At 43.3% G+C, this 144,179-nt stretch overlaps 4 protein-coding genes across 4 annotated transcripts; 2 read left to right on the top strand and 2 right to left on the bottom strand.

Moving 5' to 3' along the window:
* Positions 1 to 28,683: 28,683 nt before the first annotated feature.
* On the bottom strand, positions 28,684 to 63,530 carry LOC310772957 (NLR family CARD domain-containing protein 3-like; the record flags this gene model as incomplete). Its single annotated transcript, XM_083632912.1, has 9 exons — positions 28,684 to 29,228; positions 29,867 to 29,913; positions 30,087 to 30,260; positions 31,473 to 31,646; positions 31,759 to 33,529; positions 34,168 to 34,396; positions 35,742 to 35,820; positions 42,838 to 42,957; positions 63,469 to 63,530. 9 exons carry the CDS (start codon positions 63,528 to 63,530, stop codon positions 28,684 to 28,686), a joined length of 3,201 nt encoding a protein of 1,066 aa, XP_083489038.1.
* kpnb3 (karyopherin (importin) beta 3) lies at positions 63,486 to 114,855 on the top strand. Its single transcript, XM_083633432.1, has 26 exons — positions 63,486 to 63,606; positions 66,692 to 66,772; positions 69,443 to 69,635; positions 70,423 to 70,525; positions 71,158 to 71,254; positions 71,684 to 71,788; positions 71,992 to 72,114; positions 72,983 to 73,103; positions 73,535 to 73,622; positions 77,123 to 77,229; positions 77,401 to 77,525; positions 78,256 to 78,345; positions 80,298 to 80,471; positions 81,710 to 81,928; positions 85,652 to 85,735; positions 87,359 to 87,491; positions 89,381 to 89,502; positions 91,880 to 91,976; positions 92,956 to 93,128; positions 93,916 to 94,027; positions 94,457 to 94,512; positions 95,384 to 95,506; positions 102,952 to 103,171; positions 104,633 to 104,861; positions 110,160 to 110,301; positions 113,151 to 114,855. Exons 1-26 carry the CDS (start codon positions 63,529 to 63,531, stop codon positions 113,235 to 113,237), a joined length of 3,282 nt encoding a protein of 1,093 aa, XP_083489558.1. The 5' UTR covers positions 63,486 to 63,528; the 3' UTR covers positions 113,238 to 114,855.
* A 3,084-nt stretch (positions 114,856 to 117,939) lies between these two features.
* Positions 117,940 to 133,557, bottom strand: atg13 (ATG13 autophagy related 13 homolog). The gene is made up of 17 exons (XM_083633437.1): positions 133,415 to 133,557; positions 132,709 to 132,789; positions 132,408 to 132,488; positions 130,790 to 130,909; positions 129,091 to 129,137; positions 128,772 to 128,912; positions 128,363 to 128,403; positions 127,469 to 127,565; positions 126,609 to 126,716; positions 125,457 to 125,547; positions 122,095 to 122,178; positions 121,498 to 121,607; positions 121,231 to 121,375; positions 120,358 to 120,435; positions 120,108 to 120,215; positions 119,511 to 119,639; positions 117,940 to 118,409 (listed from the first exon to the last, which is right to left on the bottom strand). Exons 2-17 carry the CDS (start codon positions 132,775 to 132,777, stop codon positions 118,332 to 118,334), a joined length of 1,527 nt encoding a protein of 508 aa, XP_083489563.1. The 5' UTR covers positions 132,778 to 132,789; positions 133,415 to 133,557; the 3' UTR covers positions 117,940 to 118,331.
* Positions 133,558 to 133,803: 246 nt separating this feature from the next.
* On the top strand, positions 133,804 to 143,481 carry harbi1 (harbinger transposase derived 1). The gene is made up of 7 exons (XM_083633438.1): positions 133,804 to 133,855; positions 134,765 to 134,930; positions 136,163 to 136,365; positions 138,982 to 139,069; positions 139,765 to 139,972; positions 140,780 to 140,955; positions 142,927 to 143,481. Exons 2-7 carry the CDS (start codon positions 134,766 to 134,768, stop codon positions 143,125 to 143,127), a joined length of 1,041 nt encoding a protein of 346 aa, XP_083489564.1. The 5' UTR covers positions 133,804 to 133,855; position 134,765; the 3' UTR covers positions 143,128 to 143,481.
* Positions 143,482 to 144,179: the final 698 nt, after the last annotated feature.

Below are 144,179 nucleotides of genomic sequence, written 5' to 3'. Positions count from 1 at the left end.
TTTTGACCAGAATCCTTCACATACCACACCAAAAGCCATATTGGTTAAAAGCGGGGAAAAAGCGTTTTGGGGGGTTAGTCCTGCTTTAAATACAATTGAACTGAAAAACAAATAAATAAATAATAATAAAAGTTGGAAAAATAATAATAAAGTAAACATAAAAAAATTAACAAAATGTTATTTTCATAATTGTTGGGAGCCGAAATTGTAATTGACGTTAAGATTTGACTAATTGTACAGCCCTAGATGAATACATGGTCCACAGCAGCAAGTTCTTTCCTCTCTTCTCTGTTCTTGTAGGGACCTGATAACAGTGGAAACACAAATGAGATAAACGCCATAAATTGTGTTCTCATTCCAGTTTATAGCCATCGTAATTTAATCACAATTATGAGAGCATGATGGATGTGGATAATACTTGGGTAACATCATTGCCTCTGATATTAGACCCAGCGGTCTAGTGCTAGTCAAACCTACCTCAGTTTACCCACTTTATTTGCGGAGTAGTGATATACCCAATTTGCTACGCCTGGCATGAACTTTATGATGCAAAATCTATAGTATAAATCACGGTAACTGTCATGAGACTGGTATAAGACCTGTATAAGGACTAGGGGTTTCACAGACTAGTCGACTATCAAAACCACTAGTCGACACCGATGCTCGACTACAGTCAACAGTGTGGAAAGACTTTACAGAGATAGAATCATCAGCTGCAATATAGGCTACCCTAAAGTACTGTACCACAACATATAGGCTACCCTAAGTACTTGTACCACAACATATAGGCTAACCTAAAGTACTGTACCACAACATATAGGCTACCCTAAAGTACTGTACCACAACATATAGGCTACCCTAAAGTACTGTACCACAACATATAGGCTACCCTAAAGTACTGTACCACAACATATAGGCTACCCTAAAGTACTGTACCACAACATATAGGCTACCCTAAAGTACTGTACCACAACATATAGGCTACCCTAAAGTACTGTACCACAACATATAGGCTACCCTAAAGTACTGTACCACAACATATAGGCTACCCTAAAGTACTGTACCACAACATATAGGCTACCCTAAAGTACTGTACCACAACATATAGGCTACCCTAAAGTACTGTACCACAACATATAGGCTACCATAAAGTACTGTACCACAACATATAGGCTACCCTAAAGTACTGTACCACAACATATAGGCTACCCTAAAGTACTGTACCACAACATATATGCTACCCTAAAGTACTGTACCACAACATATAGGCTAACCTAAAGTACTGTACCACAACATATAGGCTACCCTAAAGTACTGTACCACAACATATAGGCTACCCTAAAGTACTGTACCACAACATATAGGCTACCATAAAGTACTGTACCACAACATATAGGCTACCCTAAAGTACTGTACCACAACATATAGGCTACCCTAAAGTACTGTACCACAACATATAGGCTACCATAAAGTACTGTACCACAACATATAGGCTACCCTAAAGTACTGTACCACAACATATAGGCTACCCTAAAGTACTGTACCACAACATATAGGCTACCATAAAGTACTTGTACCACAACATATAGGCTACCCTAAAGTACTGTACCACGACATATAGGCTACCCTAAAGTACTGTACCACAACATATAGGCTACCCTAAAGTACTGTACCACAACATATAGGCTACCATAAAGTACTGTACCACAACATATAGGCTACCCTAAAGTACTGTACCACAACATATAGGCTACCATAAAGTACTGTACCACAACACATAGGCTACCCTAAAGTACTGTACCACAACATATAGGCTAACCTAAAGTACTGTACCACAACATATAGGCTACCCTAAAGTACTGTACCACAACATATAGGCTACCCTAAAGTACTGTACCACAATATATAGGCTACCCTAAAGTACTGTACCACAACATATAGGCTACCCTAAAGTACTGTACCACAACATATAGGTTACCCTAAAGTACTGTACCACAACATATAGGCTACCCTAAAGTACTGTACCACAACATATAGGCTACCCTAAAGTACTGTACCACAACATATAGGCTACCCTAAAGTACTGTACCACAACATATAGGCTACCATAAAGTACTGTACCACAACATATAGGCTACCCTAAAGTACTTATACCACTACATATAGGCTACCCTAAAGTATTGTACCACAATATATAGGCTACCCTAAAGTACTGTACCACAATATATAGGCTACCATAAAGTACTTGTACCACAACATATAGGCTACCCTAAAGTACTGTACCACAATATATAGGCTACCCTAAAGTACTGTACCACAATATATAGGCTACCCTAAAGTACTGTACCACAACATATAGGCTACCCTAAAGTACTTGTACCACAACATATATGCTACCCTAAAGTACTGTACCACAACATATAGGCTACCCTAAAGTACTGTACCACAATATATATGCTAACCTAAAGTACTGTACCACAACATATATGCTACCCTAAAGTACTGTACCACAACATATAGGCTACCCTAAAGTACTTGCACCACAACATATATGCTACCCTAAAGTACTGTACCACAACATATAGGCTAACCTAAAGTACTGTACCACAACATATATGCTACCCTAAAGTACTGTACCACAACATATAGGCTACCCTAAAGTACTGTACCACAATGTATAGGCTAACCTAAAGTACTGTACCACAACATATAGGCTAACCTAAAGTACTGTACCACAATGTATAGGCTACCCTAAAGTACTGTACCACAACACATAGGCTACCCTAAAGTACTGTACCACAACATATAGGCTACCCTAAAGTACTGTACCACAACATATAGGCTACCCTAAAGTACTGTACCACAACATATAGGCTACCCTAAAGTACTGTACCACAACATATAGGCTACCCTAAAGTATTGTACCACAACATATAGGCTACCCTAAAGTACTGTACCACAATATGAAGGTTACCCTAAAGTACTGTACCACAACATATAGGCTACCCTAAAGTACTGTACCACAATATGAAGGTTACCCTAAAGTACTGTACCACAACATATAGGCTACCCTAAAGTACTGTACCACAACATATAGGCTACCCTAAAGTACTGTACCACAATATAAAGGTTACCCTAAAGTACTGTACCACAACATATAGGCTACCCTAAAGTACTGTACCACAAATATAGGCTACCCTAAAGTACTGTACCACAACATATAGGCTACCCTAAAGTACTGTACCACAAATATAGGCTACCCTAAAGTACTGTACCACAATATATATATTTTGCAGCCATTTTGAGATATTGGCATTGGCCGATGCCTGGCCGATTAAAAGCATATCTGCATGTCTGCTCTTAACTGGGACTGGGACTGGGACTAAGACAAAGAGATGCTGCTACTGTGTCACTATAATAATATGTATTTATTGTTTGTTTGTTTGTTTGTGCAAGTATTTACAAATGTTCATTCTCTCAGAAACAAGGAGATGCTTTTCTGATTTTTACACCATTTCCTCCTCAATTGTACTTTGGCCAATTTACCCCTGCTGCCCCAGTCGCTGCACCCCCCTCTGCCGATCTGGGGAGAGCCGTAGACTAGCACCATGCTTCCTCCGACACATGTGCAGTTGCCAGCCACTTCTTTTCGCCTGACAGCGGGGAGCTTCACCGGGAGGACGTAGCACGTGGGAGGATCACGCTATTCCCACCAGTTCCCTTCCGCCCCGAACAGGTGCCCCGACCGACCAGAGGAGGCGCTAGTGCAGCGACCAGGACACATACCCTTAATCCGGGCTCCCACCCGCAGACACAGCCAATCGTGCCTCTATGGATGCCCGACCAAGCCCGGGAGGGAACACGGGGCGCGCACCTGCAACCCTCATGTTGGTAGACAGGGAATCTACCGCCACACTACACGGACGCCCTTCCATGTGGACATTGTTGATAAAAAAACAAAAAACAAGTGCACTGCAGAAAGAGTGAAGATTTATACTCAGGCAAACAGAGATAATACAGACAATTAGTGTTAAATAAATAATTTGATATTATGAAATTGATGTAATTTATTGCTCTCGTTCCAGCTTCTGTTGGACTGTTGGTCAGGACAAAAGAAGACATTTGAGGATGTCATCTTGGGCTTTGGGGAAAAGGTGTAGAGCCCGACCGATATTATCGGCCCGCCGATATTATCGGCCGATATTGGCGATTATCGATATATCGGTATCGGCCGATATTTATTTTTTTTATCGGCCGATTTTTTTTTTTTTTTTTTTTTTTTTTTTTTAATATATATATATATATATAAGTTATAGACAGCATGGACAGCATGTTGTGTATATTTGATATTTTTTCTTAACTATTGTGTTTTTGTATTTCTAGTTATTTATAATTATTAAATTCCCAGTTAAGTTTACTGTTTCATTGCATTGAGTTTATTAATAAGCTGTAAAATATCCTGCCTACATCACATATTTCAATTCATGTCAACTCAATCATATCTTTGTCAAGTGTTTGATATTTGAGGGTTGCTGATGTGGTGCCTCCTCTGGTCGTTAAGGGCGCCTGTTCGGAGGGAGGGGAACTCGTTGGAATATCGTGATCCTCCCACGTGCTATGTCCTACCGGTGAAGCTTCCCCTGTCAGGTGAAAAGAAGCGGCTGGCTAACTGCCCATGTGGAAGCATGGAGCCAGTTTTCGGCTCTCCCCAGATCGGCAGAGGGTGGAGCAGCAACCAGGATAAATAAATAAAAGATTAGCACTAATGGGGGATTAGCACTAATGGGGGATAAACATTTGATGATAAAAAAATAAATAAAAATAAAATATATATCGGCCGATATTATCGGTATCGGTAATTTTTTATTCCCTAAAATCGGTATCGTATCGGTTTCAAAAATCCCATATCGGTCGGGCTCTAAAAATGTGATCAACATTTTTCACCATTTTGTGACATTTTATAGACGGACCAAACGACTAATCTATCATTAGACGGAATAATCGATAATGAAAACAATCGTTAGTTAGTTGCAGCAGCCCTAATATTTGAGCAGTAAGCCATGACTCCGGTGTCATGACAACCCCCCTCCTATTGTCAGTCAGTAAACCAATCTTCTATTGACTCTGTGCGCTCCTCTCCTCTCCACTGTGTCCTGTGACTATAGACACTTTTAACTTCATCATCATTCATGGTCAGCCGCTCATCCGGGATGGGGTTGTGGTTGTGGAGGCAGCAGTTCCAGCAGGGGACACACTCGGCCACATTAGCCGGCTCTGACTGGGTTTTAATTTGACAACATAAACATGCTAAATTGCCCCCAGCGTACTTCCAGTAAGCAGCAGTGTTTGCTAATACAACAGCTGACAGGAAATAAGATAGGTTTCAAATTGTTCCCTAGCAACACAATTCCGTGAAGACCGTCTCTGCTGGATGAGTCACAGTGCAGGAGATCTGTACCATCCTGCTGCTGTCTCTATCTCAGCTCCATCTGTGGAAGGTCTGGTGGACCCACGTCACTGCTGCCAACTACGTCCCTGAATGTGTTCCAATGTGGCTGTCAACCAAATGCTATGTTTTTCTGGATGAAATGATCAGTTAGTATTCGAATATAAAGCTAACAATGAGCCAGCCAGAGGAAGGACTCCACTGGTATAATCAATTCTGCAAAATAGTCACCATACTGTCTGGAACATCACTGTTTGGTAATGCTTTTATTATCAGGTTACAACCAAGGTTATTGTTGTTCATGAAAAATAAGGGAAAGACGAATGCTAGTTGTGAAAAAAATATTTTTGTTAACTGAAATAAAAACTCAAAACGAGGCTTTACAAAAAAAAACGAACTGAAGCTGTATTGTGTGTTTACAAAACAAACTAAAATTATAGAGAAAATGTCTTTCGTTTTTTGTCTTTGTCAGTTTATTTCATACATAAGCTTACAGTAGTATTTTGGGTGGGTTAATGATACAAACACACTGACGGACACACATCTTTTATAGTTGTTTGGTTGTTCATCTGTCCTGAAGACTGTTTTTAAATGGTCTGATGAGGTTTTGTTTTACCACACAACACTTGTTCTGGCCTTTTTGAATCTCGCCCCTGACAAATACACATTTTACAAAAAAGACAAAAGCTAATACTGAAACTAATAAAAACGCATTTAAAACTAAACTAAACTAAACTAAACTAACCCCCTTTAAAAACAAATTAAAATGAAACTGAATTGAAAACAAAACTCAAAAGGAAATTAATAATAAAATTATTAATAATGAAAAATTAAAAACTATAATGTTGATTAATTACATCCATTTTCGCGGCAACATTGAGTCACTGATACATTTATTTTATTGTGAATATAAAGGCAAAACGTGGTTTAGTTCAGCTATATAAGCATGGGCACAAGGCCACACTGCCCACTGGCTGGGGAAGGTCACAGTGAGTAGTGGCATTGATTAACCTACTTATCTGCAGACTGACAGCTAGCCATGCTAACATTTACTGCTGGATGGTCATGCTGTTTTAGGTACTGTAGCTCCTAGCTGGAGCACCATACTGCCTTTGAATTACATTGTCTTGTGAACTCAGTATTGTGATCGTATCGACATGAGTATCATATCGAGTTGAGTGTATCGTTACATCCCTAGATATTTTTCTAACTGTTGCTGATACACAGTATGTGTGCATTTTCTCCCCACCTAATTTCAGAGTCTCTCCTGTAGTGGAATTAACACATTAGTATGTCTACTCTTATCATGATCCCCCACTGGCAGATGCAGACATAACTGTAAATACAATGCTTTTCAAAATGTACACGTTCACTGGGCAAAATAAGAAAAGTATTTCAACTTAGGCTACGTAAAACATGCCATATTTTTTATTTGTGTAACATTTTCTTTCAAACAAAACTGAAAGATTCATCTTACTTAGACAGTCAAGCATCGAGCATTTCCTCATAATTAAAGCATCCTTTTATCAGCCGGTCATATCGGCATATCGGTCATATCATATTTTTTTTGTTTCAGGCCGATGATGCCGATATTTCATTTTAAAGCCTTTGATCGGCCGTTAATGTGCCGATATTGTGCACTCCTTGTTGCCTGGCATATTGAAATGATATGGTCCTCATGGTAATACCTGGAAAGGTTATGCCTACCATCTTGGAGCCCTGCTTGATGAGCTAGTGTGTATGCCAGTTCCACTGTTAACCTGGCAGAATGTGAGTTAGCACAGGTGTGGTGGGCCAGGGTGAGGTCTGCACAAGACCACCAAACTTCAAGTACCCAACTCAAATGACTGCACTATATATCGGCAATCATATCGGTATCTGCCGATGTCAGTCGTTTTTTTATATATCGTATCAGTCCGATGAGCAAAATAACCACAATGTTTTTGTTATATGTTATATTGATTATGGTATTGATAGTATTCTGTTACATCACCACATGGCCATTTTGGTAGGAAAACAACAGGGGATTGTGATCAATTAACAGATGATTACAATCAAGTGACACTTACAGCCAATGGGCTGTGTGTATTGTAGCGCCATATTGGTAGGAAAAAGGCTTGTGACATCATCAGAATACTATGAATTGGACAGAAATGCCATACTGAGAGGAAATAATGAGGTAAATCTATGATTTATGTGCTTTTCCAAAAGTTTGGAAATAAAAAATTACTACTTTTTCAAACTCACAGTGTTTACATGTGTTTTTAAGTATGTACAAAATTAGATTATTATGTACGTTTTTTATACAGATCATATCGACATCAGTAAATATCGGTTATCGGCCATAACAGCAATGTTAATATCGGTTATCATAATTTTTTTCATATTGGTGCATCTCTACTAATAACTAAAAAGGGGTTGATGCAGTTTTTGGGTTGGTGGGTGATGCCTATGGAGTGTGTCTCTCCCCTTGTTTGCCTGTCTGCCATCTGTGTTTGCTTCTCTCTGCCCCTGTAATAAAGCTACATTACTGCATGAGGAAGGATGTGTATGGTTAGTCCTACTCTCCCAACTCAGTTGGTCAAGTTCCTCACCCAACTCTTGTCACTCATTTTGACGAGCGTTTTACCTAAACATGGATGGCACCTAGCCTGAGGCTCAGGTAACTGACATGCTTAAAGCCTTCACAGACGTTGAATTTTTTTATTTTTTTATTTGACCTTTATTTAACCAGGTTAGTCTCATTGAGATTGAAAATCTCTTTTTCAAGAGAGACCTGGCCAAGAAAGCAGCATAAAGTTACAGACACATTTTAACATAAACAATACAAACAAAACATCTAAAACGTAAGAAAATACACATCCATTTACTCAGCAACAGGGTTCATTATGGATCAAAACATTTGCAGACCTGGATTTCAGCTTCCTCCATATGTTTTACCCTGGTTTTAAAAAGACTCATAGGGACTAGCACCTGGAGGTTTAGTGAGCGTTGGAGTTCATTTGACAACTGACATGTCAACTGACATGCTTAAAGCCTGCACAGGCGTTGATGAAGCAGGTGGCACCTAGCCTGAGGCTCAGGTAACTGGCATGCTTAAAGCCTGCAGACGTTGAAGAAGCAGGTGGCACCTAGCCTGAGGCTCAGGTAACTGACATGCTTAAAGCTTTCACAGACGTTGAAGAAGCAGGTGGCACCTAGCCTGAGGCTCAGGTAACTGACATGCTTAAAGCCTTCACAGACATTGAAGAAGCAGGTGGCACCTAGCCTGAGGCTCAGGTAACTGACATGCTTAAAGCCTTCACAGACATTGAAGAAGCAGGTGGCACCTAGCCTGAGGCTCAGGTAACTGGCATGCTTAAAGCCTTCACAGACGTTGATGAAGCAGGTGGCACCTAGCCTGAGGCTCAGGTAACTGACATGCTTAAAGCCTGCACAGGCGTTGATGAAGCAGGTGGCACCTAGCCTGAGGCTCAGGTAACTGACATGCTTAAAGCCTGCAGACGTTGAAGAAGCAGGTGGCACCTCGGCTGAGGCTCAGGTAACTGACATGCTTAAAGCTTTCACAGACGTTGAAGAAGCAGGTGGCACCTAGCCTGAGGCTGAGGTAACTGACAAGCTTAAAGCCTTCACAGACGTTGAAGAAGCAGGTGGCACCTAGCCTGAGGCTCAGGTAACTGACATGCTTAAAGCCTTCACAGACGTTGAAGAAGCAGGTGGCACCTAGCCTGAGGCTGAGGTAACTGACAAGCTTAAAGCCTTCACAGACGTTGATGAAGCAGGTGGCACCTAGCCTGAGGCTCAGGTAACTGACATGCTTTAAGCCTTCACAGACATTGAAGAAGCAGGTGGCACCTAGCCTGAGGCTCAGGTAACTGACATGCTTAAAGCCTTCACAGACATTGAAGAAGCAGGTGGCACCTAGCCTGAGGCTCAGGTAACTGACATGCTTAAAGCCTGCACAGATGTTGGAGAAGCAGGTGGCACCTAGCCTGAGGCTGAGGTAACTGACAAGCTTAAAGCCTTCACAGACGTTGATGAAGCAGGTGGCACCTAGCCTGAGGCTCAGGTAACTGACATGCTTAAAGCCTTCACAGACATTGAAGAAGCAGGTGGCACCTAGCCTGAGGCTCAGGTAACTGACATGCTTAAAGCCTTCACAGACATTGAAGAAGCAGGTGGCACCTAGCCTGTGGCTCAGGTAACTGACATGCTTAAAGCCTTCACAGACATTGAAGAAGCAGGTGGCACCTAGCCTGAGGCTCAGGTAACTGACATGCTTAAAGCCTTCACAGATGTTGAAGAAGCAGGTGGCACCTAGCCTGAGGCTCAGGTAACTGACATGCTTAAAGCCTTCACAGACATTGAAGAAGCAGGTGGCACCTAGCCTGAGGCTCAGGTAACTGACATGCTTAAAGCCTTCACAGACGTTGATGAAGCAGGTGGCACCTAGCCTGAGGCTCAGGTAACTGACATGCTTAAAGCCTGCACAGACGTTGATGAAGCAGGTGGCACCTAGCCTGAGGCTCAGGTAACTGACATGCTTAAAGCCTGCAGAGGTTGAAGAAGCAGGTGGCACCTAGCCTGAGGCTCAGGTAACTGACATGCTTAAAGGTCCCATTCCGTGCAAAAGCTGTTTTTACTTGTAAATGCATATATACTGCTGTCAGCCCTCCCTGTAATGAGTGGTCACACGCTCAGAACTGCCACAGTTGGATTTGTCCCTATCCAGCGTCCCTCTGCAGTCTCCTCCAAGCCACACCCCCAAACGCTTCGTTTGCCCAGAGGGGAATCTGGGGGAATCGGGACGTCACTAGCTTCCTCCTGCATACTGCGCGGGTCTCTCTCACACAAGCTACCTGCACCATTTAGTCTATAGCCACAAAATTAACACTTCTAGCTGGAGCGACGCCAACTGTACGTGATCCAGCAACTGCAGAGGTGCATTCGGTAAGTCTAGGCATTTTGAGATGTCCTCTTTAGCGTAGTACCGTTTAGTTAACGATAACTCGCAACCTAGCGTGCTGGTCCACAGACGCTAATCTGATTGGCCGCTGGGAGCCTGGGGCGGGCTCTCCCTCAGCGGCCAATGGGAACTGTTAGTTCTGAATATATTATAGAAACAGGCCGTTCTTGGGAAGCGACCAGATGAGGAAGTGAGAACTCCGTCACAACAAACGGGTTTGCTATATTTTCGACAGATTAATCCAGAATCATGTTTTATGGACCAGAGACACACGTTTTTAAAAGGTTACAGCTGCACGAATTGGGACCTTTAAAGCCTGCACAGATGTTGGAGAAGCAGGTGGCACCTAGCCTGAGGCTCAGGTAACTGACATGCTTAAAGCCTTCACAGACATTGAAGAAGCAGGTGGCACCTAGCCTGAGGCTGAGGTAACTGACAAGCTTAAAGCCTTCACAGACGTTGAAGAAGCAGGTGGCACCTAGCCTGAGGCTCAGGTAACTGACATGCTTAAAGCCTTCACAGACGTTGAAGAAGCAGGTGGCACCTAGCCTGAGGCTCAGGTAACTGACATGCTTAAAGCCTTCACAGACGTTGATGAAGCAGGTGGCACCTAGACTGAGGCTCAGGTAACTGACATGCTTAAAGCCTTCACAGACATTGATGAAGCAGGTGGCAAACGCAGCCAATCTGCAATCTGTTTATCTTTGTTTTCTGTTTAGTGACTGCTTTCCTTCCTTAGTTCTGTTGCTACGACTTCCCTGCTCTGTGCTACAAACCACAAGACGGAGGTTCATGTAACTGCCATACCCACATGACACGGCCACGACAAACGGTATGTACCCCAAAATGCCGCAACATCATCGAAACGTCTACTTCCAGCAAGTAATGAGATGTAGGCACTAGAGGTGTAAAAAATAATCCATAATAAGATGCATCGCGATGCGAACGTGCACGATTCTGCATCGATTCACAAATGTCAAAAATCGATTATTAAAAAAAAAAAAAATAATAATAATAATAATAATCGAATAAAATATAATGGAAGTACATGCAATTGTTTATTTTAATTATGGATCATAATACAATGCAATTCCAAATGCACTTTTATTTTAAAAGTAACCACACAGTGAGAAAAAAAAGTGAGAAAAAAAATCGAGATGCATCGATAATCGTAATTGTAATCGAATCGAATCGTAGCCCTCTGAATCGTAGTCGAATCGAATCGTGAGGCCAGTGAAGATTCACAGACCTAGTAGGCACAAGCTCACAGCCTGGATCACTAACTGATATCCTCTTTATTTATTGTTATTCTAATGTGAAACTAATTGCAACAAATATGTAGTTTTAAGACAGACATACCTGCCATGTTTGGAGTTTAATTCAAACTCTGGGAAGCAACCGTTCCCTGGGCTAGGAGCTGGTCTTGTCTTGGAGTGCTTTCAAGTGAACCCTGGAGCATTTTAAGAGAGAAAACCATTCCTACTAAACACTATAGTCTGGATTTACTGTTCTGTATAGTGACTAGGGATGGGCATTTCTAGCAAAAACACTATTCGAAATTCGCTGGCCAAATTCGAATTTAATTCGAAATTCGAAAAAAAAAAAAAAAATGTAAAAAAAAAAAAAAATGTTTTTTTTTTTTTTTTTTTTTGTGAGTGAAATGTTGCATTGTCTCCCCTGATTCTAAGTCTACGGCTTTATTAATTAATATAAAAAGCTTCTGCTGTGGATTTTTAGCTCAAACAAGCATTGCACCACTGAAGTAAAGAACATGTTACATGACATTGACATTTTCGAAAATAAAAAACAGTTTTGACAATCATGAGTGGTTCATTAAATATTTAGTAGGCTCAGGTCTGAGTGCCAAAGGGGTGCCAAAGTCACCCCCTCTCCCTCTTCATGGGATTTCATCCGCCATTCATTTTTCCATAAACCTTGCTTAAAATGCTTATAAAAATTGTTTTACTTGCTCAAACCAAGCGATTTGACTATACTTAGAATCAGGGGAGACAATGCAACATTTCACTCAAAAATTTTTTTTTTTTTTTTTTTTTCGAATTTCGAATTTCAATAATAAAAGTCGACCTTGATAATAACAACGATTATTCGAAAATTCGAAATTCGATGCCCATCCCTAATAGTGACTGGTTGTTTTAAGGAACAATGTACAAAGACATTTTCATATGTTCAGTTGTCAAACAGCATAAAAGCTGTAGCCTACCTCACGCATCTTCCTTGTAAAGTCAGGGGCGGACTGGCCATCTGGAGTACCGGGAGTCTCCCCGGTGGGGACAATTGGGCCGGCCACCACAGCTTTTTTTCTTTCTTTTTTTTTTACAGTGTAGCCTATGTGTTCACCAGCAGTACTCCCAATATAGAGAAAGACTTCCATGACAACAAAATGCAAACAGAGAGAGAGAGAGAGAGAGAGAGAATGTCTAGACACCTCACAATTCGATTCGATTCTGATTCTCATACTTGAGACCAAAATCCATCTTTCTTACACATCAGCCTGTCCTGATAGAAGCAGCTCCTACAAGCTGAGGTGGACACACACACACACACATGCAGGGCCCGAAATTAGAGCCCGCCACCCGCCAATGGCGGGCATATTTTAGCTTTGGCGAGTGACATAAATGGGCTGTCCGCCACGTGGCGGGTAACAAAATAGTCATGTAAAATAATTCAAACTGTGGTGTGTTTTGGTCTTACGACAGTCACCTTTATTGCAGCCCGCAATCTCTCCTTGCGCGTCATCTCCGGCCTCATTTTTGGCTCGTTTACGAACGTCACATCCGCTACTCTTCTGTGCTGACTGGCCGTGGCCATCTGCATTCTGCAGCGCCTGCTTGCACTGCAGGGAGCTAACGTTACGCCGGTCCGCCTGCTATAGCTAAGCTAACGTTAGCTTAATATAACGTTAAATGAGTTACAATGTGGAACCATATCGAGGGAGTAAGCCGGCCGCTAAAAAGAAAACCCACCGCGGCTTTCTCCGACGAAAAGGATGAAGCGGCAGCGAGAGCGGGACCACCTAACAAAAGAAAGTTTCGAGAGGAGTGGAAGTTTGGCGATAGCGGTGTTTCAAGAGACTGGCTACAGTATGATGCTGGGGCTGTAGTGATGAGCTGTTCCGTGTGCCGCAAGTATGCCAAAAAGAAAAATAGAAACAACACGTTTGTCATCGGTAGTAAATCAATGAAGCTGGAAGCCGTCCGTGACCATGAACAGAGCCAGTGTCACATTGGCTGCAAAGAGGAGAAGTAGAGAGAGGGTGATGAGTCTGAGGAGTTATGTTTACACAACCTTCAAATTTACTTCTGTTCTGTTCAATCCTGCAAAGAGGGTAGAGAGTGAGGAGTCTGATGTTTAACATTAGGTTACAATTTAAGCTCAAGATTGACTTGACATGTATTGATAAGATTGACTTGACATGTATTGATTAATCAATCATCAATCAATATATTAAAATAATTTGCTTCAAATTTTATTCTGGCCTCTTATTTAAATGTGTATTCTTCAACGTAATACTGTACCTTATCTACTTGAAATGTACTGAAATTTTTTTATATATATGGATATATGTGACACAAAAATGCGTTTTTTTTTGGCCGGTAAGAAATATGCTTGGCGGGTAGATTTTTTCCATCTACCCACCACTGGCCGGTGGGTCAAAAAGTTAATTTCGAGCCCTGCACACATGCACACACACACACACACACACACACACACACAAACACACACACGCACACACACACACAGTGTTGCAGTGCCACAGATATAGCGGATCCTTACATAACTCATCTGGTGAGTCAGGAGAAACAGCTCTGCCAAGCTGCCCCCCACACAACACACACATACATGCATGCACACGCACACACACACACACAAACATGCACAATCCAATCTGGATTATCAGTGAAGCTGCGTTACGCTGAGATTATACACCATGCAGCTTTCTGTCTGTCTTTCTATGCTGGGTTGCAGGGCAGGATTTCTACCAAGCCCAGTGTCATGGATGACCAGTAGAGTGACGACTGCAAGTAACTGTTCTGAACTGGCCATTACACCTTTAAAAGGACCCCTGCAGTCAGATTTCCTACCTGTATAAACGTTGGTGTTCTATGAAAACTTTCTAATACAGTATCTATAATACGCCCTTTTGGCCCTCGTGACTTTCTTCCAAATAAACAAATAAATAAAAATATCAAAAAACGCGTTTATGAATGTCAAAATATTGTTCTTTAAGTATTTTGTTACACACATGTTTATGACATTTTCATATTAAAGATTGACTTTAATAAACAAGGATAGATTATGGTCATTTCTTTGTAAAGTTGGTCAAATGTCACTTCTGGTGCCCCTCTGGTTGTCACCCCTTGATACGAGGTTTGACCACAGCAGCTTGGCTGTTGACTAAAGGAGAAGACTGTTTGTGGAGGGGGAGGGAATACAATCAGATTAGGAAGTATTCCGCCTTGCAGGGCTATCATATGCCCGACAGTCTCTACGGCAACAGACATGGACCAAATTTCCTTCAGTGGGACTGGTGACTGGGATGAGATGAATGTAGACTTGATAGTGGGCTGTAAAGCACGAGTGTAATGAAAAAAAAACACTGTTAGGATAGCTGATCAAATCATCTGTCTTCATTAGGCCACATTACTAGCCTCCTCACATCAGTTGGTGCTGCATCAATTCATAAGGTTGGCAGACATGAACATACTTAGCTGTTAGGTCAATTACTGTACTGAACCAGTTTGGGATTCCAAAATCAATTGGATATGCATTTCCTGGGTGATACTGTAAGGTAAGTTCAACAATAATATCATGGATGGAAAAAAGTATTGCAAAAAGGTCACCCAGAGTAGTGTAGGAATTTAGCCAGGGGCAAGGGCAAAAATGCCCCAAGAAACCTCAGAATGCCCCTAAAAACCACGATCATGGGGCACAAACTGCCCCCAGGATTTTGATCATTTTCTTTTTTCATTCAATTCATTGAATCTCAATTTCCATCTCTAATACACTCAGCACCTGCAAGCTGGTTGCCAGAAGAAGACGACGAAGAACACACTCACACATACAGCGTTGTTGTTCACACTACGTTTGAGCAACTTTAGACCGTAATTACTATTTTTTTAAGTGCCCCCAAAAGTTTGTAAATGCTCCCATTTTTTTAGACAGTGGGGGCAGATTTGGCCACACACAAAAATATATATATATATATATATATTTTTTTTTTTTTTTACAAAAACAATATATATATATATATATATATATATATTTTTTCCTACACTGACCCAGAGAGGCTTTGGCCACCAAATGAAAGGAGAGATACACTGATTACTGTTTTTCACTGCTGATTCAAATGAATTGGCTTTAAAGAGACAGTCCACCCCCCAAAAAAAGTCCTCTTACCTTTTGGTGTGAGTTGCCGAGTTTTGGAGACGTGAACTAAAGATGTCTGCCTTCTCTCTAATACAATGGAACTGGATGGCACTCGGCTTGTGGTGCTCAAAGCGCCAAAAATATATTTGAAAAACTCAAGAGCGATGTCTCTTTCCAGAAATCATGACCCGGTTACTCAAGATAATGCACGGCCGATATCTCCAGAAATCGGCAACTGCCACCAAAACGATCTAAATTAGATGAATAAATAGCACTACAGGTTAGGGTTGTGCGATGTCAACCAAATAGGCATCCGAATGGTTCCACAGTGAAACATCGCGATGGACGATGGCATCGTCGTTGATGGGGTGTGTGTGTGTGTGTGTGGGGGGGATGGGTTACGTAGTGATTTATGAAGTCGCTGCGGTGCCGTAACGCCGCTGCACCACTGCAATGCACGTTCACGTTTACAACAGGACAGCTGAGCTCGTCATGTCATGACTCATGAGAGACCAGCGGGCTTGGATAGGCTACTACTACAGCACACAGCCAGGCGACTGAAACAGTAGGCTATCACTAGCAGCAATATTGAAAGGCGTGTAAAACAAATTACGTTAACGTTACAGATCCTGACCAACAACGTGTGTGTGTTGAATTTAACTAGCTGGCAGAAAATGGACAGAATTACTGCCAGATAACGTTAGTATTCGTGTGGGCTCAGTTTTGAACCTAACATTACGTTAAGGAGAGATAGGAACACAGCAGCAGCAGCCTACAGTACAGTATGTAATGGAGCGACTTCATGGAAACAGGCGAATTGAATTGACAGTTGAAGACTTGCATTACTCACATTGGGTTGAAAAGAAGAAAGAACGTGAAGTTTCTTCTTCGTCTTAACATTTTCACAACAACACAACCGACTTCTGCTTATCCTCCCCTCCACCTCCTCTCTGCTCTACCTCTTCTCTGAACTGTGGGCACACAGGGTGCGCTTGTTTAATGCCGCCCGCGCGTCGCGGCTGAGTGGAGTCACTGGAGTGGGCATTTTTTATTATTAAATCTGCAAATTTTTTATTAAAACAGATAATTAATCACGATGGTCCGATATAGAAGAAGGCTCAGAGGTCGATGGGGGTTGGCCCATCGACGATGGTCGATGCCATCGTCCATCGTGTCAACCCTACTACAGGTGAGAGGAAAAAAATATGTCTTCGATTGTGGCCCTGGCTCTCAGTCGGTTTAGTCGTGGCTGGTGCGATCGCATCACAAGATAGTCTCTAGTTTTTGAAATGGTATTTTGTGCTTTTGGGTGAATCTTTTTTTGTATGTGGATTATATCAGTGTTCTATGAGGAAGGCCTCGTGCCAGAATTGGATTTTGGACCATCTTGAGTCTGTGGCGCTATTCAAGTCTGACTTAATCACAGATACCTCCAGCCTCAGCGAGCTAAAATAGGAGCCACCCACGCGACCACCTTTACAGCACAACTGTGACGCTGCACAGTCAGGAATGCCATGCAGCATTCAGCTATGTAGGCCTAAAGCAGCATTCAGGTGTGACTGGTTAGGAAGTGGGGACATGTCCCACATTCCACATGTGCTTTGTTACCTGTAGGAGACCTGCTTTCTGATGGTCAGGTGCACAAACTCTGATTCCATCTGGGACAACAGCTTCCCCTCCTCCTCCTTATCGTGTGGTATCTGCAACACATCATAAGAAATCATTTGATTTCCATTTCTGTATTTACGCAAAGCAGGTTGACTGAGCGCATTTACTACTTTACTTCTTATAACACACAGATGACATACAAACTTCAAACCAGATGGGGCGAGTGGATGTAATGTTGCCCTGGGCGCCGTGAATCGCGCGAGTGACGCGAATTTCATTCGCTCGAGTTGAAAAAGTTCAACTTCGGCGAGTGAATAATTCACTCGAGCAAATAAACCGACGCGAGTGAAGCTCTTTTTTTCCCCGCATTGAGTGAACACACAGTTAGGCTAACACAGTGTCCAGCGCCACCTACTGGTGGTCATAATGGTATACTTGGGGTTAATTCTTTACCAATGTCCTACGAGATGAAATATCATTCATGTCAGATTTCCCAGAGATGTGCCTTATATACAGTATCAAGCAGGAACCCATTATGCATGCATTTGCTATAACCCATAGGATAACAAACGGCAATATCTTTTATTGCCGCTAGGCTAAATGTCACATTTTCTGAGCATTGTGGGGATCGTTTGCTAGGCAAAGAATTTCAGGTGCAGGTGCACACAGACAGACTGACAGGTATGTGCAGTACGGAGGTCTGACAGGCAGCCTGGCTCTTACTGATGTAGCCTTCAGACACTGCCTGGGAGAGAGAAAGACAAAACAGGTGAACTGTGTGACCACAATGCTTCTTATGGGGAAGTTAGGTTATTTCGCCATTTCTGACAGCAGCCGTCAGGATATTTGGTAAGAATATCAGGGCAGGTCACAGAATGTGATGGGTCCTAGCCAGCAACAAGCCCTCTCTGCACTCACACTTCGGTGGCCACACGTTCCTCTTACACTGTATTCGGTGACCCATCCCATTCTGTGATTTGCCCTGATATTCTCAGTTCACTCTAGCAGGCTAAAGAAACTCACTCTTCAAACCTAACCAAGCAAAAAAAAACACTGCAGGTCACACAATCTGATGGGTCACCACCACCAAACACCCCGATAGGAAGTGTATCCCCTGCATAACAGACATTGTTGGGCGGTAACTTAGTTACAGTGACTTAGTGACATTAACTTAGTGCTAAAAGGAGCTGGTACAAACAGGTTGCTTGTATGTCACTTTTACAGAAGGCGGTAACGAAAGTAATATTAGTAAAGTAACTAGTAACGTAACACAAGTAAAGTAATGGTAGCACTTTTTAAAGGAGTAATCCGTAATAAGTAACTCATTACACTTCCTGAGTAACTTGCCCAACACTGATTATGGGCGGGAGGGGGGGGGGGGGGGGTCATTGTGGGGCTTCATATGTGCATTATATTATGTTTTTATTGACTGCATGTCTAGTCTGGACAAGTAGGCTACCTGAAAGGCTTTGTGTTGTGAAAAGTGCAATATAAATGCAATACCTTGCTAACTGCATTATAATATCAAGGTAAATAGTAATAATAATAACAATAATAATTATTATTATTATTATTATTTACCTTTTGAGGGGGGTTCTTCTGAACAATTTACAATACCCAAAGGTAGGCTGTCATCTACAGACTGTGGAGACAGCAACACTTAATAGGCACTAGGCAGCCAGGGGGTTCCCTCCCTTCCTATCGGGGGCACGACGACACGGTGTGTAAACACCTGTGAACCGCTCACCTGACAGCTCTCCAGCGGGCTGTGGCAGCTCTTCTCGCCGAAGAAGACGTCCTCCTCCTCGGCCACATCCTCCAGCCCGGGCCGCTCCGAGTCTCTCATCATCCCTGCTGTGGTCTGTCTCCTTTTTACTCTCCCCGGTTCATGAACACTTCCTGCTTGTATTAATACGCGGGCAATAACGCTATCAGCAGCTCTCTATGCGCTCACTCGCTTCCCACCACGAGCAAACTCAGTGGTTTTCAGAAGTGTTTCTAGGTTGTTGTGTGCGCTAACGTGGCTGCTTTCCGTCCCCATACACTACCTGCTCTGTCCAACGCAACGCGGTCTGTAAACACACAGAGCTCTGCTGCTGAAGGGAGTTGTTTCTTCTATATCTCCATGGGTGTAACAGAGAGAGAGAGAGACAGCACAGGACACAACTCACACTAGTATGGAAAATGGCGAAGTGGCGAGTGAATTGTTCCGCTGAGCTCCAGTACAATCCAATAAAAATGTCCGCTGTGGAAAGTGGGTCTACATGTATATGGGTCTGCAGACGAAGTGAGTGGTGTCTCTCTTTCTGTCATCAGCTCGCGCGCTCTCTCTCTCTCTCTCTCTCTCTCGCTCTATCTCTCTCTCTCTGTCTCGCTCTATCTTTCTCTCTCTGTCTCGCTCTATCTCTCTCTCTCTCTCTCTCTCTCTCTCTCTCTCTGTCTCGCTCTATCTCTCTCTCTCTCTCTCTCTCTCTCTCGCTCTCTCTATCTCTCTCTCGCTCTCTCTCTCTCTCTCTCTCTCTCTCTCGACGTAGCTATCAATTGCCTACACACGCCCCATGTTCTTTCTAATGCAAATAAGATAATTTCAGAGAATTAGCTGCTTATTCATTTCTATAGAAACGCGTTGACGTGTGCATCATGTGTGTCACATCACTGAATAATACAAAAACTTATAGGCTACCTACAATAGCTGACAGTTACAAAAGTATAAATTATAAAACATTTATTTTATATGTCAAATAAATACATTATTTAACCCTAACCCCACCACCACCACCACCACTACTACTACTACTACTACTACTACTACTACTACTACTACTACTACTACTAATAATAATAATATTAATAATAATAATAATAATAATAATAATAATAATAATAATAATAATAATAATAATAATAGATAAATAAATAAATAAACAATTAAACCTAGACCTAGACGAACATTTCTGGAGATACGCAAAAACCGTGCTCTGATTGGTCGACGAATGGCATGAAATCCGAGTATCCGACACTGCACTTTTTTGGGTCCCCAGCAAGCCCCTCGGACTATACGCGTGTCCAAATTGTACAAAATTCGGCACTGCCCTCCATCAGGGTGCCAGCAGCGCAACCCCCAAATTTGAAGTCGATCGGAAGAACGGTTCACGAGAACTTGCTCACTCGACTCAAGCTCATTCTCTCACTCTAGGGCCGTCTAACCTTGGTTATGTTTTGTAACCCTAATCATATGACCACTGGTGGAGCAGGGGGGTTGAGCGATGTATCATCCACTCCCCTCCCCGCTAGGTCGGGCAGGGGAAACTGGCTTCACTCCATACCAACTGACGGTTGGTTTCGGGTCATCCTCTGGTTCATGGCCGAAGAGGTGTCTATCACGCTTGTGCTTTCCCTAGAGAAATTCCAGACCACTGTCAGCATCTCTGTGATGCTGGAGTGGCGAGCTCTCCTCCACCCCTGGCGAGAACAGAGACCTGTGCTTCTCTACAGACGGTTGGGACAGTCTCGGCTCACCGGCCGCGTCTCAGCAGTGACAGTTTGTGAGTCACTCACTATTGGCAGCATCGCCACTAGGCTGCCAGCCATCAATATAGCCATGAGCTTTGTGTCCTCCACTCAGATCTGCTGTTCTCTGCTCGCCCTTAGGAGCATGACGGAGTCTGACCACTGTTCTTTTTCTTACCACAGCTACATAGTGACCGCTGTGCTCTGACAGATCATTTGAAAATATGTGTGAGTTCACAGTTCATTAACATGAAAACTCTGTGAGACCCGTGTGTTCTGCTGGTCTGCATGCCGGATCGCAGAGGTGGGGGACAATACAAGTCCAAGTTCAAGTCTGAAGTCTTTGAGCTAGAGTCCAAGTCAAGTCTAAAGTCTTTGAGTTAGCAAGTCCAAGTCAAGTCTCAAGTGTTTGAGCTAGAGTCCAAGTCAAGTGTCAAGTCTTATTTATTTATTGGTTTATTTGACAGGGAGAGTGCATAATATAAACATTGCCGTAAATATGCCAGAATTAGCCAGAAGGTTAGTTTACATCTGTGGTCCTTGGCCAGGTGTTACAATAGACTCCCTAAAGGCATTTGACATTTTATAGGCGTCCGGGTAGTGTAGCGTAGATTCCCTGCCTACCAACACAAGGGTCGCAGGTTCATGTCTTCGTGTTACCTCCGGGATGGTCGGGCGTCCATACAGGCACGATTGGCTAGTGACTGCGGGTGGGAAGCCGGATTGAGAGTATTTGTCCTGGTCGCTGCACTAGTGCCTCCTCTGGTTCGTCGGGGCGCCTGTTCGGGGGGGGAGGAAACTGGTGGGAATAGTGTGATCCTCCCACGTGCTACGTCCTGCTGGTGAAACACCCACTGAACTGCATGTCTTGGAGAAAGCATGGTGCTAGTCTACAGCTCTCCGCAGATCGGCAGAGGGTGGAGCAGCGGCCGGGCCAGCAGGGGGGCAATTGGCCAAGTACAATTGGGGAGAAAATGGGGGAAAATCTGAAAATAATAATAATAATAAAAATATACATTTTATAGAAAGAAATGTTTGTTAATGATAATAATAATATAGCTAAAAATGACATGACAACATTGTAGCAGTACGCACTAACAAAAGCAACATACAAGATACAAATACAAATACAAGAGGCAAGCAACAGAACAAATGGCATGACAACATTAGGTGAGCAGTAGCAGAAAAAGCATCTGAAGCAAGCAACAGGCCAACATCACTAAGCACATATTAGTAAAAGCATGCAGGCATTAGCATACAGAAGCATAGCATGCAACAGCACAACATTAAAGGCACTAAATGTGATATTCTGCCATAATAATTAGACAAAGTAGGCATATTAGTTGCATCAAGCAGGCAGCACATACTGTAGGCACAGCAATCATGAGAAACAAAAAACATGACACATTCACAGACAGACACAAGGTGGCAGCAACAGAAAGGAAGCGGTTTTAGTGCTGACAGATTTGACTATCAATGAGGCCATTTACACCTAGCACTAACATGCATTTTCTGTGATCAGATTGCAATCGGATAGTGCTTGACCACATTAGCCTGATTTCATTTACACCTGACGTTAGCATGCATTTTGGGTGATCAGATTGCAATCTGATCACACCAGACAGATTTGACTATCCATGAGCCACTGTTTTAGATTATAACTAAATGAGCAGTACAGTATGAGTTCTCTTTGAGGCCATTTACACCTGGCATTAACATGCATTTTCTGTCATCGGATTGCAATCAGATATTGACCACATTAGTCTGATTTCGTTTACATCTGGGGTTAGCATGCGTTCTGGGTGATCAGATTGTAATCTGATTGCCCAAAATGGGTGTCCTCTCAATCCGCATACAGTTGCTGTATGCAGATTGGGAGGACACACTGCATTTACACTTGTGTTCAATGTGTACACAATGCGTCCCTGACCACCTCCGGAGGTGGTTTGGCCGATTGGGACAAAAAACTACACTTCACAAAAATGAGAAAAGGAAACTATTTCCACACACTTGTATGCATTTGAATATGTAACGTGGTCTCATGAAGCCAAACATACATGAACACTATTTTGATGGTTTAATTGATCACACCAGTTTGTAATTGATGCTGTGTAAATTAGACATAAACATATCATAGCTGTGTGTTTTGTTTTGGTGAGACTCCGTTTTGAGAAGAGAGAACATGGTTTTGAGTGTTGTCATTTTGCAAGAGATTTGACAAACTCTTTTCAGTTTAGAGTTTTGAGAAACTGAGCCACAGTTATTAGAAATGTGTTTTTAAACGTTTGGGGAAGAACTGCAAAGACACAACACATGTAGACATTTTCAACATTTTAATTCCTACTGCAGTCAAATAAACTGAAACTGAGAGAAAAAGTAATTTTAATGTAAAAATATATACATTGATTGATTGATTGATCTTATTTCTGTGTCACACACCAAATGGTGCCCGTATGATGAGATGATGAGATGAGATAAACTTTATTGTCCCAGAAGGGAAATTTGTCTTGGGCAAAAAGTGTGCATAGCCACATCCTGTGTTACAAAAACACAAGAACACACAAACAGGACAGACACTAGCCTAGGTAAACCCAGCCCCCACGTGACCTGCTCTCTCAGTTCCCAGTCACTAGCGAACGGGCCATTCAAATCGATTTCTGGGGCGATTGAAAGACCCACGCAGACCCGCAGCCAATGAGTGACGGCGTGACTGCCAACATCAGTCCTGCCGTGATCGGCCAATCAGAGAGTGCGTCTTTGTCAATGACGTGTAACAGCTGCTGCGGCTTAAGCACTGGTAGCCGTTAGCATTTGGCCTCTCTAAAGCATAGCTCCCGAGCTAGCTACTAGCTATATGGCTAGCTATATGGCTATGCAACTACGTTGAGGAAATTAGACAGTAGACCATTTGGGCATGGTCTCATGTGTATGGTTTATTTAGCCTACTCAATCTCTCCTGAGATTATAACGTTAACCTGTTAGGACGCTGTGAGCTTATGTATATAAGTCCAGAGAACTTGATGAAAACAAAGTGACAAAATATCCTGGCATCGGGTACACGAAAATTAACGTTATTAAATGCTGTAACGTTAACTGTAATTCTCATGTGTATTGTTTATTTAGCCTACTCAATCTCTCAGCCCATTTTGATGCTGAACCAAATGACCAGTCCGGCTGCAATGATTGATTTGTGAGGTAGCATATGCCAATGGAAGGCTGGATAGCATTAGCTAACGTCATCCAGGCTACAGTAACATTTGGCTATTATAGTTATGAAACGCTGATTCAAACGTTACAATAATAAGACACAATAGGAGCCAGTTACCCTACTGTAGCTAGAGAGAGTAATTTCAGACCACCAGATATCACCATATTTATGTTATTAAATGCTGTAACGTTAACGGTAATTCTCATGTGTATGGTTTATTTATAAGCATTCATTGATTGAAGCAGAGTGCTGGTCGGTTAAGTTTCTCTGTAGTCATGTCCTCTGCTCCAATCTTCGGTTCGTAGTTTCTTCTGTCTCTCGTCCAGCAGCTGCAGATGTCATCATTATCCACGTTATTGATGATTATTTATAAAAGAAATCTCATTGTGTAAATATTTTGTGAACGCACCAATAGTTAGAGAAGGAAACCTCTCTTTGCATTTTATTTTGTTTTTTAATAAAAGTAGGCTACTTGTGATATCTCACGTGGCTTTGATTCATCATTGCAAATTTAGCCCAATTTGTAGAAAATGCAGATGTGAACAGCTAGGTTTAATGACAAATATGGAATATCACCCAAGGAAATACCACGGTTTAATGCCAACAGATAAACCATACAGATTTGTTGTAATTGTGAACACAGTGACTGAGAACAGGTCTGAGAGCAGGTCACGTGGGGGATGGGTTTACCCAGGCTAGACAGACACAGCATTGCACTAAGACACAGTGGAGAGATGCCAACTGAGACATAAAATTGCACAAGCCCTATTGCACAATTTGTTTAAATCATACAAACCCGTAGGTAAAAGAATATAAAATCAACAATAAAACCAGCAGCGAGATATTGGATAAAAGAATAAAAGAGTAAAAGAATAAAACATTAAAATAAGATTAAATGAAAAGTAAAAGAAATAAAATAAGAAGGTAAAACATGGGGCTGAGATTACCGTTCCTACTTAAAGTGCCTCCACCTACATACTATGGGTTACTACAGCCTGGGGGGAAGAGCAGGCTGTTTGTTAAGAAGTGCAATCGAGGTAGGGAGGAAGGAGAGCTTATAGCGGTTGCTCCTGTATCTGCTGGCTCTGAATCTTCTGCCAGAAGGTAACAACTCATTATTCAGAAAATAAAATGTGAGAAGGGTCGGTCAGAGCTCTATGAGCCAGGCTGATGACCTTTTTCTCAAAGATGGACTGGCGCGTCAGTGATTCTTTGTATGGGTTTATGAGACACGACAAAACATCGTGTACATCGGTAGAGTTCAAACACATAAACAGATTCCAAGTTTCATGTTTTCAAACGGAAGAAATGGCAACAAAAGGTGCCAAAACCTGAGGTGCAACATCAATACATACATTACAAACAAATAACATACATACAAATAACATATTCTTTCTTCTCTGCCAGGCTTTACCAATAAACTGGGCGATATCAAAAGCTCCCTTGTTAAAGAATAATTCAAGTCTGGCCTCATCCTGAAACCAGAAGGCCTCAGGGTGTGCACCAACATTTTTTTCTCAAAAGGAGTTAGTCTTAAATGGTCATACAGGGGGCAGTAAAACACAAAATGGATTTCATTTTCTATTTCCCCTAGGTCACAAACTAAACACAGCCTGTCCTCTTCTGGGACTGCGTTGAATATACAATTGATAAAGAACATAGAATACAGTAAAAATAATGTCCGTGTATTTACAAATCATTTATGAAGCAATGAAGAAAACAACAGTTTAAATAAATGACTTTACTGTGCCTCAGCATCCTGTCTGTGGTCTGGCTCAGGCCAGAGATTCTCCTCAACATCACATCAGCAGCAACAAGCCACACAACTCTCCTCCATGGCCCTTCTCTCTCTCTCTCTTTCTCTCTGTCTGTCTGTATGTCTCTCTCACTCTCTCTCTCTCTCTCTCTTTCTCTCTCTCTCTCTCTCTCTCTCTCTCTCTATATATATATATATATATATATCCTATATCTCTGTGTGTGTCTCTATCTATATATCTCTCTGTCTCTCTCTATCTATATATCCCTCTCTCTCTCTCACTCTATCTGTCTACCTACCTAGGCCTTTAACAACTCTCTGTACTATTTTGTCAGCCACAGAACAGCTTGAGAACCACAGCAGGATGTCATGAGAGAGAATGCTTTCCACAGAGCACCTGTAGAGGGACAGCAGCAGCTGCTGGGACAGCTTTGCTCTCCTCAGTGTCCTTAGAAATTAGAGCTGCTGCTGTGCCTTTTTCACAAGAGTGGTGGTGTTTACAGTCCATGTGAGGTCCTGTGAGATGTATGTGCCCAAGAATTTGAAGTTGCAGACTCTCTCCACCATGCCTCCTTTGATGTATAGAGGAGCTGGTTCCTCTCTCTTCCTCCTAAAGTCAATTATCAGTTATTTTGTTTTGGAGGGGTTGAGTGTCAAGTTGTTGTCAGAGCACCATGCAATGAGTCTTTGGACTTCATCCCTACAGGCAGACTCGTCATTGTTATGTATCAGCCCCACCACAGTTGTGTCGTCCGCAAACTTAATGATTGGTGTGGGTTGGTGTGCAGTCGTGAGTGTACAGGGTGTAGAAAAGAGGACTCAACACCCTGTGGTGCTCCAGTGCTGAGCGTCAGGGTCGGGGAGTGGTGGGACCCCATCCTCACTAACTGTGGACGCTCTGTTAGAGAGTCCTTAATCCATCTGCATGTGGACTGACTGATACCCAGGTCGAGAAGTTTGAAGATTCATTATAAAGTGCATTCTGCTACAGCAAACATTAAGCTGCGTGTCGGTTTGTGCAGCTGCTGTCTGCATTCAAAGTGCCGTGTCGGAGTTCAGGAAGCGGACAGCCTCAGGATATGTGCTGTTCCTGAAGTGAGATGTCCTAAACACATGAGTCTCCTACCGGAGGGCAGGGGTTTAAAGAAAGAGCTAGCAGGGTGAGAGGGGTCGGTGATCACCCTCTGCATCTCGCGTTTGATACGTGTGGTACTGTGGAGGACACAGTGGGAAGGTCGCCGCAGCCAGTGATTTTTTACGCCTTGCGGACCACTCTTTCCCACTGTCTCCTCTCAAGGGCGGTTGTGTTGCCGTACCACACTGTGACTGAAAAGACAAGGACACTCTCCACAGTGGCTCTGTAGAAGTGGACCATCGCCTCGCCAGTCACACCAAACTTCTTGAGTTGACGCAAAAACTGGAGCCTCTGGTGGGCTTTGCTTATTATATGGCTGGTGTTAACTTGCCACTTCAGAGTACGGCATATATGGTGGTACCAATGAATTTAAAATTATCGACCCTGTCCACCATCTGGTCGTTGATGACCAATGGAGAAAAGACCTCACCTTTACGGAAGTTTGTGTTTTGGTAGATGTGTTATGGTTTGGGATGGTTAGTTAACACATTGAATGCCAGCCATGTTTTCATTCCTGTAGGTAAGTTGTGCCAGGGGTGTTTTTGACGATTCTGGCTCATTTTAGAGACAGCCGAGGATTCTTTTCTGTTAAGAATTCATGAACACCAATCATCTAAAAATAACTAATAGAATGTGTGCTTTCTCTGTCTAAAAGAGTTAGTTTGCAGAGTTAGTAGTTATGTAGATATTAGCCGTTGAGTACAGCATGGTTTCAGCGTCTGGAAATTTATTCAGAGATAAATGGCTTTTTGTGAAACAGTCACTTTAACCATTCATTTTTGGCATCAGTAAGACCGTCAGACATTCTAAACAATAGTTTTGAACAGTAATTTCCTCCATAACAACAGGAAACACCCCTCTCATTCACCCCTCTCATTTAAACTCCTCCCTCCGTGTGTCTTCTCCTCCTTCCTCCTGGCTGTACAGCGGGCGTGTCAGAAGCGCTTTTGCTGCTGCCTGCCTGTGTGCCTGCCTGCCTGCTTGCCTGCGTGCAGACGCTCCTTGTGCGAGTCAAGATGGGCCGGGGAATGCGTGGGCGATGGGCAGATGTTGATTCTGGCCTTTCTGAGGTGTTTCAAAGTGTGTTTCACCTATGATCTATTTTGCAAATCGCTCTCCGCTCTCTGTGTGCTGCTGCCGGTGCGCGGCCGCTCTCAGGCAAGACAAGTCTGTTACTGTAAAATCGCCACGGCATTTCCTTGAACGGCTTGGTCCCGCGGCAGTTTTTTCTTTGATTTCGGTCGTCTGGGGGAGCACTGTCAACACTTAGTGGGTCGGTAAAATAGATTATACACATTATCTTGCTCCAATAGTGATCTCGAAGATGTAAAAGTTGTTGATTGATGTACCACCGTCAAAAAAAAAAAAATGTTTATGTAAGACGAGTAAACTCGGCTCTGGCACTTAAGCGTTGGATTATGTAAGACGAATTATTTCGGCTATGGCACTTAAGGTGTTAACAGGCCCAGTTATAGTTATAGTTTATGCTATAGTTATGTTAAGACTTGTAGTGTGTAAGTGATGGAGACAAACTGTAACTGGGAGCCAATGCAGGGAGCTGACGATTTAGGCTTTGTGTTCAGATGAGTTTATGTCAGAATTGTAGGCAGCATTAAGTTCTAGCTGCTTACTGTCATATGATTTGCACAGTGTGAGTGTTTCTCTCTCAATCCTCTATCTGACACAGAGACACTGAGGAATCATACCGAACTTCAAGCCAAAACCCAGGGTAGAGTGGTTCAGTGAATGTGGAGTGGAAGGTGTGGATGTGGATCAATGTGTCAGAGGAAACTGTGTAGAAGGACAGAGAGCCAGCAGGCAAGTCTAGATACACTGCTACTCTGTTAGAGCCAGAGGAGGAGGGGAGAGGTATGTCTGTTTCTCTGTTATTGTGCCAGGCAGAGTAATGACCATCATAGCAGCACAGACTCCAGGACTTTTCATTCCTTCCAAGCACACAGTCATCACCTAATCCTCTCCTGCTGATTCCTCTGTAAGTCACTCCTATATCAACCTTTCCTTTCCTCTCGACCTCCCAGTAACAGCGACCAGTCAGACCATCTCTACACAGCAGCTGAGCCCTGAGGTCAAATCTCTCTGGGTGATCAGGATATGGCTGCCTCTCTTCCACTCTCGTCACCTTTCTGTTGTCTTCAGACAGGAGGAGGTGTCCGTTTGCTGTGTTTGGGTCGAGTGTGAGTCCACAGGCATCTGATGGAGAGAACAAGACTCGTTACAGCTGCAGCTTCTCATCTAATAAACCTGGGCTGCATTTCCCAATAAAAAAAAATCTTAGTGGTTATGGAGATTTCCTACAAGCGATTTTAAGAAATGGTTGATTGTAGGCTCACCACATTTATTTTCACATAGATAGGCCTTTTGCCAAAACCTTGAAAATAGACAAAATAAAATATTGTGCTGCATAGGAAACTAAGACAGGTTACATTTAAAAACTAAAGGCAATGAGACACAGAAACAGAAGAGATTATGAGACAACAACATTGTCTGATGTAAAACACAATATAGAGCCAGGCTGGGACACAAGTGTTCTCACTATATTGTTATTAAGCATGTTGCCATGTTATTAAAACTTTTAGAACAGGCAGCAAACAGAAGTGCTCAGGTGGATATCAGGAGTGTGGAGTAGACCTTGAAGGTGTTCTTTAGTTGGAGGGACATCAAAATTGAAAAAAGAAGGGAGACTAAGGCAGTTCTTCAGGTACAAAAGTAAAAAACCTTTAATAAATGGCTAGTTCATTATAGAACAATTAAAAACAAGTACACGCCAACATGTTTCGGCCAACAAACATTGGCTTTGTTTTCATGAATCAAACTAAATACACACTTACATTTCCTCACACCTGGTTTCAGCCACTGCACTTCATCATGGTCCACACTGGAGGAATAAACAAAGTCAGATCAGCAGATTATCTTTGATGATAGAAACATGGACATTTAATAACCTTCAACTCATATCCTCCATTAAACAGGATTCCTGCATGAGCTTGCAGTGTAACAGAGAAAATGTGTGTGACTCTCAGCCTTCTAGCAGATGTTGCTTCTCCATACCTGAGAGAGTCCAGGCTCCAGTGTGGATCCTCCAGTCCAGCAGAGAGCAGCTTCACTCCTGAGGCTCCTGGATGGTTGTAGCTCAGGTCCAGCTCTCTCAGATGGGAGGGGTTGGAGCTCAGAGCTGAGGCCAGAGAAGCACAGCCTTCCTCTGTGAGAAGACAGCCTGACAGCCTGCACACACGCACGCACACACACGCACGCACACGCACGCACACGCACACACACACACACGCACAGTTGCATTTTCTTCCAGTGATGTATAGTTTGTACTTTTTTCCTCATCATGCTGTCATGATGATTGAATTCACCATTTCATCACTTCCTCCACTGGAGTTTTACTTGAGTCAGTTACTGAAAACAGGAACGCTTTCCAAACACACACACACACACACACACACACACACATACACAACACACACACACACACACACACACACACACACAGTCCAACAAATAGTTGTGACACACACACACAAACACACACTCCAACAGATAGTTGTGACTGAACACTTCATCTTGAACACTGTGTGAACAATGTGTGTGTGCACACACATTCCCACCGGTAAGCTGACCAGTACAACCTCAAAATGTACTTTTGATAAAGATCTGACATCTGAATATACTGACAGCTGCAGAATGTTGGAGGGATTCTGAGCTCTACTGAGGAACATCTAGTGTTTTTACTTTTGTTCTAGCAATAAATACGTGTTTTAAATAAAAGTTGACTGATACATTTAAACTTATATTCAGGATAAACATTAACCCTTTAGTGATTTTACATACAGTAGGCTATATTGTGATAAAACTATATCAGCTCATATGAAAAGTTTATAACATTTTCAGCATCATCAAGCAATAATCATTTATTGATTATTTATTCTTGAGTGTTGCGAGCTTTTGCACAGGTTTTGTGAAAGAGAGATCCCAACTCTCAGTGAAAACTCATTACAGTGGTATCCGCTTATAGTGATCACGGTTATAGTGATCAACCACTTATATTGATCCAAACGCTTCATTCCGAATCACACACACACATGCTGTTTGAATAATTTGCTTATAGTGATCAATACTCTGCTTACAGTGATCATTTTGGGCCTTGTCACACCTGAGAACAATGGATTTCTTTAAGTACAGTCATTTTATATGTATTTTCTGCTTACAAACTGCCAAAAATGAGCCGGCGAGATACAGCAGTGATACTTGGTGCATGTCTGCATGTTAACAAATGGCACAGAGAGTTTGTGTTTCGTATTTTTGCTTTCAGCAACAGAGGAAGTAAGAATAGGAAAGTCCTATAGAGTTCAGGTATTTTCACTGACATTAATGTGCATATACTATAGGCCAATGTAGAATTTAATTTGTCTGTTGAACAGTTATCCTGACCTGAGAGCTTCCAGTCTGCAGTGTGGACTCTCCAGTCCAGTAGAGAGCAGCTTCACTCCTGAATCATGCAAGTCGTTGTTACTCAGGTCCAGCTCTTTCAGACTAGAGGACTGGGAGCTGAGAACTGAGGCCAGTGCTTCACAGCTTCTCTCTGACAGCTGACAGCCACTCAGCCTGAAGAAGAATTAGTGGTGAAGACAAACAAGAACATTAAAATATGAATTTGTCTATCCTGTTGTAAAGATCACATCATAATTTGAATCTATCCAGTTTGCTATGCACTTACACAGATTTATTTGAGACTTTGACCACTGGCAGCAGCCTCAGAAGAGCCTCCTCTGAAGCAGAGTATTTCCTCAGGTCAAACATGTCCAGCTCTTCTTCTGATGACAGCAAGACGAAGACCAGAGCCGACCACTGAGCAGGGGAGAGTTTCTCTGCAGAGAGACTTCCCCAACGCAGGTGTTGTTGGATCTCTTCCACTAGAGAATGGTCATTCAGCTCATTCAGACATTGGAACAGATTGATGCTTCTCTCTGCAGAGGAATTGTCCCTGATCTTCTCCTTGATATACTGGACTGTTTCCTGATTGGTCTGTAAGCTACTTGTTGTCTGTGTCAGCAGGCCTTGCAGGAGTATCTGATTGGTCTGCAGTGAAAGACCCAGGAGAAAGCGAAGGAACAAGTCCAGGTGTCCATTTGGGCTCCGTAAAGCCTTGTCCACAGCACTCTGGCAGAGGTGAATTACCTGAGATTTGGTTGATTCTGGTTCTGACAGCAGATTGACACCAGAGCCGATGAATGAGACGATGACATAAACTGCAGCCAGAAACTCCTGAATGCTCAGATGGACAAAACAGAAGACCTGGTCCTGGTACAGTCCACACTCCTCTTTAAAGATCTGTGTGAACACTCCTGAGTAAACTGAGGCTGCTGTGATATCAATGCCACACTCTATCAGGTCGGCTTCATAGAAGATCAGGTTGCCTTTCTCCAGCTGATCAAAAGCCAGTTTTCCCAGAGAGAGAATCATCTTCTTGGTCTCTGGAGTCCAGTGTGAATCTGTCTCAATTCTCCCATGATACTTTACGTTCTGTAGTTTGGACTGAACAACCAGGAAGTGGATGTACATCTCAGTCAAGGTCTTGGGCAGGTCTTCTCTCTTACAGGTTTTCAATAAAGTCTCCAGAACATTAGCAGTGATCCAACAGAAGACTGGGATGTGGCACATGATGTGGAGGCTTCGTGAAGTCTTGATGTGGGAGATGATACTGTTGGCCTCCTCCTCATCTCTGAATCTTTTCTTGAAGTAGTCTTGCTTTTGTGGGTCAGTGAAGCCTCTCAACTCTGTCACCATGTCAAAACACTCAGGAGGGATCTGATTGGCTGCTGCACGCCGTGTTGTCATCCATAGGCGAGCTTTGGGAAGCAGTTTCCCCCTGATGAGGTTTGTCAGCAGCACATCCACTGAGGTCGACTCTGTAACATCAGTCAGGATCTCGCTGTTCTTGAAGTCTAGAGGAAGTCGACACTCATCCAGACCGTCAAAGATGAACACAACCTGGAACTGGTCAAACCTGCAAATTCCTGCTTCTTTGGTCTCAGGAAAGAAGTGGTGAATAAGTTCCACCAAGCTGTACTTTTTCCCTTTCAGCAGATTCAGCTCTCGGAAAGTGAATGGAAATAGGAACTGTATATCCTGGTTGGCTTTGTCTTCAGCCCAGTCCAGAGTGAACTTTTGTGTTAAGACTGTTTTCCCAATGCCAGCCACTCCCTTTGTCATCAATGTTCTGGTTGGTTTGTCTCTTCCAGGGAAGGGTTTAAAGATGTCTTCACATTTGATTGGTGTTTCTGGTCTCGCTGGTTTCCTGGATGCTGCTTCAATCTGTCTGACCTCATGTTCATTATTGACCTCTCCACTCCCTCCCTCTGTGAGGTAATGCTCTGTGTACATCTGATTCAGAGGAGTTGGGTTTCCTGCTTTAGCAATGCCTTCAAACACACGCTGAAACCTCTCCTTCAGATTACTTTTGAGATGGCAGATGTCAGGAAGAGTTTCTGAAAGAACAAATAACATCAATGAGTGGATGTTTCGCTAAACATGAGATGTGAACATTTCCTGGTAAATGTACTGTATATCTTCAAAAATGAATAAGTGAAATGACGTTTCAAGCATCAAGGTCTTCATCAGTCTGATGAAGAGCGAATCCAGACCTTAACCATAACCCCAACCAAGTTGCTTTTGTTGCCTAAACCTAAGGTTGTTTTACTTGCCTAAACCCAACTAAAAGTTGTTGTGCTTGCCTAAATTTACCCTGGATATGAGCCGTGGCTCCTGTGAAATGTTGCCGGGCCACCGGTAGCCACAGTAGCCGGTAGCCGTGCCCAGTTGCAGCCTATCGCGGCCGACCTCCTCAACCAAATAACCAGGAAGAGAGTCAGGGCTCGGCTCTCTTCCTGGTTATTTTGCTGAGCAGGGCGATAAAGAAACAAGGAGAGCCGGTGTCTGTGCTGGAGGAACATACGCACCCAAATATGACGTGAAAGGTAGCCTTTCACCTCGGCAATAATGACGCTGAGTGGGTGTGACCGGTGTATTTTGACGCACTGGTAATGAGAACCTGTTGTTTAAATCCACCTCTCATTTTACACCATGTCTCATGTTCATCATGTTAAAGCTGTTGAAAGCCTCTTACTGCTCTGCAGCGAGTCAGCCAGCTCCTCCTGCTTCATGCTCCTCAGGAAGAGCAGTGTGATGTTTAGAAGACCCTTAATGCTCCTGCTCCTCTGCTCTTCCTCCTCACCATCCACCACCTCCTCATCCTCCCTCTGACTCTCTGAGCATCCTGGCTCATCTGGCCTCAGAACCGTCTGGAACTTTCTCAGCTCCTTCTTCACAAAGGTGATGATGTTCTCCTCAAGCAGCTGGAACAGAATCATATGAATGAAACTTTCTTACTAAAACCATGGAACACAACCTCATATCCATCATAGACTGAAAGCCCGCTGGGCTAAAGAGTGCAGCATGGAGATGGAGGGCTCTATTCTCCCACAGGCCATCGGCGCTATTACGGGCCTTAACCGCAAAAAAACGTGCCTTGCGCCTGTTTCGGCAAGATAGCAATAGGCTTTAGGCTGCCAAATGCGCTTTAGGCCGAATGGGCGTGGCGCAGTCCCAAAGTGGGCGTGTCGGCGCTAAATACCAGCCTAGTCATATCTTGGGAGCTGGCCTACATTTAGCGCTTTGCGCTTTTCAAAAGCAGGCCTATTCTTTGCCTTCACTGCTTCTTCTCTGTCACCCTTCTCTCTCTCTCTCTCTGAGTTCCCAGCATGCATTGTGTTTCTTCATTTCGCTACTAAATAGCCACCAAATGAGCCAAAATAGATATAAAAGGTAGTTCTAAATTAATGTGTAATGGTAACACAGCCTGCCATTGTCAACATTTCAATATTGGACCAAATAAAACCTCGAAATGAAAACACCACCCTATGTGAAACATATATGTCCTCCTGGGCATATATATACCCCTTGTCGAGTTAACGTGATTTAGAGAAGTAACAGCGGAACGCGCTTCGGAACGCGCTTCTAATGGCATCTGCTATACTGTGATGTCGTCCAATAACTTGGCCCTATTTCACATTTAGTTTTACAATAAAAACACATTTATGCAATGACTTGACATAATGTAGGGTATATTTATGTGCATCATCCTTCCTGCAGCAGGCGAGAGAAAATGATATCTTTCTGGACAAACTTTCACCAATCTAATAGGCTATATTTTTCTAGCTGATGCATAGAACATTATTTTCACTTTGATCTTGCTATAGTGTAGCGTATTTACATGCTTGCAGTATTGAAACTGCAGTTAGATTGGTTTGAGAAGCATAATAATATGGAATAATAGCCTATAATGCAGACAGACAGGCTGGATGAAGGGAGGGGGGGGGGGGGGCAGAGCGTTTGGCTTTCGTCTGGTTTTGCGGGATCACTGGAATTGGAGCTAAAAAGGCAAGCGTGCGATTCGTTTATTGCACTTATCCAATGAGCATGACGGTGCATAATTTTACGCCTAAAAGGCGTGGTTGTAATGCTTTGGGCTGCATCTAGCGCCAGCACGACGATATCAAGTGCGCCTTTCCACGCCCACTGCTTTGATCTGCGCCTGCCGCTCGGCCTAGAAACTGCGCCGATGCAACGATAGGGGCCGGAATCTTTGTTTTGTATTCGACTCGTTGGTGAAGTCAAACATGTTTTTGTTCATTTCCACACCATAAATATGGAGTCCAGGTCTGGGTGAGGCTCCTGGTTAGACTGACGCCTGGGAACCTTCGACCTCTCCTGGTAAACACTGGGGGGGAAGGGGACAAAAGATCAGATAGTAGGTCATACCATCATATTATATCACACACACAAAAATACTTTTTTACAAACAAACACAGGATGGACCAACCCGTCAATATTAATCACAGGCGCCCACCACAACGCATGCAGGCACTGACACGCACGCACGCACGGACGCACGCACGCACGCACGCACGCACTCACGCACACACACACACACACACACACACACACCACACATGCACCCAGGGGTTCTGAAGGTCGGCCGGGAAGGAAGGCAGGCGGCTTCTGCTCCGAGGAGGAATCTACGATCCTCTGCTGGGCACTGCACCCCTATCCCCACTAGATGGCAGATTGATTCCACCTGAATCTGTGCCTTTCTTCCACTCTGCAACAAACTTGGATCAGCTCAGTCTACCTGCTCTACTTCATTAGGCCGCCCGTCTCCTAACCTGCAACAAGAAGCGAGATCACATCACGCCAATCCTGGCCTCACTCCACTGGCTCCCCGTCCGCTTCCGCATCGATTTTAAATTATTGTTGAATGTTTTTAAAGCACTAAAGCAGGTTGGCACCACCATACCTCACTGAGCTCCTGCACCACCATACCCCATCTAGAACCCTAAGGTCAGCCGACCAGCTGCTCCTGGTGGTGCCTAGGACCAGGCTCAAGACCCGAGGGGATAGAGCCTTCGCCACAGCAGCCCCCAGGCTCTGGAACAACCTCCCCCTCCGTATTCGATCTGCTCAGAGCCTTGAGGCGTTTAAATCCCTGCTCAAAACGCACCTTTTCTCCCAGGCCTTCGACCTGAGTTGAGCCTTGCCCCTTGGCAACCTACCTCGTTATTTGTTTTTATTACTTGTATCTGCTACATTGCACTGCACTTTGTCCTGTAGCAGTGTATTCTGTACTTGTCATTTTCTTCCATATTTATTGTTTTATCTGTGAAGCACTTTGGTCGGCTTTGTCGTTGTAAACGTGCTCTATAAATAAAGTTGACTTGACTTGACTTGATTAACAAGTCAAGAACAACAACAAAAAGAAAAATGTCCTATATAGAAGATTCTTAAAATTAAGAACCAAGGAAGCTGAAAATAAATATAAGATATATAAAAATAAATTAACAAGTATTATGAGATCAAACAAAAAAGACTACTATCATAAATTATTGGAGCAAAATAAGAGTAACACCCAGGGTATGTGGAAAGTGTTAAATAACATAATAAAAAATGGTGCTGGAAAAGTAGAGATACCAAACTATTTTGTTAAAGATAATAATAAAATTATAAATAAAACTATAGATATAGCAAATGAATTCAATAACTTTTTTGTCAATGTTGGTAACAACCTAGCAAATGAAATTGTGGAGCAGAGTGATGGAGCTGGAATGTGGAAAATTGGAGACACCATGCAAAACAATCTACACTCCATTTTTATTAGTAGGGTTGAGGAACAGGAAATTATTGATATCGTGAAAAAATGCAAAAACAAAAAGTCCACTGACTGGATGGGTTTTGACATGAAATTAGTAAAAGATATTATACAATATATTGTAAAACCACTGACTTATGTATGCAATCAATCCTTCCAAACAGGTATATTCCCAAACAGCATGAAAACAGCAAAAGTACGGTAATTCCAATTTATAAAAATGGAGATCGACACCTATTCACAAATTACAGACCCATTTCCCTGCTTCCACAGTTCTCAAAAATTCTAGAGAAATTATTTGTCCACCGACTGGACGATTTCATTGGAAAAAACAATCTATTGTGTAACCAACAGTATGGCTTCAGAGCAAATCGGTCCACCTCCATGGCAGTGATGAAACTGACAGAACAGATTTCCACTGCCATTGATAATAAGGAATACAGCTGGTGTGTTCATAGACCTTAAAAAGGCTTTCGACACGATTCATCATGAAACATTACTGACAAAACTGGAATATTATGGTATTAGAGGGGTAGCACATTCCTGGTTAAAAAGTTATCTTGAAGATAGATATCAACATGTACAAATTAACAATGATAAATCGGATATGCAGAAAGTAAAATGTGGAGTTCCTCAAGGCTCAGTTTTGGGTCCCAAACTTTTTATTTTATACATCAATGACATCTGTAATGTGTCAAACCTTTTGAATTATGTTTTGTTCGCGGATGACACAAACTTATTCTGCCATGGGGAAAATCTGGAAGAGCTTCTGAAGACAATGGAAAGAGAATTGAACAAACTTAAGACTTGGTTTGATGTAAACAAATTATCTTTGAATATAAGTAAAACAAAACTCATGATATTTGGAAACAAAAAAATAGAGAATGAAGTCACACTGAGGATAAACAACATCAAAATTGAAAGAGTATATGAATATAAATTTCTGGGAGTGCTAATTGACCATAAATTAAGTTGGAAATCTCACATCAATCTTGTCAAAAGAAAAATGTCTAAAACCATTGCTATACTTTACAGATCAAAAGATATCTTGAACCAAAACTCATTATACCTACTATATTGTTCCCTTATAGTGCCATATATGGCATACTGTGTGGAGATATGGGGAAACACTTACAAAACCAACATTGAGCCAATTTTTATCTTACAAAAAAGAGTTATACGAATAATCAAAAGAGCAGAGTACCGTGAGCCTACCAATGCCTTATTTATAAACTTAAACACACTAAAATTCTGGGATATAGTTAAGCTTCAAACCTTGTTAATAATGTTCAAGGCCAAACACAATCTACTTCCAGAATGTCTTCAGACGCTGTTTGAGATTAAAATGATCTTAGAAGCACAGGCAATTTTGAAACAACACGGGCAAGATTAAACACTAAACAACATTGTGTGTCTGTGAAAGGGGTAGGCTTGTGGAATTCCTGTGAGGGGGACTTGACGATGTGTGGTTCGATTAGTGCATTCAAAAGATTGTTTAAAAACAAGACGATAAGTAGGTATAGAGAGCTAGACTAATCATGTATTATTGTCATTATTTGTGGATCATGAAGCAGACTAATCATGTATTATTGTCATTATTATGGATCATGAAGCAGATTAATCATGTATTATTGTTATTATTTATGGAACATGAAGCAGACTAATCATGTATTATTGTCATTATTGATGGATCATGAAGCAGACTAATTATGTATTACTGTCATTATGGATCAAGAAGCAGACTAATCATGTATTGTCATTATTTATGGATCATGAGGCAAGAAAAAAAGATAGAAAAAAAATAAAAAAAATAAAAAAATAAAAATAAAAAGACAATTAACACCTTGATTGCCAGCGACGAGTGTACTCGTCAAACACAATCCAGCTGTTAACTGCCAGCGACGAGTGTACTCGTCAAAAAAATCGATTTTTTTTTTTTGACGGTAGGTTGTGCATCTAAGCCTTTTACATCTCTTATATAGGTATTGGACGTGTACAACGTGTACAACCCATTCCACCGACCCACTAAGTGGCGACAAGGAAGGAGGAAGGCAAGCAAAAAGCAGTGTGACTGAAGCCATTCTCATGAAGGTGGATTGGCGAAGGCGCTTTTATTTTCGCGCTGATTGCTGGCGATACGGGATTGCAAATTTACATAATACATTACAGGTGGAACACACTTTGAAACACGCAGCATAAATATGACCAGAATCGCAAAAGCTTCTCTCAACCAAAACTCCAAGAAGCAAGCGAGTCCATGCCGACTTCCTCAAACAGCAGCCGTGCAGATCGACAGGCACAGGACAGCAGCAAAAGCACTGAGACTGTGACGGCCGCTGCAGGCAAGAAGAGGGAGGAGTTGAAGCAACTCTGCCTCTCGCTCTCTCCTCTCTCTCTCTCTCTCTCTCTCTCTCTCTCTCTCTCTCTCTCTCTCCCTCCCTCCCTCTCTCTCTCTCTCTCTCTCTCTCCCTCTCCCCCTCTCACTAGGATTAAACCTAGTGCGTCTCCCTCCCGAGAGGGAGGGAGAGAGAGAGAGAGGGAGGGAGAGCGAGAGGGAGGGAGAGAGAGAGAGAGAGAGAGAGAGAGGGAGGGAGAGCGAGGGGGAGAGAGAGAGAGAGAGAGAGAGCGAGAGGGGGAGGGAGAGAGAGAGAGAGAGAGAGCCAAAAATGAATGGTTAAAGTGACAGTTCTATCGAATTTCACAAAAAGCTGTTTATCTCTGAATATTCTTTCTGACGCTAAAACCATGCTGTATTCAACTGCTAATGCTTACATAACTACTAACTCTACAAACTAACTCTTTTAGACAGAGAAAGTACACATTCTATTAGTACTTTTGAGATATTGTATGTTCACAAACTCCAAGCAGAAAATAATTCTCGGCTCCTGTAAAATGAGCCACAATCCTCAAAAAACGGCTTGGCAGAAGCTACCTACAGCAAGAAAAAAACGGCTGGCAGTCAATGTGTTAAAAAAATAAACAAAAATAAAATAAAATAAATCATGTACAACTATTAAATATGCATTATAAAGTATGAGCAGGAAGCATGTTCTTCTTTGTTTTTCTCCTTTTTTGTTTTCTTTTCTTATAAAGATTCACACTTGTTTTTCTTTCTTTGTCATGTGCTGTATTTGAATAGGGTGGGCAAAATAAGCTTTTAGCTTCAGCCCATACCTTTTTTTGGTCAAGATCTATGTAAAATGTGTTATGTCTATTGTTTTTGATTATATGAAATAGAGGGTATTGTACATAGTGTTTGGATGACCAAAAATAAAAATCTGCAAAATCAATCAAATCAAAATCAAGTGCAAACCTGCACGAGCACCACCCACATCCCCTATATACTAGCTTGGCCACTCCCCCTCCCCCCTCTCGAATCCCAACTGTCTACCACCTTCCTATCCCTAACTACCCCCCCCCCCCCAGCTGCACATCCTAAAAGATATCGAGATGGGAAGTTACTTTGAGTAATTGTTTTACTTTTACTTGAGTAGGTTTCTCAAATGGTAATTTTGACTCATTTGAGTCATTTTTATGGGAGTAATTGTAGTTGAATATACATTTTCAATTCTCTACAAGTATAGTTTGTTTCTAAGATAATGTAGACAAGTTATTTTTCTCTTGCCAGTGCAGTTCCTTGAAATCCTGACTACGAGCTTTGGTTCATTAACACATTTAATTATACAAACATTTAATGATAATCCACCAGGAAGGCTTACAGTCTAAACCACACATGGGCAAAATACGGCCCGGCACCACAGTGCAGTGCACCTGAACGCAACATGCAAGATACCCGCTGAATAAGTGTCCAAATGTTCATGTCATTCTGGCCAATACTCCACTTCTGTTATAACATTTCAGTCTGGAATATGGAATATCTTTCAATAATCTGTATGATTAAAGGCTAAAAGTAATCTCACTTAAATTGCGGCCCTGGGGCCTGGGGCCTGGGGCCTGGGGCCTGGGGCAAAATGCAGCCCCAAGGCCGGACTCAAAGAAAACCAAAATGACCCCCAAAGGCAGAATTATGTTAATACATCTCATCTGCTACAGCCATTGGATTTGTATCACTATTACATCAGGAGATTAACAAGAAATTGCCAATCACAATGAGAGAGAGGGTTACAAAAATCAGGAGTGTTGGCAGGTATAATCTCCAATGTGTGGCCCTTCGCTTACTTGATGTAAGTCAGTATGGCCCTCAGGAAAAATAATTTGCCCACCCCTAACCCCCTAACCAATCCTCCTACCTTGTGTCTGAAAGTCCAGGTTCATTACTGAAGTTTGGACCATCACCCATTGACCAGTCAGTCTTCATAGACAGACAGCTGGGTACTGGAGACTCTGCTATCTGCCTGTGCTGCTGACCTCTGCAAACACAAATGGTTGATACATACAGTATCATCATTAGTTCTAGTAAATTCACAGTTCCTTCATCAATAATAATCAAGTTGTATCAGGCAATACATGTGAGTAAATGTTCCCAACCTTTTTTTTGCTTACTTTGACATAAAACTCTAATGATCCCAGACACTCAAAACACAGAGCTTTTTTTCTAAATTTAATTTGTTTTTGATCATGTTATAGTTTGCAATACTATGTTGCACATAACTGTTCAATTTAGACACATTTAGGCTATTTCATGTAGATCATTGTGGACATTACATTTACATTCTGTCATTTAGCTGATGCTTTTGTGAAAACGTAGGTTAGGTTCAGTTGTTTTGATTGTGTGTTTTTATTATTATAATCATTATTATTTGTATTGATCAATTACTAGAAATTTCAGGGGACCCCATTTTAATTCCATGCGCCCCCACTTGGGGTCGCATGGAAACCCGGGAAACCCGGTGTAGCCCCTCCCACTTCACCACCCATGCAAACCACATATTCAGATTGCCACTTGCTGATCAGGAAATCACAGAGAGTGTGGACCAGAGCAGCTCAAAAGGCAAAAGTATTCAAAGTGAAAACCTGAGGAAGACCTGCGTGGTTGAAACGCGTTGCGTTTTGTTTGCCCGTAGTACCTTTGAAGATATATTCTGATTTGTAACTGCTTGTACACAGATATATTACTTCACATTAAATATTGCTTTATATATAAAAATACTCCTAGTAGCTCCACCGTTTTTTCACTTTGAATACACTTGCTGATCAGTAAATCTTTAGTGAATTAAACTTCCGGACACAGATGTGTGAATAGGAATATAAATTCTGACATGCAAGTTCATTTTGCTGCAAAAATGCCTCCATAGTTTCTGTCTAAAATAATCCAGATGAAGATCCATGTTGGCTGAACATACAGTTGTATTGTAAAGCAGTGTCAGTGAGTGTCCTTCCTGGATATCTTCACAACTAGTTTTACTTCAAGAATCCAATCCTCTCATAGTGTGTAGTAATGTAACGGTAAAGAAGCTAATCTAACTGACAGATCAGCATTTTGTCTTCATAATCTGTTTATTATATTCCGTCAGGTAGGTGTGTCTGGGGGTGGGAGGGATGCTGTTGAAAATTGTAAATGTAGATTTGAAATGTAAAAACATTAGGCACCAATTATATTGATCCTTGCAGTCCATTAAACAGTCATCTTACCTTGTGTCTGAAGGTCCAGGTTCATTACTGAAGTCTGGAGGTTTCTTTTTAGACCAATCAGTCTTCACAGACAAACAGCTGGGTACTGGAGAATCTGCTCTCTGCCTGTGGTGCTGATCTCTGGAAAAACAAATGGTTGATAGGCTACATATCATCATTAGCTCTCGTAAAGACAGACAACTTCTTGCAACGTTGCACATTGTCAGTTTTTCTGACATCATAACATGGTCTATTGATAAGTGTCCACGACGCTAGGTTTTGCGTCAGTGGTATCCATGGCAACAGGAAAGAAGGCCCCTCCCATTCAGCTTGTTGACACAGTCCTGCGCACTCAGTCAACGTTGGGGCTAGGTATACGGCTTTAGGTCAAGTCTTCACTAGGCCGTTAATGGGCTACATGCACAACTCCACTACTTCCTGAAATTAGTACAGCATCTTTATTTCCTGTCATCACCTATTGGATGAACTGATTAATGTCAGGTGTGCTGCAGTCACAACAATGATCAGGCACACCTGATTAATCAGTTCATCCAATAGTGTAGGACAGGAAATAAAGAAGCTGTACTAATTTCAGGAAGTAAAAAAGCTGTGCATGTAGCCTATTGAAGCGTTCTATCTGCACAAATTCATCTCTTTGTCCACACAGCTTCCCGGAAAACGGCTATAGCCTATAGGCGAATTAACATAAGGCATAAGGCTATTTTTTTTTAATTGAAAAGTAAAGTATACTAGTTATAGCCTACATTATATTAACTCTATAATAAATTAGACTCGTGTGCATATAAGTGCGTGCGGCAACACCTATAAACACAATGAATTTCCTACAGTTTTAGGGCTATACATATTATCAGATGAAATAAATTAGAATAAACACTCGGAAAATAAACCAAAAAATAACCATATTTATTGCTGACTGGCGCATGGCATAGGCATGTGACCTTGGATTCCAGGAAATGAGGCGTTGAATTCGGAGAAGTGGGGCGTGAAAAGGAGGCTTTCCTGCTCTCTCCTCTCACATTCCGCCTGCTCTCCCTCCCCTGCCCACCTCCTCCCTCTCCTGATCTCTCCTCCCCCACTATTCTAAAGCATGGCACCCATTTTATTCTAAAGCATGGCACCCATTCTCTTTCTCTTTCCCCCTTCCCCTGCTCCTTCCCCACTTCGCCTTGCCTGCTCTCTCCTCCCCCACATTTCCCATTCCCTCCCCACCTTCTCCCTTTCCCTGCTCTCTCCTCCCCCACATCCCCCTGCTCTCCCCCCTCCTCCCTTCTCCTGCTCTCTCCTCTTTCCCCCTTCCCCTGCTCCTTCCCCACCTCCTCCCCTTCCCTGCTCTCTCCTCCCCCACATTTCCCATTCCCTCCCCACCTCATCACTTTCCTGCTCTCTCCTCTCACATTCCCCCTGCTCTCCCTCCCCTGCACCCTCCCCACCTCATCCCTCTCCTCCCCCACTATTCTAAAGCACGGATTGCAACTTGGCACAGTGGTGCATTGTTGTTTTGCGTCCGCAACGCGTTCTTCTCCATGATCAATTACACCATTTGACATTTCGTTTTCCACAAGTGGCGGCAGTGCTGCATACACACTGCATACACACTGCATACACACTAACAGCAATTAAGTAGCGAGTAGAGGCAGGATAATGGTGAATTACAATGCATGATGAAGCTCTCACCACAGATATACGTCAAGTCTAACAAACTTTACTCTAACGTTCTCATTTGGTTAGTGTTCATGAAATATTAATGCACTAATTTGCGGTGGGCAACATGTCCCAGATTATCAGCTCGACTGTAATTAATTATTATTTGGGTAGTGTTGTTGATGCAGTATGCAATCAAGTCAGCGAGTTTTCATACCGCTTAATTTGGCAACGGTATTAAATATCGATTTCAGCGTGCTTTTCACTGATTGGTCACAGATAGTGTAAACGTCATTTTCTGCGACACTATTTTGGCTAGTGTGGGGTTTAAGGACTCTTGTACCTTACGTCTCCGTGGTGCAACTAAACAAAGACGCAACTTTAGTGTCAAACTAACTAGTTTGAACGTAGCAGTTAGTGTGGACCTTACACCCTAACTTAAGAGAGAACTTAAGTCCAGCTGGCGCAACAGGCTGCGGCAGCCTGCTTCGTGGGCCACGCGGGGCCCGGCATTGGAAAGGCCCAGGGGTTCTGAAGGCTGGTGGTTTCTGCCTCGAGGAGGAATCTGCCGCCCTCTGCTGGACTGCTGGATGTGGGGCTCATGGAGCTTCCATACCTATAACCTTGACTCATATCCCAACCCGGTCTCACTGCGAGGGCATCATATACCATCACTGTGTCACGCACCTTGTGCATCATAATACCGTCACTTTGTCACGTACGTTATGTGTTGGATGTTGACGTGCATGGCACCCTTGTTTGTCAGTATGAAAATGCACATGGACACACACGGTTATGGTGATTCACAGGGCAACAAGGGGGTTGGGGTTAAGTAAAGGTCAGTGACACCTTGGGGTTGGGGTTAGCGTTTGGATATGGTGTGGCTGGATGTCGGAGGCTCCAGGGGAGGGGCCTGTGCCCCTTCCCCTGGAGCCTCCAACATCCAGCCACACTCACTAACCAGCCACACCATATCCAAACCCTAACCCCAACCAAGTGCCTACCAGTGCCTAACCCTAACCAAGCACCAAAGGGACCATTGCCTAATCGCAACCCATTTACTCTGCTTGTTGAAAAATAAGGAGAATGGGGTACCCCGGGCATGAAAAAGTACCGACAAAGGTTCCTGACCGATCGGCAGTATATGACGAGTTGGGAGTGAGAATATACTGCCAACCTGAACGTGATGCTCCATAAATATAACTTGAGACTCTTGGTAATATGGTAATATGGTGATTTGAGACTAGATATGGTATTAGATGTTGGATATGGTAATATGATATGAGACTAGATATGGTCTTAGATGTTGGATAATGGTAATATGGTGATATGGCATAAGTGTTGTCTTTTCCCAGTTTTAAAGGTATTTGGTGAAAAATACTGTGATATTGGATTTTGTCCGTGTGGCCCAGCCCTGCATTAACATCCTCAACATGTTGGTTTGTTGTCATGTTTTTCATTCTGTTTGAATCAGAGCAGGAAGGTTCACTGGAGATGAGCAGGTCACATTTCACCATCTGATACACGCATCAGAAAACCACTTTAGATTGGACGTTGATGTTTGGACTTTGGTCCTTATGTCATTTTATATGGCTGTTTGTTCATATCAGGTCAAAATCTATGTTATCTGATCATCTTTCCATCCAGTTACTTCACAACTCACTACTAAATAATAATAATTTGGCGAGGCACGACTGAGCAGTCGAGCACCATGCCAGAGATGAGCGTGCAATAAGTTTCAATATATTTTTTAAAATTTATAAATCCATCCTTGGATTAATTAACTCAGTGACTTGATGGAATGTGATTGGTGATGAGAGTCAGCTGGGCTGTTTGGATAGGACAGCTGATAGCAATCAGCTGACAGCATGCAACACTTCAGTGTTCCCTGATGCCCCCTGATTGGATGATGTTGCAAAAATGTGCCTCGCGACCTGCTTGGAGCGTCACTGTGCCACTACGCTCTATCAGCCACTACTGTATGTGCATCACTACACCCTCCCTCCTCCCACCCTCCCTCGCGCCGGGGAAAATGGCGGCGATTGAGTGCGTTGAGTGAGTTCAGTCTGAATGAAATTTAATGTAACGTTCCCAATTCTATGTATTAAATTCTAAAAAACGACCCTCAACATTTGGGAAGGCTAAGACTCACAACTAGTTCACAACTAGCTCACAACTAGTTCGTTATAATCGAACGTCATGCTTCGAAGGCGACTTTACGACAATGAGGACGGTGAGGACTCAATCACATCAGGTCTCCGCTGATAGACTACCACGGAGATCTCTACAGGCACAGGCACCTTACGCCTCCTCCTGACCAGGCATAATATTTACGACCGGTCTTAGTGAGAAAAAGGCTTACGCCCTGTCGGTGCAACCGGCGTAGCTGTTAGGTCGTAAAGTTACGACCAACTTAGCTTAAGACCAGTCGTAAGACCACTTGGTGCAACTGGCCCCGCTACTGAATTTAGTTCATTGATACAAAAATGTCAAACCAACTCATAGGTTAATTTGAACCAAAGTAGCATGCCAAAATAATGGAAGCATTCAAGTAATTGAGGGATGCATTATTATAGAAAGCAGGCAAAATTGTGCCCCCCCAATGTGTGACTGTTTCTCTATGTCTTGAACATGAATCACTTTTATGCCTTTTCAAGTGTTTCCTAAAAATAGTTTTTTTGGTACACATTTACATTTCAAAAGTCACAAAAGTGATTCACGTTTGTGAAGATTATCCTGCTGAACACAAAATACCCCTCCCATAAACTTTTGTTAACCAGACCTTACTTTATGCATTTAAGTGAAATCCCCATACTGAAACCCCATTCACTTTTCCCGGTAAGCTCCAACATGCTACTTCCGGAGTCCAGACTCATTCCTGCGGTGCTCTATCATCATCAGTCAGTATATAAAAAGGAGCTAGGGCTCTGTCTGTCTGTCTGTTTGTTTGTTTCTCTGTCTGTTTGTTTCTCTGTCTGTCTGTCTGTCTGTCTGTCTGTCTGTTTGTTTCTCTGTCTGTCTGTCTGTCTGTCTGTCTGCCTGTCTGTCTGTTTGTTTCTCTGTCTGTCCCACTGATAACATCATAAATTCACTCACACTGATGACATCATCAGTGATGTCATAAATTCACTCTCTCTCACACACACACACACACACACACACACACACACACACACAAGGCTATAAATTCAGTGATGTGTCACTGATGACATCATCACGGGCATTGCGACATCATCAATGATGCCTACATACACACACACACACACACACACACACACACACACACACACACACACACACACACACACACACACACACACACACACACTCTCTCACTCACACACACACACACACACACACACACACACACACACACACACATAGACACAAGAGACAGACAGGCACACACACATTCACACACAACGCAATTATCCTCTCCTCAAAGAGTGATGTTTGGCTATCTGGGAGAAAAATATTTATTCAAGTGAAATGTGCCTTTAAAGCAGCAGCAGTAGTAGTGTTTTAGTGGAATAAACCTTTAAAAGTGTGTGTTGTAGTCGAAAACAGTGAAAATGTATGAAGTGCATTATAATAAGCAACATGGATCTAATCACTCCTGCTTCTATTGAAATGTGAAGTAACTTGATGGAAAGATCATGTGACCTGACTTTTGACTTTTGCACTTTTAATCTTTTATGTTTACTGTATTTTTATTACTATTTAAAGTCCTTTGAATTGTCCCAGTGTATGACTGTGCTATAAAGCTGCGTTGCCTAGCCTGAATAAAGATGAACAAACAGCTATATAAAATGACATAAGGATCAAAGTGTAGAATTTTCTGATGCGTGTCTCAGAAGGTGAAATGTGACCTCCAGTGAACTAAAGAGGCTTCCTGCTCTGATTCAAACAGAATGAGAGTAGTTATCCATTGTATACACACACAAAATAGAACTATGCACACAATTCTGAAAACTTGAAGCTCATGTATCAAAAACATGACTCCAAACTGCTCAACTCTAAGCACATTTCCATTGCTCTCACTCAATTATCATTCTAAAGCACATTCTTCTAAAAACACAAATTGCATCATTTAGCAGACCTTGTTCACCTGGAAAAAACTGGCCTTCAAGATGCAACACCCTGATTACCAACTGCTCTCAGTCTAAAAATGTGGTGTTTTGGTACAGTGTCATGAAATGATCTAAATGTGTGTTATGTATACAATGTACATAATTGTGCAATTGTAACTGTACAGTATGTTGTGTGTTGATATATGATGTAGTATAAGACTGTGATGATGCTGTAAAAGCATTTGAGACATGCTTGTGTGATAACGGGCTATAAAGATAACTGAACTGAACTCATGTCTCACCTGGGCAAACTCACCTGGAAAAACACTTCAATGTGTCAGATTATAAAGAGGCCTCAGGTGACTCAGGTGTATCAGGTGACTTATACAATCAGTTCAGTCAGTCATTTTGTACATATTTCCTTTGTTATCTTTTTGTATCTGTGCACTGATTTACACATCATACCCAGAAAGACAGTCTCAACATTTACAGTGTAGTGTTTCTCATTGTACTTATCAATTAAATTACTGAGTTTTGCTAAATAGGTAACATTGCATCAACTATTAGTAAATGCTATTTGGAAGGGGGGGGGGGGCAATAACCATACACTTTACCAAAACAAGAGAAAGGAAACAATTTCCACACAATGTTATGCATTTGAATATGTATCATGGCCTCATGAACCCAAAACATACATGAACACTATTTTGATGGTAGTGTTTTACAGTGTTCACTGTAAAAACATGACAACAAATGTTCGACGTTAATGTGGTACAATGTGAACAAAATCAAATATCACACTATTGTTGACAAAATACCTTTAAAACCAGCAAAGGACAACACTTATGCCATATACCAACCAAAATCTAAGACTGTATCTAGTCTCATATCACCACATTGATATAATATTGATATATTGCCCAGCCCTACATAACACTGATGTGTTGACAAATTGTCATAAAGTGTTTTCATATTTCCAACCCAAACAGACTTCCCCTCCTGATCACACACAGAGGCTTCTTCTGTCTGACAGTTATTACTGTTATTACAGTTATTAGCCTACGGTTACATCAATCAACAGGAAACATTTAACAGACTGAATAATCAAACACGTTCAACTGCCATGTAAAGAGTTTGATACAATACCAACCTTTTCATGTTGGAGATAACCTGCTCCCTCGCTGATGAGAGTGAGTAGACTGAACTGATACTGTGTGCGTGTGCGTGTGTATGTGTGAGAGACAGAGAGAGAGAGAGAGAGAGAGAGAGAAAGAGAGAGAGATGAATAATTAACAGTGTAAGACAGACGTTGGATGTTATTCGTGTCTCATCAGGAAATAGAGTTACACTTGTTAGAAGGTTTATTGTGTCGTAAAAGTGAAATCCCATAATCAGCAGCAACATTGATTTTGATCCATTTTTAGTTTTTGTGCAGTGTCAGATTTAACAAAAATCCCCATTATAAAAGGCCACAAAAAGCCAGAAAACAGCAACAAAAAAGTTTGAATTTTGGATTTGTGCCCTAATGAGCCTAAGTATACACAAGGCTTGTAATGATGTGAGTTTTCTATATGGATCTGCCCACCAAGGAGTTCCCGTAAAAGGCTTTTTATTATGTGAGCGTGACATATCAAGCCGTGTTATTGCAGTGATATTATATCAAAACTAACTGATCATCAGCAATATACTTAATGTTAGCCAGGGCCGTGCAGAGAGCTTTAGAGGGGCAGGTGCTCAATGCTAAAAGGGGCAGACGCATACCTGCCAAACTTGCACAATTATTTTTGAGTACCACAATAGCGAGCCGTTCACTGTTTCTGCCTATGGGATTTTTGAATGGGTTTTTGGCGCGATGCTTCAAATGAGGTCTGTGGTTAACGCAAGCTTATTCAAACGCGAACCAGTGTTCAGCAGGATAATCTTCACACATGAGGACCACTTTTATGAGTTGCTGACCACAGGTTCGTGTTTGATTAAGCTTGCGTTGCCCACAGACCTTATTTGAAGCATCGCGCCAAAAACCCATTCAAAAATACCATAGGCAGAAACAGTGAAGAACCAGGAAGTCCGGGAATTCCGCGTTCCGACTACAAAAATACGTCATCCCTGCGGTACTCTATAGCGTAATGCTTAGTTCACATGCTTTTGCACTACCTCACTTAGTTTGCACACAGTCATTATCCCCGCCATATCATCAAGTTATTCAACATATTATGTTGTAGATAAAATTGAAGTTCAATTGATTGCCATTTTATATTCAATAAGATAATAGTATATATTATATATTATAAAATGGCTCTCTCAAATCAAGCAATCTGATTGGTTCACAGCCATTGTATAATTCCAGTAACCGAGTTCAATAACCCATGGCCATGGGTTATTGGTTGCCATGGCAACTCTCTTACTAAGAGAGTAATAATAAGGCTTACCTCAAATGACAACGTAGGAAAGAAAAATGGCGGAGACAGCTGTCAGATCCTTGTGAATCGATCTTCGCTTATAACTTTACTAATACTTCGCAGAAAATGATGTTTTGTACAAGAATAGATGCGGGCTAATGTCTTCTTTGCAAAAGAAAGGCTGTTAACGCCGCATTTAACCCCGCATTTAACCCCGTAACGTTAGTTGGTGTCGGGCAAGCCCTGAGAATGCAACGCTGCGCTCGAGCTGCCTGGGTTTCCAGAAAGCTCTCAGCCAAGCGCCAGGATTGGCCAATGTCAACTTCAGTCTCCAGAACGATCCAATCAAATCACCCGCAGGTCTATCTTCTTGCTAGAGGTCCCGCCTTACAGTAGTGTTTCAACTGACTCTCAGAATACCATGCCAGTCGGACTTATAGTGTTATTAGGGGTTCAAGCCCTGAAGGGGCTGAAACCCTATTGTTTTTCTAAATCCGAATATATTATTATTATTGTTCATCTGCCCCGACGCAAATTCCCGTGAGTTGGTAAATGGTAGAAACCTGAAAGTTGGCCCAATGACAGATATTGGCTGAGTTTCCCAACAAAGAAGCTTCTTAAGAGTTAAGAAGCTTCTTAAGGAGTTAAGAAGCTTCTTAAGGAGTTAAGAAGGCTCCAAAGAAGTGTTTCCCAAACGCCTTCTTAACAGTCGAGAAAAATAAAAAAAATAGAAGGCTCTTAAGAAGCATCTTAACTGGAGCGGCTCACTTGATGGCACTCTGAGCCCAGCAGTGGGCCACGACTCAGTGGTTGAGAAACACTGTTAACACCTAATCATGGTCATGTTAAACTTTATTAAACATTATTTATTTCAGACATGGACTGCAGTTCAAATGGCTTTATATACACAGCATACAACAAAACAGAGAAACACTACAGAATTTAAGCGACCTTGGGTTCTGTGAAAGGTGCTATATAAATCCACAACATTATAAAAGGAATCCATTCTGATTAGAGAAATATAGCCTACGGTAAAACATTTAAAACACAAGTAACCATACATACAGGGGAGATTTTCAAGTGTTCCCCAATTTTAAACACTAAAGGGTGCATGAAAGAAAGGAAAAAGGGAAAAACACAAGAGGAACAGTGGACACAAGTATCTCCTTTTGCCTGACGCGGCTGGATCTGCCAGTGTTTTGTCATTAAGAAGGTGTTAAGAAGGCTCCAGACCCTTCTTACAAAACCTTCTTAACGAAAGATCATCTTAGCGCTAAGAAGCTTTTGGGAAACGCAGCCTTCTTAACGGAGGATAATTGGAAGATAATTTTAGGCTAAGAAGCAATCGGGAAACGCGTTGGCTTCGTTGGCTTCTTACGGGAGCCTTAAGAAGGGTCAAAGAAGCTTCTTAGCGCTAAGAAGCTTTTGGGAAACGCATGCCTTCGTAAAGAAGCAATTGGGAAACGCGTTTGCTTCTTAAGGGGGCCTTAAGAAGGGTTGAATTAGCTTCTTAGCGCAAAGAAGCTTTTGGGAAACCCAGCCATTGTTGGCTGGTAGGTGCTCAAAAAAGATTTTTCGAATTGGCCTGAAGGTGGCGCTATAATTGAAAATTTTACGTTAAAGGCCATCACTTCCACGCCGTTGGTCCGATTTTCTAACTTTTTTTTTCCAGATGTTCAGGTGGACCTGCTCTACAAATTTGCCATAAGGACCCTCAATGTCCGCCTGGAAAGTTTTTGAGATATTTGGAAAAGTTTGGAAAACACATTTTTGACATCTCCTCCTAGACCGTTGGACCGATTTGCACCACCATCGCCAGGAAGCATCTATGGAGCAAGCTCTACAAACTGGCTTTTTGAAACCTTTGAAATCTCCTTTCGTTTCGGAGATATTGATCGTTAAAGTTGAGAGGGGCGTGGCCTCACAGCTAAATTGTCATTACTTCATGACCGATTAAGGAATCTTCACGAAACTTGCAGGAGGTCTTCGGAGACCATCCCAGACCATGCTTGTCAAATTTGGTGCAATTCCACCAAAAGGGGGCGCTATAGCAGCATAGCAGTACCTGTACCTTCTAAATTGTTTGATTTTGAAGGGCGGCAGGAAGTGCGGATTCATTGTCATTATGGCCAGCTTTCCTTCTTGTATGACACTTGTCACCTGTCACTTGTCGCACCCACGCTATTGTACAGACAACAGACACACCTATACTTGTATCACAGTGGGTATATCACTCATGGTCTCGCTCTAATTTGCATACTGTATGTTTTCAGCAGCTCCAACTCTTCTCTGTTAAAAAACACATGCAAAAAGTGTACTGGAAGCAGGAATCCAGTGTGATTTGACCACATACATATAGCTTAACAGTAACTCTGAGCAGGAGTGTTGCATGTTGGGTAGAGAGAATGATGTAGACAAAAATAACACATTAAATTAGCTGTATCTCAGAAACCATAGGAGGTACAGCTACGAAACTTGTTAGGGAGGTTCACAGAGGGGTCTTTTACTATCCACGGAAAAATTGCACCAATTGACAAGATGGTGGCGCTATAACAGCCCTCCTTACCTTTTGGTCCATAACTTTTGAACCGTGGGGTCTATCATCAAACTTATTTTTTCCCTGGATTCCTTGGGTCCTCCCGCATCTACTCAACTAGGCCACGCCCCTTTCCGTCAGACTAGATTTTCCGCCATTTTGCATGTTGTCTAAAACAGTTTTTTTGCGATTTCTCCTTGAAATTTTGTCCAATCTTCACCAAACCAACGCACACATCATGTGGGGACTGTCTTGCCCAACACTGATTTGGAAGTTTTAGAAAAAAACGCACCGTTGCGATATAATCCACTTCCAATCTTCTGTGGGTGGGGCCTATTTCACAAAGATCGTCCGATTCTAACCAAACTTGGTACAGGTGTGGACGGATGTACTCTGAGCCTATAGGAGAAATATATTACACAAATTGAGCAGATGGTGGTGCTATAACAGCCCTCTTTACATTCTGCTCCATAACTTTTGAACCGTTGGGTCTATCATCAAACTTTTTTTCCCTCTGGATTCCTTGGGTCCTTCCGCATCTACTCATCTAGGCCACGCCCATTTCCGTCTGACTAGATTTTCCGCCATTTTGAATTTTGTCCAAAACAGTTTTTTTGCGCTTCCTCCTTGAAATTTTGTCCAATCTTCACCAAACCAAAGCACACATCATGTGATGAGTGTCCTGCACAACACTTTCGTGGTTTTTGAAAAAAAATGCACCGTTGCGATATGTGTCACCCTCTGGTAAATTGAGTACAATCTCGCCAAGTCGAAATCGCGCAATTGGAGTTAGTAGTTTGATATGTGAAAAAATGCCTTTTTCTTTTTTTTTTATAATTACACAAAGGAGAGTATGGACTATCCATCCCACATCAAATTGAGTCGTTATATAACCAGTAAATAGGTATATTTAGCGATTTAAAAAATCAAGATTTTAGTCTTGAGTCGCCTAGCTGAGGGGGGTTTTTCCATTCATTTGCATGCAGCGTTTCACTGCCTTAATGTCTGCTATTGTTCCAAGTTTCGGCCAATGAGCCACATCAATAGAATTCAGCGTGTTACATGGGGGCGGGGTGCAAAGCTCTGTTTACAAGTGACAACATGGAGGGTCACTGATGAGGACAGTCTGTGTGGATTAAAACTGATGCAGGAAGTGCAACACCTCTGGCTTTTCCTCACCTAGTCCTAGGTGAGTTTAATCATGATCCCTAACTATCGTTATGTCTTGTTTCTGTTTTAGGGACTGTGCGACCATCTAGTTATGGTTGAACGTGGGTTTTAGTATTGCGTTATGTGTGTATTGTTGTCGAACAGTAACGAAGAGTATTGAAGGAAAGAAGCAACCATTCCTAGACCATGTGTGTCAAATTTTGTGCAATTCGACCAAAAGGGGGCGCCATAAACGCCAGAAATGGGCGTGGCTAAACATAAAAAAGGCTAACTCCACACCTGTTTGTCCAATGATCGCGAAACTTGTCAGCTATATCAAGGAGGATGTCCTAGTCAGAATCAGAAGCTTTGTCATCTGCGCAAGGCTTGAACCCCGCCCATCGCCGCTTGCGGCTATATTTATTATTATATTATTATACTTGGAACCCTTTTATAAAAGCAATATAGCACTCGAGCAGCGTGTGTTGTGGAATATATCCCCCTGCTCAGTTGTTATCCCACTCGGCCTGCGGCCTCGTGGGATAACAACTGATCAGGGGTATATATTCACCACAACACACTTGCTCTCGTGATATATTGCTTAATTATAAAACGGCTCTCTCAAATCAAGCAATCTGATTGGTTCACAGCCATTGTATAAATCCAATAACCCACTCCAATAACCCATGGCCATGGGTTATTGGTTGCCATGGCAACTCTCTTACTAAAAGCCTTTGGTTACCTCAAAAAAAACAAATGGCGGAGACAGCTGTCAGATCCTTGTGAATCGATCTTCGCTTATAACTTTACTAATACTTTGCAGAAAATTATGTTTTGTACAAGAATAGATGCGGGCTAATGTCTTCTTTGCAAAAAAAGGCTGTTAACCCCGCATTTAACCCCGCATTTAACCCCGTAACGTTAGTTGGTGTCGGGCTTTGCAGAAAGCACTCAGCTTCTCAGCAAGCGCTGAGAATGCAGCGCTGCGCTCGAGCTGCCTGTCGGGGTTTCCAGAAAGCTCTCAGCTTCTCAGCAAGCGCCAGGATTGGTCAATGTCAACTTCAGTCTCCAGAACGATCCAATCAAATCACCCGCACGTCTATCTTCTTGCTAGAGGTCCCGCCTTACAGTAGTGTTTCAACTGACTCTATCAGAATACCATGCCAGTCGGACTTATAGTATTATTATTATATTTATATTATCATACTTGGAAACCGTTTTATAAAAGCAATATAGCACTCGAGCAGCGTGTGTTGTGGCATATATCCCGCTGTGATGAACTGTTGACTTAATGTTGACTCTTGTTCCCTACAGTGCAGGGTCACAGACTGTTAGCTCGGTTACTGTCAAATGTTGAATAATAATGATTTATGTTGTTTTTGAAACACCCTGCACAGTTCCTGTTGCTCCTTCTCTGCTCTCTCACTCAGCAGCACTTTCACTTCTTTCACAGGTTTGCGCCTCCCCTCAGGTGTTGCCAGATCTTGTGACAGTAGCAAGCAGGACTTTGACATTTAACTATTAAAAAATGCAACATAATGATCATAGACCTAGGCTATCTGGGGACATGAATATGGTGGAGTTGCTGGTAACAATTTGATTTAGGAGATACAGAACCCCCAAAAGCCGGACAAGCAGACTACGAAACAGCTTCATCCCCCAAGCCACCAGACTCCTAAACAATAAACAGATCTACCCCACCATTATGACCAGCTGCTAAGATAACCTGTACAGATTTATTTATGGGCAACCGCAATATATAGACAAAGACTTGTAACTATTAATTAACATAACATATAAAGATTATTTATGGGCATCCGCAATATACGGCACAGACCCGAAAAGCACCGGAACAGATGACAATAACGATGACAATGTTCTGGTGTTAATGTCCAGTTAAGCATGACAGGAAACAATGATGATAAAGGTAAAGGTAAAGTCCCACTGATTGTCACACAATGTGTGAAATTTGTTCTCCGCATTTGACCCATCCCCTGGGGGAGCGGTGAGCGGCAGCGTGCGCCGCGCTCGGGAATCACATGGTGATTTAACCCCCCAATTCCAACCCTTTGACGCTGAGTGCCAAGCAGGGAGGCAAATGGGTCCCATTTTTATAGTCTTTGGTATGACTCGGCCGGGGAATCGAACTCACGACCTCCCAGTCTCAGGGCGGACACTCAGACCACAAGGCCACTGAGCTGGTCGATAATGTGAATGACAATGACGACGATGTTGATGACGATGTTGATGACGATGATGATGATGACTGTAACGGAACATAACTCACCTCAAGCATTTCACTGTGTGTACTTGTACATCCGTGTGACAATAAACATCTTGTATCTTGTTGTATTTGATCTTTTTTATGGAAATTCAAAAAGCTGCCCGTGTAGAACTGAATGGGATATTGTTATGGTTTTTAGCATCTAATTATTAAAGATGCTGTAGTGACAGAACAAGAAATAATGACAGATGTACGCTATGATTTCAACAAAGGAAATAAAGAAAAAAATAAAGCCTTTCCTTTTTTAACCAACCTTTGTGGCTATTTGAGTGTAGATTTCTATAGAGTTTACGAGGTGCACTTGAATGCACCACGAAGTCCCTCTCAGTGCCCACAATACTTTATTGTACAAAGTGAGTAGACGGTCAATATTTTTTCCCCAGGGGGTAGGGGTAGGACATTTTCCATGTTGAAAACGATTAGCCGTGTTGTTGGTACCACCCAAAACATTGCCTAAAGTGCCATGAGGCTGAATGGCCAGAACACTGCACAAATGGGTCTCTATCTTCCCACTGGCGTGAGGCGCTAAACTGGCATTCAACGAAAAAAAACACGCTTAGCGCCTGCCTCGGGAAGGTAGCATCATGTTTTTAGGCCCCGAAATGCGCTTTACGCCGAAGAGGCGTGGCGCAGTGCCAGAATAGGCCAGAATGGGCGTTTCGGCCTTAAATACCGGCCTAACGATATCTTCCCCCTGGTGTTAATTTAGCGTTTAGCGCGTTTCAAAACCAGGCCTTATTCAGTGCACCGGGGATATTACTCTACGTAATTATGCGCAGCTCTCCTCTGCCATCTCACTCTCTCTCCCCCTCTCTCTCTCTCTCTCACTCCCTCTCTCTCGCGCGTCAGACAGGCACAATGACCGATGAAAAAAAGTTGTTATACCGTAGTTTTGAGCCCTTGTCATTCAGAGGCTGTTGCATCATCCTACCTGTGCATTGACGTGGGGGAGAAGAAAAGGTAGCGAGAGAAAACAATATCATTCTGCCCAAACTTTCACCAATCTAATCTCATCATGACATCCAGGGATAGGCTATATTTTTCTAGCTGATTAGAACATTTAGAACATTCTTTTCACTTTGATCTTGCTATAGTGTAGCGTATTTACATGGTTGCTGTATTTAAACTGCAGTGAGATTGGTTTGATATAATAATATAATAAATATGAATATGGAATATTATAAAGCGGCTCTCTCAAATCAAGCAATCTGATTGGTTCACAGCCATTGTATAATTCCAGTAACCGAGTTCCATGGCCATGGGTTATTGGTTGCCATGGCAAATCTCTTACTAAAAGGCAGCTCTGCGCTCGAGCTCCGTGTTGGGCTTTCCAGAAAGCTCTCAGCTTCTCAGCAAGCGCCAGGATTGGCCAATGTCAACTTCAGTCTCCAGAACGATCCAATCAAATCACCCGCACGTCTATCTTCTTGCTAGAGGTCCCGCCTTACAGTAGTGTCAAAACAAAAAGCTACTCACTTGCAGCCAGACGCATGATGGCGCAACTCTCTTAGGCTTTGGTTACCTCAAAAACAAAATGGCGGAGACAGCTTTCAGATCCTTGTGAATCGATCTTCGCTTATAACTTTACTAATACTTCGCAGAAAATTATGTTTTGTACAAGAATAGACGCGGGCTAATGTCTTAACCCCTCTCTCGCGCGCCCTCACTCTTAACCCCGCATTTCTAAATAAGACGTAACGTTACTTGGTGTCGGCATACGGCTCTGGTGTCGAGCTTTGCAAAAAGCTCTCAGCAAGCGCCAGGATTGGCCAATGTCGACTTCAGTCTCCAGAACGATCCAATCAAATCACCCGCACGTCTATCTTCTTGCTAGAGGTCCCGCCTTACGGTAGTGTTTCAACTGACTATCAGAATACGATGCCAGTCGGACTTATAGTATTATTATTATTATATTATTATACTTGGAAACCGTTTTATAAAAGCAATATAGCACTCGAGCAGCGTGTGTTGTGGCATATATCCCGCTGATAAGCTGTTATCCCACTCGGCCTGCGGCCTCGTGGGATAACAGCTTATCAGCGGGATATATTCACCACAACACACTTGCTCTCGTGATATATTGCTTAAATATATATGGAGACAGACGGGGATGAAAGAGGGAGGGGGGGTTGCTCAGAGCGCTTTGGTTGGACTTTTCTGACCGGATTGGATCGCTCCGTGGAATGGAACATGAAAGGGACATTGTGATTTGTTTACTGCACTTCTCCAATGAGCACGTTGTGAATAATTCTACGCTTAAAAGGCGTGGTTATAATGCTTAAGGCCGCGTGTAGCGCCGACATGAAAATAGGGAGTGCGCCGGTCCACGCCCACTAATATAGGCTGCGCCTGGCGCTAAGCGCTAATATAAGGCCAGTGGGACGATAGGGCCCATGGGCTCCAAGGTATTTGCGCTTGTTAAAGGGATACGCCAACATTTTGAGTGAGAGTTTATGTATTTTGCCATATTGCCGATATTAAAACTAGAACGTACATGGCTTTATTTTCAATCTGCGCGGAGTACAAACTGTGGTAGAGCCCTCGCTGTTAATAGCTTCGTGCTACAATGGCAGTCTATGGGATTTTTGCCTACTTCCCTTCAGTCGCCCAAAATGCACATTCCAACAGCACCAAAAACAGTCACATGTACATGTTGTGACTCGTGTACTCACCACACGATGAAATAATAATCCAAAGTCAGTGTTGGGCAAGTTACTTTCAAAATGCAATATACTACATATTACTAGTTACTTTCATTTGAAAGTAATAAGTTACTTTACAATATTACTGTCTGTGTAGAGTAACTCGTTACTTATTACACTACTTTTGCATTACTTTCACCAAAATAACAGCAGTAGCATCATGACATCGCCGCCCCGGAACCATCCTGAAAAATAATTTCATCTTGAAGTGAGTGTAAACCATCCAAAATTCTAAATGTTATCATTTTCCTTTGTTATTGTCATGTATAGTGGTTATTTGCATAAAACCACACAATTTGAGTAGGAAATTATTGGATCTTTATTTGAAATATGTGCTTTGTTAAAAACAAAATATAACTCAATTTGTAACTTGTTGTTACTTGACAAAGTAACTGGTATATTACTGAAATCTTATTGGTAATAAGTTATATTACTGAGTTGGGTCTTAATTGGCCTCGGCTGGGTCTACTGGGCGAGGGTGTATGATGTTGAGAGACCCGAAACACCTTACGACCCCAGTTAACATCACTGATGACGCATCCCAGCGCATGCTGTAGTATGTATTTTAAAACATAGAATCCTGGCTCCCCTGGCTAGTGACACTTAGGAATAGACTAGGTGACAACCAAGTATAGTTTGGTGACAAGCTGGAAGGAGAGTTGACGGTCGGAGAGACAGCATCCGGTACGGGATGGGTTTAGCACCCCAGCCTTAGCCTGGGTAAACCCAGCCAGCCTCCACGTGACCTCTATCTATGTGCTATCAGTCACAAGCTAGTGAGCTCGCTCGTGAGGGAGAAATCCACAAACGCTACAGATTAGCCTCCTGAAAATCTGTGCAAAGAGCGGCGCGGCCTGGGGTCCTTCAGGCTAGAGCGAGGTGCTCGACGCAGGCAAATGACGTGCAGCGCACAGGCCTTCTTGGGGCGTCCTCTCTGCCCATGGTAGGATTGCCTTTACCCCGGGAGGGTCTGGTGAGACGAAGGAGGAGCCCGGCCTGGAGTCACCCATAGGGCCTAGACCCTCCATGCACCGAGGGCGTTACAATACTGCGGTGTAGCACTAACTCTATTGCAGCGGATTGGGCGTGATCAACCCTTCCGCGGGCAACGTTGCAGACAGAGTAGGAAGGCTGATCCGTGAGCGGCTGCTTCTGGGACGCGAGTCGGGGTCTTAATTGGCCTCGGCTGGGTCTACTGTAGTCTCTTAGAACAGACGAGTTGGCTTCCGCAATTTTCAAATGCTCTCGCCATACCGTCTGTACGTTAGACCCCCAGAACATGCACAAGGAAGTAGTGAAAAAAACCTTCAGACCGGAAGGAAGTTCGACGGAATCTGACCAATCACGACACGCGTGTCCACGAAAAATATGTTCCCCCCGGAAACTTAAACCGATGCAGGTTGCTAATGCTAGCAGTGCTTTAGAATTACCATGGAAGCTACGCCGACGAAACCGGTGAAAGAAGACCCTGATAGACGTAAACGATGTATCCGCGGCTTGGAGGAACCTCGTGCAAGACGTGCACTTATTCCAGAGTTAAACGAAAGTGATGAGGTAAGTTGCTAACGTTACTGAGCTTATCGTTCGTCTTACTAATCAGCGTTAGCTAACGATAGCTACAGCCAGAGCCGTATAATAGGAGAGTTCCGACATCTCCATTCACTCCAATGGACCCGTTTTTTTCCAGGAAGTAGAAAGTGGAACTCTTCAGTAAAAAAAGCAGCACTGTCGAGTTGCATCAAAATAGACAGTGTTGTACTTTGAAAGGGTTTTTCATCCCTTGAAATGAATCAAATTGTACATTATCGGCTTTATTTTAGCATGCAAAAGTAGCGCGAGACCCATTCCTGGCTGTTCATTGGCTAATGATTCTTGCATTTTGGTCCTCCGCTGACGCCACTCTCTTCCTAGAGGACACTAGCTACAGCTAGTTAGCTAATGTTAAATTCTGATTGGACGAATGAGCGGAAGTCCCGCCTTTCAACTTCCTTTTCCGTTTGGTGCATGATTCTCCCCCACGAAGTACAGACTGTATATAGCTGCATCCGCCGGATGTAGATAAGACAGTCTGTTTTAAGAGACTAGGTCTACTGGGCGAGGGTGTATGATGTTGAGAGACCCGAAACACCTTACAACCCCAGTTAACATCACTGATGACGCGTCCCAGCGCATGCTATAGCATGTATTTTAAAACGAGTTACTGTTAAAAGTAATATATATATATATATAAAAAAGAAAAGAAAAAAAAGAACGATTTCAGACGGAAGCCCGTCTTTATTGTCACACGAACACTACAACACATGCATGCGGCCACAACACACACTCATGCTGACGGTGGCCCGTGAAATATGTCATCTGATTTTGACCCATCCAGGCTTGTCCTTTCCTCCAGGGGGCAGGCCAGGAGCAGTGGTCGCTTTTTCTTTCCAGCGCCCGTGGACCAACTTCAGATGTTGTCGTCACTGGTCGGATGACGATCTTCTGCATGTTTTTAGTGGGAGGTTATGTACGGAGGAACCCCCTGGGGGGTACGGGGAGAACATGCAAACTTCACACAGAAAGGCCCTTTCGATGAGATAGCCCACCTGGGCAGTAGGCACTGAAGATATGGGGGGGTCACAACTCCAGCGCCCACAGCGTCCCAGGCGAGAATCAAACTCAGGACCTTCTAGTTGTGAGGCGACAGCGCTACCGACTGCGCCACCGTACCCCCTATTACATGTAATATGTTACTTTTGTAACATATTACATGTCCAAAGTTTGTGGCTTTTATTTAGAAGGTTCTGTGCTTTTATTTGGAAGGTTATTGACTTTTATTTAGAAGGTTTTGGCTTTTATTTTGAAGGTTTTGTGCTTTTATTTTCAAGGTTATTTGCTTTTATTTTCAAGGTTCTGGGCTTTTATTTTCAAGGTTTAGAGGTTTTATTTGGAAGGTTCTATGCTTTTATTTTTGAAGGTTCTGGGCTTTTATTTCATAGGAGTACTGCAGGGATGGCGTATTTTTTTGTAGGCTTACCCAGAAGTCCCTGCACTTCCTGGTTCTTACGTGTAAAAGTCAATGGGATTTTTGCACGGGAATTTCTGCCACAGCTTGGCTAATGCGTGGCCTTGCCTGCTCTATGGGAGGCAAGTTGCTTTTATTATGATTGCTATGGAAGTAGGGCCTTTGCGAATGGAGCCCACAGTGAAAATACGGGGTCCTTGTGTGAGACTTATGATTGAGTGAAAGGAATGCCTAGTCGAATTCTGAGGCTAAATTCACTGTACTTCTATTCCAGTCACGTCAACGTGCTCATTTCCCGCGCTGTGGCGATTTACTACTAACCCAATAAGATCAAATTATTCACTTTGCCTTGTCGATTGCATCCAATAGATGCCGAGTGACTGTGTGAGCCAATAGCTTGGGTTCGCCGCAGATGATTGGACCAATGAATGACGAGTAGACTTGATAATAGAAGCCAATGGGCAGCATTGTGTGACCGGAGTGGTCTCCGCCAGCCATCTTCGCAATGATAGCAACAATTTTTCACAATTTCACTTCCGGTTTAGTGATTTTGCCTCCAAAATAAAAGGGCGATAAAGTTTGTTTTTTTACTTTGGATTTTTAAGCATTTTATGAAATGTTGTCCTTAATGCCCTTCTGGTGATGGAGCAAACATAGTATAGTTTGAGTACAATTCGTCAACGCTACAACATCAAAGGATATGTATCTAAATTCAATAGAACATTAAGGGTATGTAGTATAATTCAATCTGTGTGACACCAGTTCAATTTGTGCATTTTATAGTTTGAATGAAGGGTTTTATTTTGAAAAGTCCTTACCGGAAGTCAAAGAGAAATGGTTGCTCACTTGATCCAGCCCATCTCGCCGCTTCTCCCGCGGGCTGCTCTTTCTCTGGATCTCTCTGCCATGGCGGAACAGCAGCAGTTCTACCTCTTGCTGAGCAACCTGATGAGCCCTGACAACACCGTCAGGAAGCAGGCAGAGGTAGGCAAAGATCATGCTAACATGTCGCTGTTTTCATGGATGACAAGGCGCATGAAGGTAGCAGCAGGCGCTCTGATCCCCGCTTAGCCAGGTTAGCTTGTTAGCTAGCCAGCCTAGCCGCGGCGCGCGCGCAGCAGTGCAGCCTGCCCTGGACGTCAAAGCTCGGTAGCCCACGTGCGATGTGAAGCACATCCTGACAACTAGCCGGCTAACCATCGCCAGCTAATGCTAACTACATTCACCATGCTGCGCAGTTAGCTCCACGTCCTCCTCAAAGCCACGAACCGAGCCACAGTGCTAGCTAGGTGTATGTGTGTGTTCTGAAATGCCCCTGCTTCGTTGCCAAATGAAAAGCTGACTGGGTTTCTAAGCTAGCAAAGTAACATTAGGGGAGGTAGCATAAAGCTAGGTAGCTAACGCTATTGCCCTGTAGCTAGTTGTACAATCTAGCCAATGTTGTCCATTTTGGATGATAGGAGTAGCTACTAGCTAGCATCTCCTGGTAAATAAGACATGAGTTCATACAATTCATTAAAGACTTGTAATGGTAGGTGACGTCACGTTTTGTAAGTTCTGTAAGTATAACATTAGGAGGTGAGAGGAGTTTGGGAGCCAGTTAATGTTATCTCCACTCCTGCAATGGCCTCTGGTTGGTTTGATGTCTGTTCAACATCATCGACTATAAACAAGGTGCTGCTGTTGTGTTCATCAATAATGTAAGCCACCATGATGACAGCGAATTGGCTCAATTTCACACGTCATTGCGAAGCCTCGTCTGCGGTCTGTCACTGTCACCGGATTTAGTCACTGCCGGAGTGTTTGTTTGTATAGCTCTGGCCTATTCACTTTCCCCATCATGATCAGCCTCTCTGTCTGTCCGCAGCACAGCCTGTGTCGGCGGCAGATCATTGTTGCCACAATTTCCTCTTCAGTTCAATCTTATCGCCCTCCTCCCTCATCAGCAGTCAGCACTTTCCTTTACAAAACACACCGCCTGTCTGTCTGGATGGCTAAGCTCATCGGAATCCATCCTTTAGAGAGCAGTGGTTCTCAACGTGGGCCCCGGGGACCTCCAGGGGGTCCCTGGCAAATTGATGAATTGAGTTTGGTTTGTTTACAAGAAGTTAACACACTTAGAGAATGTAGAATGACTATTTTGATCAGTCGTCTCCCTGTTATCTACTGTATCTACCTACAGCACAGATAGTCATGGAATTCTGCACAAAATCATATCTAACGATAAAACATTTCTCAGATTTGGGTCAGAGATAGAATCTAACCGAATGGGGCTCTTTGTGGCCCTAATGTGGATTAAATTAAGGGTCCTTGATTTAAGAAAAGGTTGAGAATCATCACTGCTTTAGAGTAACTAGAGCACTAGAAATTAGGGTTGTCCCGATAACTTGAATTTGTAACTGTAAATATTGATATTCAATACCATTTCTGATGCCACAGGGGAAAAAAATGACAACATTAAAAATAGATTTGTGAAAGGTGTATAAATGCGTTTGAATGCGCAGAAAATATGTTTGCTGCACTTAAGAGAACCATAGGGCCTCCGGACCATTCTGGTGCTCGGACAACCCCTTGAGTTTCCAGACACACTAATGGTTGAATGCAGCATTGAGGGGCCCTTTACACGAGGACAGTTTCTGGAAGAAATGACACAATAGCGTTTCCTTCACACCTTTTCCTTCACACCTTCTCCCTGTTTACATGAGCGCTGTTGAATTTTTAAAACGCCGTAATGTACATGCCAGGTCGCTAGGTGGCAGTATGATGGTCAACGGGGCGTTGCTCGTCGCTCCACAACTTGGAGAGTGCCGGGTCAGCCTATAAATACTTCCGCGACTTCCTTTTAAAACACTTCTCTCACAGCAGCGGTAAACTGCCAGTATTATCTGGTTCTGCCACGTAAGCACCCGCAACATCAACGAGAGCACAACCGTAAGATCCATGTCTGCTTCTCTTCGTGTTGTTTTCCTGACTGATGTTGTGTAACTCGCGCACGGCTATGACGTAATCGCGTGTGTCGCGTGTGCAGGCACGTCAGAGTTCCTGAAATGAGCCGTGTCAAAGCGATTACATGGAGCGCTCAGCGGGGAGCGTCACCAAGAATTCCACTCTGGAGGGTGGTTTCAAAATGTGTCGTTTCCTAAGCGCAAATTCGCCGTCGCCGTCTAAAAGGGAGGCACTAACGATAAAATAATTCCCCCTCACCATAGGAAACCGTCCTTGTGTAAAGTGCCCCTGAGTCAGTCTACAAAGTGTTGCCCCCTGCTAGCACAAACCCAGAGGTTCCTCTCTATTCCCACCATGTCATCAAGCATCCTCTTCTGGCATTTCTTCCATAGCTTTGAGCTGAATGTAAAGCATGTGTGTTACACAAGACTCAGCCAAGGGCTCCGACATCAGGCGCTCTCTTGACCACGCTGCTGAAGACCAATCATTGAGTCTTTTTCTACATGCTCCACATCCTACAGGCAATTGAAAATTGACATTTAATTCGTCGCCAATCCTCAGTATCACAACATATGCCTATTAAACAATACATGCCCAATTACATTTTCTAGTCAAAATCCCATTACTTTTACATCCCAAGATTTAGATTTAGATCTTATTTTTTTAGGGCAACAACTAAAAAAATAAGATCTAAATCTAATCGCTGTTGTGTCCGGCTAAATCTAATCGCTGTTGTGTCCGGCATTGTATTTGAAAAAATACAGCAACCTACAGAAGCAAGACACCATGTAACTTCAGCATGGTGAGGGCAGTCACACTGCTCGTGCTGGTAGGGAGTCAAGTTTTCACTGCAGCTAAAATGTATGCGCCCATACTTTAAAGGACCAGTTTACCCAAAAATGGAAATTAAGGGGTTGGCTCCAGTATCCGTGATGTCACGAATCATGCTCGTTGAAAAAGGCCTTTTTTCAGTGAGCACAGAGAAACTTTCCACTTTCAGCAGAGTATTGTGGATACAGCCTTCTAGTGTCAAACTGTGCACAGACATCATTCTGCATACCTGTTCATAATGAGAATTCTAGTGGCTGTATTGCTTACCACTGTCTATTGATTGCCTTTGCAGGAGACCTATGATACTATCCCTGGCCAGAACAAGATCACATTCTTGCTGCAGGCCATCAGAGATGCATCTGCTACTGAGGAGGTTGGTACGCTCACAGCATGACTGTCTCCCCCCCTCACAATACTAGGGATGGGGGACAATCGATAGAGCAGAGTATCGCGATATTTTGTGTGGTGATATATCGTATCACACAAATGCCAAGTATCGTGATATTTTATTATACGATCAGACGACAGGGGAGGCACAGCCCATTTTTTGAACCGCTCTCTCATTGGTGCTACGACCTGACTGACGACTCGTTCAGTTTCAACCCCCCTAGACCCGCCCGATATTAGCGAGTAAAAGAAAATCCGATATCGATAATCTGCCGATATTCTTTTATTTTATATATACACATTATATTACACACTGTTTGCAATGGTCCCTCAAATATCAAACACTTGACAAAGATATGACTTGACGTGATTAGGCACGATATTTTACAGTTTAGCCAGAAACTTTATTGTCCAAAATGACATCAATTCTCTTATCTAAAATAATTGCATCCAAAGTCTGCCTGAAACTAGTAGCCTGTAGATGTCCAAGCCGGGCATAGAGCCCATCCCCTGCTCCAGAGCCCACCCTGCTCCAGAGCCCACCCTGCTGTAGAGCCCACCCTGCCTCCAGAGCCCACCCTGACTCCAGAGCCCACCCTGACTCCAGAGCCCACCCTGACTCCAGAGCCCACCCTGACTCCAGAGCCCACCCTGACTCCAGAGCCCACCCTGACTCCAGAGCCCACCCTGACTCCAGAGCCCACCCTGACTCCAGAGCCCACCCTGACTCCCAGCCCTGCTGGACTGCTGGGGCCAGAGCAGCCAGCCAGGAGCAGGGGAGAGATATGTGAAGGGCAATTCTTCTCAAGTACATGTTACAATGAGGCAATTACATAGTCCTTGCATCTACATTTAAGTAATTTTTTTAGCTGTTTCTTTTTTGCAAGTTATACTAACATTTATGGTTTAACCATGTTTATGACATAATGACATGGCTCTCTAGTCAGCTCGAGGCATCAGCCCAGCACCAGGTTCCAGAACTTCCAGTTGCTGGAAAGGGGGTTATTTGTGTGAGCCTTGAACACCACCTGCACAGTAGCTTTTTGCTTTTGAAAAGGAAGCCAACAGAGGGCGCTATAAGCATGTCATGAAGACACCCAGTCAACACGTTTTGGCCCATCGCCTCTCTCAGACACCAAGGCTTGATGCCAGTCATAGTTTGGGCATTTTGGCGGGTCATGTTTACTCAGCGTCCACCAGCTGCTCGCTCCTTCCTGCCTCCTTTACTTTACCTCCAGGCTGATATTTTTAGAGTGTTGAAATGGGAGCAGACGAGGAGGTGCTCTGCACAGGGAGCAGACGAGGAGGTGCTCTGCACAGGGAGCAGACGAGGAGGTGCTCTGCACAGGGGGGGTGACTCTGCTTCTCTGAGGTGCTGCAGTCTTTGTTAGGGCGGTCTTTATTTTCTCTAAATGGCTACCTTTTTATTTCAGTGTTTGTCCTATAGGCATTGCTGCTGAATTTTCTTTAGAAACAAACTGATTTTGCAGTACGGACGCTTCATATCAGGTCATTTCACAGATTCACACCTGTGATTAAAGCAAATGAACAAAAAACGTTGCGCTTACTTGATAATGTGTCAGCACAACACATAGGTGTAAGAAGCTTACTTGATAATGTCAGCACAACACATAGGTGTAAGAAGCTTACTTGATAATGTCAGCACAACACATAGGTGTAAGAAGCACAACACATAGGTGTAAGAAGCGTGGGGGACAGGGGATTTATTGATTGATTTTATTTATGGATATAGCAGAAGAAAATCCAAGTTATAGACATGTAAAAGTGTGAACACTTATTTCCAACATGGTCCCTGGGATACATTGTAGGAGCACTATTGGACTATTATAGTAATACTAACTAGATCCCTATTGCCAAATACAATTTTATTGACCGTCTCCTACAGGATAGGACTAGTCAGGGCACGCTTTACGAGCGGGGGAAAAATGTGTGGATTATTTCTCCTCCTCTTCTTCTCTTCTCCTCTCCTTGCAATGCCTCGACCAAAAAAACAAGAACAAAAGAACAGCAGTGGCGGGCATATAGAATGTATATAGGAATTGATTTCTGGATTTGAATTTCTGGAATTGATTCAGTCACTGCCTCACATTACATGGACATTCTATTATGGATCCTTGAAAAGTCAGGGGAAATTTTTGAAATGTTATCCATGAAAATGTTTGGGATGTTGGAAGTGGAACCCTGTGAGAGCTGTGTGTTGACCCGGCAGTAGAGATGTAACGCTATGACAATTTCACATCACGATTATTGTGACCAAAATTATCACGTTTATGATGTTATCACAGTATTTGTAAAAAAAAATGGCTGAAAATGTTCAAAAAGTGACTTCAAAGAGAGACTCACTGAAATCATTTTACAGCGTTTTATATTGAAAAGGCAGAACCCAAAATTGATTGATACACTCACTGAAATCATTTCACCAAGGCTGCACGTCTGCATCTGGGAGACTGTTGCCAACTTTGGTTGATGATGCACAATATTTACCATATTTTTCAAAGCACTGTAATCACAGTACCACGGTAATCATGGTAAAACGGTTTTACTGATAATGAAAATTTGAAACGGTACGGTTATCGAACGGAATTTCATCTAGGTTATCATTCAAACTGGTTATCGTCACATCCCTACCCGGCAGGTCCAGCAGATGGCAGCGGTGCTGCTGCGCCGGCTGCTGTCGTCGTCGTTTGAGGAGATCTACCCGGGCCTGACGCTGGACATGCAGACGGCCATCAAGACAGAGCTGCTCAGCAGCATCCAGCAGGACGCCTCGCCCAACATCCGCAAGAAAGTCTGTGACATCGCCGCAGAGCTCTCACGCAACCTCATTGGTAAGACGCAGCTGAGATTTTCAACAAAGATTGATTTGAGTTATTGATGCCGGGTCATTTGCCAGATCATTTGTGCATGAATGACCTCACTGGTCCACACCTTAACTCAAATCAACTCTCAATAGCTGTCAAACTAAATGAATGCTGCAAAACGGTTTACGCTTTTCAGATGTGTGAGAGATGATGTGCAAAATAAATCAGCATTGTTTTTCAGTGGAGTGTCCCTTAAGTCGTATAGCCAAGGAGGTGTGATGCCTTATTAGTAGGGGTGTCACGATACACTCAGTTCACGATACGATACACAATATTGGGTTCACGATAACGATACGATATTTTAACAATATTTTTTTGCAATCGATTTGTAAGTTGAGGGGGCATCCTCCACGCTAATTTGAGTAATTTCACCATTTTCATCATCTACGTCTGTAACGTCCCTCGTCCGTTCAAAAACAAAGCAATGAAAAGGAGAGCGAGCATGCAATCAGATGCAGATCAGTGCCACCATGTTCAGCTTCTTTTTCTCGCGATATGATGTTTCATCTCAATGATACATATTGTCACGTTTTGATATCGCGATATATTGTGACATCCCTACTTATTAGACATGGAGTTCAGTTAGACTTGTTGCAAGGCTATCATGAAAGATGTTGTGGATGTTGTAGAAAACAGTGGATCATTAATTTAAAGGTGAACGTTAATAATCTCTATCTATCTCTATCTTTTTCTTTGACACGATGCTGAGAAGGACTGATGGTGATTTTGCTCTTTGCGTTTGTCTTGGCTCTAGATGACGATGGGAACAACCAGTGGCCAGAGTTGCTGAAGTTTCTGTTTGATTCAGTCAACTCTCAGAATGTAGGTCTGCGAGAAGCTGCGCTGCACATCTTCTGGTGAGGTCCCACGCCACGCACTTGAATTCAATACAACCTATGCCGCAAAGACGGGCAATACAAACATCACATTCAAAACAAGACAGGATTTTAAAGACATGTGGACCAGGACCACTTATCCGCCTGGGATAGAAATGTGCACAGGTTAAGCTTGAGTTTTAAAATCGGGTTGCATCACTCACATAAGTCAACTTACGTAGAACTTGCTTCTCTCAAATCAGAAGAGGAAGGGAGACCCGCACACACTGTCTTCACTTGCTCAAACACGAGTTTAATATACAATGTTTCGGTACGAGACCTTTTTCAAGTAGTAAGCATATACCTGAAAACGGTCTTGGACGTTACATCTAACGTTAGAGCTGCTTTTATCTGGTTCAAACAAACATAACATGCAAACACACATCACTTGATGTCCGTGGTCGCAAAGGCTTCTTGTGAGACTTTAGCATGTCTTATATTAACTGAATAAGTTGTGGTCGTTTGCAGTTATAGCGTAATCAGCCATTAACGTTACATTTACATGATTATAGGCAATACCTGTATTTGGAAAGTAGAGTATAATAAACATGATTTACGGATGGGTTTTTGTATAAAATAAATAATTTTTGCGTGTGCCTTGGGTGTTTTTGTAGGAACTTCCCAGGGATCTTTGGCAACCAGCAGCAGCATTATATGGAGGTTATCAAGCGCATGCTGGTCCAATGCATGCAGGACCAGGAGAACCCACAGGTAAGATCCTCTGAAGACTATTGTGGGACAGTGAATTCCTCATTCTGTGTGTGTGTGTGTTGATTAGGGATACATGATATATCGGCAATCATATCTTTATCGACCGATGTTTTTTAACATCTGCATCAGTCCGACGTTGCGATGTATCGGTTATCGGTATCAGCCAAAATGTTCACATGGAGAGGAAACAATGCAGTAAATCTATGATTTATGGGCTTTTCCAAATGTTTTGGAAATAAAGAAATGCATTAGTTTTTCAAAGTCATGTGTTTTTCAGTATCTACAAAATTTCACTATCGTAGAACTGTGTTTATACAGATCATATTGTTATCGGCCATAACTGCAAATGTTGATATCGGTATCGGCCAAAATGTTCATATCGGTGCACCCGTAGTGTTGATACACGTGATCTCTCCTATAATCCTGCAGATTCGTACCCTGGCAGCTCGGGCTGCAGCCTCCTTCGTTCTGTCCAATGAGAGCAACACAGTGCTGCTGAAACACTTCTCCGACCTGTTACCAGGCATCCTGCAGGTCAGACCGCTAAATCCATCATCTTATTCTTTGACTCGGTTCAGGACAGAGATGGAGACGTGGACTTGAGTCCCACACAGTGACTCGAGACTTGACTTGAGACTCATCCTCAAAGACTTGAGACTTGACTTGGACTTGTTTTTTTTTTTACTTCAGGGTCCCCTGCATGGTTTAGGTAACCACAGCATGTCGTATTGTTTCAGGCAGTGAACGAGTCCTGCTACCAGGGAGACGACTCGGTGCTCAAGTCCCTAGTGGAGATTGCAGACACAGCACCTAAATACCTGAGACCCAACCTGGAGGCCACCCTGCAGCTCAGTCTGAAGGTGAGTCACGCAGCAACCCTAAAATGATTTCTTGTAAAACACCCCCGGTGAGTAGCTTTTGGTATTGAACATGTCAATGGTGTCCAAAGTCTTCATAATAAGTGTACATGTGAGTTCCATTAAAAGCCTTTCTCATGGCTCCTAAGCAGGGTGGGAATTACACAGAGGAGAGGCCATGGCCTCCTTTGCCCCTCCCTCTGGCCGTGATACCCTGAGATCCCTAAGGCCACCTTGGCAGTGCCCTGCTACCAGCCTGCTACTGTCAGTTGCTTTAAAAGCGACTGTGGTCTCAGTTTAATGTATCCTGCCCTATGCAGAGGATGTGTCATTGACTCATTTTAACACACATTTCAGAAAATTCGCTCTTCATGATGTCAATATAGAGCAATGGCCTTTGTGCCCTGGCATGTGGCCGTGTGCCCTAAAAAAAATTGCGTTGCCGAAGGTCAGATGATGGTCTTGCCCCTAAAATGACGAAATCCCCACCCTGCTCCTAAGGCTTCATTCAGTGTTTTGTCAAAATATTTCTGAAAGTGCTTTGTAGAAACTGAAAGCAGGAACTTCTCAAAGAATCAATTCAATACATTTTTATATTTATATAGCGCCAAATCATCAAGTTTACAGTATGTCTAGGCGCTTTACAAATAGAGCAGGTCGAAAGCAGGCTCTTTATTTTAGACCCAACAATTTGAAACAATGCGTTTTGCGAGATGTTGAGAATGTGTTTCGGGAAACACAAGTACAACCGGCTTCTTGGACGTGCATAAGACTTCTATTCCTACAATGTGACTGACAATCATCATCATGCTTATGATCATCTCTCATGCTGTGTGAGCTCTGTTATCACTGGTTTCCGCGTCTCTTGCAGCTGTGTGCCGACACCAACCTGTCGAACATGCAGAGGCAGTTGGCTTTGGAGGTCATCGTCACCCTGTCAGAGACGGCAGCAGCCATGCTGAGGAAACACACCGCCATTGTGGCTCAGAGTGGTGAGGATGAGGATGCTTGACCATCACTCACCTAGTGTTAGGCCACCGGCGGACGTGTTTTGATTCTTAGTTTTTTATTTAGTCAGCTTGTAGTTAGGGCTGGACGATATGGACAAAATCAAATATATATTTTTTGACCAAATATTGCAAAATATTTTTGACTAAATATTGCAACTATATTGTACGGATGAACAGCAAATAATAGCAGCTAGAACAGGCTGGTAAGTTCAGAAAAACGACATCACTTTCCTGTAAAGCAGTCATATAGGTAGATATCGATATAATATCGATATATTGCTCAGCCCTACTTGTAGTTGAAATGGACACTTATTGGGAAGGAACCCAAAGTTTGATTGTGTGTGTGTGTGTGTGTGTGTGTGTGTGTGTGTGTGTGTGTGTGTGTGTGCGTGTGCGTGTGCGTGCGTGTGCAGTGCCCCAGATGCTGGCTATGATGGTGGACCTGGAGGAGGACGAGGAGTGGGCCATGGCTGATGAGCTGGAGGACGACGACTTTGACAGGTAACAGCTTTTTTATATCCTCAACCGACGAGACCTAAAGGCACAATAACAATCATCACCTTTGACCTCTCAATAGCACTTTAGCTTTGGCTGTTTGATCTATAAACGTGTGTGAACTTAAAGTAGGCCTATTCATAACTGTCTTGTCAAATGGTACTGTAAGCTTGCTCCGGCGCATGCCATGAAGAAATCAAACAAGGTTACTCTGAGTGATGTCATGTCACGTCACCAGAATTGTGTTTTGAACTCGCCTTATACTCGTACGTGCTCTTGTTAAGCTAGTTTTTCACGTATGGTATCGTGGCAGAGGGATTCCTCTTTGATGAGACGATACCTCTGTGTTCTCAGTAGTCGTGTTCCCATTACCCTCAGAAATGCGCAAAATCTATATATCGCAATAGAAAGTAGTTAATGGAAACACGTAAATTTCGAAACAGATTTTTCGCATTTGCATGTCATGTGACCCATCTTCTCCTTTGGAAACGGAGCGGAAAATGAAAGGAAAATGAGGGAGAAAGGGTTCGATAAACCGTGGCAAAACCTCCGCAGCAAGTGGAAAACTTTTAAGCAACGCTACCTAGCAGAAAGATGAGTGTTGTGCAAAAGCGGAGCTGGGGAAAATAGATCATGTTTAATGACAGAAATCGGTCCATGGGGACAGGCTGCCTGTCTGTGTGCGCGCAGTTGTAGGCTACCTTTTTTCCTCTGCCTCTCGCGCTCACTGCATTCACTGCAGCCAGCAACATGTTGACACTCATTTTCTTTTGAATTGATAATCAGGCTCGTTTATATGCGTTGTAACTTCATGTTGTGATTTGCATTGAGCATGCAGGGGACGGGATTTGGGGCAGATCCCCGTGCGTAATCACTGTGGCAGCTGCTGCAACGGGGAATTGCGTTCAGGTGTGTGCGCCGTCACTCAAACTCAACTTCAATGGAAACGCCTACAAGTCGCAATTGTACATTGTCGAAGTTGTAGAAATATCGCAATTATTTTGCGAAAAACTGTAATGGAAACACAGCTAGTGATACAGACTTCACACGTGAGGAGTGTGAGATTGTTTACGTCTCTCTGTTTGACAGAAAGTGCAGCATTCCCGTGTCTTTATGGTGAATGAAGAGAGTAGAAATGCAGGGAGGTTTTACACCATCTGCTGGCACCAAGACATGAGTTGTAACTATAACTAACTGTATAACTGTCAGGATATGTAGTCCTTTATCCTCGCTTATACCATGGTCTGGGTGAATACTCGATTCTGATTGGCTGCAGGGTGTCCATTAAAAAGTGATAATGTACAGTTGGTAAAGTTGTTAAGCCAAATGGTCTGTTCACCATTCATATCAATGCGCCATAGTTTCAACAGTGTTATCAAGAGAGCTGTTTGAGCTCTATACCCCTGTTAAGGGTTAATATGGCACTTTTGTTAGTTGAGAAAAAAAAAAGTCGGTCAAAGTAAGTATTTAAATCACCCCGTGATTTAAGGCAAACCATCCTCGGCTTCGCCTCGGACGGTTCACGCCTCCGCGTCGTCCCTTAAAAAGTGATAATGTACACCTCGTCGTGCATTAACCCTTACTTAGAACACGGCTCTCTTGAATACTCGATTCTGATTGGTCAATCAACAATATTCACCGGTCATTAGGGATGGGCATTTCTAGCAAAAACACTATTCGAAATTCGCTGGCCAAATTCGAATTTAATTCGAAATTCGAAAAAAAAAAAAAATGTAAAAAAAAAACATTTTTTTTTTTTTTTTTTTTTTTTTTTTTTTTGTGAGTGAAATGTTGCATTGTCTCCCCTGATTCTAAGTCTACGGCTTTATTAATTAATATAAAAAGCTTCTGCTGTGGATTTTTAGCTCAAACAAGCATTGCACCACTGAAGTAAAGAACATGTTACATGACATTGACATTTTCGAAAATAAAAAACAGTTTTGACAATCATGAGTGGTTCATTAAATATTTAGTAGGCTCAGGTCTGAGTGCCAAAGGGGTGCCAAAGTCACCCCCTCTCCCTCTTCATGGGATTTCATCCGCCATTCATTTTTCCATAAACCTTGCTTAAAATGCTTATAAAAAGTGTTTTACTTGCTCAAACCAAGCGATTTGACTATACTTAGAATCAGGGGAGACAATGCAACATTTCACAAAAAAAAAAAAAGTTTTTTTTTTTTTTTTTTTTTTTTTTTTTGAATTTCGAATTTCAATAATAAAAGTCGACCTTGATAATAACAACGATTATTCGAAAATTCGAAATTCAATGCCCATCCCTACCGGTCATTATTTCTCGACAACCGACCGCTGCTCTGCCACACCTGGTATTAATCAGTTGATAAGAGCATTTTGTCTGCAGACACTACTAATTAGGCCAACCAGTTGCAGCTGTGGTGTTTGTGTGCCAATTACGAATGAAACCGCTTTGTCGTTGAAAACGCTATTAAAAAATCTATTTGAATAATTATTTTTGTCAGATTATTGAATGATTTAGTTGTAGGCCGTGTTCTAAGCGGGATAATGTATATTGAGGCGGTGATTACGGGGGAAATAATGACCGACAGGTGATGATTGAGCCCGACGCGCAGCGGAGGGCTTAATCATCACCTGAAGGTCATTATTTCAGCACCTGAGATCACATTGTTGACAACCAAATGGGAAATTGTTTTCTCTACTGAATGAATAAAACTTGCCAATTTCTCTGATTGGCAGTCTGGAACACTTCTCTGTTATAAGGTATATATAGATATATAGATATGCAATCCCCCCCGATTGTATATCTAGTTTGCCCTCTCAGGTTTTGCTGTGTGCTGCTTTTTTCCCCCTATATCACGAGCGCTAGTCCTGCTCACGCCAAAGTGTCTGTCGGTATTCAAATTTCAAACAAGCCTGTTTCCTGAGTTGACCTGCCCAGGCTGAGGCTGCCTTCAAGTCCCCAAAAGAGTGCAGTTAAAACAACCCGTCAGTCATTCATTTCCACTGAGAGCTCAGCTGGTGACGAGGGGAAGCTGAGGTTCACTTTATGCAAATTAGCTGCGCTGCGCTGAAGCGGCGACTATTTGCCGATAGGAATTAGATTTTCACTGGAGACTGGAATTAGCAGCCCCATTTTAGGGAAGAATCAGAATCAGAATCAGATTGATTCTGAAAATCTGCCAATGACGGAGAATATTCGGTTAAGGCGATCGCTGTCTAGAACAAAATCGCAGATGTCTTTAATCATAATTATAAAAGTCGCTAATGCATAATTATGAAGTTTTGGAATGATCACTAGTAAATGTTAAAATGGCTTGCACCATAAGTGCAAAGGTTGATAAACCCGTCATGTGGAGTGCCCTGGTCTGTTTCCTGTGAGACTGAGTGTTGTTCTTTCTAACCTGCCAGTAATGCTGTGGCAGGGGAGAGTGCCCTGTGAGACTGAGTGTTGTTCTTTCTAACCTGCCAGTAATGCTGTGGCAGGGGAGAGTGCCCTGTGAGACTGAGTGTTGTTCTTTCTAACCTGCCAGTAATGCTGTGGCAGGGGAGAGTGCCCTGGACAGAATTGCCTGTGGTCTGGGAGGAAAGATCGTACTGCCAATGATCAAACAGCACATCATGCAGATGTTACAGAACCGTAAGTAAACGTCGCATGGTATACCATATTATGAAAGTACCACGGGTACCACAATTTTAAAACGCATTTTTGCAAAAAAGCCATCCTTTCTGAATGCCGTCAATGGGAAAATAGAGACTTTGAAAGCTCATTGAACATTGAGATCGACCCCCCGTGTGTGTTTGTTGCCAGCTGACTGGAAGTACCGGCACGCCGGGCTGATGGCGCTGTCGGCCATCGGCGAGGGCTGCCACCAGCAGATGGAGGCCATCCTCAACGAGATCGTCAGCTTTGTCCTCCTCTTCTGCTCCGACCCTGTAAGAAACCTAACGCTCACCGTCAGGCTCCTCAAGCCTTTTGTCTTGCATGTAGGGAATGTAGTGTAGCCTATGGCAGTGGTTCTCAGAGGGGGGTCCGGGGGCCCCCAGGAGTCCTTGAGGGGGTTCCAGGGAGTCCCCAGCAAAAAGGGGAATCATTTATTTTCACTACAACAAAGTAACACAATGTCAGAATGTAGGACTATTTTGGTCATGGGTTTCGTGCACTTTCTGTAATCAAAAAGGGCCTTTCTGTGTGGAGTTTGCATGTTCTCCCCGTGCCTCCCGGGGGGTTTCCTTCTTATAGGAACCCCCTTCACCAAAACATGCAATATCCTGGTTGCTAATGTGGTTCCTCCTCTGGTCGTTAAGGGCGCCGGTTCGGAGGGAGGGGAACCGGTTGGAATAGCGTGAACCTCCCACGTGCTATGTCCTACCAGTGAAGCTTCCTCTGTCAGGTGAAAAGAAGCGGCTGGCTAACTGCCCATGTCTCGGAGGAAGCATGGAGCCAGTTTCGGCTCTCCCCAGATCGGCAGAGGGTGGAGTAGCAACCAGGATAAATAAAAGTAAATTAGCACTAATGGGGGATAAAAATGGGATAAAAAATTGTGGTATTTTTTTTTTTTTTTTTTAATATAAATGTGGTTGTTAATGTTTCAGGAATTCTGCCCACAACAATTGCCATGTTGTGTGTGTTGGTTTTGACTCTGCCTTTCCTCTCCCTCCTCAGCACCCTAGAGTGCGCTATGCTGCTTGCAACGCTATTGGGCAGATGGCCACAGACTTCGCCCCCACCTTCCAAAAGAAATTCCACGATAAGGTAAATGACACTTAGAGCTGTGGAAACACTGTTGCATGACAAAGCCACTAATGTGCTGCACTTACATTTCTCTTCCCATCAATACATAGTGCAACATATTACTACAACTTCAGTAATACGATTAGTCTTCAAAGTTGGTGTTTTTATTTATTTTTATTCTTTATACTACAACAGAACAACAGAAAAGTAATTTATGGACCGGGGAAAAAACTCAATTGAGCAAAAGTAACTTTGGATTGTTAGCACTGGGTCAGAAGCCCAACACTTGTCTGAGTGAGCAGAGCTTGTTGAACAAACCCGTTGATCCTTGTCTGCTCCAGGTCATCTCAGCCCTGCTTCAGACCATGGAGGACCAGACTTAACCCTCTTGTGTTCTCCAGGTCATCTCAGCTCTGCTTCAGACCATGGAGGACCAGACTTAACCCTCTTGTGTTCTCCAGGTCATCTCAGCTCTGCTTCAGACCATGGAGGACCAGACTTAACCCTCTTGTGTTCTCCAGGTCATCTCAGACCATGGAGGACCAGACTAACCCTCTTGTCTTCTCCAGGTCATCTCAGCTCTGCTTCAGGCCATGGAGGACCAGACTACGTTCTTGTGTTCTCCAGGTCATCTCAGCCCTGCTTCAGACCATGGAGGACCAGACTTAACCCTCTTGTCTTCTCCAGGTCATCTCAGCTCTGCTTCAGACCATGGAGGACCAGACTTAACCCTCTTGTGTTCTCCAGGTCATCTCAGACCATGGAGGACCAGACTAACCCTCTTGTGTTCTCCAGGTCATCTCAGCTCTGCTTCAGGCCATGGAGGACCAGACTAAGTTCTTGTGTTCTCCAGGTCATCTCAGCCCTGCTTCAGACCATGGAGGACCAGACTAACCCTCTTGTGTTCTCCAGGTCATCTCAGCTCTGCTTCAGACCATGGAGGACCAGACTTAACCCTCTTGTGTTCTCCAGGTCATCTCAGACCATGGAGGACCAGACTAACCCTCTTGTGTTCTCCAGGTCATCTCAGACCATGGAGGACCAGACTAACCCTCTTGTGTTCTCCAGGTCATCTCAGCTCTGCTTCAGACCATGGAGGACCAGACTTAACCCTCTTGTGTTCTCCAGGTCATCTCAGCCCTGCTTCAGACCATGGAGGACCAGACTAACCCTCTTGTGTTCTCCAGGTCATCTCAGCCCTGCTTCAGACCATGGAGGACCAGACTAACCCTCTTGTGTTCTCCAGGTCATCTCAGACCATGGAGGACCAGACTAACCCTCTTGTCTTCTCCAGGTCATCTCAGCTCTGCTTCAGGCCATGGAGGACCAGACTAAGTTCTTGTGTTCTCCAGGTCATCTCAGCCCTGCTTCAGACCATGGAGGACCAGACTAACCCTCTTGTGTTCTCCAGGTCATCTCAGCTCTGCTTCAGACCATGGAGGACCAGACTTAACCCTCTTGTGTTCTCCAGGTCATCTCAGACCATGGAGGACCAGACTAACCCTCTTGTGTTCTCCAGGTCATCTCAGACCATGGAGGACCAGACTAACCCTCTTGTGTTCTCCAGGTCATCTCAGCTCTGCTTCAGACCATGGAGGACCAGACTTAACCCTCTTGTGTTCTCCAGGTCATCTCAGCCCTGCTTCAGACCATGGAGGACCAGACTAACCCTCTTGTGTTCTCCAGGTCATCTCAGCTCTGCTTCAGACCATGGAGGACCAGACTTAACCCTCTTGTGTTCTCCAGGTCATCTCAGCCCTGCTTCAGACCATGGAGGACCAGACTAACCCTCTTGTGTTCTCCAGGTCATCTCAGCCCTGCTTCAGACCATGGAGGACCAGACTTAACCCTCTTGTGTTCTCCAGGTCATCTCAGCCCTGCTTCAGACCATGGAGGACCAGACTTAACCCTCTTGTGTTCTCCAGGTCATCTCAGACCATGGAGGACCAGACTAACCCTCTTGTCTTCTCCAGGTCATCTCAGCTCTGCTTCAGACCATGGAGGACCAGACGAACCCTCGAGTGCAGGCACACGCCGCTGCTGCCCTGATCAACTTTACAGAGGACTGTCCCAAATCCCTGCTCATCCCCTATCTGGACAGCCTGGTGCAGCATCTACACGTCATCATGGTGGCCAAGCTCCAAGAGGTACCAAGGAACTAGGGGTGGGGGAAAAAATCGATTCACCTAAGTATCGCGATTTTTAATGTCACGATTTTTTGGATCGATCTTTTATTCCAGAATCGATAATCGCAAATTAAAAAAAAAAAAAAAAATTTTTTTTTTTTTTTTTTTTTTTTGGGTGCTTGCAGTCAGGCCACTCACTGAACAGCAGGCCAGGCGCCGCCTACTGGTTTACTAGTGGTTTTATTACTTTATTAGTTAGTCTGAAGTAATAATTACACTTCAGGGTTAAAGTGGGTGCATCTCATTGTAAAATTGGACCCAAATCTGGCTTCAAACGGCCCAAATTTCACGCGCGTTGGCCCATATCGGCCTGGCCTGCTTGGTATCTAATGCCCGGCCTGAATTATGATCCCAGTCCGCCCCTGTTTTTAACTATATCGCCCAGCCCTACTCATGATATATAATATACAGTCTCTAGTGTATGATTCAACTTTTCCCATGTTCTAATCTAGTGTAAAAAAGCAAACAAACTGAAAAAATAAAAGAAAAAAATAAACAAAAATCGCAATAAATCGTAATATCGAATCGCAATAATCGTAGAATCGCAATAATCGTGAATCGCAATATATATCGAATCGGCACCAAAGTATCGTGATAGTATCGAATCGGGAGATAAGTGAATCGGCACAGCCCTACAAGGAACCGTGTAAAGCCAAGATTATACCTTGCACAATGCTACTGTGCTCTGCCAAGTCTGACATTTCTTGTAATAGACTATGAAATTGAAAAATGAAATCTTCAAAAATGGAACATGCATTCAGAGAAATTTGATTCAATTTGCTTGTTAACGCCATTGGCAGTAATTGCACATTTTAATAATTCATACTAACATTTGTTTCAAAATATAAAATGCACTAGTTACAATGTGATGACACTTGACAAACACTCCTTTGAAGGAATGCATGTGCATAGCATAGGTAGTTGAACGTGTTCCCGAGACTGGCGAAATATCTCAAAGTGCGAGTTTCGAAATGCTCTGCCAGCCTGCAATAAAAACAATCTTCTGTCTTGAGTTATTTAGCTCGTTAGAGAGAGAAGATTATTTTAAACCCCCATCTCACATCTGATCATTTTCTTCTGTTCCAATTCTATCCGTTATCTCTCCAGTCAGAATGTCACTGGGAATCGGTTACAATGTTGCGGGTTAGTGATTTTTGAAAGGCCCTCACCGTGCTTGTTGTTTCTCGTCTGTGGTCCAGCTGATCCAGAAGGGCACCAAACTGGTGCTGGAGCAGGTGGTGACGTCCATCGCCTCGGTGGCCGACACGGCCGAGGAGAAGTTTGTGCCGTACTACGACCTGTTCATGCCCTCGCTCAAACACATCGTAGAGAATGCCGTGCAGAAGGAACTGCGGCTGCTCCGCGGCAAGACCATCGAGTGCATCAGCCTCATCGGCCTGGCTGTGGGCAAGGAGAAGGTAGGTCTGCACGGGATTCCATGCAACTATCCCCGTTAGGGATGCAGCGGTTTCCGGTTTGAAAAAGTCACGGTATCAAAACCACTAAGATTTGCCGTCATACCTTCTCCACGGTATCAGCTGTTTCCCCAAAACAACGTGCCGGTTGCTTGCAGAGTGCAGCTTACGCGGCCCCTCCCCCTTGCTGCATGCCTACCTAGACGCACAGTAGTGAGGAGCTGCCCTTGACTGTGTTTACAACTGTGTGTGTGATAAAGCAGGAGAAGGCAAGGAAGGACCCCCCTGAACTTTCCCCCCATCTAAAAAGACGACATCGGCTGTATGGGAATATTTCGGCTATTGTAAAATCACAGATGGCCATAGCCTCAACGCGAGACTCATCAGAATGACTGATGAGTCTCGCGTTGAGCCTAGGATGGCCAGGGCTTAGATCTGCGTGAGCACGACCCGTCGTTATTTGTCAAATTCAAGCTACATTAAAACGTTGTCTTGCTTCAACATACATCGCATTGGACATAAACTTCCACCTGCAGGTTTGAGGAGTAGCTAACAAACGTCAGATAAATGCTCTCTCTATGCTAACGTTACCTACTGAGGCAGCTAACATGGCTAATTAGCTAGCTAACACCAGCTATCTTTCTCCACTAACTAACGTTAACGTTAGTTGACTGAGTGAGCGAACGGTGCTGTACAGCAGGTCGTTATCAAAACGTATTGCACTGAAGAGAAGTAACATTAGATAATGACGAAAGACTCCTCCAACCTGTCAGTGGAAAAGTATGCACAAACTTTGTGTGTGTGAGTGAGAGAGAGAGAGAGAGACAGAAACAGGGACAGAGGCTGTGTGTGTGTGTGTGAGGAAACAATAATTGTGTCCAGTGTTCACCCATTACAAAAGAGAAGCGTGTATTTGATATTATTATGATGTTTTAGTTTCACATCAAATTAATTAGATTAAATCGTTTACATTTATAAGTAAGAACAGTACTATATTAACATAGTATAATAACAAACTATATTAACACATACTTGCCAGTTAACTGTAATTACAGTTGGAGGTTACATTAACATTTTTTCTCAGTCCACAATTCAGCAAACTGTTAAAAATAAAATAAATTTTGTTCATTGGCATTTTTTACACATAAAGGTCCGCAATACCGCGATACCGTGAAACCGCGGTATTTTTGTCCAAGGTTATCATACCGTCAAAAACTCATACCGTTGCATCCCTAATCCCCGTCCTTCAAGGAGAACATCACCCAAAAGCAATGCTGCTTTATATTTTGCAAATGATCTCACACACATCCTGCAAACAGTTTTGCAGCATTCATTTAGTTTGACAGTTATTGAGAGTTGTGGACCAGTGATGTCATTCATGCACAAATGACATCACTGGTCCACCTCTTGACTCAAACCAACTCTCGCTAAACTGTCAAATTAAATGAACGCTGCAAAACTCTACAGTTTTTTGGATCATGTGTGAGATCGTGCAAAATAAGTCGGCATTGCTTTTAAGACCTGATGCAGTGTCTGTGTTGTTCTCCCTTTCAGCAATGATACTTTCCAGTGGTTCTCAAATGGGGGTCCGTGGAAAGTTTTCAGTAAAATAAAAATAAAAACTTTTTGTTGTTGCAAAAGCTTCATAGTTCAACGAAAATATTTTATGCTTTAAATCTAAAATGGTTCATGGATTATATTATAATTTAACAAACCTATCAATTTAAAAGTCAAGCATGTTACCATGGAAACAATTAAGCTTAGCCCAAAATCACAAATCAGAATGAGGGGGTCCCCGATATATTTTCTATCTTGTAAGGGGTCCTTGACTGAAAAACATTTGAGAACCTCTGCTTTATACACTATCCCTTAGGTTTTAGTACCGTAAATTCCGGACTATAAGCCGCGGCTTTTTTCCCGTTTTTTGGCCCCTTATCTATGGATTTTTTCAGGAAAAAAAAAAAAAAAAAAAAAAATCTCTCTTTTTTAGCACTCTTTCTAACTATAAATCCACTTCTGTTTTAATTTCCTCTCTTGCCCTCTTTTCACCACACCGCGGACACTGTGTGCACTGTAAAAATAAACAACGGTGGTGTTGTGTTATGTTGTTTTGTTGAAATGTTGTAATACGGTAAATGGGAGCTTCCTCAAACAGCCATCTCTTCCCGACAATCCCCTCTGTGCGTGACCACTTACATATGGTAATTACGGTAAGCAAACGGCCACTCGGGCAACAACTCCCTCCCCCGACTACCAGGAGAAAATCACAAACTTCGGCGAATTCACACAAAGGAAGATCAAGGAATATTCACAACAAGACGAGCAGTAGAAGCAACACTCTCACTTACCATGGGGAAGGTACGCAGAAATTCACACGAGGCAGCTTTCAAGTTGAAAGCAGTCAATCTCGCATTAAAAGAGAGCAGCCGCCGATCAAACAGAGCAGCCGCGCGTAACCTGGGCAAAAGGGACTGTCCGTCCGGGGGAGAACTACTGAACAACTCCCTCCCGACTATCAGGAGAAAATCACAAACTTCGGCGAATTCACACAAAGGAAGATCACGGAATATTATAGGAGTGTGAAAACATCCACAATTACCAACGGGTTCCAAAACGCTGGACTGCTGCGGGATGAAGAGGATGACGCCACGGGGACTGCCCCCTAGTCCGATACCTCACGAGTCCGATACCTCACGAGTCCGACACCTCATGGTTTTGGGTTAGGGTCTGGGGGAGGTTAGGTTTAGGCGTGGGGGTGGGAGAGGTTAGGTTTTGGGTTAGGGTCTGGGGGATGTTAGGTTTAGGCGTGGGGGTGGGAGAGGTTAGGTTTTGGGTTAGGGTCTGGGGGAAGTTAGCCTCTTTTTTCGGACTCGTGAGGTGTCGGACTCGTGAGGTATCGGACTCGTGCCATGGCACCTGAAGGAGAGAGGAGAGTGGTTGACGAAGCCACCCTGAACCTGTTCGTTTCCGACACTGAAGATGAGGACTTTGGTGGTTTCAGTACGCAGGAAGAAGAGGAAGACGAGGATTAGTGACTTGACTTCTCTGGTTACAGGTTTGCTGCACATATACGGTAGCCTATTGTTGTGTGATTTTGTCTGGGGATTAGTGACCTGACTTTTGTTTTGTTTTGTTGAAATGTTAATAAATGGGAGCTTCCCCAAACAGCGATCTCTTTCCCGACATTCCTCTCTGTGCACGAACCCTTTCATATGGTAATTAAACATCAAAACACCCGCGGCTTATAGTCCGGTGCGGCTTATAGAAGAAAAAAATAGTCAATTTTGGTCCCGCGGCTTATACACCGGTGCGTCTTATAGTCCGGAATTTACGGTATGTTGTTTCAAACGTGCCTTAGGTTTTAGAATGCTTTTCTAGAGGGTGCCTTACGTCTTAATGGGTTCAGGGCTTACAAAGACAGTTGGATTGGATGTTGAAGCTGAGGCATTTGATTGGAAAGCAGTTATATCGTAGACTTGTCAAGAAGGTTCAATAGTCAATTCAGGCATCCCAGAATCACCCCACCCCATGTGGCAAACACCTACCTAGCCTTCTGACACCAAACAAAGCATAAACTGTGTCTCTGGGTCAAAGATTATTTTCAAATACAAACACATTTTTGGGACTCATTCTGAGGATTACCACACTCCATACGTGTACATCTGTCCATCCATAATGTAACATTTTGCATGTCTGTGCGTCTCTCCATCCCGTTGTGTTGAATAGTTCATGCCAGATGCCTCGGCCGTGATGCAGCTGCTCCTCAAGACCCAGACAGATTTCAACGACCTGGAGGATGACGATCCTCAGGTAGGAGTTGGGACATGACCGCTCTCATTGTCGCTCACTTTATCTACATGTAGATTCTCAACACTGCTGTCTCGTTTCATCTCTATTCAGAAATACAGTGGAATCTGCTTATAGTGATCAACCGCTTATATTGATCAAAAAGTTTGGTCCCGAATCATTCCTGTACACATGCTGTTTCAATCATTTGCTTACAGTGATCAATGCTCCGCTTACAGTGATCATTTTGGGCCTTGTCCCACCTGAGAACAACAGATTTTTTTTTTAACTACTGCAATTTCATTATTTTTATTACTTAAACTGCGAAATCTGTACAGATTCAAGTGTGCGGAAATTCCTTTTATATTTGTAACTCTAGTTATTTTTCCAGCACCTTGGCCGAGACTTGGCTGGGTCGAGCGGTGGCCCTCCCTCAGATTACTTAAACTGCCAAAAATTAGCCAACGAGATACAGGAGTGATACTCTGTATATGGAGAGATCCCGCCATCTCTGTCTGGAGAGATCGTGGCCCCGTTCCAATACCCATACTTCCATACTATTTAGTAGGCAAAAAAAGATTTAGTATGTCCCAATACATAGTATGTCAGATGCAGTATGCCAAGAGTACCAGGATGTTGTACTACATCAGCTCCTATTTCGGAGTATGCATCGATGCATGCTGCTTCAGCCAAACTTCCCCACAATCCTTTGCGCAGCAGGAAGTTATGTCTTCTTCTTCTTCTTCTAATGTTTTATGGCGGTTGGCAAACAACTTTTTGTGCATTACCGCCACCTACTGGAGTTACGTCGCACTGACTGAGCTGCGTGTTCATGAATGAGATAATTAACTTTAAGAAAGCCTTGAAATATGTTAAAACCAAACAAGCATGGTGTGTACCAAAACATGCATATCTTGATTCCTGTTTAGATCTCTGACTTAATGTTTTTGCTTTATTTATTTTATTTTGTTTATTTTATTGTCTGTTCCAATTTTGTAAATGTTTAGTCTGAATTTTTTGTATAATGTACTGTTTGTTACTGCCAGACTTTGTTTATTGAAAAAAAAAAAAAAAAAAAACTCAAATGTGGCGCTGCGGACGTCGGCGGAAGTGAGCAAGAGGTCGGAGTTCAGGAAGCTCACGTGACGACAGATGTAGTGTGTCCCAATAGTATGCATTTTGCATGCATGCTGCACACTACAATCCATACTTTGTGAGGGCAGCGGCAGTACATACTACAAGAAAGAAGTACAAGTATGGGTATTGGAACGGGGCCCGTGTCTCTGTCTATATGAGACCGCTGTGTTTGAAACAGCTGGAGGCCTAACTTACTGTATGGATTTTTAAAGTCAATAACATTCCTTTACTTCATATGTACTGTATTCATGTAATACATTATACAAATGTCAATTAGATGGTAATCTGCATGAGAAATAAAACAAATCGGTTATAATGATCATCCGCTTATAGTGATCAATTTGACCCGTCCCAAGCTGATCACTATAAGAGGAGTGCACTGTACTGCTCTTCAGCTTTCAGCTGCTGAATGCGGGCTTGGAGCTTGTGGCTTGAAATTCCTTTGTTGCTTTTAAACCGTCAAGTTTTCATAGAATGAGAATGCATTTGCATTTGTGTGCTGGTCTTCAGATCTCCTACATGATCTCAGCCTGGGCGAGGATGTGTAAAATCCTGGGGAAAGAGTTCCAGCAGTACCTGCCTGTGGTGATGGGCCCCTTGATGAAGACGGCCTCCATCAAGCCTGAGGTGGCCCTCCTCGACAGTAAGTAACAACTCGGTGCTTCTCCCTCCATGTGCCACGGAGGCTCCAACACTGCTGAACGCTACACCATATCTTATGACCACGTGCAAGTGCAAGGACAAATCTTTGCTAGTTTTCTAGCACTGAAAAATATGTTTTTTATTTGATTTAAATTACCACTGGGTCACTGAAGCACAACCTTTAATGTACTGACCCTGTGGTAATTAAAAGAAAAAAGGGAGATTTGGAGTGACTATTCGTAATGTTACTCTTGACGTCACGCAAAGCAACGGGGGGCAGCACGGGACCCCGAACTGGGGGTAACTCGCCTTTCCAAACAATCAGCACGGATGTGAATTGTGTAAATAAACAAGACACGTACGTGGTCTGAGCTTCGGTTTTGAGCCCGAATATTACAAAGACCCCACTGATTCATAACAGGTCTAAAGTCATGTATGTTATAACAGTCGGGCGCACTTGGTGACAAGCAGGACAACAGTAAAACGGACAGGTTTTTGAATTGAGTTTGGCGTCAGTGGGCGTAACCCATAAGAGAGCGAGCCCCGTACCCCCAGCGTTGTGTAGCAACAACACCGGAAGCAACTCCAGAGTAACATTACAAATGGGAAATGGCAATAAAGTCAAGTCAACTAGTTGTTTTGAATGGGTTGCAGTGTTTCCCATACATAAAGGAATTGATGGCGCACCGCCACAAAAGGATTTTGACCGCCACAACAAGATGTTGACCAACATTTTTTTTTTTTTTTTTTTTTTTTATATCAGTGCACCTGAACGCAACATGCAAGATACCCGCTGAATAAGTGTCCAAATGTTCATGTCATTCTGGCCAATACTCCACTTCTGTTATAGCATTTCAGTCTGGAATATGGAATATCTTTCAATATCTATCATTTAGCTGCTAAATTGTCAAATACCGCCATCTGCTCGCTACCCAGGCACTTAACCTAACTAACTATCCGGTGTGCACAACATTGTCAGCCTAAACTCCGGCTGACACCCCAAAAACCTACAATGCGCTACAGAAAAATGTATTTTGTTTGTTTATTAACTGGCCCCTCGCCTTCTATCATTTCACGAAAGTGGCCCCCGGGCAAAGCAAGTTGAGTATCCCTGACCTATAGGGAGAAATTTAGTTTGTTATTGTAAACCCACAGCACAGTAATGATGACATGTTCTTCATAGATCTAGCCTTTTAATTTTGCTCTTAAGTGCTTTCTCAAAGTACACCAAATTCATGCATTTTACTTTAAAATGTTTTTCAAAAATCTTGCGGAGGGGGGGGGCATGCCCCCACACCCCCCTAGGGGGTCTGCGGTCCCCCACCACAAATACTCAAAATCCTGTGGGAAACACTGAGTTGTATCAGACCAGCCTTATGGAGAAGCGTGCATCTGTCCGTCCATCTGTCTCGTTTGCACCGGGATTTCCCCCTGCGTTGTCGGATTCTGATTATTAAACAAGAAAAAAAAGGCGACGACCTGAACAGTTGAAACGTTACTCGGATACTGAGGTCTTGAACATGTACCCGAGTACTTGTGCACATCTGTAGTCTCTTGTTGAAGGTGTGCCAAACGGTAAACTCGCTTTTTGGAATGACAACCTGCAGACTCTTGGCCCTCCATGGACCATGTTTGCCCAACCCTACTGTATTTATAATCTAATGATGCTCATGAGTTTTTATTTCAAATTTGGACACGATTATGCCAACACGACTGATTCTGAAATGTGAGTTTCATTATTTGCATAAACCACATTATAGAGCATTCCTCTAGCCCAGAACACAAACCGCTTTCCTTTATCAAATTAAATGCAAGTGTGCAAGATCAAATGAGAAGTGCTCAAAGTACAGTGAAGGTAGGTGAACATCTCTTCTTGTTTTCCTCTTCCAGCTCAGGACATGGAGAGCATATCAGAGGATGACGGCTGGGAGTTTGTCAATCTAGGAGACCAGCAGAGCTTTGGCATCAAGACGGCCGGCCTGGAGGAGAAGGCCACCGCCTGCCAGATGCTGGTGAGCAAGGCACTTGTAACGAGAGTAATGAGACCTGTGAATCTCCTGCCAAGTTGTCACTATGATGGTGGAGTGGGCATCATGTGATGGTGGAGTGGGCATCATGTGATGGTGGAGTGGGCATCATGTGATGGTGGAGTGGGCATCATGTGATGGTGGAGTGGGCATCATGTGATGGTGGAGTGGGCATCATGTGATGGTGGAGTGGGCATCATGTGATGGTGGAGTGGGCATCATGTGATGGTGGAGTGGGCATCATGTGATGGTGGAGTGGGCATCATGTGATGGTGGAGTGGGCATCATGTTTTGGATTCTGTTCCCGAGATAAAATGTCAACCGCAGGAAATGGTAGAAGTGTATCAAGTTACTTAAAGGATGTCTTTACCGATAATCAACCCACTTTGTATCATATATAATGTCGGTAATATAAGCACATGGGGAGTGTTTACCTTCTCTCTCTACCTCTGAGAAAAATACTCCTGCAGAAATTCCGCCCCCACCAGCTGCAAGTCCTTAAGGCTTGTTAAGGCTCTCCATGCGATATGGATGTGCACATACTTAAAAGATATACAACAACAGCTGCCCTCCATTTTTTATTTTTTGATTGCATTTGCCTTTTTGACGGTTTTTGCCGTTTTGCTTTTTCACCTCAAGTGCAGTGTAAAGGACCCTTTAGAACTGTGCCGTGTCGTGTGTGCATACACTTTCTTGTGATGGACTTCTGAAGCAATCCCCAACATGCGTTTCTCTATTGTTGAACCACACCTTTCTTCATTTATTATTAGTTATTAGTTATTAGTTAATTAGCCCATTGCAGACAGCCCTTCACATTTAGTTGCTGATTTCTCTGTGGTGCTGATGGACAGCTCCCTTTATCATTCAATTAAACAGTGCTCTGAGAACTAGGGATGCACCGATCGATCGGCACGTGACCGGAAATGGCCGATTTTCACGTGAACGGCCTCGATCGGTGATCTGCGCCGGTCACTCTAAAATGCAGATTCTGTGAGCCGATTTTCAAGTGACGTGCGCGCACCCAAAAGCAGCGAGACAGAGACGGATGAGTTGCAGCCAAAACAAAAGCTGCCACTACATACATGCCACAGCATGTCTTCGTCGGTGTGGAGCCGCGGAGGGGCAGGGTAGGTTGGAGTCCACTCCAGTCTGAGCGGCTCGCTTCACCTCACCAGCTCTTCCCCGACCAGCGTCCACATCACCGCTGCCTGCTGCTGCTGCTATCTGTCAGTCACGACTCACGTTGTAAGGTGGATACAGCCAGGAGAGGACTTGTGTTTCGTATTGCGAATAGAACGACGAACATAATAATAAAACGCATCCGACCAGTGTGCGAGATGATTTTTTTTCGAATGGCGGATTAAAAAAAACGCGCTTTGTGTGTAAACTACGATATTCAAACGGAGTCAACTCAAACTCATTTCCTCATCTAGGCTACTCAATAACAGCCAAATCCACAACTGTAGAGTGTGGGCATGGCTTCGAAGGTCTCTGGGCTCCAGAGCTATAGGCTATAAACTCCTTGTCCATGGATAACATTTTGACGTTTATTTATTTTATTTTATTAGTTTATTTGGTAGGGACATATACAAAAAAACATTAAACCCCATAGGGGAAGATATGCTTTGTAACAGATTTAGCCATAGGCTACTTTCCATCTGAAGCCCCTGTTCTGTTGCACCTTTTTTCTTTTGGAAAAGTAAATGCATGATAGCTGTGGGATATACTGGAATTAATTGTTTTATATTCATTGTATTTACACAAAAAAGAAAAGCTCTGTCCAGTAACCTGGAACACTTTTATTTTGAGATGTTTTTGAGTGAGATCGTCCTACCTCATGCAAATGATAAGAAATGTGACATGAATGTTAATTTTCTATTAAAGCAAAGTAAAAAAGTAAAAAAATAACCCGCCAATTATTGTTCTTAGAAAAAAAATCGGAATCGGCAAAAATCGGTATCGGCAAGTCAGACTATTCAAAAATCGGAAATCGGAATCGGCCAACAAAATCGCAATCGGTGCATCCCTACTGAGAACACATTATTTGGCCTGCGTACTGTTTCACCATCGGATGTGGGCCACAAACATGAGATTTCCAAGTGAGCCATGAGTCAGAAAAGGTTGGAACCGCTGATATACACCTTTATCCACCTCTCCAACCACCAAACTCAAGCACCAGTATTCCCTGTTGCTTCTTATACAGAGCAATCTATCTGCCACCAGGCAGCACATTACGTTGATCTATCAAGTTCCCTTTTTTGGCAATGACATGTCATGATGCATTGGAAAATATAAATGAAACGATGGTGTCGCCCTGAACAATATCCTGTCCAACTGTTAAGATGTGCTGTTTGTTTTGCAGGTGTGCTATGCCAAAGAGCTGAAGGAGGGCTTTGTGGAATACACAGAGCAGGTGGTGAAGCTGATGGTGCCTCTACTGAAGTTCTACTTCCATGATGATATCCTTTTGTTGGAGATGTTCTGATGTTCCACCGTTCACTCAGGAAGAGTGCTCAGATCTACCTAGATAGCAGTGTTCTAAAACGACACAACTGAACACAGTTCAGTTGTGTTCATAGCCCCTTATCACACAGGCATGTCTCAAAGGGCTTTACATAACATCATATACTACATCATACTGTACATCTACACACAACATACATTACAGACATCATATACATAATACACTTTCTTTATTACATTATGATGCTACACAAACACAGCATGGTTTTAGACTGTGGGAGAAAACCGGAGCACCCAGAAGAAACACATGCAAACATGGGGAGAACATGTGAACTCCACACAGAAAAGACCGGGGTGGAGGATCGAACCCACAACCTCCTTGCTGTGAGGCGACAGTGCTAACCACTGAGCCACCCTGGGACATTGTCTTATCCGTGGTCTAAGTTGTCCGTTTACGGGTCCTTGACGTGAAAATGATTGAGAACCATTGCCGTAAAGCATTACCAGGCTTGCCAGACTGTTCTAGCTGTTCTATTATTTGCCTTTACCCACTTAGACATTATATCCACATGACTGATGATTACTTATCAAAATTAATATTTTGTGAAAGAAAGCACCAATAATCATCCCTACAATATTGTCGCGATATCGATATTGAGGTATTTGGCCAACTACTTAAGTCTTGTTAAGTTGTTAAGTGCTTGTGACATCTCACATGTGGATGTGGCTTGTATCAGAACATTTAGTCGACTTCGTATAAAATACCGAGATAGATAGATGCATATATCCTGTATCGCCATTGAGCCAAAAAATAGAGATGAATTTTTTGTCTATCGCCCAGCCCTATAACCACCACAGGACCATAGTGAACCATGTTAAAAGCTCATTGTGCGCCTCATATCAGTATGTGCTCAATGTGAGGGATGTTGGACTGAGGTTTCATTGTGTTGTTGGTGTGGCCCTTGACTGTCCTACGTGTCCGGGTGGCAGCGGCCGAGTCCATGCCCCTGCTGCTGGAGTGTGCGCGGGTTCGAGGCCCTGAGTACCTCACCCAGATGTGGCACTTTATGTGCGATGCCCTCATCAAGGCCATCGGCACCGAGCCCGACTCCGACGTCCTGTCAGAAATCATGCATTCATTTGCCAAGGTAACACGTTTAAAATTTGGACTAAGCGTCTTTTTGTATCTGTAAAGTTTGCCCAGTCAAATATGGTTGAGCACAGCGATCAGCGAAAGATATCAAGTTTAAGGGGAGAGGTTGACATGTATTCAATTTCTTTAAAATAGCTGAACATTGTTGCCATTCCTCATTGAAACAAATGTTGCACCACCAGAAATGTCAGGCAATCTGAAGGACAAATGGAGAGCTTTTCTCAACCTGTGACATACGTTTAAAGCGGCACTAAGCAATATTTGTATGTGTAAAGACAACCTCTTATCAGTGTAAATCAGTCTGGCTGCGGTGAATGACTGCTCCCTATAGAGAAAGCCATGCCCAGTTTAGATTCATTAGCTCGGTCGTCCCATTCCCCCCCTCCTCTCCACATAGTTTCAGCTTCGGTCTGCGATGCTTGCACTGACTTCTGGGCATTGATGTCCAAAGTTTTCGGACCTCTGTCATTTGGAGCCACTGTGTGAAATTGCCTAGTGCAGCTTTACAAAAATCTAAATGGCAAAAGTCTTCGGCACCCAACCCGAGAGTTTTCATATAAATTCTTATGTTTGTTCACCCCCCCCCCCCATAAGTGTGGTAGTAGATTGCTCTTTATAGTACATTTGTTGATATTTAGAAACTTTCAATTAAAAGTTTGAACGCAGCGTGCTTAAGACTTGCACAGTACTGTATGTCACAGGAAGTTGAATTTTAACTCGTACAATGTGGTCCACCAGCACGTATTCAAAATTGACCGATGGGCGTTTCTTTCCTCTTGAAGTGCATCGAGCTGATGGGAGACGGCTGCCTGAACAACGAGCACTTTGAGGAGCTGGGTGGCATTTTGAAAGGGAAGCTGGACGAGCATTTTAAGAACCAGGAGCTCAGACAGGGTGAGCCTCCTCCACCCCTCCATCACCTCTCGTCGCCAACTTTCTGAAAAGTCCTGTACAAATTAGGCATGCACCGATATGAAAATGTTGGCCGATACGATAACCAATATTAACGTTATTGCCGTTATGGCCGATAACCGATATTTACAAATGTTGATATGATATGTCAAGTTTCTGTGATAATCACATTTTGTATAATGCTCATCGGACCAAACTGATATATAAAAAAATGTCTAACGTTGTCCGATACCGATATGATTTCAAATTAATTTCTGTGATTATTGCACTGTTTGCTACTTGGCTTGGTAAATAGTTGGATCACTACAGAATGGCCAGCGGGTGTTTTGATGGGACTGAGTTCAGATGAGTGAGTCTGGGAATAGAAAGTGTCAGCGAGTCTCATAATAACACTTGTCTTGTCTTCCACAGGCAAACGGCAGGATGAAGACTATGATGAGCAGGTGGAGGAGACATTACAAGACGAGGTAAATATCTTCACTTCGGGGACGGAGCCTGACTTTTCTCAGGAGTTGGATTAGAAGCCAAATGTATTGTCTTAGATTATGAACAACTGGATCATTATTTGTCACATGTCAGTGGCTAGTAAAGATGCAAACTGTCTGTCAGCCAACTAGAAATTTGCAGTAAGACCTCCAAATGGGTTAGCTGACAATGTGACTGGTTAAAGTAGCTTACTAGCTACAGCTGAACTTTACCAGCATTTAGCTGCTGGTTAATACGGGCTAAATGGAAACCGATCAGATCTCTAGAGAATTGATTGGTAGAATTAAGTTTTTCTTTTCTTTTTTTAAGGTTTGAGACCAAATAAATGCTACACAAGTCTTGTTAAAATAAATAAATAATGAGAATTAGGGATGCGCAATATTGGATTTTTTGCCGATAGGCTGTTATTTTCCAACTCTATTGCCGATATATGAGTGCATTATTTTTTCACCAGAGAACTTCAAGTCTCTCCTGTAAACTGGAATTAACACATCATTATGCCTACTCTCATTGTAATGGCCCACTGGTCCATAGATATAAATACAACACTTTTCAAAATTGTACACTGGACAAAATAAGTACTTCAACTGAGGTTATGTTAAACATAAAATATGTTTTATTTATGTGACATTGTCTTTCAATTCATTCATTCAAGCATCGAGCATTTGGGCATAATTAAAAACATAATTTTATCGGTCATATCGGAGAAAATGTTCGTTCGTTTCGGGCCGATGGCGATATTTGGTTTTAAAGCCTTTATACAATGATGTGCCGATATTGTGCATCCCTAGAGAAGACTAGACTGTACTGGGCCTTACTGTATGTGGCATTTTGTTGTTGTTCTTTTGGCAGGATGAAAACGATGTGTACATCCTGACCAAAGTGTCAGACATCCTGCACTCAGTCTTCAGTAGCTACAAGGAGAAGGTGCTGCCTTGGTTTGAACAGCTCCTGCAGCTCATCGTCCAGCTTATAGTAAGTTCTGTCTGTCAGTGAATGAATGAATCGCTCATATACAGGTGGATCACAGTTCTCCGTCACTAATAATAATCCCTGCATATATTAGCATTGAACACTGTCCTGTTGGTATATTCCCCACATGCTGGGTTGATGGCATGTCCACCTCATTGGTGGTTACTCACAAATTATTTTCTTTATTACACAATTATTTTCCTCCATGAAACATGCCAAGGAAACGTTAGGGCTGAAAAACCTTTGGTTTTCTCAATTTTGGCCACTAGATGGTGTCAAAATGACTTTGACATTGCCTATTGACAGATGTGTGATTCATTATTAGTCGTACTGTATGTAAACAGAAGGTAGTAGGGGTGTCACGGTACATGTATTCGTCCCGTGAATTTACGGTACGACCCTCACGGTGCCTCGTTTCACGGTACATGAAACGACACGACGAATACGTCAAATCCAGAAGCACCTAAACGCTGTTTGAACGGCATTGAATTGAATTGAATTAAACGCCACAGAAGACACACCAAAACAACACAAGGGCCATACTGCCCTACAAATCATGACCGCAGTAACTACGCCAACACTGAAACTGAGAAAAATGGCTTTAAAGTTTTTTGACTGTCCAGCCAAATTAGATATAGGTTGAAAAGTGGCAATGCGCTTATTAAATATGTATATGTTAAAGTATTTTTTGGGGGCAAAACAATTATCAATTACTTGACCTATGACCCCAGAAATGCAGATACGGCACTCTGTCTGTGTATTACCTTAAACAGATGTGTAGGTAATACAAGGGAAAAGCGCAGTAACTACCGTAAATTCCGGACTATAAGACGCACCGGTCTATAAGCCGCACCTTCAAAGGTGACTATTTTTTTCTTCTATAAGCCGCACCGGTCTATAAGCCGCGGGTGTTTTGATGTTTAATTACCATATGTAAGGCTTCGTGCACAGAGGGGATTGTCGGGAAATAGATGGCTGTTTGGGGAAGCTCCCATTTATTAACATTTCAACAAAACAAAAGTCAGGTCACTAATCCCCAGACAAAATCACACATTGTGGTATTTTTTGTTTTTTTTTACAGTGCACACAGTGTCCGCGGTGTGGTGAAAAGAGGGCAAGAGAGGAAATTAAAACAGAAGTGGATTTATAGTTAGAAAGAGTGCTAAAGAAGAGAGAATTCCGTTTTTTATTTTTTTATTTTAGTTACTCACAGTACTATTGACCAGTCCAACTCAAAAGATATTCGGCAGTTTCACTTTGAGCTCTTGTTCCGCCGCTGGGCACACAGTGTCCGCGGTGTGGTGAAAAGAGGGCAAGAGAGGAAATTAAAACAGAAGTGGATTTATAGTTAGAAAGAGTGCTAAAGATAGTCCGGTCTGGTTATGACGAGTCTCGCTGGGTACAGTACGCCAAAGCGATATCCATTGACTCGATGATGCTGTTGTATGTTGCGCGTTTCTGTTGCACCAACGCGGAGAGGTCCTGCCGGACGAAAAAGCGAAAAAGCTGCTTCTTCCCCGCAGCCTGGAGGATGAGTTGACGGTCGGGCCAGCGGAGTAGGCAGATGAAGATGGCCCTCGGTGGCAGGCCGGGGTCTGGACGTGGCCGAGGCGCCCGGTGTGCCCTGTCCACCTCTGGTGGTTTCTCGCCTTCCTTCAGGTCCAGGATGTAACACAGGATTTTGCCACGAAAGCGTCCATGTCACCAATCTCAGCTCCTCTTTTACATTGATCAGGCGAATGTTATTTCTTTTACTCCTGCTGATTAAGTCATCAACCTGCGTGTGCAGGGTTTCGATTTTGCATTTTATCCATTTTCGGACTCACTGTGTTGTTTTTGTCCTCCAGTGCGCGGATGCGCTTTTCCGCATTATAAACTCTGTTCACGGTTGCCTTAGTTTCTTTAGTGAGTGAGTGGATGGACTTCTGCACGTTTTCAAACTTGTTTTCAAGCTGCTCAAAACCTCTGAGCGATGTCGGACTTAATCGATAGTGTTTCACGGAGTAAAAGTTTAGCCCAAGCGTGTATCTCCAGCCTCCAGCAGGTGAGTCATTTCCTCATTCATGGCGTGATTGCTTCGTCTTTTTCTTTCTGCTTACCTGTGTTGTGTTATGTTATGTTATGTTATGTTGTTAAAAGAGGGCAAGAGAGGAAATTAAAACAGAAGTGGATTTATAGTTAGAAAGAGTGCTAAAAAAGAGAGATTTTTTTTTTTTTTTGGGAAAAAATCCATAGATAAGACGCACCGTTATATAAGCCGCAGGGGGCAAAAAAGGCCAAAAAACGGGAAAAAAGCCGCGGCTTATAGTCCGGAATTTACGGTACAATCTAATGTGCTTCTCCTGTCTTGTTTTTCATGAGACCATTGTAATCGGTTTTGATTTCGATACCACATCATATCTGTATTTAATTGTTTTATTGTTTACATGTTTAAAACATTTAAATGGATAAGTAACAGATAAATTCAGGGAATCCTGAAGTCAGTTGATGTAATCTTCACCACTGGTGTTGCTTTTTGGTCATCATTCTGACACAATTAATTAATGAGCACAGTTGTTTTACTATCTTAATTTAGAACAGGTTTTCTTTACAAATCAGATGAGCTTTTCAGATTGATAATTCATACAAGAACATATACAGTATATTACATAGCATATTACAATTATTTTGAATAAAATTAATTACAGACTGAGTCTGAATGCTGATAATTTATGCAGCAATGAAAAAGATTGTCCTGATGAGCTAGGTAGTGATACCAAACAATTATCACTATCTACAGCCAGATTAACACTTCCCAGTGGAGTGGATGATCTCTTATGGATTATTAGCTAGAAATACAGCATTTACAATTTTAAAGACACTGAAGACTCATTCATTAACAATTTGGACAGCTGTCAGTGCGCTCTCATATTGGGAATTGACTGGATTAACTAAACAGATTGTGCCATTATGAGTGATTGATATGTTGGGCTTTGTTATGGAAAGAGCGGGAAAATTGCAGTAACTACAAAATCCAACCAAAAACCAGTCTGAACCGCAGTAACTACACCTCAAAGTGTAGTTACTGCGTTTATCTCTGTTTAAGTCCAGCTGAAGCTCTGTGAAAGCAAATCAAAGTGCAGTAAGTGTAGTTACTGCAGTTTTGTCTGGTTTTTGGTTGGATTTCGTAGTTACTGCAACTTTTATACTCTGTTTTCTCAAATATAGAGCAAGACTGAACTTAGAAAATTTGTCACATGATAAAACAGATATCTAAAAGTTCAATTTCAATAATAACTCAATTTTGACCAAAATTGTAGTTACTGCGGTTTTGATTTGGAGGGCAGCATAGAAATCCGCGTTCACAGAATGGGACGTTTTGTGGCGATAAGCTGTTTTGCAAATTCTGTCAACATCAAGCCAACGAGGTAAGCTTGCCAATGTAACGTTACGTAGCCGCGACAAAGTCCTAGTTGCGCATTGCGGCTAAACGTTACATAACACTGACAAAGCTGTTAACTTGTAAACAAGCAACATACATCGCGTGGGATGAGTGATGCGGTCAAGCAGACATCTGCGGATGCAGACAGGCAAGCTGCGGTGAGGAAGAGGCGATGACTCCTTGTCATGTTCCAATAATCCATTAGATGACCGAACGTAATCATTAGGGGTGCACCGATCACGTTTTTTGCCACCGATCACCGATTGCCGATCACCTATGAGAAATATCTGCCCAACCGATCATCGACCGATCACCGATTACCGATTACCGATCACCGATATATATATATATACGCCCTGGGGTGTCCGTAAAAACACGAGGCAGGAGACAGATGGGAGTTCAACCGTTTAGTTGTCAGTTCTCTTCAGTACAGTACAGCAGTATAGGCTCTTTACAGCATTATGACAGGAATAGTAGGATTGTGTGTGGTCTGGAAAAAGGAGGCAATAAAATATACAAACAGGTCAGTAACCAAGCTTGCTGTTATATAGGCCAATTATAGTGATAATTAACAACTAATAATATATAAATGATAATTAGGTAAACTGTAAGTCAGTTACTCTTAAACACCAGTGACTAAAGCCAAAGAGCTCCCACTCATAGAACCGGGGTTATGCACAATAACCGTCATACATTGGGATCCGCATCGAACGAACATCAAAACGACCCGCCCATCGAGGCCGAGTTACAGTGTTATAATTAGCAGCACTATGAGTGCGATCTACATAATGGTGACAGGGTTACATGACGGGAGAAACAACAGAATCACAAGCTACACACCAGCTAAACTCCATCTGAGTAGTGGCATTAATTAGCGCAACAGACAATCAAACGGCAAATGCACGCCTAAACAAACGTTATTGCAATGATTGCAGGTAGATCGATCTAAAACCAAAAGGGAATGCAATACAGGAATATTAACATAATAATGACTTACTGGTTGGTCATATACGCACACATGGAAGAAGGGGATTAGAACATGTTCAACTGATGTTAAAAGAAAGGAAGAAAGTCCGTCTGAACGGAGCGCACATCCACATACAGCCGCACACTTTCGCTTCCTTCAAAGTGCCCACGGGAACATCAATGCTTGCGTGGAAATTGTCTGTGTGTGCGCGTGCACTATCCCGACTACCACAGTACCACCGTGTCAATCTGGGACTTTAATACACACAGATTTAACAGCATGCAAATGCCTCGGTAGGCGGGAGGACTGGAGGTAACTTCTCTCTGCTGAGGCTGCTCTAATCACCAGCTGATTTGTGTGATTCAAAGACGCAAGGGGTGTGTTGACAGTCTGGTGCGGTGTGTGCATGGAGGTGAGTGAGTACACTGACGAAAGCAAAGCGTGTGCTTTGCAACACAATGATATAAACGTTAGAGCACAATATGAAAGTTAAACGATAGACATTGAAGACATGAAAATGGGCTGCCTCATGTTTCTCACGTGCAGCATGATCGGCTATGCGATCGGCAACATTAAAGGAATATCAGAAACAGCAGATCACATATTTGAGGTCCAAATCGGCCGATACAGATTGCGTGTCGATCGATCGGTGCACCCCTAGTAATCATATTATGCTAAACAAAACTCACATCCAATAACGTTAAGGCGCTGACAGGGTTCTTTCCCGTACTTACTGGGAAAGTGAAACCCACCCCGTTGTCTGTCAGACAGTGGGGGTATCTTTCAACAGGGTTAGAAGTTTTTCTTCTTCTGCCGTTTTATTCTTCTGAACATGTAGGTATTTTGACGTTGACTAAAGAAACACTGCCGCCTAGTGGCCGCTTTTAGATAGGATTCCAAATTAGTGCTTACATCAAACGCAAATGCTACATAAAACAAATACAACAGGGGGAGGGGTTGGTGGGAGTATTAGGCTACTCCACACATGCGCTCTGTTTACAAACTTGTGTACAATAAAGATTTAAAGTGGGGGGAAATGCCTTTGCCCTGTCAAACAGCTGGAATACAGACATCTGAGAGGGAGGCGCACCCCACACTTTGAAAATCACTGCTCTAGAGTAAAACCTTTTTGTGTGGATTGCCTAGATCTTATTAAATAGTGGACATTTATTCATTCCCACATATTAGACACTATTTCTGATGGTAAAAATAGCGTAAAAAGCAGAATTCAGACATATTCAAAGGGAAAAAAACAGAATTTGGGATTTGTTGCTTTTTTTCCCCGTTTTCGTACCGTGCCGTATTCGTACCGAACCGTGACCCCAAAACCGAGGTACGTACCGAACCGTGACTTTTGTGTACCGTGACACCCCTAGAAGGTAGTAGGGCATTCACGACTAGTGAATTTTACTAGTCGACTAGTCGTCCCTAAAGGTAGTCGACTAGTCGACTAACCGTTTTTAATTTTTTTTTAATTAAAAAAAAAAAATTTTTTTTTTTTTTTTTTTTTTTTTTAATCTTTAAGAAAGAACATGAGGTATTTACACGACATACATGGACTATCATATCCCATATCCCCCACAAAGAACATCAAAACACAACAAAACAAAACAAGAAAACTGCATAAGATACACAATAATCCAAGAACAAACAAGACTATTGGACAAACAACCAAACAAAAACAATGCATTCAGCTCCTATCCTGATAAGCCTAATGACACTGGGGTAAAAAGTTCTTAAAGTCAAACTCTGTATGTGGTTGCCATATTTTGGGGATGTCTAAGAATCTGATTCTTGTAGTAAATTTCTTGTAGTAAATGTTATCCAACGTATGGTAGCTTGAGAGTTCATTCCACCAGTGAACTACAGCTGGGGGATTGGATGCTTTCCAATTTAAAGCTATGCATTTCCTAGCTGCCAACAGGGCAAGATCTATGTATTTACTTTGAATGCATTGTTTTTGTTTGGTTGTTTGTCCAATAGTCTTGTTTGTTCTTGGATTATTGTGTATTTTATGCAGTTTTCTTGTTTTGTTTTGTTGTGTTTTGATGTTCTTTGTGGGGGATATGGGATATGATAGTCCATGTATGTTCTTTCTTAAAGATATAAAAAAAAAAAAAAAACATTTTTTTTTTTTTTTTTTTTTGCTAAAACGACTAGTCGACTACTAAGCACAGTGTCGACTAGTGGTTTTACTAGTCGACTAGTCGACTAGTCTGTGAATGCCCTAGAAGGTAGATCTGCCATTTACACTCAAGACAGGACATTTCTCTAAATACAGTATCATAGACTGTATTTCTCTCGAAATACAGTATCAAGGATTTATTTTTTACACAAATGGGGGCACGGTGGCTCAGTGGTAGAGCTGTCGCCTCACAGTCAGAAGGTCCTGAGTTCGATTCTCGCCTGGGACACTGTGGGCGCTGTGGTTGTGTTCCCCCCCATATCCTCAGTGCCTACTGCCCAGGTGGGGTATCTCGTCGTAAGGGCCTTTCTCTCTGTGTGGAGTTTGCATGTTCTCCCCGTGCTCCCCCAGGGGGTTCCTCCGTATATAACCCCCCCACTAAAAACATGCAGAAGATCAGATCGTCATCGTCATCCGACCAGTGACGACAACATCTGAAGTTGGTCCCCGGGCGCTGTATGAGAAAGCGACCACTGCTCCTGGCCTGCCCCCCGGAGGAAAGGACATGCCTGGATGGGTTAAATGCAGAGGACACTTTTCACCGGCCACCGTCAGCATGAGTGTGTTGTGGCCGCATGCATGTGTTGTGGTGTTCGTGTGACAATAAAAGACGGGGCTTGTCCCGTTACGAGAGTTTTTTTTTTTTTTTTTTTAAATGGGCACTTTTCAGGAATATAGCAGAATGTTTTTTTGTACAGTACATTGATTGCATTTGATGGTTTTCCGCTCAACTGTCTGTCACTAGAAACCAGACTGCTCACCCCTTTAGAACCAAATAAACCAAATTAACCGATGTTCTCCAACTTGATTATTGAAAGTTGCGGAAGAGTCATGGAATTGCTGAGTAGTGACTTAACCTCTGCCTTTCTCTGCAGTGTCCCAACAGGCCGTGGGCGGACAGACAATGGGGTCTGTGCATCTTTGATGACGTGGTGGAGCACTGCAGCCCCTCCTCTTTCAAATACGCCGAGTACTTCCTGCGACCGATGCTGCAGTCCCTGTGTGACACCAGCCCAGAGGTCCGGCAGGCGGCCGCCTACGGTGTCGGCGTCATGGCTCAATATGGAGGGGAGAGCTACCGGCCCTTCTGTACAGGTACAGCTTAGCCACTGGCCCTTAGAGCTACAGGTACAGGCTATCCACTGGCCCTTAGAGCTACAGGTACTGCTTAGCCACTGGCCCTTAGAGTTACAGGTACAGAATAGCCACTGGCCCTTAGAGCTACAGGTACAGGCTATCCACTGGCCCTTAGAGGTACAGGTACAGGCTATCCACTGGCCCTTAGTGCTACAGGTACAGGCTATCCACTGGCCCTTAGTGCTACAGGTACTGCTTAGCCACTGGCCCTTAGAGTTACAGGTACAGAATAGCCACTGGCCCTTAGAGCTACAGGTACTGCTTAGCCACTGGCCCTTAGAGGTACAGGTACAGGCTATCCACTGGCCCTTAGAGGTACAGGTACAGGCTATCCACTGGCCCTTAGAGCTACAGGTACAGGCTATCCACTGGCCCTTAGAGGTACAGGTACAGGCTATCCACTGGCCCTTAGAGCTACAGGTACAGGCTATCCACTGGCCCTTAGAGCTACAGGTACAGGCTATCCACTGGCCCTTAGTGCTACAGGTACAGGCTATCCACTGGCCCTTAGAGCTACAGGTACAGGCTATCCACTGGCCCTTAGAGCTACAGGTACAGGCTATCCACTGGCCCTTAGTGCTACAGGTACAGGCTATCCACTGGCCCTTAGAGCTACAGGTACAGGCTATCCACTGGCCCTTAGAGCTACAGGTACAGGCTATCCACTGGCCCTTAGAGCTACAGGTACAGAATAGCCACTGGCCCTTAGAGTTACAGGTACAGGCTATCCACTGGCCCTTAGAGCTACAGGTACAGGCTATCCACTGGCCCTTAGAGCTACAGGTACAGGCTATCCACTGGCCCTTAGTGCTACAGGTACAGGCTATCCACTGGCCCTTAGAGCTACAGGTACAGGCTATCCACTGGCCCTTAGTGCTACAGGTACAGGCTATCCACTGGCCCTTAGAGCTACAGGTACAGGCTATCCACTGGCCCTTAGAGCTACAGGTACAGGCTATCCACTGGCCCTTAGAGCTACAGGTACAGGCTATCCACTGGCCCTTAGTGCTACAGGTACAGGCTATCCACTGGCCCTTAGAGCTACAGGTACAGGCTATCCACTGGCCCTTAGTGCTACAGGTACAGGCTATCCACTGGTCCTTAGTGCTACAGGTACAGAATAGCCACTGGCCCTTAGAGCTACAGGTACAGGCTATCCACTGGCCCTTAGAGGTACAGGTACAGGCTATCCACTGGTCCTTAGAGTTACAGGTACAGGCTATCCACATATGCACGGAAAGCTGAGCGAGGAAAGTTCAGATGGCCATCTTTTGTTGGCTGACACCTTTTCACTGTCCATGTTGGCGAGTTTCCCTGGTCATGCTGCTCAAAAAACAAAATAGATCCAGTGACTAATTGATCACGTTGCCGTTGATTTTGATGATTTTAGTGTCCATCCTCTCTACCTTGTCCGTCCAGAGGCCATCCCGTTGCTCGTGGGCGTGATCCAGGCAGCCGACTCGCGCACCAAGGAGAACGTCAACGCCACCGAGAACTGCATCTCCGCCGTCGGCAAGGTGATGAGGTTTAGGCCAGAGTGTGCCAACGTTAACGAGATCCTCCCCCACTGGCTCACCTGGCTGCCACTCAACGAGGACAAGGAGGAGGCGGTCCACACATTCGACTTCCTGTGTGACCTCATTGAAAGGTAGGAAAAGCCATTGGTTCCCCACCCTCACATTTCAGGTCTGGTCCCTGTAGCATCCTCTCATCCACTAAAGCAGAGTTCAGGTTACACACACGATGGCCCTCGGCGACAGTTTTTGCAGCTCGCCAACAAAACACAAGATAGATCAGAGGCAAATCGGCACTGGATTGCCACGTGTGAACTGTTCACAGATGCGAGCGGGGAGCTCGCCGATAAGTCACAGACGCCCCCGACAGATGTCAAGCAGGCTGAATCTCTGGTGGTGTCAGGAGAGCCATCAACGTGCTACAGCCAATGAGAGCGCAGTGAGGTCAGACACGTGTCAGGAGAGCCATCAACGTGCTACAGCCAATGAGAGCGCAGTGAGGTCAGACACGTGTCAGGAGAGCCATCAATGTGCTACAGCCAATGAGAGCGCAGTGAGGTCAGACACGTGTCAGGAGAGCCGTCGACGTGCTACAGCCAATGAGAGCGCAGTGAGGTCAGACACGTGTCAGGAGAGCCGTCGACGTGCTACAGCCAATGAGAGCGCAGTGAGGTCAGACACGTGTCAGGAGAGCCATCGACGTGCTACAGCCAATGAGAGCGCAGTGAGGTCAGACACGTGTCAGGAGAGCCATCGACGTGCTACAGCCAATGAGAGCGCAGTGAGGTCAGACACGTGTCAGGAGAGCCATCAACGTGCTACAGCCAATGAGAGCGCAGTGAGGTCAGACACGTGTCAGGAGAGCCATCAACGTGCTACAGCCAATGAGAGCGCAGTGAGGTCAGACACGTGTCAGGAGAGCCATCAACGTGCTACAGCCAATGAGAGCGCAGTGAGGTCAGACACGTGTCAGGAGAGCCATCGACGTGCTACATACAGCCAATGAGAGCGCAGTGAGGTCAGACACGTGTCAGGAGAGCCATCGACGTGCTACATACAGCCAATGAGAGCGCAGTGAGGTCAGACACGTGTCAGGAGAGCCATCAACGTGCTACAGCCAATAAGAGCGCAGTGAGGTCAGACACGTGTCAGGAGAGCCATCGACGTGCTACATACAGCCAATGAGAGCGCAGTGAGGTCAGACACGTGTCAGGAGAGCCATCGACGTGCTACAGCCAATGAGAGCGCAGTGAGGTCAGACACGTGTCAGGAGAGCCATCAACGTGCTACAGCCAATGAGAGCGCAGTGAGGTCAGACACGTGTCAGGAGAGCCATCGACGTGCTACAGCCAATGAGAGCGCAGTGAGGTCAGACACGTGTCAGGAGAGCCATCAACGTGCTACAGCCAATGAGAGCGCAGTGAGGTCAGACACGTGTCAGGAGAGCCATCGACGTGCTACATACAGCCAATGAGAGCGCAGTGAGGTCAGACACGTGTCAGGAGAGCCATCGACGTGCTACATACAGCCAATGAGAGCGCAGTGAGGTCAGACACGTGTCAGGAGAGCCATCGACGTGCTACAGCCAATGAGAGCGCAGTGAGGTCAGACACGTGTCAGGAGAGCCATCAACGTGCTACAGCCAATGAGAGCGCAGTGAGGTCAGACACGTGTCAGGAGAGCCATCGACGTGCTACATACAGCCAATGAGAGCGCAGTGAGGTCAGACACGTGTCAGGAGAGCCATCGACGTGCTACATACAGCCAATGAGAGCGCAGTGAGGTCAGACACGTGTCAGGAGAGCCATCAACGTGCTACAGCCAATAAGAGCGCAGTGAGGTCAGACACGTGTCAGGAGAGCCATCGACGTGCTACATACAGCCAATGAGAGCGCAGTGAGGTCAGACACGTGTCAGGAGAGCCATCGACGTGCTACAGCCAATGAGAGCGCAGTGAGGTCAGACACGTGTCAGGAGAGCCATCAACGTGCTACAGCCAATGAGAGCGCAGTGAGGTCAGACACGTGTCAGGAGAGCCATCGACGTGCTACAGCCAATGAGAGCGCAGTGAGGTCAGACACGTGTCAGGAGAGCCATCAACGTGCTACAGCCAATGAGAGCGCAGTGAGGTCAGACACGTGTCAGGAGAGCCATCGACGTGCTACATACAGCCAATGAGAGCGCAGTGAGGTCAGACACGTGTCAGGAGAGCCATCGACGTGCTACAGCCAATGAGAGCGCAGTGAGGTCAGACACGTGTCAGGAGAGCCATCAACGTGCTACAGCCAATGAGAGCGCAGTGAGGTCAGACACGTGTCAGGAGAGCCATCGACGTGCTACATACAGCCAATGAGAGCGCAGTGAGGTCAGACACGTGTCAGGAGAGCCATCGACGTGCTACAGCCAATGAGAGCGCAGTGAGGTCAGACACGTGTCAGGAGAGCCATCGACGTGCTACAGCCAATGAGAGCGCAGTGAGGTCAGACACGTGTCAGGAGAGCCATCGACGTGCTACAGCCAATGAGAGCGCAGTGAGGTCAGACACATGTCAGGAGAGCCATCGACGTGCTACAGCCAATGAGAGCGCAGTGAGGTCAGACACGTGTCAGGAGAGCCATCGACGTGCTACATACAGCCAATGAGAGCGCAGTGAGGTCAGACACGTGTCAGGAGAGCCATCAACGTGCTACAGCCAATGAGAGCGCAGTGAGGTCAGACACGTGTCAGGAGAGCCATCGACGTGCTACAGCCAATGAGAGCGCAGTGAGGTCAGACACGTGTCAGGAGAGCCATCGACGTGCTACATACAGCCAATGAGAGCGCAGTGAGGTCAGACACGTGTCAGGAGAGCCATCGACGTGCTACATACAGCCAATGAGAGCGCAGTGAGGTCAGACACGTGTCAGGAGAGCCATCGACGTGCTACAGCCAATGAGAGCGCAGTGAGGTCAGACACGTGTCAGGAGAGCCATCGACGTGCTACAGCCAATGAGAGCGCAGTGAGGTCAGACACGTGTCAGGAGAGCCATCGACGTGCTACAGCCAATGAGAGCGCAGTGAGGTCAGACACGTGTCAGGAGAGCCATCAACGTGCTACAGCCAATGAGAGCGCAGTGAGGTCAGACACAGCCAGGCAGCCAAGTGGTCTGATGGAGAAAGTATATGAGCCATTCTGCCGGTTTGTTGCAGACCGTTGTCCCACAACCCAAAAATCACACACAGGTGTCGAAGCCGTACGTACGTGTGTGTGTGTGCGTGTGTGTGTGTGTGTGTGTGTGTGTGTGTGTGTGTGTGTGTGTGTGTGTGTGTGTGTGTGTGTGCGCGCGCGTGTGCGCGCGTGTGTGTGTGTGCGCGCGCGTGTGCGTCTTTCACCAGTTTGGAGCCGTGGCACCTTGTGACTCCACTCTCACTTCCTTGTACATTTGAACCGGGGGGGGGGGGGGCTACGCTAAATCTCATCCACATCTTGTCCACACATCTCGGTGCACACATCCCGTGCTCACACACACACACACACACACGCACACACACACACACACACACACCTAGTCACTTATAGAACCGGCTGCACCACTTAAAAACAAATTTTAAAAGCATTTAAGTACGCTATGCAAATCTTAGATCTTACTTACTTAGTTAATTACTATTATCTCTTGAACCCCAACATAAAGCCGGCTGTGTGAGACTGTGTTTGTGGACTCCTCGGGGTTCTCCTGGTGAAATATCTTGTCATGTGTGATCCTGCAGCTCAGTCATAATAGTGTGAAAACCACAACAACACAAAGACTCCCGATTACAAGACAGACAGTTGTGTAGTGTGAAAGGAACAGCGACTGACCGTCGGCTTGTGTGTGTGTGTGTCCATGTAACTAAACCCACTCAGGACTTTGAATACCAACAATAAGGCAATTGTGCTTCAATGCACTGAGTAGTTGTGTGCCAGGGCTTGACAGAGGTATGGGTTTTTGAAGGCAGATGGCAATATATTGTTTTGGATTGAAGCTTCTAACACAATCAGTTCAGGTTGATTTTCAACCGGCTTTGTATCGTTACAAAATGGGCATGATGTCATAATGATGATGTCATTTGGAGCAGTTTTGCCAGCAAATGAACGGGGGAGCTCCCTGGCGAGGCAGCAGGGAGGGAAGTTAAACATTGTTCATTTGCACATTGACGCATATTGCTTTAACTAAATGGACCCTAGCTTACTTCCTGTTAGCCGACAGGAAATAAGCTAGCTTTCAAATGAGGCAATAAGCCCCACGAGGCCCGTGGTTTACAGTGATTTTACAAAGGCTAACCGCTCTTAGCTATTGTAGAATCACGGCCTCACACAGACACACACTACACACACTACTACACACAGACACACACTACTGATCTGGTCAAGCTGGTTGAGAGTAGCTAGTATTGTATCAATTCCATTATATGTAATCAAACCAACTGCATCATAAGAGGTGGACGACCCCAACTAATATCTTCTCAATTAAACTGTTATCCTGATTTATCAGCTAACTCATAGATCTCTATTATAAACCTTTCAATGAAACTGTTATCCCGATTTATCAGCTAACCGCAGTGATTTTCGAACTTTTTGTGGCCAAGGCACACCAAGTGGCAAGTCAAAATCTCAAGGCACACCTGTGTATTCATATCCACGCAAAATAGTCTGTAAATGCTTTGTATTTACTTAAAATAATTCAAGAATGCATTTGAAACTTTGTAAAATGACATCAAAGGAGCAACACACCATTTAATCAATCTGATTGTTGAAGCAGAATATCAGAGCAATTTACATTCTGTTATTAAACCTGTTGTCCCTACCTATACCTTTGCATCCACAATGTTACTCTGCCATCTGTCTGACCAACTGACGACACAAGTCTCCCTCTGTCTTCATGGGGGGGGGGGGGGTAAAATTATTGCTTTACCTTTCGCCCCCTTCCCCCGAAATTGTTTGAAATGCGCCCTGACAACGCTGTTATACTGTCTGTGTGTTGGAATGCACCACGTTACCTGGAAGAGTTCATGTTTGCCTCCCTGACTATGAACATGTGTGGCTGTGCACCTCCACTGTGTCGGTGTGCGTCCACTCGGGTCTGCTTGACTTCAAGCCCTGCGCAGCACATGCTAGAGCCCCGCTAGAGATAGGAATAGTCCATTCATCTGTAGAGCACGGGGGTGTCATCGATTCAAAATTATTTTTTTATAGTGTTTAGGTGCATTTTTGCACCTAATTTCGAGATTTATTCCGTTATGGACTGGACTGCATTTGGAAGTTGGAAGTTATGCAGTTAGAATAATGACAGAATTGTACATGTTTCATAAGAAATCTATAGCGGTCTTTGTTTGTCCCACCTGGACTTGCCTCGCGGCGGCACACAATTTGGGAACCACTGAGCTTTAACCCATAGATCTCTATCCTTCTGTAGCAACAACCCCATCATCCTGGGACCAGACAACTCCAACCTCCCCAAAATCTTCCTCATCATCGCAGAGGGCGTCTTCAACGAGTCGGTGAAGAGCGAGGACGCATGCAGCAAGCGGTTGGCACAGATCATCCGCCAAGTACAGGTGAGCCGTCGCTGCTCAATGAACCAAGAAATCCACATTAGTTTGTTTTAATCCTTTGATTAGAAATTGACTACGTTTACATGCACACAATATTCCACTATTATTCAGAAAATGACAATATTCTGAATTTGATAAGTGTCATGTAAACAGCATATTCCAATCAATCAATCAATTAATCAATCATTTATTTCACTCTAGACCACAATTGTGGTGTGGAGTACATTACATGAAACATAAACAATATTGTTGTGCATGGTAAACAGTTCACAGCAGGGATACAAAACATAATGTGTAAACACAAATGTATACATATACATATAGCTTATAACTTAAGAGGAAACAAAACAAAACAAAAAGGAGACAATTATTTGAAAAGAGGTAATGCAGAAATCAAAAAGGCACCAAGTTTATATAGTAACTTTTGCTTGCATGTTTGGAATAAAAGTATACATTTGGCCATGGATGGGTGGTTAACATAGAATTTAGGCAATAGCTTTTTTCTAGCTTCATCAATAGTTTGGTTTTTACATTCAAAAATTACATGGAATTCGTCTCCTAGGAAGTCTCCAGTACACACATTACAAAACCGTTTGCTCCTCTCTAGACCTTTGTATCTACCTATTATCTTTGGTATTCTGTTGTTGGAGAGTCTAAGGTTACATAACGCTTGACGAGATTTCACATTTTCACAAAATAAGTACTTTTCGAATTTGAAAACCTCCTTAATTTCACAATAAAAGTCACATGAAGACATACTCTGAAGCTCCCAGTGCCAGGTCTGAAGAAACTGGTCTTTTAGCCTCTGCTCGACAAGCGTCTTAAGCCATTTGATATTATCACACTTCTGTTCCAGCCAGATGTAGGAGAGACCGCAATCATGTAGTGTTTGTTGCACAGATGTTATCCATGGTGCAATATATTTGCCCGAAACAGACAGATTAAATAAACAATTGTACATACTCCTACTAAGTTTGGTTTCTTTACCATTTAGGAGGCTCCCCCAGTAGCCAATCATTCTTTTTTTAATGTCAATGTACAGTGGGTATCTTCCCAATTCACCATAGACCATGTTAGAGCAGGTTGACATTTTGACCTTCAAGTGTAGCTTTTCCAAAACAGCTACTTTATCAGAACCCCACACTTCACAAGCATACAACATGACCGGTGTGACAAGTCTGTCAAAGAGTTCTAGTCTAATGTCTATTGGCAGGTCAAACTTTCTACATTTGCACATTAGGGCATACATAGCTTTAGACGCCCTTTTATAGAGATCTTCAATGGCTTTTTTAAAAGAACCGTTGTGATTGAACACGACACCTAGATATTTGAAGCTATGGACAGCTTCTAGTTCCTGTCCCTCACAGTGAAAAATAAAAATTTTTACATCAATTTTATAATGGCCAAATATTGTGACCTTTGTTTTATCACTATTAATTTTCAATTTCCATTTCTTACAAAAAAGACACATTTGGTCGATGGCTTTTTGCAGACCTCCTTTTGAACTAGCCATGACTATGGTATCATCCGCATACATTAGGACCAATAATTTAATGTAACTATCAATCACTTCGTCGTCACACCTAGCTGGCTCACATTGGTTTCGGACCAGGTATTCTTCTAAATCATTTATAAACAGTGCAAATAATACTGGGGAGAGATTTTCTCCTTGTCTCACTCCAGACAGGCTGGCCAGTTGCATTTTCTGAATTTGCCCTTTTTCAGAATTTTGCATTTTCCGATTAAGACGTGGGTTATTCCAGTATTATTCGGGTTTTAGGAGGATTCTTTGATCATGTATACAGCGCATTCAGAATATGCGTCTCAATCAGGGTTTTTACTGCAGTTTGCGACGCATGTTGCCTGTTTGTGGTCAACTGATGTGTGCTAGAAGAGGCGATATAATCATATAATCCATCATCTCTGGCATGCGAGGAAAAAAAAGCAGACATTTCTGTCTGCCCACGGAAGTCCACAATGCTTGCGCCCCTGCGAGGTAATAACGTACTAGCCCACTGTTTATGAAAGACTTGGATGTGCAAATATCGCAATGCCAAACTTTCCAGCAGCAAGCTCCTGAACTGGACCAAGAGCCCAGACCAGAGCGCTGCTCTGTTTGTTCTCAACAGAAAAGCTCTGCCTACCTGCATCTCTCTCTCTCCCCCCCTCCCTCACGTGTCGGGGAGGGCGAGCTACGGCTGCATGTAAATGGGAATATTAGTGGATTGTTCATTTAGTCGGAATATTGTCATTTTCCGAATATGGGCAAAACCGGAATATTGTGTGCATGTAAACGTAGTCACTGTGACTAGGCAATATCCCAAATTCTATATCGTGAGAGTTGACAATAATTGCAATTTTGTTCATATTGAATATCGGCCCAAGCCTACTAGATGGATGGTTGGGATGCTTCTTAGCTTTTGAAGTTATTGTTGGGCCGGGTGATCTTTAGAATTATGACCAGACACATTGCATAAAGGTTACCTTGGATCCCGTCTCCTACATTTTCAAACTCATTTCACTTTAACGTTGCAAACACACCAGCCCTGGAAGGGCAGGCAGTTTCCTTTCGGGCCCTTGTTAACAGATCAGACCGTTCAGATTGGCCGCGCTGCACCGGCTCCCGCCCTGCAGCGCCAGTTTCGCCGTCTGGTCTATTTTTAGCGATCGTATCAAGCCGCGAGCAGGAAGTCGGTACAAATTGTGAGCAAAAAGCAGAGCATGTCGTCTGGTGTCAAAAGGCCGGGCACCAACTAGGCTGCACGCTCGGAGCTGGCGTGTCTGCGCCGTCGGTTTTCAATAATCTCCTGAGCTATTAAAAAGTTTTGACTGTGTGGTTTGCTGCCCCCTAGGTGTCTGGAGGGCTGTGGACGCGGTGTGTATCGACGCTGACGGAGCCGCAGCAGAAAGCCATACAGGACCTCCTCACTACGGCCTGAGCCTGTGTCACCCCGGGCACCTCCCCCCCCCTCCCCCTTCTCCTCCTCCCCCTCCCCCTCCTCTTAACCACGAAGCATCATTGAGCGGGTTGGGTATCACCTACAACGGAGCGACATGCTCCTCCCACCAAACAAAAGACTTGAACCCTCCTCCCCAGCAGAAGTGTCGCCGGGTCTCACCTGTGCAAAGGGGGACCCCTCCCCCCCACCCCCCCAAAAGTCTCATTAGCTACGTGTCTTATATCTGGACTTTAACCAAGTGTTTTGCTCTGAGGACCTCCATCCTCCCATGTGGCTCAGTGGGAAAACTCATTGTGCGGCTCAGAAGGGACCGGACGTTAGAGAGCGGACTGAGGAGTTGAATGTGGCGGAAATGCACGCGGGGCGATCACTGCCCGTCTCCTGTGAATTTACTTTTATTTTTGTTATATTTTTATTTTATTTGTGTTTTTATTTTTCTCGTTCTCTGATCCCCAGTGTTATCTGGGGGGGGGGGGATGGGCCTCTGTTCGCCACAGCTCAGAGGGCGCGTCTCGAAAACTAACGGCATGCGTGTAAGTGGCTAACTAGCAATGATGAAATACTGTAGTTAGGGAATCCACGTCGTGGTCTTCTGGGAGTTTGACATCGACCTAAGCAAAGGCTTCCTTCATAAGCCTTCCAGACCGCTGATAATGTGTTCAGAACGGTTTGGATAACAGTTTTCTTAAGGGGGCACTTGTAGGCAGCATGGATTGATTTAGTGGGTCTTGGCGGCACTAGAGAGCCAAAGTCACACCCACTTCCGGGTTAAGCGTACGAACCAATGTATTTCATCCGCCATTTATTTTTCCATAGACATTCTGTAAAATGCTTCTAAAAATAGTAAAAAAATCAGGCATCTCTGATGCCTGCATGAACGTCCTGTTGACCCAGAAGGTGGTGAGAGGCATCTTCAGTTTCAGTAAAATGATTTTTATAAACATTTTACGGAATGTCTATGGAAGAATAAAAAAAAAAAAATAATAATAATAATAAATAAAGGGATGAAATCCCTTGGTTCGTATGCCTAACCCGGAAATAGGCGTGACTTTGGCTCTCTGTGCTTGACAACATGAAGGAACAGGGATTGTAGAGTATTGGGTAAATGCGTGCTACCATCCTCTAACGTTTCGGTTTTGACCCTTTGCAGTCCTACAGGTATGTGATGGAAATTACCAACAATAAAATTCCTGTTGAGAATTCTGAACGACACGTTTTGTATTTTTTATGCCAGTTCTGGAAGGTCATGCAACATTATTGCGGTTCTGTTAAAGCAGAGATTTCAAAGTGGGAGGCGGGCCTCCGCAGGGGGGCTCCAGACAGTTTCAGGGGAGGCTCTGTGAATGGAAGTGTTGTTGTTTTTTAAAGTCGAGCTGAACCCAAAAATTACTTTTCTTTTCTTTTAGTTCAAATACCTGGGTATGCAGTTTATAGACTGATAGAGAATGAAATTCCACAGCCAAAAGGTAAACAGTGAACCACTTGAAGGATACCAGTTGAAATGAAATGAAATAAAGGCTAATGTGATTTAAATTTTCCCTGTCATAGACCAAACGGCTCGTCGATTATTAGAGAAAATAAACGACCGATTAATCGATGAAAACAGGGTTTCTATATGGAGAACTATCTATAAGTATGGAGAACTATGGAATTTGATTTTAGTATTTTCCAGGTCTGGAAAAGTATGGAAAAAATGTGTTTCCAGAATTTTTTTCCAGACAGTCATTTTTCTAAATAATAAAATTCTGGATTTAGAAAAGATTTATTGATAATACAAGCAAGTGTTTTATCATGGCATCAGAATGTAACATACGCATTATGTTACATCCTGATGGACGAAACTTTAGGGCTGTCCCCAAATACCATATGGGCTTTGAAGCTTCAGTGACAAGTATTTGAATAGATTTGATGTTTCGACGGGGGTGCAGGGCATGTAGTAGTAACAATGAGGCGAGGAGAAAAATCTGACTTCAAGGATTTTCCTTTTTATTTAAACGAAAATTAAAAAAAAAAATGAAAATGATTAAAAAAATATTGAATAAATTACAGCCATAGCCCATAAAAATGAATTTGCTCACATGTAGTTAGGACCTGGTGGCTGCACGGTCAAACTGTTGCAGTTTCAGTGCTGGTTAAGAATGTTATGAGAGCTGTCCTTGTCTAAGAGAGTAAGTAATAATTCATGTTGATGAAATTTAAGGAGAAAAACGAAGCATTCAAACTGATTTTTGGAAATTTGGATCGATTACCAGTGGCATCGACTGAAGCTTCAAAGCACTTTGGTCATAGCCTAGGTAAACCCAGCCCCCACGTGACCTGCTCTCAGTTCCCAGAGAACAGGTCTGAGAGCAGGTCACGTGGGGGATGGGTTTACCCAGGCTACTTGGGTCAGCCCTACTAAACTGGACATTTATTAGCCCACTAGTAGAAAATACAGCCATATATAGTATATCACCATTCAGCCTAAAAATACTGAGATATGATTTTTCTTCCATAATATTGTCCAGCTCTATGCCAGAGGAAGTGGGCTGTAGCTGACCCAGATAAACATATGGATGTGGTGCAGAAGGTTGTTGGTTCAATCCCTGCATCAGACACTGGCTTCAGAAATGTTCACAATGATAAGCTGCTGGCTGTAAGAAGCCAGCAGTGATGCGTCTTTATCATCAGTCGTTTGAACACTGATATCAATAAGCTGAGCTCAGCTCTAGCTCAGTCCTAAACAGCTGCTCGGTGTGTACTTGTTCACCTCCCACCTGTCACACTGTTTACACTTTCACACCAGATGCCAAATTGAGAAAGATATAGACGGTCTAGATCAGTTTTGTGTCTTAACGCCCGCGGGCCACATGTCTCACTCGCCAATTTCAATGTCTGTGGTTCCCGCTTCTATTTCTGTCAGAGCTTTTCACTCTTCACTTGACTTCTTCAAAGTCCAAGCTTTCACTGAGGCTCAACCGCAAAACCTCCAAATTACGGTGTGGCCATACGTGTCATTTACAATGTGGGACATGTCCCCACCACTTTTCAACACAAAGTGACGCCCTTGTCTACTCTGATGTCAAATATGATGTGACAGAGAAGTCTGGAATTTTTAAAATGGAAAATGAGCAGGAACCAACCATCTTGACCATCCAGTCAAGAACATACAGTCTGCCTTGAAACATATGGAGTTTTAAAGTGGAAAGCATGTAGGAACCCTGCCAATCATCTCACATATTCTGACATTTGATCTTCAAAACAAGTCAAGGTCTGGAAAAAGTATGGAGATTTTTTGAATTGAACAAGACACCAGACATTTTTGAATTAAACCAGTTTTATTGGAACAAAGCAGAGCAGCCATGCTTTATTTAGGACACCTAGACCAACAACAGATAAAAGTGCAAATTAAAGTGTTCATCCAGACGCAGACTGACATTCTGACAGAGTGACACGGTGATTCTGTCGACAGCTAGAGGTGTGTATGCATTAGCCTGCCTTTACCGAATCACACTCAAAATATACATTATGGTGAAGGGGATCCACAGCGGTAACGTTACATATCCCCACGTCAAGCTGCTCAGCTTCATAGAGACTGAACTTAGCGTGGACAAATGTACAGTATTTAACATCTTCTTTTCCTTTTTACAAATGATGCCTCAGGGCTGGAGTGAATTCACTTTCAATTCAGTCAGTTAGGGCTGTTTGCTAGCAGCAAGCTTAGAGATGATGGTGGAAGTTGGTGATTTGAATCCCCAGACCGGCTGGGGACTTCTGGGCAGGGAAACCGAATCATGCCGTCTCCACTCATCAAAAAGGAAAAAATCATTCACCGACTCAAAAATTAGCGTATTCTCCCAGAACGTATACTCCCAGAACGCTGGTTCCGTCTGGACGAAACGTCCTTACGAGAAAAAACTTTAGCAGATACACCTGAACTCGTCTCCGTGTGTCACCCCCATGCGAGCTGAAACTTGTTTTAGTCCAGGAGCTTGCCGGCACCACTTCCAGTAGCAGCTTTCTCCATCACAAAGTAAACTAGAAGGGGCACTTGGTCAGGTAGGAGTGCATACCTCCACCCAAACCTTACTACAAAGTTTTGTGGCGTTAACGTGAATACGTAAGTTCGGCGCCTTTTTTGTGATTGACCACACCCCCTTCTGAATATTGGGCGTGTAAAGTTAATCAGTCCTTTCTACAAATTTTCCTGCAAATTTGTTACGGGGGTGAAAACATGACCTCCTGGCCAGAGGTCAACAGAGTTTCAATTCAAATTGGTGTGAGTCGATGATGACTGAATTTTCATTTCGGGGGTGAACTGGATATGACAACCATCGTATACCACACATTTTTCAATATTTCAACTTGGAAGGAACCTTTCCTGAATGGAAGTGAACTGACACCAGCCAGCTGCAACCTGACTGTACTGGTTGGATCTTTAATCTTGTGTGGCACAGATCTGATCTAACGGTGCGTTCACACCGGGGCAATTTTCATACGTTACCTACAAAGTCAATGTAGAATAGATGCACGAGTAGACGACGTTTTGCTCCGGACGGCGCGAATGAGGTGAACGTGAAATTTTGCACCGCGATTGACGCGACTTTCACCTCATCGCCGGTTTGCTCGAGCTGGAATTTTTCAACTTTGGTGAATAATTTGCACGAGTGAAGCCCCCCCCCCCCCCCCCCCCCGCCTCGGTGTGAATGCACGGCCAGGCTGTGATGAGGAGTGGGTAGTTAGCTTGAGCGGGGATGGAGGCATGGATATAATACAGTGAGCTACAGTGAAGAAACATCATGAAAGTGCTGGTTGGCGTCTGTCTATCAGTGTGACCAGAGCAGAGAGTTCAGTATTTACAAGGAAGAGAGGCTGCTGGAGACAAGCTGATCAGGAAGGCAGGCGTGCACACACGTGCACACACACACACGGCAGGGGTTCACAGTAAAACATGGTGATTTAGTCTAAGTGAGTGATTATGAACGGACAGTACAGTCTCCAGTCCTCCTGTCTCGTTTGCCATCGTCCATTTTTTGTATCCTCATTTCTAGTCCTTTTCCTTCCAGTCTCGCTTCTTCACGCAGGCCTCGTCCTCTACTGGAGCATGTCCACGAAAGCGTCAAACTCATCGATGTTTTTCTCATAGACGGCCAGTTTCTCTGGGAGAGAGTCCTGCAGAAAGAAAATATCAAGGTCAAGGTTCGACATTAACCATGTAGCCACAAGCCACAAAAAGTTACTCTTTGGCTACCAAATATCCCACGGTGGTGGCCCCCCTGTAGCTACCACACTGTAGCCCCATGTAGCTACCACACTGTAGCCCCCTGTAGCTACCACACTGCGAGCCTTCACAACATTTAACGTTAGAGTTACACAAACATCCTGATTCTTTTGCACCTTTTAGTTAAATGCTACAAAAACGGCTAACAGCGCATTGTAAAGTTACTGTTACAGCACAACAGTACCGGTGGTAATTAGCGACTTTTCAGACCTCCAGACTTTTTAGACTGTGAACTGAGAGAGAATGTACCATTATGTTTATAAATGATTTAATTTAATTATTAAATTAATAATTTAATTTAAATATATATTTTAAATTAGACTTATTTTTTTTATATATAAAATATTTTATATAAAATATATTTGATATGTTTTCCTTCTCTTAATGAGCTTTCAAGTGTCCGTTAAGGAACGCTGTGTTAAGTTGCATTCAATTGCCTTTTCTGGATTTTTTTTACAGTTTACATTTGGGCTGCAAAAAAAGTACTTCAAGCATGTGGAGTCAGTGCTTAAAAATATTAGCGTCTATCTCTGCGACTGTAATTAACATCATTCACAAAATTACTAATTATTATTACTAATTAATTAGGCTCTGGATCGTACAGAATGTCGGGAAACATTGGATGGATAAATCCAGGAGGAGGCAGTAATGCAACATAAGGGATGCCAACTGCCATAACATACCACCGAAGAAGAACATTCATTCACATGTGTGCTGATGAAAGTTGAATACCACCTATGGTGTAGAAAATAAAGAATTGCTCCACACTTTGCAGTTGTCTCAACAGTTCCACCAGGTGCCGATGAACCATGTTTTAGGCCTACATATTTTATTTAACCTTTATGTAAAACAATTGAGAAATAAAACCTCTTTTAAATGTACATATAAGATGTTAGGCTCAGAGGAGAGTGGATCTTAAAGGGCGTGACCACCGCGAGTTCAAGTCCCTGTAGTGAACGTAGTTGAGAACAGAGCCACGAATGAATTGTTACCAGGTCGTCGGCCATAGACTGGGAGCTGATGTGTAGAGAGAGGCTGGCCAGCTGAGGGGGGTTCTGGAACTCTCTGTAGAATGTCCCCAAGTCCATCGGTAACAAGCCATCTTTAGAGAAGGCTGGGCGCTACAGAGAGAGACAGAGAACAAGAAACTGTATGAAAACGAGTTACAAGTTAAGTGGAAGACAGTAGAGCAGGTAGGCCTCTTTATGACAACTTCTCTAACTATAAAGTGAGGAATCTGCCTGTCTGTGTGTCTGTCTATGTCCTTTGCGTATCTCGACAACTGTTCGTCCGAACGACTTGGGACGAACGGCCCCGAAGCGGAGGGCGCTCATGTTAATGGATCAGGTCATTTTGATGTCATCATAACAGAGAAGACTTGGACAGTGGTGACCAGGAGAAGTACAGCTCATTTTGATGTCATCATAACAGAGAAGACTTGGACAGTGGTGACCAGGAGAAGTACAGCTCATTTTGATGTCATCATAACACAGAAGACTTGGACAGTGGTGACCAGGAGAAGTACAGGTCATTTTGATGTCATCATAACAGAGAGGACTTGGACAGTGGTGACCAGGAGAAGTACGTACAAAGTCCACCATGACAAAGTCGTCGTGCTGCGCCGACTCCTCTGAGCCCTGGGAGTGGAGACTGGCCTGCAGGGGGGAGGGGCAGCGAGGGGAGTCTGGAGGCTGGACCTGAAAACACACACACACACACACACACACACACACACACACACACAGAGTTTCCCATCCAGAGTATGATGTGTCAATCAAACATGGCTGGTGTATAGATGAAACAAAACCATTTCAGAGTATATCTGTTTTAAAGTATCACCATGGGGTCGTTCTCCTCTGAGTCCAAGCCTCTCGGAGCGAATGCTGCAAACGGCAGGTCCAGACTGGCTGTTGTTACCTAAACACGTGCGCACATGCACACACACACACACACACACACGCACACACACGCACACACACGCACACACACACACACACACACACACACACACACACACACACACACACACACACACGTAGACACACGTACACACACGTACACACACAATAACCAGCTGGCTGTCCATTATTGTACATTAGACAATACAATATAGTTCAACTAGCGCTGGGCGATATGGACTGAAAAGCATATCTCTATATTTGTAGGCTGAATGGTGATACATGATATATATCTCTGTATTTTCTATGAGGTGGACTAAATGCTCAGTTGTAAGTCAAAGCCACATGTGAGATGTCACAAGCTCTTTTATTAAAACAAGTTAGGGCTGGGTGATATGGACAAAATCAAATATCACAATATTTTTGAAACAAATAACTCAATATCGATGTTGCAACAATATTGCAGGGAGGACTATTGGTGCTTTCACAGAATAATTACATGATGAGATGAGATTTTTTATATTAATAATCATCAGTAATGTGGATCTAATGACTAAGTGGGTAAAGACAAATGATAGAACAGCTGGAACAGTCTGGTAAGTTCAGAAAACGACATCACTTTACTGCCTTTAAAACCAGGAAAAGACAACATTTATGCCATAATCACCATATTACCTCCAACATCTAAGACTATATCTAGTCTCATATCACGATATTGATATAATATTGATATATTACCCAGCCCTAAATTCAACAATACAATACCAAAAAAGATATATAAATACATAAAAGCAAAATGGCATTTAACACGAACCTGTGTGCTGGGTTTATTGACAAAGGCTCCAACTTTCCTTGTGAATGCAGCGAGCGCCTCCACTGGGTCAGAAGGAGACACACTCCTCCTCCTCCTCTCATCCCTCCTTCGCTCTGCCCTCTGTGACGGACCCTCATCATCACCACTAGGGGGCAGGAGACACACATTTTATGCTATCGGCTAAAAAAAAAGAATCTAAGAATGAAAACTCTGAATTTTGTAGGGAATCCACTTGTTGAGTTGAACTGGATGTAAGGAAAGGGTTACCTGCTGCCAGGTGTGTTGGGGGCGTGGTCTGCTGTCAGCTGGGCGTCGGCTCCATGGGGAGGATGGACAGGAGCCAACGCAACACCGCCCTCCTTTCCAGCATGCAACACCTGAACAGGTAGAACAGAACGGGCAGAGTTACAGAGGATCAACCAGAAGCATGGAAGTACTGTCCTCCAAGCCAATACACATCATCAAGGTTTTTTAACTATCTCCAACTGTGTCATGAAATGCATAAACACATCCCTAGTAGGGATACTGTGCTAAACCTACTAATTAGAATCGACCATGTGCACCTAGAAATCGCTTTGTGTCAAAAAGGCAACGCTTGCTTATTTGCGGGCCTTCCTAACGGCGATATTGCGGACCTGTGTGTAAACATGACTAATGACAGCATGTTTCACTCCTGTGAGTTGAGTGGAGGAACCTATCTATCTTAAGCATTGAAGGCTCTTTGCTGCTTGAGTTATATCTGTGTTTATTGCAGAAAACCTGACTGCCTGACTGGCCCACACACACACACGCGCACACACACACTTCTGTGATCACATTTTCTGTAAGATAAGTCAAGCAGCAGAGTGCATGAGTGCATGTTACCTGCTGTGGGTTGGCAGCAGGGTGACAGAGCTCAGACGCTCCTGCAAGAGCTGGAGGATGGTATGACAACCTGGAAGCATACAACTACAGAGAGAGGGAGAGGGGGAGAGACAGAGAGAGGGGAGAGACAGACAGAGAGAGAGGGGGGGGGGGGGAGAGGGAGAGAGACAGACAGACAGAGAGAGGGGAGAGAGAGACAGACAGAGAGGGGGGGGGGGGAGAGGGAGAGAGACAGACAGACAGAGAGAGGGGAGAGAGAGACAGACAGAGGGAGAGAGACAGAGAGAGAGGGGGAGAGGGAGAGAGACAGAGAGGAGAGAGAGAGACAGACAGAGAGAGAGAGGGGGGGGACAGACAGAGAGAGGGGGAGGGAGAGAGACAGAGAGAGGGGGAGAGAGACAGACAGAGAGGGAGAGGGGGAGAGAGACAGAGAGGGAAAACCTTTAATTAAACATCAACAAAACAGAACTAGGGATGCACAATAATTGGATTATTTTTCCCCGATATCTGATATGCCGATATTTTTCAACTCTTTTTGGCTGATATCGATACAGATATATGCAGATATTTCATTTGAAAGCCTTTATCAGCAGATACCGATGACGTGCCGATATCATTGTGCATCCCTAAAAACATCTCTCAGCAAAACAGAACATCACCAAAATTGCGTTTAAAGAATCGCCCCATAAACACACAAATACCAAGATTAACTTGAATGTTACCAGCCACTCAATAGATTATTATTATTATTTTTTTTTATCTACCAGCAACTTGCATATTTGACCAGCATTTGGCTGGCGGCTGGTGGTAATGTTGGACCCTGCACACAGGTATAATCAACATTTAAATACAAGCAGTCGGACCACCATCATGCAGCATATTGCATTGTGAAGCCCGCAGGCCAGAATAGTGGCATAGCCAGGAGATCCACCTGCTAAGTGTGGAACATTGAAGCATTGCAGCTAATTTATATCAACTCAAGTCTCTCAAGTAGCAGACTGAAATGCAACACTGGTAGTCATGTATTTCTCACAAATGGTAGAGGAATAATAATAATAATAATAATAATAATAATAATGATGATTTGAAGTACAGCTGTGCTTCTTGTGTCTTCCTTCTATCGACCTGCACTGAGGGTTCTAGTTGTGTCATTTGGCTCAGTGGTCTAAGGCAGTGTTTCCCAACCAGGGGTACGTGTACCCCTAGGGGGGGTACTTGAGCAGCTTGCAGGGGGTATTTGGAAAGATTTGGGATTACAATTTATTTACAAAATGATTAAAACATCATTCCAAGTAATTTCATAGGCCCATCTTAGTAAAACTGATGACTTTTTCCAATTGAAAACAGTTAGAATTGTATTAAAGGGGGTAATTCAAACGATTTTCATTTAATAATCAGATGTGTTAGACAGGCCTACTAAAAGTTTAATATCACTTTAATAAAACAAATTTCAGAAAATCATCGACACACATGAGCGAGGGGGTACTTTGGCATGGCAGAACAGCTCAACGGGTACATAAGACCAAAAATGTTCTGGTCTAAGGTGCTGCATACCATGGAACCAGTGTCGCCAACTCTTTTCCAAGCTAAGTAGCTATTGGCGGCTCAGAAAGTCACTAGATGATGTCATACGCTAATTTGCATAATGTGCAAGTGTGCAACGTTGTGTAGCTGTTGTGATATCCGGGCCAGATTTGGAATATGCCGTTTTACCTGACAAGCAAACCCTATGAGCTGTGTGTGGATCTGTGTGAAGCACTGACAGACAGAGAGAGAGAGAGAGAGAGAGAGAGAGAGAGAGAGAGAGAGAAACCCCGGCAGCAGCCACACCAATTTATTGCCAAATGCACTGGATTCAACACATTAACATTGCTTCACATGGTCAGAAAAAGTCAGCAGATTTGGGCAAAATGGGCATGATTTTTCCTAATGCTTTTGGATCCAAAAGATTTTTTTTTTTTTTTTTCAGACAGAATTCCATGACAGCCAGGTTTTCGAGTAAGCATGTTGGGTGACGGGGTGGAGCACATTTCTTTTTCAGCTCATAAAAATGGTAAATGGCCTGCATTTATATAGTGCTTTTATCCAAAGCGCTTTACAGTGAGTAGGTACATTCACATTCACACACACACACACATTCACACACCGAAGGCGCATAGCCATCAGGAGCAATTCAAGTGTCTTGCCCAAGGACACTTCGACATGCAGACTAAAAGAGGCGGGGATCAAACCATCGGCCTCTTTTATCCAAAGCAATTAGTGGACGACCCGCTCTACCTCCTGAGCCACAGTCGCCCGGCTCATATAAATATGCCCGGATCTTTGACAGTGGGAAAACACTATAGTGTAGTCAGTCATCCATAAACCTTGAACAGTGAACTTTTGTGATGCCATTTCAATTAGAACGTTTGTTTGAAGATACAAACACACACCATCCACTGAAGTCCGCAACCTGGGCGTCATCCACGACTCCACTCTCTCCTTCCACTCCCACATCAAAACCATCACCAAATCTGCCTTCTACCACCTCAGAAACATCTCCCGACTCCGGCCGTCACTCTCTGACTCCGTTGCTGAAACCCTCATACACGCCTTCATCACCTCCCGCCTGGACTACTGTAACGGAGTCCTGTTCGGGGTTCCCAACAAAACCCTGGACAGGCTCCAATATGTACAAAACTCAGCTGCCAGGGTTTCTGACCCGCACCAAACCCTGGCAGCACATCACTCCCACCCTCATCCACCTCCACTGGCTCCCGGTCAAGTCCCGCATCTTGTACAAAATCCTGCTCCTCACCTTTAAATCCCTCCATGCACTTGCCCCCCAGTACCTGTCTGACCTCCTGCAACCCTGCTTCCCCAGGCTATGAATTATGGGTAATACAGGTTGCAGACTTGAATCTGAATTCTCTCATATGATCTATTTTGTAGTGTAAAATATGGAAAAATTGTTGTACACTTGTGCGCCGATTGTGTAGCCACATCATTTTTGTAAGACACACACACACACACACACACACAGGAACAGTGTAGACTCACAGTGTGAGTGACAAGTCGAGGGGCCAATGGTAGCTGCAGACTGTCCAGGGGGAGGGGCTTAGACGCCTTAGAGGGGGAAGGACTCAGCGTACATACACACTTAGATAATGCAGAGATAGACACAAGAGAGAAACACGATACAGAGACCATTAGAGAAGGAATCCAGAACAGACAGGAGAGAAAAAAGGAGGAATTGAAATGGAAAAACAGGAGTGGAAATGGAGAGAAGAGGCCGCGACATAAAGGAGGGGAAGAAAGCAACAGTGGGAGTAAATGTGTCTCGGTGCCTGGTGTTATCTGAGAGGGAGGGGAGGTGGTGTTACCTGAGAGGGAGGGGAGGTGGAGAAGGAGGTGGTGCAGACCTCCTGGGAATCCTCCACTCCTGCAAATGCTCCGTCCTCCTCACCTGGAGGTCTGGACACACACAACGGCACAATTCAACTTACTGATATGGCAGCCATCTTTTATGTGTACGTCATACTCAGAGTGGACAACCATAGCTGGAAGACCGCCATGCAGATGGCAATGGTAATATATCTAGATAATACCACATTGTAGGAAATTAGTCAGGGGCAAGGGAAGAAATACCCCAAGAAATCTCAGAATGCCCCTAAAAACCGTGATCGAGGGGCAAACACTGCCCCCCAAGCTTTGGATCATTTTATTTTCACTCAATCAATTTATTTAATTGCCATTTCCATCTCTAACACACACCTCCTGCAAGCTGTTTGCGAGAAGAAGCTGTTGTTCACAATATATGCTTTAGCAACTTTATGCACTAATAATTAAAAGAAAATAAGTGACCCCACAATTTTGCAAACACACCCTTTGGGCAAAAGTTGCCCGCAGAATATTTCCAACACTGATATACTGTACATACACACACACCAAAATTGACCGTTAATATCGTGGAAAGATTAGCAGATCTGGATGCCAAATTACCAAAGGAGAGTCTCAGCATGTTTCAGAAAGCCAAATTTAAGACTTTAAGATATATATTTTTTAGTTCTACATGAATCTGAATTATATACCAATTTGAATACCCTAATAAAGAAACAAAGCTGACAAAACCAGCTGATTTCCAAGCGAACATAAACTAATTGAGTTTCTGTAACAAATCAACCACATGTGGCTTCATCATGGAGGTGCATTGGAGAATTGGCTGTGCACAAATAATCTATAACAACAACCAGGTGAGAAAAAGAGAGATATCTGAAAAACATTGTTATGGTGCTGTAGATCCATTCAGTCATGATAGAGATGAATAAGCCAATCGTGTCATAAGGTGGATTTGTTTCCAAATGTATGTTTTGTCTTCAGCTCTAGTCTCTACTCCAACACATTCTCATGTTGTAGCCTGAGAAGAATCTATTTAGACACGCAATTACAATTTCCCTTTTGGCAATTAGGTGTTCAGCACATTGCTGCAGGAGTTGATGTTCGGGGTGAATGGGTCCATGCATCTCCATAGCTACCTGTAGTTGCAGGGCTGTCCCATGTTGGCAGGAAGCTGGCTACCGTAGGGAGGATCCACAAAGTGATCAACAATTATCCCCATGATGGGAGCTGTACGCTCAAACTGCCTGCAGGGGAGGAGAGGACATTTCAACTGCTGACTAGATACAAGTGAATCATTACAATTCTGGATACATTTCTAATTATAATTGTATATATAGCTATCCACCTTATTTTTGAATGCCCCACTGTACAAATAATTGTGGGTACAAGTTCCGGTTTAACGTGACTTATTGTTGCAGCTTGCCATTTCCTTTGTTATACTCTGGCTGCAGACCCAGGTCGATGCTGCAGACCCGAATTATAAACCGGAAACTACGTACGTTATAAAAGTTATAAATATAGTCACGTTATAAACAAATAACCGACGCTGGGGGTCCGTATGGAAACAGTGTTACTCGAAATGGTTAAAAGTTAAATCAATTTGGTCATTTAGTGGCGTTTTACTGCCATGTAACATAGCTAGCTAGCCGCTAACATTAGCCACAGTAGGCTGCGCACTGCGCTCTTAAAGGGATATTTATCGACGAGATTTTTGCCAAGCTGGACCTGATTAGTGATTTGCTCCGTTCGCCCAGACGGGTGTCAAGCTGTCAGCAACAAGGCTGGGACAATCACACCGGAAGAAAAACCCAGAGGCATCATGGCCGCTAGAAATAAGGTGGATAGGAATAGGAAATTGGATGATTATTTCCCTACAACTAAGAAAATAACATTTTATAACATTTTCCCCTGTAACTACTGAGCCAAGTCTTTCTTTTCTTCCTGTGTAAATGCTGGTTTTGTGTTTGGTTCACATTCTGCGTGTTACTGTAGTTACCTATTAGACATGAACGCCAGGTTGGTGCGATAGGCACAGGACAGAGTGACCGTGCCGACAGGAGTGCCAACTACCCCCACACGCACCGTCTGAAAACCTTCAACGACAACAAACCTCAATTAATAAGCACATCAGCACCATCACTCGCATAGCAACAAGGTCCTTGTTGAACTGTCATGACTGAAATAGCTGTTGCAGTCATCGTTATGCCTCTGCTGCACTGAAGATTGATTTTTCAAATGACTTGTGGAAACATTTGGCTAGCTAGTAGAAGATGCAAGTTCTCTGGTTTCCTGATTAGACAAATTCTGTTATTTATTTGACATTCGATTGTTTGATTTGGGCTTTGCATTATGGTCTATTGGACTAAGTGGGCTTCATCCTTTGTTGAGGCTGTAGCATTAGTACAGTGACTTGATTGTATTTGTTACCGTTATATAATTTAGTAGTAGTATTTGAAACCATGAAGCTGGTCACCTACAGTAGGAAGCATGGAAGATCGAGATGAAGATCCGTCATAGTTTAACTTCAGAGCACGTTGTACCCGTTTCACACCAAGGGTCCAACCAGGGTTATTCCCAGGTTGATTCTGGGTATGAAAGGGTTCACCCAGGGTTGCCCTGACCCCGTTTGGCGACCCACCTCGAGGGGTGGGTCGGACCAGGGTCGGACAAGGGTTGATTTAAGTGCGAATGCCACCCGGGTGGCTATTTGTTATGCTAATAGCCTATGCTAATTGTTCCCGGGTTGTGACCCAGGTCCCATCTGAGAGCAGGGATTAACCCTGACTTGACTGACTTGTGTGTGAACTGACAAAGGGTTGACCATGGGTCACGTAGCACAGGTCGTTGGTATGGTATGGTTGGTAAGTCAGGAAGCTACAGTTACAGTTACCTTCTCCCAGGCCACTTAGCTGGACTTCTCCAAAGTAGATCCTACACGGGAGAGGAAAAACAGGAATAGATAGAAATAGATAATGCGACAACACTGTCATTGTCAGTATCGCTTATATTTCACTGACAATATTAGCTCAAAAGATGAATTGAACACAAGCAATTAAAAATTTTGTTTTTAGAGTTTAGATAATATAGCTGAAGCCACTTTCACAACCTGCAGACACTTGAATGAATGAGATCGGTTTCCAAAAAGACACGCATCTCTGACGCAACTAGCAGGAATTTATTTTTTAAACCGCAGTGCCAATAACTGGGCAGCAAAAATAGTTTACCGATCAGGCCCTAAATATTAGTCAGTAAGTCCGTTAGCGCAGCAGTATGCTGAGACAAAAGCATGGTTCACTTACCTGTAGAGTATGACATAGTCATGTCCCTGTTTTCTGGACAGTTTATATGCAGGGGTTACTCTGGTGATTGCCAGCAGTGACTTGAGGAGGAGAGACAGACGATTGTAGACTGTATATGACACCTTGATGTCCTTGTCACACCTGCAGGGATAAACATATACCATAGTCAACACATTCACATTCTGCAGTGGCTTGGTAGTAATTATACCTGGATAGCATTTCAGTATGTTCTTACACTTTAACTTCAAAGTGTCAAAAGTATTCATTTTAACACAAGGTCTATTAAAAACAAAACAAAAAACAAACAAAAAACACTCACTTCTCATTCATCTCCAAGCACCAAGTTTCCAATTCCATGGAGTCGCCCTGAGAGAGAGAGAGAGAGAGAGACACAGACTATCTTATACCTTTTTTACATCAAAAGTCCCACTAGTACACGTGTTTTTGTTACCCAGGAAAGCAGCAGGGGGTAGCAGCAGCAGCATCAGCAGCAGCAGCAGCAGCATCGCCTTTTAAACTTTTATTTCGCACTCTCAACCCGCGTTTGTCCACCGCTGCGAGCTGTCTCTTCTCCCTCCCTTTTCCCTTTTTCTCTCACGGTGCTGTGTCAGGCCACCCAAAACAAAATGGAAACTTCCGGGTAAAAATTTCAAACTAATCTCATTTAAACAAGTAAATAGCCTGACTGATGCACGTTGTGAGGAGAAAAAGGTGTTTCAACAAACGAAGCAGCAAATCAAAATACTCATTGTAAAGATTACATAAAATGGCTGTAAAGCATGACTCAAAATGTTTAACATTACAACGAGGGTTTTATTTTCGAAAGAGCTAAAGCGGACGACCTACTTACATTCTGGCTGACTTGACGCTGTCTGCGCCTGGGCTGTGGGGTGCACTCGTGTGCATGAGAAATGCTTTTTTCTCTCTGCATATTCCATCAATGTAAGATAATTAACCGTTAAGAAAGTCCAATTTCAGGCTGTGGCAATCACTGAATCTCACTGACTCACGCTGGAAAAGGGGCGGCAACTCAGGAGGACGAGAAGCAGGGTCGGAAAATCATGGGTTGGACCAGCGCCAAGATCGCCAGCCAGAACAGAGCCGCGGCGTAAAGACCCACCTCACTTGCAGAGTTGCTCTCTATCGGCTAAACGGCCCGGCTTGGAAAATTTTAGACCGAAGAAAATGCCACTAGTTTGTGGATATTAGTGGGATTTTCGGCCAGTCTAAAAGGGGTTTTAGCGAGTGACTGAAGGTGCATTACAGACAAAGAAAGGTTTAGCTAGGTTAAGCCCCAAACGCACACAAAGCATCAATTGACGCGCCTCATTTGACGCGTGTCAATTGATGCTCCTATAGCGCACTGCAAGCATCAGATACCAAATACCAACAGCACAGCCACAGAACCAGCAGTATTTTGGGAAAAGGTCGCTATTTATATGTGGAGGCAAATTTGAATGGCTGATGACTAAAAAAAGTTGGTATCGCGTAGTTTTGAGCCCCTCAGTCAGAGGCTGTTGGAATCGTCCTACCTGTCTGCTGTGCAGAGGGGAGAAAAAAAAGACAGTGCTGCGGGAGAAAATAAAGCAATCCACTCTGTCCAAACTTTCACCACTAATCTCATGACATCCAGGGATAGGCTATATTTTGCTAGCCGATGTGTTTAGAAGAACATTCCTTGTTCAGACAGTCTTTCTATACTGTAGCGTTACATTTTACATGCTATATTTTAAACTGCCATGAGATTTGCTTATGGAGCATAGAGAGCATGAGACAGGAGGCGGGGAGAAAGTGTTTGCACAGAGAGAGACACACACACACATGCAGAGACAGAGAGAGAGCGCTTTGGTCGCTTGCTGGGTCCTCATTTGATGCTCCAAAATCGAAAAACAGGTTTGGAGTACGGGCGTCGAGGCAGTTTGACGCGTGTGCGTTCGGCCATTTAAAACAACGGGTGGATGGGTGGCGCTCCCAGTGCGTTTGGGGCTTTAGCCTGTGGAGTGTTGATGAAGGCTTACCTCTGACGTCTTGAGGGAGATCTCCACACACATGGAGCGTCCGATGCCTGGAAGCTGGCCAGCCAGAGCCTTCTTGGCTTCATGAGTCACTTCTGGGATGTCTTTGATGGCCAAATTAAACTGGTGAAAATAAAGTGAATTACAATTCGATTTTTTATATCCAACATCATGTTAAAAAAAAAAAAAAAATAATAATAATAATAATAATAATAATAATAATAATAATAAATCAAAGCAAGAAAAGAATTATAGGCAAGAAAGTGCCAAACAAGAAGAATGAAACATGGGGAAATTATGCACGTCACCATAATGTTTGTTTGTTTGTTTGTTTGTTTTTTGCAAATTGGGCCAAGGAAGTGTGGTGGTGTAAGGACCACAAATCCTAGAGTCCTGAGCGTTGGAAAACGTGATGTTCTCTGATGGTCTGTATCCCAATATTAGCTCCATTTTATTCTGCTGTAGTAATCATAAATGAGATGCTTGAATGTCACAATTTCACAAGCTCTCCATCAAATTATTATTTTCATTTTCTAATTAAATTTTTGGCTTGTTGTTTATATTCTAGCGAACCAATGCCACCAATGCCACATTTGTGCCATAGAAAAAAGGCATAACTCTGCCCAGTCAGAAGTTTGACATTTTTGGACAAATATTGTGCTTGGACCACTCAATCGCCACTTGCACCTATATTATTTATTTATTTATTTAAACGTGGGATGACCACGCCCAGAACTCATTTGCTTGGTCGTCGTAAGTGCTTCTTCCTGAAAATGTGCAGCAAGCAAAAAAAGATGTGATTAAGATTAGCTAGACCATACCCTAACCCTAACCAAAGTACCTGCCTAACCCTAATGTTTTAAAATAAGAAAAATGCTTGTTAAAAATTTGTGTGGTTTGACCGGGAATCGAAACCCCAGTCGTCGGATTGGAAGGCAAGCACCTTACGCATTATGCTACGAGCCGATCTGAAATTCCCTTCCCCCTCACCCTAATCTTAACCAAAAAAAATTCTTGCTACAAGTTTTCAGGAAGAAGCAGTTGCGGCGACCGATCAAATGAGTTCGGGGCGTGGTCATCCTGCATTTTACCTAGGAATAAAAATCTCACGTTCCTGACACCTCTTTCACTCTTGCTATAGTTTTAAACCAGGTTACCATGGCCATTAAAGAAGCTAAAAATGCTCTCCTCCCATAATCCAATCTCCATAGATGTTAAATATTAAATATTGGCTGATGGGAATTTGCTGTATATTGTTTAACATGACCAGCGCTTGCGTGGAAGCGGATCTTATACCGGTGGCCGAGGTAGATAAGATACGGAGTCGCGGGAGTCCGGCCTAGCCGGCTAATTGTTGTTTAACATGCAGGCCAACCGGCTAGGTGCAGGTTATAATCCGGATTTCACTGCATGTTAAGAAGTGGCTTATGTCAATTCAATTGTTTATGAAGCTTTCATCAGTGGTGTCTGAGTTGTCACATGTGACAGATGGACGGGCAAACGGAACGGACGGAGATGATCCAGTGTACAGATTTCTCCAAGAGAAAGGAAAGAAGGAGGTGAAGGTGAAGGAAAGAAGGAAGTAAAAACAGAAGGGAGAGGAAAGGATGAACGCTCTTACCCAGTCAGAGCCAGTAGGTGATGAGGACGAGCGAGTACAGATCTTCTCGCCAAGACGAGCCTGGACAATCACCTGGACAGTCTACAAACACACAGAGAGGACAGAAGAAACCAACCTGTCAGGGCACAACATTCAGTAAACTGTGTACAGGTCCTGCATTCAAACTAAGGACACATGGACAACAGTTTGAGGCAATGGAGAGGGTGATATTGCCTCCACAATGGATGGGGCACTATAACAAATAGAACCAATTAATTAATGGCAACAAGAGAATCATGAGCATAATGTTCTCCCTTCTTACCTTCAAGGCAAAGAACTTAATGAACTTGTCCAAGTCTTTTTTATCCTGGGGGCTCAGGTCGCTGTCCATGTTGTCACAACCCTGTGACACATAAAACATGACAAGTTATTCAACAACTAATTAGTCTCATGTGGAACATGTTGATTTATCCGTTTCAGGCTATCTCCTCGTCTAAATTTTAGTTGCTTTGCCAAGAGTAAATAAAATATAATTAAATATCCCTGTGGTCAAACTAAAACCGTAGTCAGAAGGCTTAACTCTATCTAGTGTTTGCTAGCTAGCTAATTAGTAAAAATCACTAACTGGACGCAATGTAAATACATTGAAAGTGCTGCCTTCAACGGAACTATGAAAAATACCGCTTGTCATAATTGCTGGAACATTAATTAATTAATTGCTAATGACGTGGTTGCCCGTGTAGTGTGTTGTGTTGTTAGCGTTCAGCTAGCTGCAGTGGCCTCCGTTGAGTTGAGTTGAAATGCTGAGCAAGAAAATGTGGACACTGACAACCACCTAATGCTAATGTGCTACACCGTGCTAGCAAACACATAACAGACACAAGCTACATCTTTGTCATTCATCTGTCCAAACGTTAACGTTAAAATGCAAGCAGTGACTCACTAGCTAACGTGAACTAGCCCTAGGCTAACATTAGCTAGCTACCACGCACTTTACTCACACTTCATCACAAAACGGCGAAACTTACATTAGTTTGTTTCTAGTCAGTGAAGTGTTGATAATATACAAAACAATCTAATGTTGAGATCAAATCCAACGTTTTGTTCCAAAACTTATCTATGGTCACATTATGTGTAGCGTTAATGCGACGACAGCAGTGCTCATTCTCTGTTTGTTTTCTTCAGCTCGTGTTTGGATAACGGAACTTTCGCGAAGGCACTTTCGCTGTTTTTTTTTTACTCGGCAAAATGTATGGTTGAGAAAGAAAACGAACACATCATACTTTAGGGGAAAATGATGAGGAAGTTGCATTTGTTTTCAAGTGAAATACTAGTGTTATTATGCTAGCTTAGAAGAGAGGAAAAAAAGGGTAAGCGACATTTAATAACGAAACTGCGAGCTCCAACCGCAGGTTAGCTGCTCCTGTGGCTTGTTTGTGTTGTAGCATCGCTGCGTTAGTTCTTTAAAGGTAAAGCTATGGGTTTTATATAGTTTATGGATTGCATCGAAATATAAACATGTGGTTAAAGATTAATTTGAGATATCCATCTGTCTGTGCTAGGTGAATTAACGCCTTTTAATTGTATAGCTTTTACATAGTACATAGTACATGCTAGTTAGTTAGCTTGCTAGGTAGCTACTGCTACCATGGCATCGACATAAAAACAATAATAACTTTGACCTGACCCAGGATGACCCAGGATCGATGACATAATAATAGTTGCTTACTGATTGCATTCACTAAAGACAGAGTTTTTGCAAGAGTTTTGGTAGTTCTTTATCAACTTTACTGTGTAGGTTGTAATGTAGTAATAATGTGGGTCAACCTCTCACTAATTGCAACACATGCAAACTCAATGGTTTTGTGTCCTCAATGTGCTCTCAATGAGAGAGAAAATATCTTAAGGAATCCTATCAGGGGAAAGTTCTGAAAATCACCTAAATATGATCCTACCAAAACAGACAGGTGAATAGGGTAAAGTTGACCCTATACAATTGTTTACCCGGCGAACAATTTGAATTAATAGACTTATCACCATGACACTTCCCTAGTTGATTGCTTACTTTAACACAATTCTTTTTTGTATTACAAGTTCTCTGAAATTGTATGTTTAATTGTGCAAATGAGGCATAAATAGAGGCTAATTTGCATACATTTCCACAACAGAAGTCTGAACATTGATTGGATAAAGGCAGGTTCAAAATTCTTGTTTCATTTTGTTGACATGTTGTGGAGTGATAAAAAGAGATATCCAAATTCCCTCTGTAAAAACCTTACAGGACTTGAGGCAAAGGAGAAAGGAGTGTGGAATATTTATGATAAGAAAATGTGTCAAAGTATGAAATATAGGTTATCTAATGTTGTCGGTACCCACAGCATGGCGATCCCTATAGCTATCCTGGACTGTGATTTACTGCTGCATGGTCGGGGCCATAAGACACTGGACCGCTTCGACCTGGACTCCGTCTCAGACCACTTCCTTCTCACAACATTTGGCTTCCCCAGGGACTTCATCCTGTATCTGGTGGAGTTACTCAGAGATGTGAGTCTGTTCTGTTCTGCTGCATCCAGCTTATGACTCTCGTCCTTCAGATGAGATGTTAAACCGAGGTCCTCCTGACTCTCTGTGGTCATTAAAGATCCCATCAGGCACTCTTCACAAGAGTAGGGGTGTGTAACCCCGGTGCCCTGGCTAAATTCCCACCAGATTCCCACACAGGCCTTCCTTCAATCATGGCCACCTAATCATCACTCATTACTTAATTGGCACATTCAGTCCTCAACTCTCCACCTTGAGAGCTGATGTGTGGTGAGCGTTCTGGCGCAAACTGGCTGCCGTGCATCACCCAGGTGGGTGCTACACATCGTGGTGGATGAGTTGAGTTCCCTCCCCTGATATCTGAAGCGCTTTGAGTGTCTTGAAAGGTGCTATAAGGCAATCAATTATTATTCTTACCTCTATCATCTGGAGCCCAAGTTTGAGCTACTTTTGACTTTTATACAAATTCTATGGTTCCTTCCCACGGTCATGGAAAACCTGGAAAAGCAATGGAATTGGTAAAACCCTTGAACGTTTTGGAAAAGACATGGAATTTTGTTGCGTCTAATGAAATTAATCATAAATCAAAGTAAACGTAAAGTCCCAATGATTGTCACACACCTGAGTGTGCAAAAAAAATTCTCCGCATTTGACCCATCCCCTGGGGGAGCGGTGAGCGGCAGCAGTGCTGCGCTTCGGAATCATTTGGTGATCTAACCCCCCAATTCCAACCCTTTGATGCTGAGTGCCAAGCAGGGAGGCAATGGGTCCCATTTTTATAGTCTTTGGTATGACTCGGCCGGGGATCGAACTCACAACCTCCCAGTCTCAGGCGGACACTCAAACCACAAGGCCACTGAGCTGGTTCATCGTGAATGATGATCTAAGTAATCTTCCGTGGATAACCTTCCATGTAAAGTAACATAACAGCAAATGTATTTTTTGTAGTTGTTGACATAATAATAGTAGTAATGTAATAATGTGCTATTGGATTTTAGTGCTTGTGTTTTGGATTCATATTTTTATGGAAAATTCATGTTTTTATTAGCTTCCATGTAATGCTCTAAAATTCTGAGTCACCGCCTCACATTACATGGGAATTCTATTATGGATCCTTGGAAAGTCATGGAAAGGTTTTGAAAATGTATCCATGAAAATGTGTGGGAGGGAACCCTGGTGTTCTCTCTTTCCTCACTCGTTCTAATAACATGTACATTGGTGTGTTTGTGTGTCAGGTTCTTTGTAGGCGTACCCAGCGGTCTAGAGCCATTAGCCCTGAGGTGCAGGTGTTGGCTGCTTTGGGCTTCTATACGTCTGGCTCATTCCAGACATCGATGGGAGACGCCATCGGAATCAGCCAGGCATCTATGTCCAGATGCGTGACCAACGTGACCAAAGCCCTGGTGGAGAAAGCTGCCCAGTTCATCACATTCACCAGGTACAGTAGGAAACTGGATTAGGCTACATCCACGCTAACCCGGTTTCATTTTAAACCGCTTAGCTTTTATTAAGGTTATGCCTTTACACAAAGTGATACGATGTTGAGTCTGTATTATTATTATGTCATTTAGCATTATGTCAACAGTAGTGAAATCAACTGTGCAACAGTCTTCGTCAGCTAAGACTTTTTAAGAGGAATAAGTAGCATTGGTTGAAAGTCGTTTTAATTTAAAGTTGTTTTAAAGGAGAAGTTCGTCATTTTTCAACCTGGACCCTTTAATTTTTTTTATTAATAAGTCATGTGAACAGAAATATTTGAAATTGATGCAGTATTGACCAAAATCACTTCAGTTGGCAGCTGCTTTTCCCACATGCCCCTATTGCACTGTTTTGTTTTGTTTTTTTACCACGGACAAGATCAGATCATTCCAAAGGAATAGTTTCCATACTGCTCATCTGGTGTAATCCAAGTCTCCACAAGCCCTGAGATGCCAAGTTGACTTGGAAAGATGTCATTTACACCCTGTTTTTAGCTGAAATCCGCACTGTAGCCAGGTGGTGCAGCATCCCACTTTGTTACCGTTACTTAGTCTGACTGATTCAGACTTTAGACAGAAAACAGTCAGACAGTGGTGTGTATCATTCAGGATTATACACACATTATACACACAGTGGTGTGTATCATTCAGGATTATACACACATTATACACAGTGGTGTGTATCATTCAGGATTATACACACATTATACACACAGTGGTGTGTATCATTCAGGATTATACACACATTATACACACATTATACACAGTGGTGTGTATCATTCAGGATTATACACACATTATACACAGTGGTGTGTATCATTCAGGATTATACACACATTATACACACATTATACACAGTGGTGTGTATCATTCAGGATTATACACACATTATGCACACATTATACACAGTGGTGTGTATCATTCAGGATTATACACACATTATACACAGGGGTGTGTATCATTCAGGATTATACACACATTATACACAGTGGTGTGTATCATTCAGGATTATACACACATTATACACAGTGGTGTGTATCATTCAGGATTATACACACATTATACACACAGTGGTGTGTATCATTCAGGATTATACACACATTATACACAGTGGTGTGTATCATTCAGGATTATACACACATTATACACACATTATACACAGTGGTGTGTATCATTCAGGATTATACACACATTATACACACATTATACACAGTGGTGTGTATCATTCAGGATTATACACACATTATGCACACATTATACACAGTGGTGTGTATCATTCAGGATTATACACACATTATACACAGGGGTGTGTATCATTCAGGATTATACACACATTATACACAGTGGTGTGTATCATTCAGGATTATACACACATTATACACACCGTATACACAGTGGTGTGTATCATTCAGGATTATACACACATTATACACAGTGGTGTGTATCATTCAGGATTATACACACATTATACACAGTGGTGTGTATCATTCAGGATTATACACACATTATACACACATTATACACAGTGGTGTGTATCATTCAGGATTATACACACATTATACACAGTGGTGTGTATCATTCAGGATTATACACACAGTGGTGTGTATCATTCAGGATTATACACACATTATACACACATTATACACAGTGGTGTGTATCATTCAGGATTATACACACATTATACACAGTGGTGTGTATCATTCAGGATTATACACACAGTGGTGTGTATCATTCAGGATTATACACACATTATACACAGTGGTGTGTATCATTCAGGATTATACACACATTATACACAGTGGTGTGTATCATTCAGGATTATACACACATTATACACAGTGGTGTGTATCATTCAGGATTATACACACAGTGGTGTGTATCATTCAGGATTATACACACATTATACACACATTATACACAGTGGTGTGTATCATTCAGGATTATACACACATTATACACAGTGGTGTGTATCATTCAGGATTATACACACAGTGGTGTGTATCATTCAGGATTATACACACATTATACACAGTGGTGTGTATCATTCAGGATTATACACACATTATACACAGTGGTGTGTATCATTCAGGATTATACACACATTATACACACATTATACACAGTGGTGTGTATCATTCAGGATTATACACACATTATACACAGTGGTGTGTATCATTCAGGATTATACACACAGTGGTGTGTATCATTCAGGATTATACACACATTATACACAGTGGTGTGTATCATTCAGGATTATACACACATTATACACAGTGGTGTGTATCATTCAGGATTATACACACATTATACACAGTGGTGTGTATCATTCAGGATTATACACACATTATACACAGTGGTGTGTATCATTCAGGATTATACACACATTATACACAGTGGTGTGTATCATTCAGGATTATACACACAGTGGTGTGTATCATTCAGGATTATACACACAGTGGTGTGTATCATTCAGGATTATACACACCACTGTCTGACTGGTTTCTGCTCAGCAGTGTGCCACTCCTACTGCTACTAATACTACTAATAATAATAACAACAACTATGTCTCTAAACAGAGATCCTACCAGCAAAGAGCAGTCTATCCAGGAGTTTCAGAGGGTGGCAGGTGTCCCAGGAGTCTTGGGGGTTATGGACTGTGTTCAGGTAAATTGCAATTAATATTGCAGTAAATTATATCACATCATTAAATTATATTACACTGTATTTTTATAGTTTTGGGGGGTGTTAGACTATCTTTGGCTAAATGTAATTTTCCTTTCAAAATACAATAAAGCATTCTAAATGATATGTATCAATACATTGAATCTAAACAGTGCTCATCCTACACAGTATACTAGATAAGAAGAACCATTTCTGGAAAGAGTCTCACAGGGTTCCCACTGGTCCTTTGAAATCCTTGACAGTTTGTGAATTGGAGAAAAGAAAGAAAAATCAAGGCCTTGATTTTTTTTTTAATAGACATGGGTCACTGAAAGTGTTGAATTTATAGATTTTGTCCAAGAATAGAAATTGAAGTTCTTTTGATTTTCTTTACTTCAATGTTAGTAAATAGGTTTAACATAGCACAGTTGAACAGTGTTTACACATTCAAGCCTGTCTCTCTCTCTCTCTCTCTTTAATTGTTGTCTGTGAGCTTCTGTAAAGCCGTTTTTTTTCATGTAACAGTTAATTAACCTTGATCCGTGTCTCAAGCTATACCGTGCAGTGTGGATCCTGGAATTGGAGGGAATTGGACCTGGAAGAACGTCCTTTGAAAAGTTCTTGAATTTGATGTTTTAAGAAGGTGTGGGAGGAGCACTCAATACTGTGTAATGTGCTTCTTTCCTCCTCGTATCCAGGTGGCCATTAAGGCTCCAAACAGTGAAGACTCGTCGTATGTGAACAAGAAGGGCTTTCACTCTATTGGCTGTCAGCTGGTGTGCGATGCCAGAGGCCTGCTTCTCAGTGCAGAGACCCACTGGCCTGGTGGACTCAGAGATCTTGAGGTTCTGGAAAGATCTGCCGTGTACAAGCTACTGCAGGAGATGGAGGACGGCTGGCTGCTGGGTGAGAGAGGCCTGGCTTTTGGTCTGGAAAGTCTAGAGAACAGCCATTCTCAAAACTTCCCAATGTGAAATCTGAAAAATCTTCCGGGGCCTGCCCAACCCTTTAATCATAACTCTGATCAACACACCAGACTAAGATGATGTATTTCTCTATATATTTTGTATTTCATAAACAGAACATGTGAACATGGCCATAGCCTACGGCAATGCAGTGCAATAATCCACATAGAAAAATTATAGAAATTGAAGCAAAATACCCAAACACCTGATTGCCAACATTTTCTTCCCCCTTACTCATCAGAAGTATTTGCATGTATAAGATAGATAGATAGATAGATAGATAGATAGATAGATGGATGGATGGATGGATGGATGGATAGATAGATAGATAGATAGATAGATAGATAGATAGATAGATAGATAGATAGATAGATAGATAGATAGATAGATAGATAGATAGATTGATCGATCGATCGATCATCGTTCGATCAGAGGAAGCATGTGCTAGTGACAACTCCCCGCAGATTGGCAGAGGGGGTGGAACAATGACCGGGACAGCAGGGGGAATTGGCCAAGTACAATTGGGGCGAAAATGGAGGGGGGAAATAAATGAAGAATAACACGTAGGCCTAATTTAAATCCCACTTGATTTGATTAGTTCTGATTACCTTTTTAATGCAAATATTTCATCATAAATATTGTATGGTCATTTCACAATTTTAACATTAAAAACGTGCACAAGTACCTGTAGTACTTGTGCAGCCACACTTTGGGAATCACTGCCATAAAGGATGTCTCTGTCTCGTAGGCGACCTCCGCTACCCTCTCAGGAAGTGGTTGATGACGCCGCTCTGTTCCCCTGAGACCCCTGCAGAGTTTCAATATAACCTGGCCCACACGGCGACGCACGAGATCGTAGACCGGACCTTCAGAGCCATCCAGACCAGATTTAGATGTTTAGATGGCTCCAAAGGCTACCTACAGGTATTCTATTCTATTCTATTCTATTCTATGCTACATTTATTTATGCTCATGTTACATTTGCAGTAATTAACAGTAAGTGGCTGCTTGTCATTTCAGACAGAGACAGGTCACATACATTCACTTCATGAATTTCGTGGCCTAATTAGAAATGAGAACCTTGTTTCATCAAGCGCACACTAACGTGCAGCACTGTGCAGAAGTCTTAGGCGCATGTCAAATGCTTTCACAAAGAATGAAATGAAAAGTTTCTAAAAGAAAGTCCAAAAATCTACTATGAAGAGCGGTCTGCTGACACACTACTGCAGAAAACGAACATCTAATGGTACGTGTCTACAGGGGCGTAATTTCACGCAAGGGATAGCCTCGCTTCCTAGTATTGGATGCTTGATAGGCGGGCCTCCATTGGTTCCTTGCTCCTAATTGGACGAACGCTGTTGTTCGTCCAATCAGGGCCGTCTGCTGGCGGATTTCAAGCTGGAAAAACATGGCGGCTCGTTGCAAACTTTCTCTTCTACTGTGAAAATGGTTCACCGAAAATGTGTTTCTGAAAACATTCCATGTCTGAAATAAACCAGTATTTCCCCCACCATTCTACAGGCCTGGCAGGCCCGCCAGGCCAATGGCGCCCCCGCCAGGCCTTTTTTATTTTATTTTTTATTTTTTTTATTTTTTCCTGCTCTCCCCAAAATCTCAATAAACCTTTACGGCATACTATTACTACTGGTGTTGACAGTGTTCACAGTAATAGAAGATGCCAAATCATTCAAAACAATAAGCATTTTGCTTTTAGGAGCATTGCACCAGCGTGCAGCGCTGTTCCAAAACGTTGTTGCCTGGGAAACGCACATCCCATAATACAACTGTTCACATCGCATCCCATAATAGTATGATGATACTTGGGATGCCATTGCGAGCATAGATGCGAACAGGTTAGCTGAAAGTTTAGCGTCGTCAGCGAGGGCCCCCACCGTTGCGGTCGGGGAACGTTTCCAAATCCCTCCAGGCCTGAAACATTTTTCTAGGGGAAACACTGTAAGCCATGCAGTTGCTAAATCTGTCTTTATTTTGGATTTACGAGTGGTCAGTTTAAAAGTTTGCACACGAGTTTCCAGAGGCGGCGAGTCACGCTGCACGCACCCGATTCACATAAATGATACTCAACCTCGACTTTATGCAAATATGGAGCGGCCACTGCACCGCCCCGTCTCTCTGAACGCACCGCCTCGCTCCCAGAATGCATTGCACGGCTGCTTACATAGACAATGAATGGGAAGCTGTTGAATTGGCGGATCCTGTGGACGCGTAGCATACGACCTCTGCGATCATTAGAGCTGGGTATTGGTTCAAATTTCAAGAATCGATTCGATTCCGATTCACAAGGTTGCGAATCGATTAATCCCGATTCGATTAACTTCAATATCGATTTGGTTAGTGATACCAAAACGTGTTTTTTGAGCTGTAACCTGAATTACATGACTGTCCAGTTATGTAACACAGGGGTTCCCAACCTTTTTTGCGCCAAGTAGATACATGGGGGAAAAAAGTTGCAGACATGTTGTCAATTTTAATGGTTTTAGTTACACATATATTTACTCACCAGGTGGTGACAAAGGGTAAATAACAGCCTTTTCATCTGTCAATAAAGACACTTTCACAATTATGCACAGTGATTTGATTTCAGCCTATATAATTTCTAAAAGTAGATATTAATGATCAAACATTTCCATTCATGTAGCCTACAGTATTTATGTTTTTGTTTCAACTACAAACATAAATAAACGTCAACTTGAAACTATGTTTCAACTACCACACACAGCATAATATTTTAGCCTGTTTATTAATAAAAAATTAAAAAAAATCTTTAATATGAATCGATATCAAAGGATTAAAATAAAAATCGATTAAAAATCGGAGAATCGATTTTTTGAACCCAGCCCTAGCGATCATCTCTCCTCTTCTCCCACCGTGCAGTATTCACCGGAGAAGAGCGCGTCCATCCTGCTGGCCTGCTGCGTCCTGCACAACGCCTCCCTGCAGTCTGGATTAGACGCCTGGACTCTGGAGAGGACCGACCCCCTGGAGCAGCCCGAGAGCCTGGAGCAGAGACCGGAGGACAGAGACGCCGAGGCGGAGGACGCACGCAAACAACTCATACTCAAACACTTCACTTGACCTGCCCGCTGGACTCACAAGTCCTCGTGCTGTTATCGGATCTACGCCGGACCGGTTTGTGTCGTTATGGTCAGGGCTGCAGTTACCGTGAGACAAACTTCGCCCAGTCGAATTCAATTCCAGTACCAGGTCCAGCCGGGTTCCGGTCGAGTCCAGAATCCAAATGGGGTCAAACAGGCGATTGGAATCAATTAACAGGTGATTAGAATCAAATGACACACTGAACTGGGTGCATTGTGAAGCGCCGTATTGGTAGGAAATGCATGTGACATCATGGAAATACTATGACTTCTAGACCAAGACCAAAATAGGCAATAAAAAGTCGTTCCAAATGGAAACGTAATGATTAACCCATTGATACCTGATGCAGCATTTGTGTGTGTATCCCTTTAAGACCGCGAACCGTGTTAACACGGTTCACGGTCTTAAAGGGATACACACACAAATGAGGAATATACACGCAATGCTGCATCAGGTATCAATGGGTTAAGGAGGTTCCCAAAGGGGGGAGGGGGAAATCCACCTAAACACTGTTAATAAAGCTATATAGGTGATGAACCTTGTATTTTGTTGTTTGCATGTATTTTTTTTCTTATTGCTGTGGATTAATTGGTCAAATGTAGATGATGCCACGTCACAAGATATTAACAACACAGCAGGGTGTCCGGGTAGCCTAGCGGGAGATTCCCTGCCTACCAACACGAGGGTCGCGGCAGGTTCGCGCCCTCCGGCTTGGTCGGGCGTCCCATACAGGCACGATAGGCTGTGTCTTCGGATGGGAAACCGGATTAAGGGTATGTGTCCTGCTTGCGCTGCACTAGCACCTCCTCTGGTCGGTCAGGGCGGTGCCTGGTCGGGGCAGAAGGTAACTGGTTGGAATAGCGTGATCCTCCCACGTGCTACTGTACGTCCTGCCGGTGAAGCTCCCCGCTGCCGGGTGAAAAGAAGCGGCATGGCAACTTGTGCATGTGTCGGAGGAAGCATGGTGCTAGTCTACGGCTCTCCCCAGATCGGCGGAGGGGGTGGAGCAGAGACCGGGGCAGCAGGGGGAA

Source organism: Poromitra crassiceps, assembly GCF_964638095.1.
Source record: "Poromitra crassiceps genome assembly, chromosome: 3".
Classification (NCBI taxonomy): domain Eukaryota; kingdom Metazoa; phylum Chordata; class Actinopteri; order Beryciformes; family Melamphaidae; genus Poromitra; species Poromitra crassiceps.
This window is presented reverse-complemented; position numbering and strand designations above follow the sequence as displayed.

Excerpts from the sequence above, each read along its gene's own strand:
- kpnb3 (XM_083633432.1), top strand. The coding sequence starts at position 63,529 with ATGGCGGAACAGCAGCAGTTCTACCTCTTGCTGAGCAACCTGATGAGC. Across the intron at positions 104,862-110,159 it reads CTGTGTGACCTCATTGAAAG|CAACAACCCCATCATCCTGG; the intron begins GTAGGAAAAGCC and ends ATCCTTCTGTAG. Across the intron at positions 110,302-113,150 it reads AGATCATCCGCCAAGTACAG|GTGTCTGGAGGGCTGTGGAC; the intron begins GTGAGCCGTCGC and ends GCTGCCCCCTAG.
- harbi1 (XM_083633438.1), top strand. The coding sequence starts at position 134,766 with ATGGCGATCCCTATAGCTATCCTGGACTGTGATTTACTGCTGCATGGT. Across the intron at positions 136,366-138,981 it reads CAGTTCATCACATTCACCAG|AGATCCTACCAGCAAAGAGC; the intron begins GTACAGTAGGAA and ends GTCTCTAAACAG. Across the intron at positions 139,070-139,764 it reads GGGTTATGGACTGTGTTCAG|GTGGCCATTAAGGCTCCAAA; the intron begins GTAAATTGCAAT and ends CCTCGTATCCAG.
- atg13 (XM_083633437.1), bottom strand. The coding sequence starts at position 132,777 with ATGGACAGCGACCTGAGCCCCCAGGATAAAAAAGACTTGGACAAGTTC. Across the intron at positions 127,566-128,362 it reads GCTAAGTGGCCTGGGAGAAG|GTTTTCAGACGGTGCGTGTG; the intron begins GTAACTGTAACT and ends TTGTCGTTGAAG. Across the intron at positions 121,608-122,094 it reads CTGCTGCCAACCCACAGCAG|GTGTTGCATGCTGGAAAGGA; the intron begins GTAACATGCACT and ends CTACCTGTTCAG.